The 115,777-nt window shown below is 37.9% G+C and overlaps 3 protein-coding genes across 11 annotated transcripts; 2 read left to right on the forward strand and 1 right to left on the reverse strand.

Moving 5' to 3' along the window:
• Positions 1-4,129: 4,129 nt before the first annotated feature.
• Positions 4,130-32,542, forward strand: SLC30A7 (solute carrier family 30 member 7). Of its 3 annotated transcripts, none has more exons than XM_026067314.1 (9): positions 4,137-5,006; positions 6,645-6,732; positions 8,270-8,396; positions 9,343-9,498; positions 11,145-11,195; positions 12,595-12,730; positions 19,908-19,977; positions 24,643-24,733; positions 25,782-25,910. In XM_026067314.1, the coding sequence occupies exons 1-9, from the start codon at positions 4,921-4,923 to the stop codon at positions 25,814-25,816; spliced, it is 840 nt and encodes a 279-aa protein (XP_025923099.1). In that variant the 5' UTR covers positions 4,137-4,920; the 3' UTR covers positions 25,817-25,910. The 3 variants fall into 3 exon arrangements, with proteins under 3 accessions (XP_025923100.1, XP_025923099.1, XP_025923098.1); XM_026067313.1 differs by lacking the exon at positions 19,908-19,977 and adding an exon at positions 27,325-32,542 and having other exon boundaries at positions 4,154-5,006; positions 25,782-25,931; XM_026067315.1 differs by lacking the exons at positions 24,643-24,733; positions 25,782-25,910 and adding an exon at positions 20,657-21,493 and having other exon boundaries at positions 4,130-5,006.
• Positions 30,501-54,713, reverse strand: DPH5 (diphthamide biosynthesis 5). Of its 6 annotated transcripts, none has more exons than XM_026067316.1 (8): positions 54,629-54,713; positions 54,220-54,404; positions 51,169-51,293; positions 47,752-47,860; positions 37,938-38,058; positions 35,696-35,735; positions 34,522-34,625; positions 30,501-33,529 (listed from the first exon to the last, which is right to left on the reverse strand). In XM_026067316.1, the coding sequence occupies exons 2-8, from the start codon at positions 54,352-54,354 to the stop codon at positions 33,303-33,305; spliced, it is 861 nt and encodes a 286-aa protein (XP_025923101.1). In that variant the 5' UTR covers positions 54,355-54,404; positions 54,629-54,713; the 3' UTR covers positions 30,501-33,302. The 6 variants fall into 6 exon arrangements, with proteins under 6 accessions (XP_025923101.1, XP_025923103.1, XP_025923102.1 ...); XM_026067318.1 differs by lacking the exon at positions 54,629-54,713 and adding an exon at positions 54,533-54,550; XM_026067317.1 differs by lacking the exon at positions 54,629-54,713 and adding an exon at positions 54,488-54,510.
• A 1-nt stretch (position 54,714) lies between these two features.
• On the forward strand, positions 54,715-109,784 carry LOC112966826 (uncharacterized oxidoreductase YtbE-like). Of its 2 annotated transcripts, XM_026067311.1 has the most exons (9): positions 54,715-54,855; positions 62,462-62,566; positions 71,575-71,823; positions 79,611-79,712; positions 94,337-94,428; positions 100,358-100,540; positions 101,083-101,142; positions 103,308-103,409; positions 109,699-109,784. In XM_026067311.1, exons 1-8 carry the CDS (start codon positions 54,771-54,773, stop codon positions 103,401-103,403), a joined length of 972 nt encoding a protein of 323 aa, XP_025923096.1. In that variant the 5' UTR covers positions 54,715-54,770; the 3' UTR covers positions 103,404-103,409; positions 109,699-109,784. The 2 variants fall into 2 exon arrangements, 1 of the variants encoding a protein (XP_025923096.1); XR_003253752.1 differs by lacking the exons at positions 62,462-62,566; positions 103,308-103,409 and adding an exon at positions 103,010-103,244.
• Positions 109,785-115,777: the final 5,993 nt, after the last annotated feature.

Genomic DNA, 115,777 nt, shown 5'->3' on the forward strand with positions numbered 1-115,777 from the left:
GGGCTGCGCGGGCAGGCGCTGCCCCGCCGCTCCCGGCGGGTCCCCGCCTCCGCGGCGCCGCTGTGCTGCCGGTCGCGGCTGCTCGGCTCCGTGCCGAGGAGGCGACCCGGCCGGCAGCGGGCTGCGGGACCCAGGGCTTGTAACCGTTTCTCTCCTGCTGCTGGTCGCCGCGATCTTCTGCCTGGGAACGTGGCTGTAGGGAAAAGGGAGAGCTGGGGGCAAAACCTAGCAGGGCACAGACCAGCCTTGTCTCTGAACGACTAACAGGAATTAGAACATCCTGGTGTAGATAAGCAGGACTTTATGTAATGTGTAAATCCACAAGGGTAGGTGGGAAATAGGATGGCCTTGATGGTTAAAATGCTATGGAAGAGTCTGTAGTAAATTGTAAATGGGAAATGGCTTTAGTACTGGTGTGTGGCATACAGGCAGTGGCATCTTGCTTCATCATGCTTCATTCTTGATAGAGAAGTTGCTTGTGGTGATACTTCATCTCTAAGTTGATACTTGAAGTTCTAGAGGGACTGCCATGAAAGTGTCATTTAAGCCCAACCGTGTGTACTTGCCCATTGAACTGAAAATAGCTTCTCTCAAAAGCTGTAGTATAGGTGCAGATTAATGGGGCTCTTAATCAAGAGTCTTAAGTGAAGTAGTAATACGGATTTGGAAGAAGTTGCATCCTTCTATTTATCATGTTTTTCTAAATCTTTCACTCAAACTGTATGATAAAACCCTTAACTTAGATTGTAGCAAATGCTACTGTAGCACTAGTTAGAACACAGTGCCAAACTGTCTTGGATGTGCTTGGTTTTGACTTTGTAGTTGGTTTGTTTTGCAAATTGCGCATGGATTGTTGTATACACAGCCAGTCTCTTCAAGTATGAATGTTTTTCTGACTAGTTCAGAATATGCAAAATTTTATTTGAATGGTTCAGATATAAAAAGCTGTATGTTAACATTAATTTGGTTTATTTTTCTCTTAAGCATGATAATTTTTTTTGGTACTGTGACTAGAAATAAAATCTATACCAAAGAAGCCCTGTTTAAGATATAATTAAAACTAAGAAGCTGAAGTGACGCGTGCCAGAGGTTTGATACTGAAGAACTGGGATTACTGGAATTGAGAAAACTCTATATATTTTTGTTCCTTACAGAGATTAAGAATTAGAATTTGTTGGATAATCATTAGTTGGATCTCTTATATTTCAAGTGATTAATTTCAGATATCCTTATGGTAAGTGTAGGTTTTGGGCTAGTGCAAAAGAACGTGGTTGTTACTATGCCTTTAGTAGAGAGGGATTGCAGAGAGTGTGGTGAGATGTGCCTGTGGTTAGAGCAGACACTTCATACCTTGGAAGAACAAACCCGTAACAAGCAAACAAGGAACCGTGTAGGGAAAACTACTTCCTAAGTTCAAAGAACACAGCTCCTTTGGCCCTCTGCATCAGAGATGCAGAAACCAAATGGTTGCCAAGGTGATTTTCTGTATCATCTTAGGACACAGTGGAATGAAGAAGTGCTTCTGTCTTGTATATGGCCAGTATCTGATGCTACAATTGTTAGGAGTGTGTTGAAGGTGATCTTGAATTCTCTTCTCTCTAGTGTTCTTGATGGAGCAAATGAGCAAAAGGGATAAGCAAGATTAAAAGACTGCTGTGATTCCTCCCGTGGCTTCCACAGACTGTGGAATTTCTTTTCAGTTGTGATTTAGAAAGATACACTTTTACCGACTTAAATTACCATCCTTATTACCTCCTACCTGTATGGGTTTTCTTCAGTGGATATTCCCTACTAGTCAGAACCAAACCTAAAAAGAGGTGTTCCCCTAAGGATATCACTTGTTTTTTTGGGAAACTGTCACCTATGTACTTCAAGAATTTGATAGGGAATTCCATTCTGCTTTTTCGTAGGCATCCAGCTAAAATCTCCTATTGCCTTAGGTTTTCCTATAAAGTTTGTTCAGAAAGTCTTCATCTCTATCTCGCTTTGACTATAGTACCTAAGGATAGTTTATGATGACATTATCCCCTTCCTTAAATGCGATATATATGTATATAAACATTTATATAAGTTACCTTTGTATGTTATATATGTTATATTTATATGTAATATATAAGCACATATATAAATGTGTATATATACCTATGTGTTTATATATGTGTGTGCATATGTATAGGTTCTGCATATGTATGTGTTCTTCATATGTAAAACAAGACTTTTGTCTTCTCTTCTGCTTCCCTCCAAACCCACTTCTTCCTGAGCTGAGTTTTTCATCGGAAATGTTTCAGATTAGTCTTGGAACTGATTTCAGTCAGGCTGAAATGGATTGGTTTGTTAATGCTGAGTAAATTAAAATTTGTCTAATGAACGTATTTGACTTCAGTTTGAAAATCTAGGTGTCCTAGAACTTTTACCACCAGTAATTGCTCTTTATTCTTTAGCTTCCAATAACTGAGTTGTGTACATCATTGTTCTTAGACAGCCAAAGGAATTGGGAAAGTGAAACTTTAAGGATAACTGTAATAACAAATGGTCATCAGTACCCCTGTATCAAATGTCTTTTCAAATATGAAACAACGTTAGGGTATTGATGAACATACTTCCTCGCAGAACCACTTGTTCATGGTTAGTAAATTAGGCAGATTTTGGCAGCTGTTGTGTTGTTTTAAATTCCACTTATATGCACAATACAAACTGACAGAAACTCTAGTCTGTGGATAACTAACTCATGAATGTTGACCTTAAGTTGCTTTGAACTTTGTAGGTTAAAAGAGCATGCTAAACCTTTTCTGTGTTATCACAAGCAATCAGTCAAGATTGTGATTGTGCATTGGTCATTGAAATAAACCATTTAACAAGTGGTCTTTCAGCCTCTGCTTCCTTCAGCTTCTAGATTAAAGGGAAGTGTGTGTCTTCTAGTCAATGCTTGCAGCTGATAAGGCAAAGATTTAAGCACTGGGGGGGTTTACAAGCTGTAGCTCGGCATCATTCTAACACCACTGTATCGTTTTTGAACTGGAATTGGCTTGGATCCATTTAGCTGAAAGCACAGATGGAACAGGTTTGCTTTTATTCGTGCGTGGACATATTCCAGTCTGACTAGAGCAGATGACTAGAGAGGACACCAGCAAAAGGAGCAAGTGACTGCCGTCTTTAAACTTACCAAAAGGAAGAAGCAGCTGTCCATAGCAACTTAGCACTCCTGTGTGCATTCTGCAGGACTAATCAGCTTGTCTTTTAAATGACAGACTTGCAGATGACCTGATTGAGAGGGCTCACTATTTGCCAAGTTGTTGTTCTTTCCTCCTGGATGAAGCTTGTAGGTCATAAAACGAAAAACCTTGATACAGCTCTGTGCTATTAGGAATATTATTGCTGCTTCCTTTGATTTAGCGAGTGTAGCTTCACCACACTGTATTAACACACACCTATGTAAGTAAGAATAACTTACAAATCTATTTGACAGTGTTACCTAAACAGATCTAAACATATTTAGGAGAGGCCTATTTATCTGAAAAGATAAATATTTAATTTCTGCATATTTAAGTGCTTAGTTATTCTTTTTTGTTTGTTTGTTAGGTTATAAATTCATGCCTTGGCTACTCAGAAAAGCTAACTGAAGAACTAAAAACCTGTTGTTATAAGAGCAAAATTAACAGAAGCTGAACATTCTCAGAAGCTCTTTTTCAGTTGGAGTGTTTTGAAATTGGCACCTATTTAATGCTAATTAAATAATTCTTATGTGTAAACTTTTGTGTTCCAAAATAGGTATTAGACTAAGCTTTCCTAGGATATCCCAGGTCTTTCATGTACTTTGAGGAAAAACAGGCTTTTTATCCTTGATATTAGAAAGATAAGTTTGGTCACAATGTATAAGGAAATTTCTATTCTGAAAAATACCCATGCACTAAAGGCATGTTTCTCAACGTATTTTCTCTGGCAACTGTCAGGATTTTGACTGCTTAGATCACTAGCATTGTTAATGAACTCCATTTTTGGAATATTGGAAACTTTTATCATCCAGTGATTTTGCTGAGATGCTGCCTTGATTTTTGAGCAGTATGTTGGGGCCCTAATATTTGGAGTCCTTGGGTGTATCCACAGCAACAATTCTGATTAATTTTTTTTTTTTCTGATGTTGATATTTTTGCCAGAAAGCAGAACCAGTAGAGCTGGTCTTGTGTCAAGAAAACTAGGTCTTATTCACTGTATCTATATAATAGATGACGATCTAAAAATCTGTGGGAAACAGCTTCATACAGATCATAAGTATTTGCTGTAAGAGGTGAAAAATACTTCTATGTCTGTAGCTGGGTGAACTAGATAAAGTTCTTTAGATGGTGTGTAATAAAAGTGGGGTTTGGTTTCTAAACAGTTTTCTGATTTGAGGAAGTAAACTGAATACAAGTTTATTTCTTTGATAGAATTTCCAAAATTCTTGAGAAGTTGCAGTAATCCTGTGTGCTTTGTATGGGAGCTCTGTAATAGAGAAAATGGTGATGAATGTGGCTTGTCCACCATCCCATGGTTACTAGGTGGTGAACAGAGGAACAATTATTCATGGTGTGTGGGTACATCTACCTAAGTGGCTTTGGTTTGTGTCCGTGGAATCCACTCCTGAAAAAGGTGTTCTAGGAGGATTTTTTTGCTAAGTGCTCTTCCTAAGCAACCTTCACTAAGCTGACAAAAGCAATTTTGTAGGCACACTTACATTGGTGATGCAGTGTGATTTTTTTTCTTTGGTGGTAGCAGAACCATGTCTGAAGATTAAGCTTAGAGACACTGTTTGCTCTGCTAGTGTGTAAAAGATGAAATGTTCTTTGTGCTTTTTTTTTCCCCCATACCTAACATATAGCTTCAGAACATAACTTTTTTTTCTGTTCTTTTTCCAGTTTAGGTCTAATATCAGATTCTTTTCATATGTTTTTTGACTGCACTGCTCTTTTGGCTGGATTAGCAGCTTCAGTTATTTCAAAGTGGAGGTCAAATGATGCTTTCTCATATGGGTAAGAAACTTCAGGCTGTTACCTTAATATATTTTAGTAAGCATATAGGTGGTTATTTCTCATTGTATGCACAAAAACCTTTTGCAGAACATGAAAAAACAATATTGAAAGTGTTTTTTAAGGTGAGTTATTTAAACTTTAAATGAAGGATGAGACGTTTAAACCTTTAAAGGTTTAGTGAGTATCCCTCTTAGAAATGATAAAAAATTAAAAGGATTGCTTTTGGGGAATAGGTTTATCACTTCTAAGAGCTCTGTGGTGATACTAGTGGAAACAAATTAAGTTGCGGACCAAAGGTTGCCCTGCGTTGTCATGTGTTCATGGCGCAGGGAAGTAAGAGCAACTGCATTGTGGGTTTGCCCTCAGAGCGCAGGAGGCTCAGGCTGCTGGTGCTCCATGCCTTCCTTGGAACAGACGGTTACCTAACTGCAAGGAGCTAAATCTCAGCGATGCTGCATCCAAGATTATAAGACATGCCTGTCAGAACCGGCAGAGTTYAACAGCTGTGGCTACTACTCAGAGCAATAACACAGCTGTGCTATCCTCAAGGCGAGATATGTCTTCCCATGGCGTCGGATTGCCCTTTATGCATATAGCTGCTGTAGGTTGCTGCATTCCCCATAGCATCGCTGACATGAGTGTCAGCATTCAGCTTCAGCTGTCTTGCCTAAGCATATGGTTTGAGACTAAAGCACTGTTTAATTAAGGTGGAAACTCTTGTGTGCCTAGGAATTAATTTAGGAAGAACTGGTTATACCATGAACTAGTTGCATTGAAGGCAGGCTCTATATTAATTAACTACTCTGCATTTAAACAGCTAGCATTCAATGTATTGGAGAACAGCCACAATTTCTTAAGTCTGGTATTTGCTACGCTGGAATTACATGTTGTTCTAACCTGACCTTTTTCGTTGGAAAAATTTAGTAGCTGAAATAATTAATTTTTATTTAACCTTTACTAATATTTTAAAAATCTTCATACTAAAGGGGGAACAAATTAATGTATCATTGTTAATATTTAACAAAACTTTACATCAATAGACTTGGATGTTTACATCCCACCCAGTTATCTTACTTTGTGGCTTCCAAATATAAGTTGGTAACATAAATTCCTGTAGAGATGTTCTTAAATGGGAAGATTTTAAAGTATTGAAAGTTTTCTTTCACCTAGATCATGTAGTGGCTGGGGAGGCAAGCTGAATGATCTTGCAGTTAGGTCTGTGGACTTAAAGAACTGTTCCACTAGACTGCTGGGTTGAGGAGGAGGATTGTTGTGAAGTAGTATCCTACTTGCTTAATTCTCTGTTCCTCCCTTGCTTTCCGTCCCCTTATTCTTTCAGTGTTTTATTACTGTTGCCTTCCAAAAGATCTCAAAGGTGCATCACTTACTACAACTATGAAAGCTGAGTAAAAGTCTGCTGTGGTAAAATTTCTGAAACTTCTACCAGAACTGAAACAGTGAATTTCATATACATTTCTCTAGTTTATATATTATGTCTTCATTTAAAAATTTCTTGTGTAATGCAAATGTTTGAGAACTAGAAGGAGATTGTACCCCAGTTTCTTAGGTCCACTTTCCATTTTCAGCATTTAAATAGCAGTGGTAATACCTAATATTATTCTTTTTTGTTTCTTGCAGGTATGTTCGGGCAGAAGTACTTGCTGGTTTTGTAAATGGTTTATTCCTCATCTTTACAGCATTCTTTATTTTTTCTGAAGGTGTTGAGGTATGTTAATGAGGTCAACTGCACTTGTTAATTGTCACATTTCTATGTGTAGTGTATGTTTAGTGGGAATAAAATTATTGCAAGGAAATGTTTTATATTCATAATTGGTTAAAAATCTGTGATCTGAACAGAAAGTAAGGCCATCTGAAATAGCAGTTTAATGTGACACACACAAAAAAAGCTTTTTTCGGAATATCTGTACAGCCCTTAAATAGTGTATTTTGATTGTGCATAAAGATTCTGTCAGATTTACCGTGTCCTCTTTTCAGCCAGTGTATTATTTCATAGAAAGATCTTTACTGCTCATTGTTAAAAGACACATGAGGCTAAGAAAGAAAAACCAAAACTAGTCATTCAGAGGAGAGAACTGTAATCATAAGAAATGGAAATATATTCTGTGAAGAAGTTGGACTAACTCATTAAAGAAAGAACAGCATTCTCTAAATTTTGAAGTCTGATATAAATGCAGAGTAGTAACAGTTTTAACTTTTGCCAGGGCACTTTTCTTGAATGTTTTTTTTATAAGATGATTCAGCTAATAATTTAGAGATTTAAAATTCAGGCATTGAGGTTGTCTGCACCTAAGTGTGACAGCGTAAAGTTGATAACTGATTCTGATCAGCTTGCATGAATGCTTTTACTTTTTAACGGGAGATATGTTATAAATTTTTTTAGACTTCAGGCTCAGAATAAGTTAGTTCTGATTTTTGGGCTAGTAGAGAGTTAGGAAGACCTTCAGGAACATGTCTTCTATGTAGATGAGGCTGTAAATACTTTAAAAACCAGTAGAAACTATAGAGTTCGTAGTGTCTCTGACATTTTCTTTGCTTTCTCCCAAAGTTTTTGAGTATAGATTTTAGGAGTTTAAAAGAACTGCTACAACTTGTTCTTGCTTTCATTACCTTCATCCCCTCACCCTTCTAAGAAGGTATGAGGGTGACTGAGCACTGGAACGGTTGCCCAGAGAGGTTGTGGAGTCTCCATCCTTGGAGACGTTCAAAAGCCACCTGGACAGGGTCCTGGGCAACATGATCTAGGTGACCCTGCTTGAGCCAGGGGGGTTGGACTTAGATGATCTCCAGAGGTCCCTTTCAGCTTCAACCCTTCTGTGATCCTGTGAAGAAAGGAAGAAAATAAAAAGCCTTCTAGACTCTTGCAAATTGTTTGGATGACTTGGGCAATCCATGTATTATAATGAACTTAAATGCTCTTCTATGGTGTTGAGCCATATCCCACAGCATAATGAAACTGATTATGGGCAAAGCTAGCTGTAATGCTATTGGATCATTTTACTCTACTTTCACAGCTTTAGTAAAACCAAAACTTCAGCTTCAGATAGTGTGAATCAGTCTGTGTACCATCTCAGAACTGGAAGTTTTGAGTAATTCCTAATTACTTCTTTATATAAGCCTGTTTGTATGAGAATGCTCCTGTATCTAAGCAGTTTTGTGCCACTGTTTCCTTTTTGTAGTGACTTTTAATAATTTGGGCTTGTAAAACTCTACATTTGCTTTTTCTTTATTTATTTATTTATTAGAGAGCGTTGGAGCCTCCTGATGTGCATCATGAGAGACTTCTTCCTGTTTCTATATTAGGATTCATCGTAAATCTTATAGGAATATTTGTTTTTCAACATGGAGGTCATGGACATTCACATGGTTCTGGTATGAGGCCTATAATTTTCAGTACAGTTTCCTTTCTTAGAAGTCGGTGTTCCAGGACCCTATTATCCTCCAATGACAGCCTCAATACTGGATTTTTTTTCTTTTTAGGGGAAAGCCAAGCAAAATGCATACATGACTTGTTGCAATCTTGACTTTTAATTTTTATTGCTAGCCCTGGTTCATCACTGCTCTACTTGTGTTAACACCTACTATCTGGAAGACTTAGATCTCTAGAGTCTGCTTTCTGGAACATGCACGCTTCTGCATCTTACTGGAAGAGAATGTCTTTTGGACAAAATTAAACTGGAGTTAGAGATAGTCTCTAGTGGAGATTTGACAAAACAGCATCTGGACCAAATTTTAAATATGGGATGGATAGTCAGTTTCAGGTGCTTCTAAACTTAGTGTCTTTTGAACTTTAAACACAGAATTTATTTGCCTAAATGTATATGGTAAACATTCTGATTTTTTTTTTTCCTGAAAAGCTATATGCATCTATTTCAGCATAATATATCAACTGTGACATAGACTAATGGATGAAAATAGTCCATGGGCTTTAGGCAGCAACTTAAACTTGATTTTTTTTATTTTTTTAGTGTTGGAACAGTAGCTATCTTCTAGTTTCTTAAAAGAGCTGTTCTTAATGCATTTGTATGAAATTTTGTGCACATTTTCTCCAGTTGTTTTAAAAGTCTAGCATAACTTATCTCAAAGGCAGGAATGTATAAAAGCATTTGACTTCTCAAATCAGGTAAATATTTTATACAGCTGCCCAGCATAGATTTAGGTTATAAACAGTTTGTGTTAATTTTATTCTAATAAACTTATGTAAATCATACCTTAAGATGACCTGAAGAATGAATAGGTTTTAAGTATCTTAAACAAATGTAAGCATGCTTTTATTCAACACTCAAATTCATATTCTGACAGTGATATTTGTTTATAGGGCATGAACACAGCCATTCTCTGTTTAATGGTGGTCTCAGCCATGGACATAGTCATGGAGGTCATGGTCACAGCCATGAACATAAACACAGCCATGGACACACTCATGATCATGACCATAGTCATGGACACTCTCATAGTCGGGATTATTGTCATGGTAAGTACCTAGTTAGTGGCATAGACCATCTTGACTCAATTTAAATTTGCTGCTACTGATTTTTCTGAACAGATGAGAAGCTGCTGGCAGCTTGTTGTAGTGAGCATATTTGGAAGTAATTTCACTAAATATAAGGTGCACTATGACAGTGCCATGTCTTGTGGTTTCTTTTGGTCAATGCTGTTTCTCTTGTGATCTGTGCAGTAAGTTCAGTGTTAGTTTTTAAAGGTTTTGTTTTACCTACATTTTTTCAAATGTTCACCTTAATGTGTGTAAGCAAAAGATAAAACAAATGTTTGTTACAGCAATATAATGAAATGAGTTATCAAGTGTTTTGTTTCTATTTCAGTTTTTGATTGAAATTAATAGATGAAGTTAAGCAGCTTTGCTAATGTTCTTGATTGGGATAATTTTACAGATCAAGAAATTAGGAAAGTTGAATGTGTAATTTCACTTTGGGGACTTAGGGATGTTGATGGTACTCAGTTTGTGAACTCAAATATAAGCTTTTCCCTGTCCTGTCCAGTTGTAATCTATTTCCAAGCTGGTTAAGATACAGAATACCTTTCTTGTAGCTATGCTTAAATCTTTTCTATAATGGCAAACAATGTATGAAGAGACATGCCCATGAAATATGATAGGTAATCCTCACCATGGGGGAAGAGGCAATGTGGTTGCTACTTTTGTGAAACAATATAAATGAAAGAATTATTGTAGTACAGAGTTGACCATCCTTCCTGACTAAGCCGTAAACCAAAGTCTGATATGACTGAGAATGGGTGCGTTCAGAGGGGATAGAGTGGTAATTTGCAGACAGGAGGTGACAAAGAGAATAAAAACATTTTCTTGGCTTGCCACTTCCTTGGTATTTTTAGTAGAAAACTGCTGCTTGTTTTCCAAGTGTTCTCCTGAAGGCGGTTGGAAAACAGGAGCATCCCCCCTCCTGCCTCTTCCTTGCTCTCCACCTCCTCCCCCCTTCCCCAACTTGACTGTTATAACCTCATTCCTGTGGAACAGAAGATATATCTGCTTTGTGCACTTCAAAAAACAAATATGAGTGCACTTTTGTATAAATTAAGTATTATATATCCTCAGTAGAAGTCATTCACTATCCTTTAACAACGCCTCCCACCCCCCCATATGTGTTCCATAGAGGCGTTAATGTGCATGGATGGGAGAATTTTTTTGACTTAGTTTTACCTTCTCCATGTCTTGTCCCCATTATTTTACATTAGGTATGAATGCTTCCTGAAGTGCATTATTGCTGTGTAGGAAATTCATTTGACCTCATTCTTCCTTCTTGCATGTTTATATGGCTTGTGTTCTTGAGGTGCCTTCTTTTGCTAAATATTTGAAAGCTTTTTATGTCTTAAACTGTGTTCATTAGAAAACTGTTTATCTGCTTTATATATATGTGTGTGTGTATTTACCATTGTATAACATGGTATTGTCTTTAAAAACCTGTGTTTTAAGACTTTTAACCTAATTGTTGCATTGAAAACTCTAGATTAGTTTGGGTTTTTAATAGTTGGAGCAAACTAATCATTGTGAGTAGCTTGTCAGTTCAAAGAAATTTCAGAAAGGTAACAAAACATATCACTTGAGAGACGATGTGTAGCTTAATATGCCAATAATTGTCTTCACAGATGACCATTCTCTTGAAGGGACGACTGGATCCAGCAAACAGATTTTACAAGGTATGATAAAAGGAATGGTAGTTTATTAGTTTTCATTACGCATCTGTTTTCCAGATAAGTGCCATCTTTTTCTTAGAGATAGTTTGTGAAGTCCTTCCTACCTATGAACAGACCAGTGCCATATCCTGTGCATGACTAGGTGTTGACATGTTCCCTGAAGTCTAAATATAATGCTATGTCAACACAGTTTAAAAAGGAGATCCCAAAAGCTGGGATTCAGTTTGTTGCCAACACTGAAAAATTAACGTAATAGAAGTGTAGAAGAGTGGTTAAAAGCAGAAATTTAAGGTATCTAGTCACAACATATGCTCTGGAAGTTAAGAAACTCTGTTATAGAATGTATTTGAAAAATACAGGTCAATATAATCACTGAAGGTCAACTGAGCTTAAAACTTACATTTCATAAAACTATTCCACTTGGTTTAGACAAGATGATCTCTGTAATCTCTCTATGAAAATTGGAGGCCATGATCTCCTGAGCAGTAGTATAAATAAATTACTGATGATTTAGATGTCGGTTTTGAGCTTGATTCCCCTCCTTCCCTCCCCCCCCCCAAGATGTTCAAAAGTTCATGGGGGAGAAATGTACAGTGGAAGAAGTAGTAATTATTTGACATACCCAAATGTCCATGCTGTTTCATCTCTTGTTGGATGCTTTTCTGGATTAGAGGTTATACTTCGCCTCTTGTTTGTAGTCCTTGCAAGGGAGCATTTTCAACCTCTTTCAGTATTTATACTATCTATATTCTGTGTATATGTACTCAGTACTTTAATAATAGATATGAAAAGACTGACTTTCAAACTGAAGGCATATTTTAACCAAAGCATATCAAAATTACAGAAAATTGAGTCTTTCTATTTTAACTTTTCAATATAGGCTTATTAGAAAAATCAGTGAAGAGTTGATTTATAGTTGTGAGTTATTTTCCTGTGTCTGAAAAACTGTATTCAGAAAGCTGTTTCTGAATGGCTGTTCCTGTCACTGCCAGCAGGGAGCTCCAAAAGCTAAACTTTGGCTAGCTGCAAAATGCTTCTTTTCAAGTCTTTTAACCTAATGTGTTGTTTTTCAAGATCAGTTTGTCTCTGCTGTAATATGGCTGGATATCGAATGAAAATTTTTAATTTCATCTGTTAACAACTACTTAAGTTGATAGCAATGCCATGAAATATCTCTTAATGCTAATTTCAGAAAATAATATAAATTCTTAAATGCTTTATATTTTAAGGATGCGTTGAAATCCTGTCATCACTTTCTGTATATTTGAACAAAAATTGATCAAGAATTTAACAAGCATAAATCATATTACAGTTCTTGCAACTCCTCTCCTCAAACTGTCCTTGAAATATTTCCGTTTACATTAAGAATACCAAGTTGTATTGATACTTAATCTCTTAACAGGTGTATTTCTACACATTGTTGCGGACACGCTTGGAAGTATTGGTGTAATCATATCTGCTATACTGATGCAGAACTATGGTCTAATGATAGCAGATCCTATTTGTTCAATGCTGATAGCACTACTCATAGGTGTAAGGTAAGCACTGATATCAGTGATATTCGGTAGTATGTTTTGATGCTGGTTACAATAGCACAAATCGCAGCTCAGAACAGGTCTATCCACTTAAAAAGTGCGGTTACACTAATGCTTCACAATGTCTTCTTTTCTTCCAAGAGTGATGTTTCCTCTACTCTGTACAGCTGTTCTGGTGTGTTCTCACTTGAGTCATCCTGCTCTTCCTTTTCTACATTTTAGTCCTGTTGGCATAATACTACAAAAATGTCTTTCAGGTTCAGGCTGTAGAAAGTTTCCTCTGTGTACATAGCACATGCTTACGTAAACCGATGTACTGTATTGGTAAATGGAGCAGAATGGCTTCAGTGCAGCAGAGTCGAGCCTGCTGGCACAGGATGTACCCTTGTCTGTCCTTGTTGAATCAAGACTGTTCTATTTTTTTTGGAGAGAACCGTTTCTTCCTTTGTATTTATGTTCTGAGCCATCCCAATTCCTTTTAAGATCTGTTGGAAATGCTTCAGATAGTTGTGTGCTTTCCCTGGTGTTGCTTACCAGGATCACTGTAAATGTGAAACTATTTGGATTGGATTAGACAAGCAAACATTTCATTCAGCGATGCCGTGACTGAGGCTTTTCTGGCAACGGCTTCAATGGTGGTAGAGGGCAGAGTGCCACAACTTCAGTTACAAACTAGCAGCTGAACACCTTTCTCTCTTTTAACAATGGCGAATGTCATCTGAATAATTGTGGCCACGTTGTGTTTATACCATATATGGCACGTTTATACCATATGCATGGCAGCTTTCGCAGAGTTATTGATGTGAATCTCCCTGTTTATCAGAGTTGGGCAGCTTGCTTCAAGCACTAGAGAATGCCCACAGAAATCTGTGCTAGAGGTCACTGGTAAATTATCACTTTCATATAAACTCAATATGTTGATTTAAACATCCTGTAATGAAATTTCATAAAGGACAAATTATTAACAAACAAATTTTATTAATGAAATCTTCAAAAATGGAAAATAAAATGTGCAGGTTAACCGTGGGGAAAGAAGCTATTGCTGACGTAATAGGTGAGGAGAAGACTGATTTCTGTACACTTCATATTTTAAAGGTCCAGCTTTGTGTACAGTAGAGCACACACAGAGTTGAAAATACCATGTGAATGAGAATGTCATTTCTTTGTGTTTTTTCTTCCATACATACAGAGGTTGGAAGAAGGCTATAGCTTCTATAGTAGGATTTTTACAGTAAAGCTAATCATAGGTCTCCCAGCGTAGTTAGGATGGACTTCCGAGATCTGTGTTCTATGCCAAAGAGGCTAGGGAATGCCAGTTTGATGTGTCCTTTGACCTGATCACAGACCCTAATGCTTAGCTCTCCCTATAACATTATTTTGTTTGTCCAGGATCACTGTAAATGATCTCTAGGATCATTATGATAACTCTGAGTGCAGTCATTTGCATTTCAGTTAGCAGAGGCAAGTTCATATTTCTTTCACACTGGCACATCCTGGCATAGCAGTGCTGCAAAGGCTAATTGCAGGGTTTTTTTTTAAAAAACAGTACAGCTGTTTTACACTTAACTTCTGGTGACTTTGCTTGAGGTATACCTTAAACAAGATGAGATGACTGCAATTTCAGATAGATATTCTTTGAGAGTTTGGGTCCCCCTTTGTGTTGTTTTACTTTAATAATATTTATTTACACTTTTGGATGCGAGACCATTGTTTATTGTACCTTATTCCTCATTACCATGTGTATGTAATGTGCTGTTCTAGAATTAACCCAAAAGGCTTTTCAGATTTTCCTTCAAGATGCTCTTTTGTTTTAACAGGGGCACAACTAATGATAGGATATATAACAGGTTTAGATAATTTTTGAAAAAATTAGGGCAAACCTAACTTCTGAGAGAGAAGATTACACTGAAATTTTGTGATATGTGCTTGCAAGCAAACATTAAACTGGTATTTGCAAGAGCTGTATCTAGCTCTGATTTTTTTTTTTAATTAATGTTTGTTGTTGTTCAGTATCTAGTACAGCGATTCCTCGCTGCATTTGTGGGCCTTTCTGCAGCTTCAATAAATGACTTTTTGGGGGGATTTGTTTCTTTCTCCAGTAGGTTTGGTTTTAAATTAAACAGTTATCTACTGTTTAGGAAGAGTGTTTATCAGTGTTACTTGGGCAGAGCAGCCAGTCAAGGATTTGATGTAACCCACTCATCCGGAAAATCTCCCTCTTACTAGCTAAACCAACTTTGACAAAGTGGGGTGGGAGCACATGTGTGCCCCCAGATGTGGAAACATGCACATTTGTTTAAAGATCAGGATCTGTTCTTTGTGGCTGTAATAAAACAAACACATTTTTGAGCCAAAGAGATGCAAAAACCAGTCCAATAAAGTTCTTATCCAAAAGTCTTAATGCTGTCTGGGGATTTCCCCTGACTTGGAACCATAAAGATTTGCTTGTTTGATTCAAGTAGGGTTGAGTTAAAAGCCCCAAGGTGCTTTCTCTCCCTACAAAAGTGCTTTAGCTGATTCATTTAAAACTGAAAAGTATTACATTTTATCACTGATCTCCCAGAGCTGTCTTGCACAACTCCATGTTTTAAGTATATGAAGTTGTCCATTTCCATTTTAGTTGCCTACTTAAACCTCTGGTTCTATATTTAATGTGTGAGTTATTAACTGAACTAGAGAGGCGATATTGTCCTCACTACTGCTGTTGATGTTACCATCAGCTGCTGGTGAAAGCAAAACCTTGAGCTTGGATCCTCCTCTATGTCTTTGAGTACCCTGAAGCGTTGAAGTCAGTCAGCTGGAACTTCGGGATCTGTACAGGAATGCTTGTGTCCTTGGCTGCCAACTTGTTATTTGGAGGGGAGACCTCTTTCTTAGGAGAGTGTCAGGTTTTTGTGTTGACAGGTAGATGTTTCTCCTTGTGCTGGTTGCAATGCTAATTTTATCTCCCTTGACTACTCTTTGGAGGGTGTTGGTTACCTGAGAGCTAACTGGAGCAGATTTTACTATCCAACTCCAGTCTGTTGTATTGGAATGAGAGAGAGAATTCTGTTTTGGGGCGCTCATACTGGCCTTCTGTCACTTGTTCTCATATGTCAAATTACCATATTGGATTAAGACCTGTCTAAAATACAGATGCTTTTCTATCATCAGGAAATATCTTAGGAAGCAAATTATGAATACAGCAGATGGCTATATGAGTGCAGTTCTGAAATCATGGTAGGAGAGTTGTCCAGACTTGAATCCTTTCTGTTAATTTTTAGATAACGAGGATAAACTATTCTGAATGTTATAATTTAGAAAACCTACTGGTTGTACATGAAATAAAGCATGTATTGAGCAAACGATTTTCATAAAGTTGAAAATTCCCAATAAAGTATGAGCTAGGGAATGAGTTTTTACTGATGTTGATTGAGGACTTTCTGCTCTAAGGGAAGAATGGTAAGAGAAATTTAGGTTATAGTACCACTTTGGATGTGTGTTTAGTCTAAATACTTAGTAGGTTTCCCAGTTTGCTTAGAGATGAATGAGGGCAGAGCTGTAGCTAGAAACCAGAGGCCAGAGTTGTCTTTGGACAAACAGCATTCTGGTAAAACAGTATCATAAGAAGTGAAAGAAGTCTTTGGACTCGTAACTTTTTTTAAAAAGTTGTTTTCAAAATTAGCTGAATGTTCTGCAACTCTGTCACTGTTGCGATTTGGAAAGATCATACTGCTGCAGTATGGTAGGTGTTAGTGGAAGTATGTTTTCAGATGTACCTTTGATTTTTTTTCAGTGAAAATAGTTTTATTTTCTTATGCTAATCTTTAAACATATGTATTAAAAGGAGGAATTCTTGTGGTAGTAGGTGCAGGAGCAGCAAAGATAATGGCGTGAAAGCATTTGGGTTTATGGGTTTGAGACTGGTGAGAACCCGTTTTGTCTTTTTAGCCAGTTACACTGGTGTGTTTGTCATAGGAAGAGCTAAGTAATGCAGTGTAGCTGATTGTATAACGAAGTCACAGCTTTTGTGTCTTGTAAAGGTACTGTGATGCAATGGTACAAAGTAATTGAGAGAAGTATGTAATTACGTTCAAATGGAAGAATAACAAATGCATCCACATAGTTAAATTTGGTATACGTTACTGGATGTAGGATGGTATTTATGAAATCATATGATATTTTGCTCGTGCCTTCTTGAAATAAGCAAGTGAATAGAGTGAGCTAACAAAACTGTCACCAAGAATTTCCAAGTTCTGAACTTCTTAGCTGCTTCATTAACTGGGTATGTTTTAACATTTTCTTAAAGTCAGAAATAATTATCTCACTGAGCTTTATCTCAAGCTTTACAAAATGAAAGACAATGCAATTCAGTCTCATAATTTTCCTAAAAATGATGATGAGGTGTAGGTTAAATTAAAAATATATACCAGGAAATCTGCAATAGTATTTTACACTTTGCATGTCCAAGCAAATATTTAAGCAAAATATGGATATGAAGAATGGACTTACCTTTTTAAATGTACTTTAAGAGGATCAGGTAACTGTCACAGTTTACTTCTGATATTGCAATAAGCTGTGTTTTAGTTGAATGCCTGATAATATTGTGTTGAGAAGATTATTAGATTTTAAATATAAAATGCTTAAATTTTAGGAATGTGCATAGGACATTTTGCATAATCCAGATGTGTCTGGTAAAAGTGTAAACTGTATGGAGTTTGTTTAATTAAACTACAATAGTAGTGCTTTTGACACCCCATTTATAGTTAAATTTTGAGATAAAAAGCTGAAGACGATGATAGTGATAATGTCTTTTGAGGCACATGAGACTGAAGGGCTTTTTAATAGCTTGCTTTTTAGCAAGAAACTTCAAGAAAATAAGGTGAAAAACAAAAGTCAAACTAAGATATTGAGAAGAAAACTGTGTAACTGGTGAATTGGTGTTTGAAACTTAGCACATTTTTAATAGATTGAGGTTGTAGTGAAGGTTATTGTTTGCTTTTTTTGGCCAAGCAAAATGTACATGTGACACTTAATCTGCTAGAGATTTGGCTTCAAAAATGTGTCCTCTAAGTTACTGCTTAATGGTCGGTTTAGCTTGATTTATAGAAAGTGTGGTACATAGGTAGGTGGGAGGTTTGACCCAGGGGTTTTTTTGCTGTCTCCCTTCTGGGATACCTGTGTATCCAAAGAGAGGGGATAGCGGCAGAACACAACCCCTTTTTCCTTTCTTGGAACTGTGTAGGAGGCCAGGAGGATAGCTAACCGATTGCATGCAAGTGCGGAGGGGAAATGATGTTCTCACTGAATGTTGATCTTAATCCAGAGCTGTTCATATATAGGTGAAATAACTGTTTTTTCATTTTATGCTTGAGTGTCTACTTTCTTCAATGTAGGGCAGTCCTCTAACTTGATTACTGGAGTCATGCCTGCTCTGTTAGTGGGTCTTCTGCTCTGCTCAGTTCTCTGAAATGACGGCAACACTTCCCGAAAGAAATCACAAAAACATCTCTATAGGATGACTAAAGAACTTCTCACTTACAATATAGAGAAAGCTGTGCAGCATCTAATTTGTGACCTGTTCGGTCATGTGCAGATGCACACACAGTTGAACTACGCCTCTTCAGAGAAACGAAGCAGTGCTTTGAATTCAGATAGTTGAGCCCTCCTGTAGGCAACAGCTCTAATTTGTATAAATTGTCAGCTGCTGACGTGGTTGGCTCTGTGTTGCTCCTGTAATCTTTCACTAAGGCTGCTCCAAGGCCACATACTCTCTGCCTGACTCCTCTTGACTTAGCATAGGATGTTCTGGATACGCAATAGAAATCCGGTGTGGGATTCTGCTGCGGTTATGTTTTCACTGAGAAACAAATACAATTTTTTAAGTTTAGTGGAGCAGAACTTGAATAGTTCTTACTATAGTGTAGTGAGGTAAGATCAGCACTTCCCTTTAGTTGACCATGACTGTCTACATCCCAGTAAAAACTTGTCTTCACTGGGTTTATACAAAAATACCGTTAAAACCTATTAAATATCATGCTTTAAAATTCATCTTTTTGGAGGAAAGAAAAATAGCCCAAATGTTACTGTTTTGATAGGGAGAAGCAAAGGCATGAAATCAGGTATTTTTCACTTTGTAAACTTCATTATTGTGTTACTTGTTGAAGAAAGTTGCTTTTTCTCCATTTATTTATTTATCTATTGAGTTCTGACAAGCAGAGAGCTTGGTAGCTTGTGGTTTCTCAATTGGAGGGCTATCTCCTGTAGTCTTTTAAAATCTCTGCATCATAAATCCATGGGCAGCTCTGAGGGCTGAGGCTGATGTGGTAGCGTTCTTTGGGAGCTCTTGAGCACTCCCAGATGCTCCACCGTATCTGGTGAATAGCTGATGAATCTGTTTTCTTTTATTACTTTTTATACTGTCTCATGGAAGTGTCTGTTTAGTTTAAAAATGTAAATAGGACATGTTTAATAGACAAGGCTGTTCTTAAATGCTTAATCATCATTTTATTTGAAGTCAAGTCTTTAAAAAAAAAAAAGTCACTCTTTTCAGGTTTTCTCCAAGATATTTTTTCATAATGTAATCTGCTTGAGTCAATAAACAATTACCCAAGTCTCTAACTGCTTTAAATATTTAAAACTAAATGTTTATTTCTTTTAGGTAGAAATATTCCAAAATATTGAAGCAATTTTAGTATTTCAATCAACTATGTGAAATTAATCATCAAGCAAAAACCACGACTCCAGTATAAAGCAAGAAGTTTGTCAGAAACCACTCTTAAAGCCACATGTTTCTAGAAAGGCACTGTAGACTAAATATGATACTCGATTGGGTAGAGCATGTAGATTGCATGCTGGTGGTCAAAGAAATGAAGCAATTAACTTCAGTCATTTAGTGAAGTAGTTTTCTTGGGTTACATCATTTCTACATAAAGCCTAGAGCTGCTTTAGCCTGATGTAATGCAAAAGAGCTTTAGGGGAGAACAAACCTGTAGCATTTGTGGCGTAGAAGTATGAAAATTGATGTTGTTTATAAGTTAATGCTTTGTTTGACGTGCAATTTTAAGCAGATTATCCTAACTTTTAAATGAAGTGCTGCATTGGCTAAGGTTCAGAAGGAACTCCCCTGAACTAGCGTGTTTGTAGCTGGACTTGTTTTGAGCTGTCGTTGTTAAATGGCATGTGCTACCTTTATTTACAGGGGACTGGTACCTGCCAGCCTCGATGGAGGATCAGAACCCTGTTTTGCTAAGAATATGTCCATTGAAAAGGTGATTTGTGCCTCAGACAGTTTCCTCATGAGGAAATAAGATACTCAACCTGATAATTCATGCATTAACTGCCAACTGTGTTGTCTTTACTGAGATTTTTTTCCCATGGGGGTAATTTAACTTCTCTGAATTTTCATGTCAGCTCTCTATTGCCACTCAGAAAATGGTGTAGCTGTAACAAGTGCTATTTTCATTTGAGTAAAAGAATAAGGTGCATTTCCTTGATGACTGAGGTTGTTCCAATCACAAATAAAGGCGCATGTTCCTTATCAGCTCGGTACATGGCTATGTAAGAATCGGTGCTAATGTTAAAATGGTAGAGTCAAAGGTGCTCCTAGCCTGTAGTTAGCTTTCATTCCAAAGTCAAAATCTCCCTACAAAAAAAAATAAATCAGATAACGAAAGGTACTGTCATTATTACTAGTATTATCAGTATTACTGTAGTATTAGTACTGCATAATTATGAAAACAGATCATGTAAAATTGGAAAAGTAAATATTAAACTTTTCAGTTGTATTCCTTGTCCTGAGGAAAGCCTCCATTTTGCTTAAAATTGCCATGGCCTAATGGATTTTTTTTATAAAACTTAAAAGTTTTGAAATAGGTTGACATTCTTGGCACTGCAGATGTGGGTGGAGGCTAGAAATGTATGATTTTGAAATCTCGCTTTACATTTTAGACTACAGTACTTGAAGGAAGAACCATAGTTGGCCTCAAGTCCTAGCGGGGTTTGTTTACCTTCCACAAGATCTATTACAAGTATCCTTTATTTTTCATAGGCCTGACAGCAATAAATGAATTTCCTGTTTGTGATCTGACTACAATGATTATGTAAAGGGTCTTTATCCCTGTGCTTTTTTCAGTTTTGCTGTCTAAAATTATGCCAATGCCAGACAATATTGCTGTCTATAACTACATCAACAGTGGCATAAACGGTAATGGACTGAAGTGGGTATGAGTCTGCTATCTGAATGTGATACAATTTGGTTGTGATTCTAATACTTTCATACATATAGTGTTTGGGTTTGACTGTTAATCAAGCCATATGTAGTAGCTGCAAACTGGACTCATCAGATTCACATCAGTGGATTTTACCTGTTTCAATGCCTTCATTTCCTCTGTAACAGTGTATGTGAAAGTGTAACGTGCTTTCTTGCTGCTAACCCCTTTTGCGCCCACTAGCCATTTTTACTATTATTGCTTTTTGTAGAGGATATGGATATGTTAACATCCTGTATCTTGCTGTAGGTTAGTTCCTCTTTCAAATCCCATTGCCCTGTGTAATACTGTGATACAGTAGGTTTTGGTGATCGGAACCAGTTGAAAAATTTTACCTGCTTTAATAGCAAAACTAATGGAGTGCTTATGCATGGAAAAAACCCTCAGTGAGAATTCTGCGTTATTTATTTTCCTTAATAGTCTTTTTGTAATTAAAAAATAAAATAAGGGGAAGTATCAGTGCAATAGTTAGTGCAAAATACACGTGCTTGTATCTGCAGCACTGACTAATCAAAAAAAAAAAAAAAAAAAAAAAAAAAAAAAAAAAGGAAAGCTTGGTCAAACTCTAACCCCATTTTCAGCCTGCTTGGTAGTATCATCTTTCCTAGTGGTTTCTTTTTCAGTCACATGAGATGCAACTAATATTCCTAGTGCTTCCTGATGATTAAGAGATACTGGTTTTCAGTTTGTGTTTGGAATGAAAAGTGAGCTTAGTTCTTGAAACAATGGAAAATCAGAGATATCAGAAAACTCTGGATTCTATAATTTGTCATGTTAGTTTGGCTTACCCTAAAAGACTACCTAATATGAAAAAATGTCCCTTGGGGTGTAGAGATGTATGCATGGGCTTATGTACTCTTGTAGAATTTGTGAGGTCATATCACATCGCTGCCGCTGTCCTTTGGTCTTTGCAGCTTTACAAAAGGTAAATTCATAGTTGAACACTGTGCCCGAGAAGATGGGACCTGGGATATGCTTCAGCATTCATCTGCAGTGTCAAGCCACTTCCTGACTTAGCTGTATTATTTGGACTCTTAAGATGTTACTGTTCCAGTTAAACACCATGGTTTTGGGTTTCTTGTTAAGTCTGGATAAAAATTGTAATTTGTGGAACATTATTGCCAAATATTTGTACGGGAGGTTTCTCTTAAAGCCTTAGTATGGAGCCCTTATAAAAAACAAATAGGAGAAATCTTGCCAGCAAGGAAACAAACTTTTAAACTGTACTGCCTCTCCTAGGAGTGGAATATCTCTCCTCATTCACTTTTTTATATTAGTTGAGTTTGCACTAATGGTTCCATCAGATTTTAAGTGCTGCTTAAAATTGAACACCATTGCCTGGCAAGAAGAGACAGTATTTGGTGCTTGCACACACCCTACCGATGGTGTAGACTCCACCTTGGAAGCCAGTTTCTTAAGGTAAAAGCTTTTCAGAATTAAGCAACTCTAAATTTAAAAACATCTTCAGCTGAGTAGCTCTCTAACAGGGTTGTAACTTCCCCTTTTCAGTGTGCACCCTGTTCCAGAATGAATCAACCAGTCTCACTGACCAAATCGGTTTTAGAATGGGCTAACATGCACCACTTGCTAGTTTTAGGTTTCTGTCGGTTCTCTCTCCAAATCTCCTGCTTGCCAATTCATTTCCATTAATTTTTTCAGATAACCTAAATATTTCATTCAGATCAGAAGTGTTTTGGTCAGACTTTTTTCGTGGATATTCTTCCCCACTTACTGGTATCTTTCAATAGAAAAAGAAGCTCTTCTATTCTCCATTTGTTCAGTCCTTTCCCTGGGAAAAAAATATGCAGCCTGCACGTGTATGTTTGAAGCTTTTGGATGCATATTGTTAGAGGGGCCTTGTTAAATTTATGGGGATAGTGTCACTATTCAAAGATCTGGTATTTAGTTTGCATCCTGAACTTGTGTGTTGGTCTTTCAAGGTTTTCATTAAAAGCAAGCCTGCATTTTAACTTGTTAGTTAAACTGAAATCAATTAAGCAATGGATTATTTGGCGCTCTAGCTTCCTTTACTGTAACGTTTGTGACACAGGTTATTTAGTGAGGGGGGGACCATTGATAAGAGCAGCTTCTTCCCTACACTTCTGTAATCCACTGTCTGTAGAATGTGACACCCCAGTAATGCTCACGTTAGGCAGGTGAGCAATTGGGGCATTGCTGCGTGTCCAGCTGTCTTGGTGACAGGTCCATCCAAGCATCCTCTGCCACCCCTAATTGCTCCTTCCTATTTCTGAGCTGATTGGCAGTAACAGTACAACTGTGTGAGGCACGTCGGGGAGTGCATCCGGCGGTGGACCAGCCTGGAAGAACAGGCGTGGGTGCAGAGAGGGCTGCTCTGAGGGTGGCCATTTCTCCAGACCAGCTGGTTGCGCAGGAGCCCTGCACTCGCTGCCCCACTGGGGATTAGCGCAGGGGTGAGCTGGGGCAGAGGCTGCATGAACTGGCACCGCTTCCGCGTACGCATGGAACGATACCGTTAAAGACGGAAGGGAATGGTTAGGTCATGCTCTTCACCATCACTGAGTATATAGTTGTTTTCTACAGTGCATACCCCATTGCTCCATGCGGTTTTAAATGAGACTTCGGCAGTTTCCTTTAACAAGCAGCCTAACTGATCTCTTACAAATTTTTTCTGGGTGACTTTTTTTTCTCTTTTTTTTTTTTAATCTCACTGCTCATGTACTCCAGCTGTGATGCCAGTATTGGATAGTGAAATTCAATTTACAGCTTCTGAAGTTTATCATTAGCTTTGCTGGAGAATGTACAATATGTACTTGAAACTAGATTGTTGTTTAACTTTCAATATTGGGCTACAGAATTTTAGCATCCTCCTGAAAATTATAGGATGCTGTACTGAACCAAACATGATACGCTAATCCTAAACAAAGTTCACCATACTGAATACTTAAAAGCACAAATTTTTAGTATTAGCTTCAGAGTATAGCCCTACTGGTCTCCTGTTTTTTCTTGTTTTGGGTTTTTTTTTAAGTAGTTTCATAAAAGTTCTTTTTTAGTTTGCTGATTAAACAAGACTGTGCAGCCAGGAGGGAACCTCTAATTGTTTCCAGATGTTTAATGCTTGAGCTTGGATGAGGCCCTACACTTAGTTCACTTCAAGAATATGCTAAGCTGTCTGTTTCTAACTAAATAACTTTGTTATAGCTGGACTGGTCCATACTAATTTTGTTTTATGATCTCCCCATTATTATCTTAGTTCATAAGAAAAATATGCCTTAAGCCAGACACAAAAGCAAAAACAGTTTCACTTGCATATTTTTATGATTGTTTGTGATTGGCGTTGAAGTAGGTTTTGCTTCTGAGCTATACTTACCAGCTGGCTTTGTCATGTAAGTTTTAAGACACTTAGAGGCTCCATCCCAAATCCCATAATTACATTGTTAATCTGTGATTGTCCACTGGTGGCCTCTGTGAGAAACCTGAGGGAGCAGTGTTCTTGCCTTTAGTAAGACACCATAGCAATTTTGTCAATCTTTTAATTTTCTGTAGCAGTTTTTCATAGCAACTTTATCTGTTTCTAGTGAAACAACTGAAGAAAAATTCTTCAAGAGCGCAAAGGAATGTTGTGTTACTGCTTATTCTGCATGTTTTGAAAATATGATAGTAACTAACTTCCTTATTTATTTCTAGTGTTGTTCCACTTTTAAAAGAATCCATTGGAATTTTGATGCAGCGAACTCCTCCTTCCCTGGAAAATGCTCTGCCTCAGTGCTATCAGAGGGTGAGCTCTTAGGCCATTTTTTTTGCTTAAAATCTAACTGCTGACTGATTGAGCCTCAGCTGTGTATTCTGAGGATGTTTTGCAATGTTTTGCCAGTAATGCCCATGAAACATGCCCATGATTGTACAAATGGAGATACCAGTTTGATTCTTATGTTTCTGAAGTCCTAAATTGTATGTATAGTTTCAGCTCAATTTGTGTCCTAAAACATGTTACATTGGTTTAGAAAAATAGATCCCAAAGCCTTTCCTTTCCAAGTACTTTGTGCCGATAAGTAGTGCGTAATGTTTTTGTTCTGTTTGCTCACGGTAGTTTTTGTCTCCCTCTYCTTAAAATCTCCTTCTGTCTTTATGAAAGTGAGGTGGCTTAACGCTGAAAGTCTGTATCAGACTATATAGGTTACCCTGGATTTGACGTCTCCCAGTATTTCTCTTTAACTTATCCATTATCGTGTCATGTTCTGAACAGTCGATGTGCCTTTGCGCGGTTAATAAAATGCATGTGTGGAGGAGTGCCATTGTTTCAGATTGCAACCGTCACGTGGAGGGTTTGCTAAAATGGGACAGAGGAAAAAAATGTTGTTGGGACAGACCTAAACCCTTGCCAAATATTTACAGAAATACAATATATTAGTATTCCTGTTAATAGTTAGAATGTCTAACAAAGTGTTTATGGGAAAATTCCTGACTAACCTCTGCATTTGCAAAAATTACTGTTTAAATTTGAGATGACATTCAATTAAGTAACTTTGTGTCTGTTCTCTCTTGGATAACTTTTCAGAAATGCACAGCAGATYTCAGTAAAATATATGTAGAATACAAATACAGCTAGATAAAGCTTCTATGTATATGTAATGATTTTGTATATTTTCATTTTCCTTACAACCACTGAGGCACTAATAAGGAATTTAAGTGAAATATCACAAATTCCATAGTGAACTAGTGGAAGTAAAAGGATACATCAGCTTCTAAAATGTTTTCTAGGAAAACACAGTACATATAAATGTTTTTTCAGAAATACATTTTTTCAAAAGTTGCTTGTCTTTCAGGTGCAGCAGCTGCAAGGAGTTTACAGTTTACATGATCCGCATTTCTGGACCCTCTGTACAGATGTTTACATAGGGACTCTGAAATTACTAGTAGCTCCTGATGCTGATGCAAGGTGGATTCTAAGCCAGACTCACAATATTTTTACTCAGGTATGTCTGTCGTCAGTGGAAATCACACACATGTCAAAGTGTGTATCACCTTTCTCATGATGTGACGTAACTCTGATTTAAAAAAAAAAAAAAAAAAAAGGAAGTGTTCCTGGTTTTGGTATAACTGTTGAAAAGTTTTTCTGCTGTGAGGAACAATTTCAAAAATCTTGTGTAGTGTAGGTAGAATTGTTGTACCTCTCTGCATGAGCTTTTGCCACTTACTGGAGATAACAGCTGTAGCTCTCTGAGGTGTATCAAATGAAGGTGAAGCCCTATATTGACCACTGAGAAACCAAGAAAATAGATGAGGATTCCCTGCAGGTAAAGTTTTTGACCACAGACTGGACCTACTTCTTTTTGTTCACTGTGCTGATGCTGTATTTGTCATTCATTGCTGTTCCCTAAGAAGCCACATTCTTTGCCTGTTTTGTGTTGCCTTTTAGTAACATCCATGCTGTGCTGGTCATTAGTCAACACTTAACCAGCAATTGTCATCTTTTATAAGACTGATGTATTCTCCTTTATTTTCTTACAAAACTTGAGTATCTTTATATAAAAAGACAGTGATGTATTTGACAGCATTTGAAACTGATATGAAATGTTGGAATTCTTGTGACCAACAGAAACCTTATTAGAAATTGATAGTTCTTGCCTAAAGAAGATCAAAAGGTCAAAGACTTCAGCCATTTCTTTCTGTTGCTTCCTTATATATTTAACAATTAAAAAATACAAAATTCACTTTGGCTACCTGTTCAGGTATAGGTACTGGATATGAATAGTCTACAAGCAAAATCTAGAATCTATTATACATGGTGATGATAAAACTAAGGAAGGCCATCTAAACCTTGTTTCCTACAACTTTTGAGGGGAGAAATGGTTTGATGCAGTTCACATGCCTAGAGGGTTACTGAAAGTTATTTTGGCATGTCATGTGAATTCACTGTAGCTATTCTTGTTTCCCGCTAAAAACTTAGAGTAGAATAGGTTCAAACCATAAATCCCATGTTACGTTCTTATGCTTTGCTCCATTTTAAACTGACAGCTCTTCAAGCAGATAAACTTTTACATTTGTGTAGCTTCATTTGTGACACTGTTGTTACTTAGGATGAATCAGAAAATGTAATGTGRCAAAGCTAATGTTAATATACATTTCCTGCATATGCATTTTTTGACTGTATGAAGAAACATGTATTCATACAGCTCTCTAACAGTTTGTAGGTTTACGAATTGCCAGTAACTCAATGAATGATTTACTAAATGTGGGAGATCTATTACAGAATAACAATATACTAAGTTCCTTGTTAGGTAACTTACTGATGCAAACTGGTGTTCAGGACAGTTAAATTGCTTTGGCTTTTCAGTTTCTTTTAAACTCTCCTTTTCTTATCCGCAGGCGGGAGTGAGACAGCTTTACGTACAGATAGATGTTGCAGCCATGTAGTCAATTTCTGAAATTGTGCTGTTGGACCAAAGTTTTCTGTACTGTATAAACTTCTCGAGACAGTTGCCTCCACCACTGTTCCGGAATTGACTGAATAGACTTCTGCCTTTGGGCTACTGATGGAGTTCACTTCTAAGGAGTAAATATTGATGAATGTCATGAACTTCGGGTCTTATCTTTTTGTGGCCCCTAAACTTGTAAGTTTTTGTGGGGTTTTTTTACTTACTACATTTGTTCCAATAGGAAACTAACATTGTGGTACTGGAAACCCTGTCATGTCTTCAGTGAAGCTGCTGAAACCACTGCTCATTCCCATAAAACCAGTGTTATCAAAAATTGGAAACTTGTTTTGTACATAATGTCACAATGGCTGACATGCTTCAATATAATTCTATGTTTGTACAATTGTTTGTACTTTGCAAACTTAATGAACCAAACCATATTGGGTTTTCAAAGTGCCTTTTATATCAGAAGAATTTGCCAGCATAGATATGGAACATCAGAGGGTTTCATTACTTTTACAAATATATCTTGTATGCTGTCTGATATTTACTAGTGATGTATGTGGGTTTTTTTGTGAACTTACATAACTGTAGATGTTAGACTTCCCTTACTCTTGTGTCTTACCAAACAAACAGAAAAATGCTAAATGTAAAAGGCAAAGCTATTGTGAAGAGACTTGTTTCCAAAACAAACTGGATACTTTGTTGTACATCTCACGTGAAAATCATTTTAGTCAAAGTATTAGACTTAAATCCAATTCTTAAGTCTTTTTATACTGTTACAGTAATGAAATATTACATGATGCTACCCATGTTCATAGTCACCACAAGACCAGGCAGCTGAGGTAAGATGCTGGTGACAGAAGCAATGCCTGAAGCTTTTTATCTTCCAAATTGTGCAGGGAAAAGAAAAGAATTAAATCACTAAGTTGTTTGAAAACTTAGTCTCCTTGATTTTAACAGACTGTAGAAATTTTTATTAGAGATTGGTGARATAACTGTTGCTCTTCCAAATACTGAAAATAGGTGTTCCTGGTGGTTATACCTGAAATGGAAATAAGGATCATCTTTCATGCTATTTAAAATTATGCTTTTTCTAAGTTGACAAGTCCTGATATTTTTGATTTTGTCTGTTCCACTGTAATCTTATGTGTTTTCATCAAAATAAGTTTTTCTCAATGCAGTAAATTTTTTTCCAGAAACATTAGTCAATAATATTTTTTTTAGCATTTACTTTCATTTTATACTTTCAGGTTTGAGTGGTGCTTTCAAAGACAATCTGCTAGACTTGGTATTACAGCTAATGATTCTATGAAATTGTAGTAGTTAACTTGGTAATGGAAGATTTTAGAAATGGACATTTTACAAACAGAACATTGTGGAGTAAAACAAGATGAAAGCATTCTTATGAAAAATCATAGCTGCTCCTGATTGGTATGGATTTTAGGTATTCTTCTGGTACTTGATATGAGGAAATACTGAAATCAGGGCCCTCTGAAGCTGATGATGTCTGTGTAGTAAGTGCTAGGCACTATGAAAATATCTAAGATTGATTTGCAGAAATAGTTTGTTTGCTACTGTGATATTGCTGAAATCATGATAGAGAAGAGCTGTTTCTTGCATTCATTTCTGTCGCTCCTATATGGTATCTGAATTCTGATCTCTTTTCACATGAAAATGCTGATAATTGCTAAATTGATCCCTGGTACCTGAATTCAGCATATAAGATGCAGGAATGTGATTGTTCATTCTGTACAAAGCTTGGGTCTGTTCACTTTAGCTTGCAACTGGAACTGAAAATTGGGTGTAAAGAAATAGAGCAGTAAAAAGCCACATACCATTTTGAAGCTTTACAGTCCCCTTCTCCCATGCACATCCCAGTCTTCAGACCCTTCTTTATCCCTGTTACTGGTTTCTGACCCTGTTCAGTTCTCCTGGGAATGCAGCTGCACTGTTCCGTATCCCTCTCCTCTGGCCTCCTGCACGGCAGCCCCATCCAGCTCACGCCAGCGCTCGCCTCACTCATGCTGTGCCACACCTGCACTTCTGCAGCGGAGGATGGCATCTGAAGGCTACGCGGGCAGCGAGGGAGGGTGCAAGAATCCACTCAACAAATCTGGATATCAGTTTAAGATATCATTTGTATATCTGATCACAGAAAAGGTAGTTAAAAGATAAAGTTGTGATAATAAGCGCCAAGACCCTTCACACTGTTTTTGCAGTATGTTACATACTTCTTGTTTCTTGGTGGCATGATTTTTTGATTTTTATAGGTAATATTACTACTATCTGAGGCTACATAATATCAACAGAAATCATTTTAAAAGAAGCACTAGTGAACTTTGTAGCAATTGTATCATGATTCAAGAGCACGCTTTGGTTTAAATCATTTTTGTAGCAGTGTGGTGTGTATTTCAGGTCTAAGCTTTCTAAAGTACTGTAGTGCCACCTAAGTTGTTAGGCCTGGCCACTGTTTTACTTTTGTTAATGAAAAGACAATTGCCACAATTTACTCTAAGCCTCCAAGTGAGAATCTGYCTGGGTTATAGTTGGGTTTTGTTAAGATGTAAATCTACAAACTTTTTAAATACCACAAATGGAGTGAAAAAGCCTATAAGCTGGTTACAATCACAAAAATTAGTTTTAATCATGTTTTGAAGTCTTTTTATTGCCTATGAGGATTTCTTGGCTGACTGTTGGAAACACATGCAGGTCTGGATTCTCTAACCAAGATAGTGTAGAAACATCAAGTCATCCTTAAAAGTAGTGAAGCAAGCATGAAGCTATGTATCATGTGTTAACTATAATTCTGAGGGTAATATAGGGAAGCCAGTTTCAAAGTAGACTTAGCCTTTTTAGCCTTTCTGAAAAAGATAAGCATCAATAGATTCTACAAAAGGCAGTAGATATATCCAATAATTAAATATGATTATATCTAGAATGCCAATAAGCAGGGTGACATCTGATTTTTTTTTTTTCCACCTACTTGCTTTGGTTTTAGGAGACTACAAATCATGCAATTGAAAGTGAAACTGTTCATATCTTGAACATTGTGTTTTGCTAATTATGTAATACTTTGCTTATTATAAAACACTTCTCCTTTAACATGTTAATGGAGAAGCCTACTTTTTTTTTTTTTTAAGGACAAAAACAGATTTGTATGAATGACTAACATCCAGTGATGGATGAATGTGTGCAGATAATCTGCTAAAACTGACTTTTCTGGTACCGGGACTAGATTTTGAACTAAGTTTTCCAAATACAGTTTTCTTATGTTTTTATGTAGCTGAGGATTACCTGCTTAGGGTTACTGGTCTGTATAAAGGGTTTTCTTCTGTAACTGAAGACAGCAACTTACAACCATACTGTCCCAAAGGCTAAGTCTGCAAACTGCATGCTTTTTGCAGGAACTGCTGCAAAATGTTATTTCATTTTTCTAAGCAGCAACCTGTGAAAGTCTTAACTGCATTTCTGGAGAGTTTAAAAAAAAAAAAAATGCTATAGAGTTCTGTACTTAAAATGCCCCGAATGTTTGGCATGCTAAATAATGGTGGAAGAAAACTGTTCTTCTCCTTAAGAGAATACATCGTAAAAACCAATCCTTTGTAGGCTAATCCCAAAAACTTATGGATAAGACTTGTTCTTTATACAAATAGGGCCCAGATAAAGAGCTAGACTACTTATGTGATTTGCTAAACAAATGCAAAAAGTGCTGGTCCAAATAAATGACTGCTCTTTATGGAATCCTGCTTACTGAAGCTAAAGTTTAGTCTCATCACTTGTAAGAGCCAATGACACTGTCCATTGTGATACTCAAACTTTCGAGCTGTCTTACAGGTGGTTCTTGTCTCTACATACAGATTGAAACTACTTCTTCTAATAAAATGGACCTTAGTGAGTTTTAATATTCTTAATTTTTGTATGAAGAAGTAAAGCTGGGTTTAAAGATAGAGGAAGGAAATGGTATTTCTTTTAATTTGTTGGTAGGTGAGCCTGTTGAGAAGCTACTGCTGAACTGCAGTTTTCCTACCCTTAAACTAAACTGTTCAATCAAATTGTGAAGTTCATGGCTTTTCCTTCATCCTGAGTGCAGATTTAAGTTGCAGAAACCTTGATGCTTTCATAAAATGCAAATTAAGTTGGGTATTACTCTTTATTAAATGCAAGTCCTAACCAATATTCATCTAACAAGATCTTTAAATACCAGTTCAGAGCACGTTTTAGTTACTAATTAAGCCCTGTCTTGTTTTCTTCAGCAGCTATCAAAATGTCATTTGCTGTGATTCTTGTCATCCCACCCCTTTTAAGTGTGGTTTAGGGGAGTAAGTAAAGAGGGATATATGTTATACATAAATGTATTTCATAACCCACTTCTCTGACTCCTAATACTGACTGGTTAATTTCTCCTTTATACTTGCCCCAAAATCCCTATTTGCAACCTCCTGGGATTCCCTTTGGGTTTTCTCCCCCCAAAAATCTCCCAATTTGTTGCAGTGACCATCTGCGTTGGGACCTCATTGGCCAGAGACTGCTATAATGTGAAAAGATGCCMGCTCTGCTTCTGTTTTGTCTGGCAGGTGAAGACTACAGGTTTTGCTTTGTGCAAATACTGGTGAATCTACGTGTCTGTTTTAGTGAGCCACAAAAGTTCCTGCCTATGTGGTAATTTGGCAGAAATAATGTGTAAAAAGGAGTTGCATATTTCACTTCTCAAATGCATTGAAATCTTTCATGCATATGGCAGGGTCTTGTACAAGAGTTAAACGTCTTGCTGCAATATTTTGGCTGGAATGTGAAATAATGTGAATGAAGAAACTGCTAAAAATTGTTCCTGGTAGGATACAACATATTGCTTGCCTTGTTCTCAATTACAGCTACTTTCAGCTACATGAAATACTCTTAGCAGTGAGCTTAAGTTGAATAGAGCAGTGTCCAAATACCTGTGAAGAAATTTGATAACACAAGGAAGCTCACCAAAATTTTGAAGACCATATATTATTTTGTTCTGGAATACTAATGTTAGTAGCTTAGCCATGACTTGTCCCAAGTGCAATATTAGAAAATTTTAATGTAATCTTTTCTACTTGAATATGGTCTATATAATATCCTATATTACTGAAAAAAATATGGGATCAAGTTTCTTTCCAATAAATTTTCAGTTAAAAATCTGTATATGTCTGTTCTATTGTCTTCTCAGTATGACTAGTTTGAATAGCAGCCACCATCATCTGCTAGCTGATTCTGAAGAGAAAGCTCAGTCTTTTTCTGAGAATTGTTGCTGCACTTTGAGTCCTGTGCTTCATAAATGCTAGCACTAACACAGAGAAATCTAGTTCTATTATAAGTTGCAAACTTCTGAAATGAGAAATTCCATGTGGCTTCTACCTTTCATTCCCCAGCTGTTCAAAGGGTGAGTTTGTTTTTCTTGGTTCACAGAGTTGTAAAGAATATTTTCACTCTCACAAGTGTAAAGATAGATACAGACCTCAGTTTTTGCACACTATTGTATTGTTTTGCATTAGTGACAGAACTCCTAGATTTCTGGAAAGCTGAAATGCAAAATTCAACACCTAAAATACACTACCACAATATATGCAGGTCCAATTAACATTATAGCAAAAGTGATGCTGGATGGACATCTGCTACACCTCTTCTTCAGTTCTGTCCTTACACCTTCTTACCCTAGTCATCAGCTTGAGGCTGATGTGGATGTAAATGTACTGAACCAAAGGGCTCCTGGGGTTTAAAGGCTTTTGGAGAAGTCTTTAGATGTTATAAACTAATACCAGCAGGTGCATCTTGCATTTTGTAGCCTCAGATAAAAGAAGGTCATGTTCCTACAATGTTGTCTTTTGTAGCAGCATACAATCTAAATGCATTTAAGCAAGCTCTAAGATGGAATAAAAACTTAAAATGCTCCATTTTTATTTAAGCAGTCCTTTTAAATGCATTATTTTCAGAGTTGGAACAGCTATCAACAGAAAAAAGCTTAAGCATTTCTAATTCCAAAGGATGCATAGAGCCTGTTACAATCATGGAATGTAGTGGACCACCTAATTCCACAGTGGACATCTGATGTAGTGTGCCTGAAGCAATTTTCTGATCTGGAGCACCCACACGTGCAAGGCCAACGCAAATGGTGTTTTCAGTAATTTCTGTAAGAAAGGAGAKTCAAGAAGTGATCCTTCTAAAACTTTTTCAGGGGCCAAGTTCAAACTGTCACTAAAAAACTTGATTTATTGAGTAATAACCACATCACAAAGGAAAGAAAATAAAGTGCTTAAGCATTAACACCAATCTCATTAAGTCTCCAAACAGTAAGTCAGAGTGGCCTAGAGAGTAGAAGCCTGTTCTCATAAGAAAATAGCTGTATTTTAGGGATGTTTATAAGTATGAATTGGAAGGCAGCAGAAGTAGAATATGAAATTCATTCTGGAATTGTATTCACTTAGAAAATACTGCTGCTTCTGATTCATTTACCCATAGGATAAAATGGAAGTATTGTTTCCTTTTCATCTTAACACAGTATATCAGGAGTAAACTTTTAAAAGAAGGAGAATAGAYGGGAAAATTATTTTTAACAGAAATTCATCCATGACAAGAAGTCATCTTCATAACTGCTATGAACAAACAAAAACAGATTTCATCCCGGTCTTAAACATCTTCCTCAGTCTGTTCTTRACTAGTGTTAAAAATTCAAGGTCARAATCACAGCCCTGCATCTTAGAGTTAATCATCTAAATTCATGCTATTATTCATGTAGAGCAGAGTGTGACCAGTCTAAATAAAACATAGGGGAGATTTTTAAAGCCTAACTGATMTAAAATGCTCAGGATCCTTCACCATCTCACAACTCCAGTAGATCAAAGAGCTCACAGTTTAAGATTGACAGAAACAATACAGGATTACCAAACTGAGACTGACTAAATCTCCAGGAGCCACTAATGCTCATTCATCTGTGTTCACTGACCTACAGGATGCTTGAACTCTGTCAAATCCATCTCATGATTAGGATTTAAAGCAGCCTAATTCCACTGCAGATCAAGAGAATGCTCAAATTAAAAGGAAAGGAGGAGAGTTCAGAGGCTTGTCAGTAAGTGTGAACAGGGAGGGGTAGTAGTAGATAGAAACATTGCAGTAATAGTACCTGGTTCTTCTCCTTGGAGCCTCCTATTTTTAATAATGGTAAGAAGCTGTTCTGCAGCTTGGTTCACACTCATGTAGCGTGGTGGCTCATATATCTTCCTTCCCCTGCAGGGAAAGAGAATTAGAGTAATTTAACATAAAACCCATCCCACTATCCCTAGCATTCTTAGCCTATTGCAAATTAAACCTTTGGACCAACAAATTGAACTTGAAGAAGGCCAGGGTCTCAGGCTGGGCCTTTTGGACAAGACTGAAATTTTTAAGGAAGAAAGAAGTCTGTTGTGTTCTCAACACACCTGTGAAACAGCAGGGCTTCCATCTGGCAGATAATTTAAGTCTTAAAAGCAAATTCAGCTGTTGGAAGCAATATGCAGGTTTTGTGCAATTGCTCCTGAAAGATGCATTGGACCTAAATTCAAGGACCAACTAGTGTTTTCCTATCCGATGCCTTGTAGACAGATGATTATAGACTAGAAATATATTCTTAAATGAAATGCTTCTTAGTTATTTTGCCAACTGTGGATTGACTCAAACAGATTTTATTTTGGAGCTCCAAAACAAACAAAACTCAATGTTACTGTCAGACTTCATGAATGTGAATTTAAACCAGAGTTACAGCATGTCTGTAAGTATTTATATTCTGCATTGTCAAAATATACAGATTGCAGAGGGATGATTAAGATGTGGCAAGAGCTTTTTTCAGATGCAATTAAATGAACTTAGTTAAATAAATAACATATATAAAATTTTCTTGTTAAAGTGTGGTGTGTATTCAGCATTTCACATTGTTTCTAGCCAGTGTAAGGAAGAATTAATTCAGGACACTGTTTCAGCTATTAATCTATTTCAGGATGGGATACAGCACTACACAAGACAGAATGGTAGTAAAATAACACTTCATCTGCCAAGCAGAAGGTTCACCCCACTCTGACCTAATCCTTCTCATAGAAACAATTAAAACAAAAATTATCTGCTGCTGCAGCTTCATTCAGTTACTGTAAATAAAGCCAGGTCCAAATGTAACCAACAGAGAAGTTCTACTTAAAAGGAACAAAAGACTATGCCCCCTGAGAAGTACAAGAGGACAAGGCAGGTGAGTTCAGTAACAGACTATGGGCAAAGAACCTTTGTAAGCATGCTGTGTGCTTCCATATATTTTCAAAATGATGACTTACTTCATTAGATTCTCCAGAGACTGCTCCTTCACTTTAATGTCTGTAGAACAAAACAGTAATATTAAAACACAAAATCCCTACAAACTTTCCAGTTACACTTTTCTGTGTAGGTAAAGCTTAGTTTCTGTAGATTCTGTAAACTTCATAGGAATATTCTAGCTATTACAGGAAAACAAATATGAATTACAGCCAAAGTTTAACCCATTCTATCCTGCTTAATATGTTAATAATAAAACACTATGATTTTATGCATGTGTAAGTTTCATAGATTTTGGAGCAACTTAGCAGAATAAAAAATACTGCTAAGTATAAAAATGGCCGGTATATTTACCATTGAATAGGATTGCTAAATGCTAGGATGTTTAACCACACAAGGATATTGGGACTACTCTTAACTTATGAATACTGTGTGGTCACAGGAGGTAAAACAGTATGACTGATCGACAGCGATTACATCACTACCATGCAGGAACCTAACTTTCATTAGCACTTCCTTCCTGTCCCCATCAAAATTTAGAACAATCTTCTGTTATGGGAAAAAGAGGATTGGGGGGGGGGGGGCAGGTAAGAATCTGCACATTTGCAATTTTATGAAACTCTACTAGACCACAATCTCTCTGAGAGACAATCAAATGATATTAATATGCATTACACTCCCTAAATATGCTAACAGACAGCTGTATTATAATAATATTTTTCAGGTGTTTGAATATAGATTATCAAAGTGAAAGCTAGACACATTTTCAAACTTAATTAAAAAAAGAAAAAAAGTATCACTTAGATGATGAAATCAACTCCTAAACCAAGGTGATTCTGAAAGATTTTCTGAAAGAATATGCAAAGTTGCAAGACTACTGGTGCACAGCCTACCAAACTGCTTATATGTCAATGAAGCTGCTTTGAAATCAGAAATATATCAGCATTTTTTTACATCACATTTGCTTACCAGATAATCATATTGGAGAATCAGCTGAATAAACAATCAATACATMCATCAGAATGACCAACTAGTATTAAGGAAACAATTAACTTGGAAACTGATAGTTTTCGGCTGTAAGTCACAATTAGATTCTTATATGATAGTATGACAAATGTCCCTGAATAAAGAGATTTATAATTCAATTTTACTATTTCAAAATTTTTATTCTTCCTGCTGCATAAAAAAATTAAACATAAAAAGGGAGAATGCAGAAATGATTATAAAAAGAATCTGAAGAATACTTTAATTTTAACATCTAGTCATAATAATCCTTGTTTGAAACATTTCTGAAGTCATCCTTTAAAACAAATTATCAAAATTCTGCTTTTTAGCCAAGTTTGAAAACAACCAAATTTCAAGGCATCGGAAAGTTTGATGTGCAGTGATGCTTACACATTTAAATTGTTTTCTGATCAGGATTCCTCCAGTTACCACAGAATTTGTTTTTACTTAAAATATTCATGTATCAAGCATTGACAGATCCCAGCTGTGTCTGAAAGACACAAAGAAAGGATATCTAATTCTATATAAAAATAAGCAAGTGCCTTATAGTGTATACTCAGGCAATTCTCTGACCTTTAAGAAGCTACCCAGACAAGTAGACTTACTCAGGAGATTTTCAGCCTAGGATTCTTGAGCAGGAAAGATAAAGATCAGACAAAGCCATGGGATTGCCCCTGAGGACAGTGGTCAGCTAGAATCACTTTTCTGTTTCAGACCCATGATCAGCAAGGATTTTTTTTATAGTATGCAGGCTTCTCTCCTGACAATCATCTTTTGCCAAAACATCATTAGATAATTTAGGAAATCAAATATCACCTTGCAAAATAGAAATGTGGTTAAAGGTATGATTTAGCTCCTCAAAAGGTCAAATGTATTGAGTTTTAAACTAATTAATTCAATAAAATGTAGCTGCTATTTACTGCAATCTCATTTAGACCCTAAGCTAGATCTAGCTTAAAATTATACTGACTGTTGTAGCAAACACAGGCCTCCTGCTCCCGTTTGACTTCTATGGCGGCACAATTTCTTACAGATTTTCTGAAGAGGAATGAAGACGTTCCTGGCCACCGTAGCATGAACAATAGCTGAACTGATTCTGAGTACACATACACTAAAGCTTTGATTTTTAGAGTATTTTCACAGATATACATTAGCTGAGAACATTTGTTTAATCACAGACACTTCATCTCACGCCTGTCACTGCTGTGTCCGGACACCGGGGAAGATGGTAGCTAAGGAACTGGGATAGCTGCTGCTTACCAAGTAAGCACAGTGTGTGCATTCCGTTCTGCCTGTTCTTCTTGATCTTGTCAAAAAAGCTTTCTGGCTTCCATGCATCTGTCCAGAAAACTATAGAAACTGTTTCTCCAAAATTATACAACTGTAAAACAAAACAAATCCAATAACACACATATACAATTTTAAAAAAAAAGTGGAAGAGAACACAAAACATGATATAAAAATATTGAACAGTTGGCGACATTGAAAAGTCCTGAGGTTAGTTAGGAAAGAAGTTTTATACTGCAGTGATCACTCTTCTATAAGAAGCTTAAGTCTGCTCTTTCATAAACACTTAACAAAACATTGCATTAAAAAATAATGCTTCCTTTTAAAAAAAAGCTGCCCTGCAGTTCTCTGTATCTCCTGGTTAGTTCTAGTACATTCATTTGCATTCTCTCCTTTATACCAAACCYGTAATTAGTGAACTGTTTTTCTCTTCTTGATAACAGAGGAGATATGCTGTTAGGCCCTTACTTGCTGAACAGTAAAGCATCTTACAGAACAACTAATGAACTACCTGTAAAGTTTTCATCTGTCCCTGCATTCCTCCTTCCACTGTGTATTAACTTTCATTCTACCTTCTGTACTTTGTGACTTAATTCTGAAGCCCTTATAAAGGCAAAACGTTGCAAGGTTAGAATCAAAATTATTACTTACTGCTTCTAATTTCGGTAAAAGATAGGTAACTTCTAATAATATTGTAACTCTTGCAATATTTTCCTAAGTTTTGATTCTACTGCTATGGTATGATTTGTACTAAAACAGGTGCAGATGAAAGCTGTACCATGCAAAAGAAGTTACAGTCTAAAGAGGCATTTGATCTAAAGATCTAAAGACAGGGAGAGATTGTGCATGTAGCAGAGAGGTGAAAATTTTTCTTATGCACATATGACAAAAAGAATATTGCTAGCAGAATCTATATTAARTATACTTACTGCCTTCAGCCTCAGTCTTGGCACTATTTATTACCATAAGTCCCTAATCTTTGTGAAGGCATCTGAAGCAATAGTCTTGCCAATCATTTCCAGTGATGCAAAACTGAAAGTCAGATGTAAGCTAAAGCAGAATTTGGCTTGGAAGTTTTGGTAACTGACTTGAAAAAGGGTAGAAGTGCACATCAATTTTGGTCAATACAGCTCTGGAATGAGGCCAACCAAGATAGATTTTACAGCTTGCCAATATTCTGTCTGCTTGAGCCCACCTGTTCTGCCAGAGATTGGTAAAGCATGGAGATAGTCTAGCTACAGTATTTTCTTCTGCCTGTACTGCAGCTACATGGTTCCTCACTGGTAGGCAATGACAGGGAAACAACAATTATATAAACTGACCTCCCCACTGTCTCTGTAAACATGGAAGGAAGAATTGCTTTTCCAAGCCCACTACAGGAGGCACTGTGTCTGCTGTTAGCAGAGGAAAGGACCCTGCCTAGAAGTAGCTCTGACAGCTCTGTGCCATCTGGGGATTCCCCTATACATACTTGTTTTACTGTGGCACTAGGTTGTGGTTTTAGCTCCTTTACGCTGGCAGAGCAGAACAGASAAGACAGAGGGCAAACAAAATTTGAATCAAAGCAGAAACACATTTGTTTTCCAGGGATCAAGAGCTCAAATTTTAACCACTCATGCTGACAGGAACAGCATTTATTCAGAGTCCTGGAACACTACTGAAGGCATTTCCTCTTTTAAATATTTCATTCTAGCACAAGGACAAGAACACACAGTGTACATTTCACAACCTAAAGGTTCTTCCAGTAACCTAAAAATAGGTTGAACCAACAAGTGCTCCTGATGTAACTTTTTAAACTATTTAAAGGCTATGGTTCTAGAAAAAGAAAAAAACAAGCTGTTTTGCCTATCTTTCATTTGGCTAGTTAGAGCTCTTTCCATTTTGCAGGCAACCTGAAGAAAAACTATCGGAACATGGAGTTTCTCTTTCTCTCCTCCACTGTTGGAGCATCTGGGAACAAGTTAACTTTTAATCTCATTGGTGAGGCAGTAGTATACCTTCAGTCATCAACACCTGCTGAAATGTCCAATACCAGCCTGACTGACTAGTTTATTATCTGCCATCTGAAAGCCACTGCAGTCATTTCCCAAAATRAAGTAGCCCTCCTTCAGTACAGAAGGTGGCCTCAGATTTTTTCCACAGTTCCTTTGGCATCTTGATAACCTGAAGGAGAGAGACTTCTACCTCTGCCTTATAGCAAAGAAAGAGGTGTGCAGTAATGGGCAGAACATTACTATCCGATAACAAAGTTATAGGTAATCAGATCTTTTAAACCAATCCGCCACATCATAAAAACAAGTTGGATATCCAGCTTGTATATCCTATGCTAGTTGTTCTGATCTTATTATTTCTCTCAGCTGTTCTTTCCATTGATCAGAGATACTTCCAAAATCTTTGCCAACAAGTTAAGCAARTTATCCTTTTTGTGCAAGCACTACCACAGTTGGATTCACTGAATCTGTTCTGCTGATTTACCATCAGCACCAGATTTTGCATTAAAGTTTGAATGTCAAAAAAGAATAAAACATTTTTGTCAGATAGAGCTTGTCTGTTCAGTAGAAGGAACTTTAGAATGTCTTCAAGAAATACAGATATCATGAGAAAACCATAGTTACAGTTTCAAAAAATTATACAGCTTGGTTTCTCGGCAGCTAGACAGCATAAAAGTAGCTTCTACACTAACAGGATGGAACAGGGAGTATTTTATTAACCTCACAAATGCCTTTGCAACTTATACTTTTGTACTAACTAAACAATGAAGAATAGATTTCCTAGCATTAATGCATGCACATTTTTTACTTTAAAAGAAATAAAAGAGTGGAAAATACTACTTTGGAGACTTTCTGGTATACCAATAATCTATGAATTCTGTGGAACTGAAGCAATGAATGGAAACTCCTATTTTATTTATTTTTATTTATTTATTTTTGCCTCTTACAGAATATTGCACAAAGCAGAGTTCTTCAGTTCACACTTTCATGAGCTCAGAAGAAGCTGTAACTTTGTTTTATGCACACACATAATACGAAAGAACGTCTGACAACTTTTGGTTCTGAGGTGCCTGTCTGCTCTCAGTTAGTATATTTAACCCTTCTATTAATATTTCTTGCTTTACTTGTTGTTTATATAAGCAATACGGMTAGCTAATTGTGATGCCAGAATAAAGTATGAGAGAAAAAGCGCTGTATCATGATCTTAGCTCTGAAAGCCTGCATGTAAGTGAAATTTCAAAAGAAACTACAGAGCAACTTCATTAATGGCCCATCTGAATAACATTAGAAACCTGAAGCTGTCCAGATCACCAGAAGCTCACTTAAAATACTGGTGTGGCCAACCACCACAAGAATACAGAACATGAGGAGAAGGAAGGAGTTGAAACTAAATAGGGAAATTAAAAAAAGGAAGATTCCTTTCCCTTCTAAAAAGTACTTTCCCCCCTTCCATCCCCTCTAAAAAGTACTAAAGCAAGCAGGAGAGAAAATGCAAGATAGTATTAAAGGGCAGTAGGGCAACAGCTGCAGAGAAACCAAGAAGTAAACATTTCAAAATGCAGACATTTATTTTTACAGCATCTTTGCCAGAATTATTGCTGTATCAGCTGCAATGGTGACACTGCAATTCTTCAGTTAAGAACCTAACTGCTGTCCTAAAATTTCAGAACAGTTTCAGAAGTGGGAACATTCCAGGGGAAGAAAGTAATAGGGATGTAATAGGAAGTAATAGGGATCTTGTCATTATGTTTTTTAGACTCAGCACCTTTATACATATGCAAATGCTCATAAACCCTGTAGGATTATAACGATATTCAGCTATGTTCTGTGCTGAGATGGTCACAAGTTACATTGTAGATTATTCTTACAAGACAGGAGTATTCTGCCAATGAAGCTACAGCACAGCCTGATCACATCCCACTGACACCAAGAGGCTGTTGCTGCTCCACCAATTCCCCAGTGGAATTTGGAGACCATGTAGCACCTTGCATCATCCCAGGTTGTGTCCTGATAAATTTCAATGAACATACACTGAAAGCCTAAGACATATTTTGTTTTATCTTTGTCATAAGAGTTTTGCTGTGATGCTATGCAATGTTCATCCTCAACCTAACAAGATTTTTGTCCCCTTATCCTCCATAACCAGTTTACRCTCTTCTACACCATATCTACCTCATACTAAAGGGTCTCTACTGTGCTATTTACTATGTATTTTGCCAGAGAACAACTTGGGAAGTARAAGGATCAGCAACAAAGAGGTAGCAGGAATCAGTCAAGCTTCATTTTTGGTCCTTATTGGTCAAACAAAACAATCATAAGTTTAGACCTAGCCTTTTATGCCATATTCTCTCATACCACAGGCTTTGAATGCATAAGATGAGAACTTTCATGTGAAATGGATGTTTCTACATTTCACACAGACAGGGCTGGAACTCCCTTTGGTACTGCAAGCCAACAGACTGGCTCAGCTGTCTCATGAACCTCCAACCCCCTTAGTATGTGCCAGAGAGAAAGCAACTGTGAAAAAAGGATACCTGGCTGAGGATAGCCCACTCCACATGATTGCAGTCTTCAGAATGCAGCTGAGACAAATTACATAAAAGCAGGTGAAGGGAGGAACACTTTTTTTTTTCCTCCCCTCTTCTTCTTTCTTTCTTTTGGCTGCCCCCTGTATCAGTACTTAGGAAATAGACACTCCTGAAGCAGAACAAATTCAACTATCAAAAGACTCAGAAAGTTATTCCATGAAGCAGACTTGAACAAGACAGGATTTACCCTCCAAAGGTAACATTATCTTGTCTTTAGTAACCTCCTCAGACTCTTCCCAGCAATACTAGACAATGATTCCTTCCCACCCTCCTCATTTGGTTTAGTAAGCTGAAACAGATATCTAAATAGAGACTTGAATCTATTTTGATTAAACAGGTGTTTCTGGGTCATATATCCTGGTAACAAATGCCACCGAGTTGCACAGCAAATGTGAGTAATGAAGTAGTGTAACTAGTATTGATTTAACATTTAATTGGTTTGAGAAACAAACACTGAATTTTAAAAGGCTTGGAAACAGGCAGTCAGCAAGAAAACCAACTAGTGATAGAAAATGGTTTATAATTTTATGTGGAAAAAAAAACATTTTGCATAGAGCTTCTCAGATTAGAGTATTTTTGAAGGTTAAGGCACAGACAGGGTGGAACTCAAAGCTTCTATTCCTGCGTTTACTAGGTTTTTTGTTTGACTTTGAGCATGGCAAGTAATGATAGCATCCCTCAGCTTCCTTATCTATAAGCAATACTTCTGTAGCTGACACAAAAAGCTTACTCAACTATTAAAGACTCAAAGATAACATGGTAAGCACGACAGAAGAGCTGCTTTTGTGTTTCAGATACAAATGATCAGCTAGTAGTTAAAAGGCAAAACTACTTTGTAACTGTAATTGTGTTACAATAATTAACTGGACTGCTAAGAAAAAGAAAAATCAGTGAGATGAGTCACTGAAAGAAAAGAGGGGACAGGCAGATGTTTGTTCTGAAGCTATTCGGGTGGAAAGTGGGTATGTCTCAAAAGAAAGGCAAGTCTTAGCCATGAAATGTTTTTTGCTAGCTACCTTATCAACACATTAAAAAAAAAAAAAAAAGCACCTTACAAAGCTAGCAACGCTATTCTTCCAGAAATGAGCGCCTCTTACTTTGGATCTAGTCATGTTTATTAAACAAAGAGATAAATGGAACCAGGTCTAAGAACGGGAACTGAAAGCCTAGGAGTTGTAATGGTGCTTCTTGTACAAGGGAAAGAGGTTTGACTCTTTCCTTCCACAAAGCCCTTTCTTAGCAGATCTAAGGCACAAGAAGAAAACCGGTTGCTAAAGACAACTTAAGAACACACCACTTACTTAAAGAATCTTGAAGCAGATCAGACCATTCATTATGTTTTGATAATATGAACAGGAAAAGAATATGCTTTCAGGTTGAGGAGGGATTTGTACATTTAGGGTAGTACAAAGAATATACACAGAATTTTAGCTAACTAGCAGGATTAACTAATTGGATATGTTTGCTGAAGCTTAAATCTGCTCACTGTATTCTATTCTAGATGTTTTCAAGTATCTCCCTTCAGAAAATCCTGTCTCATTTTTCTTTTCCTCTGYGGATCTTTTATCTTTCCTATCTCTTTCCTTCTAACTCCTTATCTCAGCCCTTTGTCTCCCCATGGCTTGTCTCCAGCTTTGCACTTCAGTCCTCAATCATCTTTTTCATAGTAACACTGTATCTCAAGCCATTCCAATTTCAGCATCATTCTTTCACATGCATCACAGGTCAGTATGATGCTGAGCAAGTCAGACTAGACTCTTTCCTCCATCTTCAGCTTGCAATGCTGAATGATACTCCGATGAAGAGAACTAAGGCCATGTCTTGCTCTGAGGGTAGCTGAGCAGTGGTAGAACAGAGGTTACTCTTCAAAATACCAAATTTCACAAACCTAGAGAACTAGAGCCCAGCTGATAATGATGAAAGCTGAAGTGTACCACTAGTTATCACCTATTAGAAGTGCTTTGTGAGAACTCTGGTCTTTCCTTGGGGACTTTCCCCCCACACCTGATTTCCCCAGCAGCATGCATAGATACCAAACCTCATGACTTACTTCATCAGCATTTGTTCTTGACTATAACAGTCATAGTGATCAACCTACCTCAGTGTCAGACTCCAGACAAGAGAGGTAAATCTACAGAGAACATACTAAGGGGCAATTCACATGCAGGCAGTTTGCCTCTTGGTTTTTCCCCCTTCTTCTGTTTTTACTTGTTTTTGAAGGAAAAAATAGAATAAAAATCTGACGCAGCAAGACACAGCAAGAACAGTGTAAAAGGGATAGCAACAGCAGGTCACGGAGCCTTATGTTCAGTCTAGTACTTTGCTAAGTTATACTGTCCCCAGCTTTCAATAGCTGCAACTCATTGTATCAGTTGGCAGAGAAAGAACTTCCCAAAAGTTCAAAAAGTTTAGTTTTTAAAACTAAAAAAAAAACCTCAAGTCTTTATATAAAGCAATCTTCACCCGTGCAGTCTCAAAACAGCCATACTGATTCTGTTACGTTAAATTGGCAAGACAGTAAGAATTTCTTCTTGAGTTTTTTTTTGAAGAGATATTCCCTCTTCTTCACTAAATATCTGTAATTTGGCAAGAAATGTATTTATGTTCTTTGAATGTGAGAAACAAACCATAACTAATATTTTGAAGTTATCATCCAAAATGTAATGATGCTGCTCACACATTTTGCAGAGATTGCTGCACAGTATGTGTGATATACGGAATCAGAAAGCTTACTCTCCTGACTTCAGTAATTCTCTACATTGCAGGAAAACTGTACAACTACCAGCACTTTGCTAGCTGCACAGAAACATTGCAGATGTTGCTGATGACAAAAGACATGTACTTTTGTGAACGTACTGGGCAGTAGCTGTATTTTACTGAGGGTCTAATCAGTAGTTACAGCTCACTACGCACACGGCTTTCAGAATAACGTATAAAGGTGTTTCCTGTTTTTCTCTAGTAAGAAAGAAAGAGGTTTTGTATCACAATCTGATTAAAACAAGAAAAAAAGCCAAGCCTTTTCTGTGGTGAAGCAAAAGAGGAATCCCTGCTATACTTGACAGCAACTTTGCAATCTGAAACACAATAACTCCAAAACCAAATTGATGGCAGGAGACAGTCACATAACATATAGGAGGTGAAGACTGTTCAGAGAAATTACAAACCTCTACCACAACTCTTAATTAAATCATAGCTGCTTTTTAGTGTGATACCCTTCACTTGCTGTTTACACTCATAAGGCGCAATTAAGAGTTAATCATACAGCTGATTATAGTCCTGTCCAGTAACACAACATGATCACAATTTCCTAAAATGCTTTTTACAATGGGAATGTTGAGTTATGAGAAGGCAGCCCCTCCCAAGCCAGGAYGGAAAACGAGACTATTGCCAGAGTGAATAACATCACACTTCCTTCATGGTCTGTTCCCCTCAGCATGGGTTAGGGAAATATTAGCTAATCTCCAAAACTGTGCATATGTGAAAAATGTATACGTACTTTTTGTAATATACTCCCAGTTAGTTTTCTGCTCTCTTTTTTCAGCCAGCCTAGAAGCCCTATACTCCTTCCTTTGCCTAACTGTAGTTGCAGGGCAGAGCAAGCTTTCAGAAAATTTTGTCAGCTGTAATCTTTGGGAATATGAGCCTTGCATCTTCTTTCCTAATGGGCATAAAAGAAAGAACAGTAAAAGGTGATGGGTAGGAGAAACCACTTGTCAACAGTCTGACAGCAGAGGCAAACTTTGCACCGCCATAAAGCCAAAAGGGGAAAGGGTGAGTCCTAGCCTCAACTCTGGTGTTACCCACCCCAATAAGTGCAGTCATGCGACAGCTGCCACCTGTCTGCTGTACACGTAGAGTTTAAACACCAAGGAGCCTATTTCCTTCCTAAAAAGATAATTTTGCCCGAGTCTTACAGCAATAGGCAGGTGTCACTAAGAAAGTGCTCACAGGAAGAACTATAAAGATTGTGACAATCCTGTGTTGCATTCCCTTGTGTACTAGCATTCTATGTACTAGTACAAGAACGGGTGTCAACACACTGCTGCTAAACTGCCACATCAGACAGGGCTCCTGCATTTCTAAACCATGTCATCCAGGTGTGATCAAAGCCAGAGATTACACTCATCCTATTGCAACAGATTTTCTGTTGCTGGGCAGCACTGAAATAAGGTACTGGGGTTTGTCAGTGTATATTTGAAGGTATCACTTGTTTGTTGAAATAAAAGATAGTGTTTTTTCTGTTAAGTTAGGAAGGAATRTTTCCTCCTGCAAAGATGACAGCACATTGTTCAGACCCTCAACTCCTGTCTGTAGCACCCTTACATTCCCATGCTTGCTTACAGTCTTGGCAAATCTCAAGCTTTGTTTAAGGGTTCCTATACAGAGGGAACAATTTTGAATGCTGAGAGCGCAGGTTCCCTGAGGCACAGGTGATAAGATAAGAACATACCCTATGCTAAAAGGATCAGTAAGAACAAGAGGAGGAAGCTGCAACTAATCTACATGTGATTAGTGATGCTACATACACTGACACAACRTTTTTCATGTAGGAAAACAAGTGAGCTGTATACATGTAAAAGGAAGTAGTCACGGATTTTCTTGTTGGACACTAGATCTGTGCTGCTTTAGCCATGCAAGAAGCACAGAAACCATCACTTGTTCTTTCAGTCCTTGGCTAGAGCAAATCCCTTATATCTCAGCAGACAGGCAGAAAGTGAAGACTGGTCAACTCAGGGGAGAAAGAATGCATCATGTGCAAAATTCTGCAACTAGTTATGATCCACGCTGGACGCATACACAGGCCTGTGCATGTATTCCTTTTATTACAAGAGCAGAGTGTTTCTCGACAGGATAACAACCTAATTTCAGAATAAACTTATTGGTGACTATCAGTAGTAGAAGGAAGCCAACATGGGCAAAGCTTTACCTGTAAAACAACTTAAATATCAAAGTCTCATGGGGGGGGGGTAGGTTAGAGGGCAGAGAAGAGAAGTGTTATACACATGCACTCATAAAAAGGGACTTCTGCTGGTTTTGCTGACGCGTAGCATGCTAAAAAGGAAGTGTACATTTCTGTTGTCAGAATTTGTTAACAATTGCTACAGATCTTCAAGCTTTAGATTGCAACATGCCTTACTGCATTAGTAGAGAAGCTCAAAAATTCTAAGTTTAGCAGTCGTGGAATAGCATATATACAAAAAAAGTTACCTGTAAACCACAGCAGCCCACTGCATTCATTATTGAAGCATTATGAATGACCCTGTATGGAATCCCCAATTTTACTGCACGTAGTACTAAATCACTGTGCGTTGTGGCCCTGTGGTAAGAAGGGAAGGGGGTTAAAGATTGAAAATATACAGTGAGCTTATGTTACTAGCACTGTAGTTTGCTTTGAAAGTAAAATCAAATCCTTCACAAATAAGACAATGCAGAGGTGTCAAAAAGGCAACAATAACTTTACTTACTGTTATGGAAAAGTAAAAACTGCAGTAAAGCTYCCATATTTTGTCTTCCCCAGCTGAAAATACAGGCAGCCTCACTATGCTACTGTTCTTTGCAGTTTTCTGGTGTCATTAAAACTGCAACACTAGCACAATTGTTACTTTTAAAGTAACTTTGGCAAATATTTGAAAAGGAAAGTTCCATTTGTCCTTTATCTTCTGCAGGTGTCTGTTGGACATCTGTTGAACTGTAAACATCAGCACTACTTGGCACAGACTTCAGCAAAATTCCAGTATTTCCTTAAGTACCGCACAGCTAGGCCTTCTCCAGCACATGCTAGGAAAGCAACACTCAAATAAGCAGAACTTTGAACAGATTGAGGTGAGCTCTGCGCAGTACTTGGAAAAGCCATCCTTAAAGTCAACTCTTAAAATATTTAAGCCAAAATTACTCCAAATAACAATGCCTAAATTTGTTGAGAGAAAAAGTTTATTCAAAAGTAATTACAAACAATTCTAATTAAGTTTATAAATAAGCTCAATTTGGCTCCAGGTATCTAATACTCAAACACCTTGCCATGACTGGAGCGATAATCACTGGACTTGCAGTTAAGAGAATTAGGGTTAGAGTCCTTTTAAGATGGTAAGTAATTATGGATCCAGGGTAGTCTTATCTTTAAAGATTTCAAAATTGTTGCTGTTCATCTTGCTYGCAAACAGTTTAGATACATGATAGGAACTACATTTTTCCTTGTGAAATATGGAAATGCACCTACCCCTTGTCTGAATTTATCAAATCTGACCAACGGCTTTAATCATGTCCTTTTCCCCAAGGTGTATCACACACAGTCCTGGCCATAACAAAGAAGGAAGCAGAGAAAGAAATAGCATATGCTGATCAGAATAAACAGAAAGACTGTTTTCACCCTGGCCAAGTTCAGTCCCCATACAAAATCCCCTTGATCTTTGGCCTGATATTTCCACCCTGCATGTCTGACTAGCACCATTGAGCAGATCAGGTGCCTCAGATAGCAACACAAATGTGGCAGCAGCTGGCAGGGTTGTAAGGATGAACCTTTAAAAAACAAACAAAAAAAACAATTGAACAAAAAAAMCCAGTTTCACTGGAGAAACTAAACACAGGATCTGATTTTGAGAAATCAGAGACCTGATAAAAATAGACTCCCAGATCCAGTAGAACACAGTAAGGTTATCTAAAACAGCACTCCCATTAGTAAATAAAATATGCTCCTGACTTCCATAAGTAAAGGCAATTTAAGAATGCTTGCTCTAAGAGACATGGGGGCTAATTTTAATGCCTTATATTATGCACTTCACACACATAGGACAAGGGGCACTGGAGGATTTTGTGGTTATGCTAATGCTGACCAGCTGGCTTTATTCACTGAAATTTGCTCCAGCCACTATTTTTTCCCAATAGATCTGTCCATAATGACTGTAGCTAAAAGCAAAGAGCCCTCAGCTAATATCAACAAAAGGCCTGACAGAGTTAGCTCTCCGCACCCCAGGCTATGCTATTTTCTGTCACTGAAATAGCATTCAAGAAGTTTCATGGGTAGTAATAACATAAATATTAGCACAGGCTAGCTGAAGGTGGGCTTTCTGGTATGATGTTAAAATTATTAGGCTCCTGCTAGCATATTTACAGTTGTTACCACATCTCCAGATGAAACATTTGCAGTGAACAACAGTGAGAAGAACTACAACATAGGCATAGCTAGTTTTTTCACCTTAACCATTAGCCACAGACAGCTGAGATTTTCTAAAGATTCAGCCAAATACTCTTCTTGCATGCAAATATATTTGAAATACTAAGATCAGCTGCAGTCACACAGTTTGTGTCCACCTTCCTTGCAGCTTCTCCTAGGACAGGAGCATTCAGTTCTCCTTCTTAGTAATCTCAYGAATCCCTAAATCCATAGGGCACTACACAGGCATAGGAACAGTTCTAGCTGAAATGCTAAGAGCTAAGAACATAAACATTTAGATAGCATCAATTCATTCTAAAAAAGGGTAGTTTTCTGCAATGCTGAAGTATGCTATAGTTACCAGAATTGAAGCATTTAGTCACTAAAACCATTGGTGTGTGAGGCAGATGAAGATACCGCTTACAAGTGATTATATTTCAAAAGATGAAGGGTTTTTGCTTTGTTTTGTTTAGCCTTGTATGTTTACTTATATCAGTCCCTGGTCCATAACACAAGAGTACAGGTAACATGGCTCTACATGAATCCTAATTTTAACATTAACATGCATTGAAAGTATAATTAATATTTCTGAAATATAGCATCATCTGCCCCTAAGTACTAGCTTAATAAAAGATTCTCTTGGCAATTCCCTTCATTCTGCATTTACATAAATTATCCACTTTTGATAGATGTGCACACTGCTCCTCTTTTTCATAAACTCTCTTTATTTTCTTCTCCTACAAATAGGGTGCTCCATGATTTGATTTTTCTTGTGCCCCTTAACGCTATGGTATAAATCCTGAACCACCAGCTGGAGACTAAAAGGTCTTTTGTATGACTTGACATTACAGATTGATGATGCCTGACTGAGAAGACAGAAAGAGATCCTTCTGGTGATAGAAAAAAAATATACATACCTTCCAGCAGGAATACAAAACGGAAACAAAAGGCTTAATAAACCAAGCTAAGACATTTATAATGACCTAAGTGACTTTAAAGACTAGCATATATCAAAGCAGAAGCACTATACAATGAACAATCAGCACTCATTTTAAAACAACTGAGAATAAAAGCCACAGTTTATAAATACAAATCACAACTAAAAGAATATGCTCTCAAAACATACTTGATTATGCCAGAGCCTAGAATTTTTTGTTAGCAAACAAAACCGGGAACAAAATATTCTCTATGAAGGCCAGCATGGAGAATGAAATGATAGCAAATCACTGCTGAAAAACAGATTTATACATCCCTGAGCTCCACACTCCTATCTGTAAGGGATGTCTGGGTGAGAAAACTCCAAAGCAAGATGAAGCGTAGAGAATTGTACATACATTTTGTATGATATAAAAATGTTTTGAAAATCAACTATTCCTTCTTCACAAGGAATTATAATTATGAAGGACAGCCCCATTCTGCTTAAAAAAAAAAAGTGATCAGGCTAGAGCAATAATTAAAATGTTGCCTCATCTTACCCAAAGGGGTCACCAACCACAAGAAAAGCGACATCACAAACATCAGCTTCTTTTAAAATGCTATCTGCTTCTTGTTCCACTGTTTCTCGATCAGCCAAAATCAATTCTTTTCCATAAAACTCTTCCTAGAAAGTGAAATTAATAAGAAACACCAAAATAAGACATTTGRGATTGTTTTAATCTGTGTTCCAATTCAGGAACACAGGCAACATATGCTGGAAGAGCCAGCTCAAATATTATCCCCAGCTGTTTGACCCATGTGCTAGAAAACCCTACCTCCCCCTGCAAGAATACCTTAACTTCCCATTAGGCAGCTCTTGAGTTGACAAAAATTACTGCCAATCATATTATTACACCAATTTGGTGTTTCTTTATGCCATCTGTATCAGTTCAGGAGCTGCTCCACAAGTAGCCTGGTTACACCTACAGGTTGAAGGTCCCTGGGTGGCCACTAGGCATAGTAATTTAGCCAGTCATCCCACTGGAAGTCATCCCCACTCACAAGTCAGAGCCTAACTGCTTAGGCTAATTATAATACTAACATGAAACCAGATACAAATAAGACACTAGCTATTACTATAACCTAGTTTTCCAGCTTTTATTTTTCTTCAGTACATTGTAACTAACCACATCTAAGGAATGAGTTCATATTAATCCTTCACCTTCAGTTCTCCATAAGAAATACTGTACCATATATGCAGGTAAATACATTTGACTGTCCTTCAAACACTTCCCTTCAGCAGCTGAGTAATCGTTAGGTCTCTCTGCATGTTTTAAATGTATTTGCAGAGTATAACCTCAGATGTGTAGTAAAACTTCACTTAGTTCTAGAAACACGCTTACTGATTATCTCAAACATCTCTGTCTCTGTAAGTCAGGTTTCACCATACATTTCACATGCTGTTTACATGATTAGATAAAAAGTTTTTTCCAGGGCATAGACCAAAAACGGTGTTTTTGTTCTGACAGTATTCAGCACATTTGCATGGTAATATGAACATCTACAAGTTGTTAAAACTGGCAAGTCAATTATGCTCCAAAAAGGTTTTCCTCTGACTTTTCCTTTGATTTCAGTGGTAAACTCGTCTTTGCCTACAAAGAACAGTGAATTGACAAAAGAACCACTGTATTTGTACAGAAGAGGAATGGGGCTTCCATAAAAAAAAAAAGTGTACCCAAAAGCTAGAGTACTAGCCATGGGACCTCAGATAATGGGTTTGCTTCCCTTTTCTAAAGATGACCTCCTCACTCATTTTGGATAAGTTTCTCTGTCTCTGTAAAATTAAAGGGTATTATTCTCCTTGTGAAACAAATCACAAACTATTCAGGTTCTATAGAAAGGGTACCAAATATGTATACAAGCAAATCTGATACCTATGATTCAGAATGGTTGACAACCACCCTGGAGTACTACTGAGGTCCATACTATTATTAAGAAATCCTAAATTAATTTTGACACCCCACTTGTTTTTCTTAAGCATCTTACACTACATGGACTTTAGCAAGTAGTACAGAACAGCAGCAGCAGATCTGTAAAGCAGATCAGTTGGTGCTAAGAATCCAGTAACAACGGTATATACATTCAGGTGGGTTTACCACAGAACCAAAGTAACTCTAGTCCAGTACGTGAACAAATACTCTTTAGAAGCTGGAGTGCATTCCCAGAGCACACCTTTCAGTTTATTTTTACCCAAAGGTATCCATTTGGATGCTCTCAGACTGCTCCACAATGCAAACCAAGGCACATTAGAGTTTATCAAAAGCACTCTCCTGATCTAAGCTAACAATGTAGACTCACTAGGAGGTCACTAGGTCCAAACAGTTCTTTCACCAAATTGAGGGCTGATTTAGATGGTTAGCTTTGAATATATGTTTAGATAGGCAAATAAAGATAAACTAAGTCACATCATTTGAATTTTGAGATTTGATTTAAAAAAAAACCAAAAATACTCAGCAATTTTATTCAATGTTTTGCTTTCAGCTGGCTAAGAATCTTCTATCAAAAATTTTTTTGATTGAAAAGGCAGGTTTTGCAAAGTAAAAATATTCAAAGAATCATTTYGATTTTGCCAACTTTCCAGCTATTCAACAACAACAAAAAAATTGTCACAAACAGATTCACTCCAATTCAGGTTGCTTCAGTGTACTGAGTTGAACAAAAATACACAGAGTGTATCTACACTGCAAAATACAGCTGATATACCAGAAATGGCCCCAAATTTTCTAGCCTAGCCTCTGGCTGGTAACAACATAATGCTGACTCCAACCTAAATAGCTCACATTGCTACACGTACATATAGCTATGCATACATATACCTGAATCATTATAGCTATACTGCTTCCAAGACCCAGCTAACTACACAGCTTATGTGGAGCAGGGATCTCTGTTCTRTGAGCAGATAAGCCCCTTTTTTTTCAGTAATATTTCAACATTACCTTTCTCTGACCAGCAGACCCATGAGAGTTGTAATCCGTTGGGTATTTTTTACTACCATCATCTTCCACAAAGTGCATTTACTGACAGAAACTCATCTCCACGTCATCACATAGCCCACCTCAGACTGAACTGCATGGTCTGTTCTGGGAGACTTAGCATGGTSAGACTGGCTGGTCCACAAAGAAACATGAAAATCTAAGGTGCTCAAATTATTATTCCCAGCAGACATCATAACATGTTGGGCAAATACAGAAGTTTAAAGCACCAAAATAAGTATTTATTTTTTAATCAAATCAGACATTTTTCTAAGCAAGTTCTTCAATATTTCAGGCTATCCTCATCTTGCTAGAATTTGAGATGAAAACAAGTGTCAAAGTATGAATGTTATTTGTAGGAAGGAAAACTTTATTTTTGTTCTAGCCTTCTCACAAGGTAAAAAAACAATTCCTCCTATAACATAGAGTACATAAAGGTCATATACGTTCTCTTTATGAGATTATAACACACTGTTATTTTTTCCTGTTGAAGTTACTGATCTCTCACTCTCAGTACCCTCCTTAATATGCCCCATGAGACACCTCAGAGCTTGGTGAGACAGCAGTGGCCAAACCTACCAGCACTTCCTTCCCTACAGTGAGGACGGATGTGTAGGCCTCTAGGTACACCCTGCGGCACTGCCGCACCACCTCCAGGCCTTTCACTGTGATGTCCTTAGCATCTCCCAAGCCCAGTCCGACCAGGTACAGCATGTTAAGGCGAGRGCGTCAGAGGTGCCAGGGCCGGGTGCCAGCGCCGCCACCTACCACGAGAGGGAAGCGGCCATCAGCCAGGGCGCCTCACGCCTCGCCCAGCGTGGAGGCCTCGCCCCACACCTCACCTCACCTCGTCTCGCCTCGCCCCGCTCCACTCACTCACTCACTCACTCACCCGCCCGCCCGGCCCGGCCCGGCCCGGCCGCGAGGCCTCCCCGCGCAGCCCTAGGCCGGGCTCGCCCCGCCACCGCCCCAACGGCCGCTCTCCCACCTGCCGCCTGCCAACCACGCTGCCCTAAGCAGCCCCTCCCCCGCTCGCTTTACGGCGCTCCGCGACAACCGCGGGGTCTACTGGGAGTTGTAGTCTGCCGGGAAGAGGCTAGACGAGCGCTCGCGGGCTGCAGCCATTAAGCATGGCCGCGCGGCAGGGGGGCGGGGCGCACGGGTGCCCTGYGCTGCCGCTCGCCAACGGCCGGAGCATCCCGGTGTTGGGGCTCGGTAAGTGCCGTGTGTCACTCGTCCCCGGCCTGGGCCGCCCCTGGCCCGGGCTGCGCTCCTCAAAGGAGCGGGCCTGGGTGCAACCCGCACCGGCGAAGCCCTGCCTGTGCTGCCCCGCTGAGAGACGCTGCAGCGCGGCGGGGAGCTCGCGGGCGGGCCCTGGGGGCGCCCGGCTCGCTGCGCGGGCCGCGAGGAGGCGGGTCGGGCCCGCCGCGGGGCGCAGCGGGCGGCGTTTCCCCCCGTGGAGACGCGGGTGCAGCCCCCTGCCGCGCCTCGCCTCGGGTCGCCCRCGCCAGAGCCAGGCGGTTCCTGCGCTCCCCCAGAAGCGCAGCTGCTAGCGGGCGGGTGGCTTTTCACGGCCACCTTCAATGAAACTTGGACCTTAGGAGGCCCCTTCTGCTGCCCTACGGCCAGGCAAGCTGAAAGACAGGTGCTTTTCGGCTTGGGAGTGCAAATGACTCCTTCCACACCCCCCTAAGTGTTATTCGGTAATTTTTATGATGTTCGGGTGATTTGTTTAAAGCAGAGCTTCTTATTGGAAGCTTTGCAATATCAGTTTTGTTCTGTTTTTTCTTTAGCTACAGATGTTGTAATCAAATGCCTGCTGGGGAATCTCAGCTTTTATTTAAAATCAGACGGCTGGTGTAACCTTCTGTCTCAGGGTTGCAGGACAAGGTCGCCTTTGTGGATTTTGAAAGAATTCAAATGCTGTTACCTGCTAAACTCTTGCAGGGCTTTAGAGGCTGTTGGTTATATAAGTCTTTATTACACTTTTAATAACAATTGTGTCTTTAGGAAAAGAAGGAGCCACTTTTCTGCTTGAAATATGATAATGAAAGGGAAATTAATTTTCTGTTGATAATTTGCATCTGGCCACATTTAATTCTGTTATCAGTTGTGTGGTGAAGAGTCCTGCATTAGAATCAGTAAGGCTCTTAAAGATTTTTTTTTTCCCTAAAGTGTGAACATGCAAAATTAGAAATCCTTTTGAGATCATATTAGTTGCCTGCATCAATGCTAGTGATTCTTCAGGAAAACTACTGTATTCAGTTGTAACAAAGCGAAACTGCAGACTAACCTGAATATATCTTGCTGTGAGTATTCAGACATGAAAGTGGCCATGAAATTTGAAAGAAGGATTTTTACTTTTTTCTCCCTTCCCCCTCCCTGCTCCAGGGAGGCAAACAAAGTATTTCCCCACTGTCAGCYGTTTGAGAATAGGGGAAAAGGATTTTTGTGTTTATTGAACTGCAGATGAAAAAGCCCAAGATTATCTTGCAGTAGTATACCCCTTTTAGCTGTATGAAGGAACATCAGATTTATACTATCCCTGTTCTTAACTGGTGGATTTGCTGATGCCTCAAAAGAGGCAAAATCTTACATGACTACAGGGCCTGAATYACCTATCCTTAAAGGTGGCTCTTGCAAGCCAGCATAGGAACATGTGAGCAGGGAGGGTAAGTATCAGGAATTCTACATTGTTATGGTCTATGCTGTGCGCATAGTAGATAAAGAGAGCGTTTCAATCTTCAGAACATGAAAAAGCATTAACTCTCCCAGTGTGGGAGATGTAGCAAAGGCTGCCTGGAAGGTGCATCACAGAGGCAAGCATGTACCAGTGACTGTTATATACTTGAGGTTCTTGTAGGTACTCTTTAATGGCTCTTTTTGCAGTAGAAAGAGTTCTCCCTCTTCCAGCTAGAATGCAGGTAGAAATCTTAGACTGGATTTTTCTTTTTCCCTTGAATAGTTATCTTTTGTATATATATTGCATTGATTAGTTTTTATTTCTTGTAAGGAGTTAATTTACCTCTTGATTAAAGTCTCAGATTCTTTTATACACCATCTGGAGATTTTTTTCTGTCTCCTTACAATCTTTCTAGAAGTCTTTCATTGACTGCATATTCTAAAACATGGGTACCCTTCCCAGTCAATCCTTTATGATGCAGTTTTATTTTAGGTCAGTTCAATATCCCAGGTTTTCCATGATTTTAGACAAACATACAAATCAAAGGCACTTACATGCTTTGTCTGTGATGCTGGAGTCAATCAGTGACACAAATATCAGGCTAAGCTGTAAAATAAAATGACCCTCATGCTCCTTACATCCTGTAGGTACTGACTTCAGAGCAGTTATGTAGGGTTTTCCATAGTACAAAGGAGGGTAAATTTGGAGATGAGGATTTTAGAAACAGTGTATTAAGCCACTAAAGTCAATAAGAGTTGGTCTTTGATTTTAGTAGGGCCAGTGTTTCAACTAGGTGAATAGATAGAGCTTGTAATGCTTGTCTCATGGTACCCAAAATTGTTTTGAGCAGACTTAGAAAGTCATAGTAACTCAGTATCATCAACAAAAGGACTTAAAAGTCTATAAAATGTTGGTAACTGTTTTTTCCATATATTTTTGCGCATACACACATTCATAAACATTTAGTATGTATATGCTGAATGTAGGTATTTGTTGTTTTATTATCTATTAACCTTAATAAGACCTTGCTACAGCTGTCCCTTGCATCTGTCCATTGTTCCAGTATATGCTGAACTGTATTCCAGACTGTCTCCAGAGTCATCATTTTTCTATTGGAGATTGTATTAAGTAATACATTACTTAAATGATTGGAAGAAGTAGTACACTAGAAAGTAATCGGGCGGAAAAACTTCTTTTTTGTTCTCTACCAAATAGAATGCTGCCTGCTGTCCTTTAGTTATATCAGTAAGTACTCAGTAGTTGTTTATTAAGCCTGAACTCAACCACAGTGAAGAACTAACAACATAGAAGAACAAGAAAATTAAGTTTGAAATATTCTGGGCCAGTAACTTTTGTCAGGTATGGCTTTCAAGGAAATTCTCTTGAATGGCAGTAGTGTCACAAAGAGCAGAATTTGGTTCTTTGACCACTCTTCTGTTCTTCTCTTGACAGAGTAACAATTGACATGTTGCTTATACATTCTGCAGCTTTTTGAAGATCTTGTAATATACAGGAAAAGTCAGGTAAATTTAAGAAGTCCTTGTTGTATGCTGCAAAACGTTGCAGATAAGAAAAGCTCAAGACTAAACACCTGTATTTGTGGTCAAGCAATAAATACCAAGAAACACCACCTAACACCATGGGATCTTGATCCATGGTAGGTGTTCCTACTTGCTACTGTTTTACAAATAATGATTTATTTTTGCTACAACCTTACTGCACTAATGTTTGCAGTTCAAAAAATTTACTTGGCAGTAAAGTAGAGGAGAGTAGAACTTCTCTGTGAGGTAGTGCAAAACCATTTCTGCAGGATCTGAGGCTTGGTTGTTTCTTTGCCATTTCTTATCCCTCTAAACATGCAGACCTAATTGTTATCTGTGAAAAATGATCTTTGAGAGGACAGACATCTATGTTGTCTCTGTTGCTGGACAAGCTTTCTTRAGCTTCAGAGACAGATAAATATGCTATGTTGAAGTAGTTGCAACTACCCAGTCATGTCAACTAGGAGGCAGAGCAGACAGACATGCAAGTTATTTCCAAGCGATGAAAACTCTTGTAGCAGCTGAGAGATTGAATAGGAGACATGTTAACATGGCTCTCAGCTAAACCATGTTACTAAGATAGAGTCCAACAGCAGAGTCTAGGATAGCATTCTGAGAAGGGAGGAGAAAAAAAAAAAGCTTCAGATGGCAAAAGGTGGTGGTGGTTCTTTTTTTAACCAGGGCTTTGGTGTGTGGGTTTGTTTGTTTTTGAAAGCTCTCAGGAGCTTGTTTCCATGTCAGGGCTGCTTTGGCTTTCACATTTGTATAGAAGTGTGATAAATTGGTCAAGGTTTGATGCAAAAGGGGAAACAGGACAAGAAGGAGATAAAGTAGTCGTTCATTAGCTTGCCATTCTCTTTCTGATGCTTTGYGCTCATTTACCCAAGCTATTCTTGGTGAGGAGGACCCATTTCTATTAAAAATGTCTAGTGAGAAAGATGGATTTGTACACCACAGAAGATTACATAGTATGTGAAACAGTTTATGCTCAGTYTGAAGGGTTACTTGAAACAATATACCAAAATCTGAACATCCAAAATTCTATATTTACCTATGCATATTCATATTATATTGTGTTTGCATTGTGTCCACTAGCAAGACAAATCTACCAGCAATGATAAAGCAAGCTGTCGTTCTTGAGACACCTACTGATTATTGCAAGGCAGCCCACCTTTGTGTTAGAAATAGTTGTATAGCTGAAGCTTTAATCAACAAAGGAAAAATAACCTACCTGTTTTTCTTGTAAGTCTAAAATGAATGAGTGTTTTGGCCCTCATACTAGATGCAAGTGCAAAGATATGCCCCAGAGGAGTACGTTACCTCATAATGGCTTTAGATTGCTTTAGAAAATGGCTCCACTGAATATGTTGCTAATAAGATAGCTGTAACTTCTTTCCATATTTGCAAGATTTACTTTATTAGCATTTTAAAAATACGGGGCAGATAAATGATTGGTATACAATGGCAGTTTTGAAGTTACACTTCTTTGTAGGAGCTATGTGTTTCCAATTACTGTATATTTTGCTGTGAGCCTTTGTAGTGTAGTAGGGAATTCCCTGTATTTTCGTTGTCTTAATTTAACTACAGGATACTTGGTCCTTATCTAAAGCAACATCATTAAAAATGGATCATTTTTCAAAGTAGTACACAAAATTTTGTTCTCCTCTGGTTTTGGAAAAATAATGCATATACTTTGTACTCTTCATGCTCACTTCTAGTTAAGTAGGGAGCCCTCACAAAAGTTTTCATTTCATTAAGATTTTTTTTTTTTTTTATCAAGTCTGTGGGATAAAGCTGCTGCCATCTAAAGCATTTGGATATAATTCGGTAGCAAGAGAAGTTTTCTTCCTATAACTAAAATATCAGGGAACTTTTTCAAGGTCATGTGCTGCATGGTTGAGTTCAGTATGGCATTACCCTTCATTGGAAGGCTTTGTTGTGTGAGGGAGGCTTGATAAAGTCTCCTAGTGGTAAAAAGATTTGATTAGTTCATGAACCTTACCAATATGCTTCTCTGAACACTTTATTTTCAAGCTAGGAGTAAACACTCCTATGCATTTTAAAATTTTGAAGTTGTGGAAGCTGCATACATGGTTATAAATAAATAAAATTTTACCTCCCTTTATTATAAAAGGGCCCTAAAGTCCCAGTGAAAGTTCTCTCTTAAGGCTTGTTCTGGCTCTCTATAGTGAAACTATGTTTAACCCTTTGATATGATGGTTATAGTTCCACTGAAAAAGACTTTGTTTTTTCTAGGCACAGTAATCATGAAATTCAGGGTGTTTGGTCATATAGCCTGTGATTTCCTGACAAGTCACGTAGTTGATACAAAAAATACATAGAATGTTTTCTAGTAAAGTTGTTTGCTATGTAATCCTTGGTGTAGCTACAATTAATAACAGCTTGATGAAATAAAAAGTTCTCTAATGATCTCCTTCTATAAAAGTATAAAATTAATCACATGCTTATTTTGGAAGGGGGTTCAGGACAGAAAAATTTCAAAGCAAATATTTTATTAATAATAATGATGCTCATCACAGAAGTGCCTGAAGATCATTGAAGTATGGTGCCACTATGATAGACATTGCAATAGGAGAGCAGACAGGTACTGGCTTGAACAAATTACAGTCAAATAGCCAAAGCCTGAGAAAGAGGAATAAAAAAAATCTCAGTAAGTAATATGATATCAGTTAACTTCTGGCAATAATAATTTGCTTATGTTTCATTTTTACTGCATATGTCAGTATGTTACACTAACATGGTAAAATAATACATACAGGCACACACGTACAATTCCTCTATACTGTAACCATTAAAATCTCTCTTGCCCTCGTTTCAGGGTGTTCCTTAGAACTGCTTCCTGCAATTCACCTGTAGCTTTACCTACCTAAATAAATCATAAAAATAAATTTTTACTGACTTTGCCAATTACAACGTTTAAGACATAACATCTTTTGCATCACAGCCACCCAAGACTTCTTGTATTATTCCCAGTTCTCCACAAGTGAGATTTTTCTGATAGAAAACATAAAGTTGGATTGCTGCATTTTCATTATGTCGTGTTTTGGGTTTTTCTTCCCCATAAAAAGCTACACATAATTTGGAACCTAATGCTTAGTGCAAATGCTTTAACGTTTTCTTCCAATACGTATTAACTGGATTAGTAAGGATATGGAAAAGGTATCTGCTTTTTTAATGATTAATTCTAGGGTTGCTCATGGTCATTCTTAAACTTAACTGTGGTCGGAAAAAAGCCTGTCCTGTTGGGATTCGAATCAATTGAGGTTTTGCTTTTCAACTCAATGGCAGCAGAATCAAGCCTTCACTTTTTGTCATTCACCACTTTTAGTGCCTTTTTTCCATCACTCTTTCAGTTCTTAAGGAAATTTATGGACCAGTGTTCCTAGTACCAAGCCCTGTGGCACTCCCCCCTATTAATCTTATCCTGTAATAAGAATTGACTGTTTATTTCTCCCTTTTGCTTTATGTCTCAGCCAGTTTTTTTATTCTGTCAGGACTTTACTTCTCACCCATGGTTACCAAGTTTCTGCAATAGCCTCTTGTGATGAACAAAATGCCACAACTATAAATCTTTGTCTCATTCATCCACTATTTCAGTAGCTCTGACCTTGAGAAGTTGTACTTGAGCTTTGAGGGCCTCCAGATATTTAACTTCTGTCATCTGTACAAAACGAGACTTATTCCAGGCAGCTGTATTATATTGGTAGAGTGTGGAACAAAATGAGTATCCTCTCCTGACCTGACTAAACTTGCTGACCTCTTACCTTCCTTGCTTTCTTCTAACTTCACCTGGTTGCAGCTTGATATTTTATTCTTTAAAAAACACAGAATGCTATACAAATGTGTGTTTTGTTTTGTTTTCTTTTGCATCTGGGGGAAAACAGTGGGGAAGTTTTTGCTTTTATCAGAAGGTACATAATACAGAAATAGCTTTTTGCTGGAGGAAATTGCTTCCTTTTCTCTGCTTTTGTCATACCTGTAGAAATCTATATAGTAACAAAGCAGGCCTTTTATATTTTTACTGGAGGGTTTCTCTAGAAGTCCGAAGGAAAAAGGGACCGTTTTCTTAATCTTCAGTTTAGCATTCCTTCATGTGATCCATCTTCCAGAAAAAAACCTCAAACCTGTTTAGTATTTGAGTTACCTAAGTATGTGAGTTAAATAGGAAAATGGAAAGGTTCAATGAAGTCATCTTTATAAATCACAAAAAAGGGTCAAACACCATTTTCCATTCATAGAAGGTTGTATTTAACCTTCTGGTATTCAAACTAGAACCAGCCCTTAACTGGTTATTTTGTACCAGATGTTTAAAGAAAATCAACTGGTGTTTACTGCTTATAAAAGAGAAATGTCTACTACATCCTACAAAAGATTATTTTTTAACATCTGTTTCATCTAGAAAAGAGGTTTTGTTTGCAAGGTTTTATTTCTAAATAAACTCAATCTAGAGAAGAACAATTAAAGTTTTGGGACTGTACTGTTAAAACATTTACATAAAATAGAACTGAAGGAAATAAAAGGTTGTAATAGAAATGCGATGATCACTTTGTGTTAAATAACTGTTTGCTCTGCCCAGGCGTATCTTTTTTGCTGGAGGGACTGAAGTGGATGAGAGCATTAGTAACTTTGACATACACTGATTATTTTGTGGAGATTTGTGACAAACATCTGGATCTTACAGGTACCCATGCAGCATAGAAGAAATGGATGGCCTAAATATTAATTTTAAGTGCATTGTAGTGTCAATAAGTCATGTAATAAAGGCAGACCATTCAAGTGAACTTCATAGATTCTCTAGAGTAATTTTAGCCATAATCCCGAAGCTCAGTTTCTGAGGAAAGATGTCATGAAGAAAATGTAGGAGACCTAATTGGTGTAGTCTACCAAAATTTGCCTAAATTGTGTTTCCACTTGAATTTAAGCTGTGGTATGAGTGCTGCCATCTAATGGGAAGTATACCAATATTTTAATAGCATTTTTAGAGAGCAAAACGATATGAAAAGGACATGTCCTTTCRAAATGTGCTCCCGGTGAATTATTTCCTCATTTCGTTGTTTATGTTCCAAAGCTAGAACCCATGTGCACCTGCAAGAATAATGTCCACTTGCACTGATTTATATTTGACCTATTAACTGTGACTTAACAGCAGAAAGATAGCTTGCTTTCTTTCATGCTGGATTCTTTTTGGCATTCACACTGTTGCTGATGTGATATGGATGAATTTTAAAGGTCCCTCAATAAATATRAGTAATAAAAACAAAATTAGGCTTTAATGGCTGTTTAATAATTAAAGCTTTTGTCAGTTTAAGCAGAGACATTTTCTGTGTATGCTTTAAAATTTTCTGTTGCCAGCATTACTTTTAAACATTATGACTTTAAATGCCCACTAGATGAATGAATGAATTGTAACCCATTTGAAATGAACAAGGAAGCAAGCTCCAGTGTATTTAACTGTTGTCTTTCACCATGTTTCTATAATATAGAGAAATGGTATAAAATGTTATTTAAAAAACATTGCCTGACTTTTATCTTTCAGCCTACATATAGCAGATTTCAATCATCATACTTTTTTTCCTTTGCCAGAGCTCCTTGGCATAGTTTCTGGCAGCGTTGAATGGTGATGTCACATGGTGTTGTAACCTAAATTGCAGTAGTTCCTCATGCCTGCAACGAGGGAGGAAGGGGGTACTGAATCCTAAACTTTCTTCAGTTCTAATGTTTATGCCAAGTACCTCCAATACAGACAGTGATACAAGATCCTTGTTATGAACAAAAAATAAAACAAAATGAGAAAGGGGAAAGCCATCTTTGTGGCTTTATATAAGTTTCATAACTGTAAGCTCTGTTCCCTGGGCTTACTGCCTGAATGGAAGTACTTTGCATTCTAATGCACGCTATTCTAAGGTTGCATGTGTAATGTGAGAGGCAAGGCTGCAACAGATGTTGTTGTCTTGGAARCCTTGAGGAAAATATATTTTAAATTCTTAAATGATACGAAAATGTAGAGCATTTTATCAGAAGCATTCTTTATTGTTTAGTTTTAATTTGCACTACTGATAGCTGCGTTGCTGCTGTTCTTTGAACTCATGAATGCAATTAGATATCAGTGGGACTCTGCAGGTCTCAGACCTTGCACTGCTGCATGATTTTGCAGGAGTGGGGCCTTAGGTCATGCTTCACAGTTGCATTTATTCTGTAAGTAGTCCTGTGTGTTTGCAGGGTACTGTTATGATGTTTAAAATTAGCCATCATCTTGAATGCCATGTTGAATGAGGATCTTAAAATGAGTTATTGTACATATGTTTTCCTGATGTAAGCTACAAATCATTATAAATTTCAGTTCTCTTTATACTTTTTTCTATAATATTCTCTTTACAATATTTTAAGTGTTTTTTTTTTAATTAGTGATCTCATGGTATACTAAAATTTTTAACATTACTATCCCTCTACTATATGCTTAATCATAAATGATATAACATATATGCAAATATTAAGCCCTTACTCTGTACTTAAGTAGGGTATTGTCCTAGTTCTTACTGTTGTGAAATTTTGACTTAAAAATAAGTTTTGATCATTCCTTTTTTGGAAGTTGTTTAGAGGAGAAAAATGTCACAGGTCTCCTGTATTGTGAATTATTTCCAAATGTCTAACATCATTAATCAATTAGTGTAATCTTTATCAGAGTAGTGTAGGATGATGCATTAATTAAAGGGGAGAAAAATAAAATATTTTTATTCAGTCTATTCAGTCTTTATTCAGTCTAAGTTTGCTGTACATTGCACATATCATGCTTACCTGTTATGAAGTCAGAAGTTCTATCAAGGTATGATAAGTGCTAGAAGTATTTGCGATTGAGTTAACAAAGGGAACAGAATGAAAATCATTTAAAACTGGTTCACACCAGCAATTCTTTGTGCACTATTAACTGCTAAGATCTAGTCACAAAACATTATTCTGAGGAGAAAAGGTTTAGTGAACCCTAGAAATTGGATTTGATTTATGCCAGAAAATCTGCCTTTTCACTGCTTGAGATTTCTATGGAAGAAAGCCACAGTCTTTTACCAAATGGTTTCTAAGGTAACATCTTATAGCAGAGCATCTGAAAACAATTTGGTTGTTAATGAGAAATAGTTCTCAGCRGTGGGAAAGTGTTGAGTGAAAGAAAAGGCTTCAAGATTTGGCAGTCTGTCTGTAAGGCATTTAAGTAAATGTGTGCTGCAACTCTGCTTATGAAATTTCTACATGGATTACGCATACGTAGTCTGTCTTTCAGATGTATAGGTCAGTTTTCAGAGCTGTCCTTCCCTGTAAGTTTAACTGGGAAGTTCTGAGCAATAAAAACAAGCATTTGTACATGAAAACTGAATAATTTAAATAGTTGGCATTGCCTGATGGAAAGATCTTTACTCCTACAGCACAAATATTTGCATTTTGGGGATCATACTGTATTTCTAACTGCCAGAAATACAGTAATGAATTGGAGTCATAGCATCCCAGTGACAATAGATGCTGCTTGCAGAGTTCCTGTGCTTGTTGTGGGAGGCGTTCCAAGCAATGACTTTTATAATCTCCTTTTCTGAAGTTTTGACTAGGTAACTTTAGCTCAGTGATCAGAGATGTACCTTAATTTTACAGCAGATCTGAATATCCTTTACAGTCGGGCCCCCTCTGTGAGGTGGGGGGATGGAGCTTCTGTCAGCAATGGCTCATTGCCATTTCTTCCTTCCTCTCAGGAAGAGCAAAAGCTAGCAATTCTGGCTTCCCTTTCCCTGGAAACATGATAAACATGTAATGGCTCCCTCCTACTTTTCCACTGCAGCTAGACTCTGTTCCTGTGTTCTTCTCTTTGGTGCCTGAACAGAATTGCAGAGTTCAAGATCGCGCTTGCATGCTTTTCTTCCTTGTGATATTGAAGTCTATGAACTTGTTTTAACTGAAACACAAAGGAGAAAAGCAGTCCCAGAGTGACCCCTTTGCACTAAATGGTGGATTACATTTAGCAGGAAGATCTGAAACAATACATAAGTAAAGCTTCTATTATTAAATAAAAAAAAGAGTAAAATTCAGACAGCTGTACAAAGGCAAGAAAAACTTCAGGGTGGAATCTCTAGATTTTTACATAGGTCAGGTCTGTTAACAATGTTTTATTAGCATAGCAATATTAGTTACGAACATGAAAATATCACGTGCATACTGTATAGCTGTGATGTCATAAAAGTGCATGTAAACATAACTAAGACCTCTGATAGGAGTTCTCTGGTGAATCTTTTTGTACCAGTGTGTTGTTACTGTATTGAAGCACCTGCCTCACTGCTGTGCTGGCAGAGTCCTCCTCACCATGCCATGAGATTTGCAGAAACAAGCTCATATCCACACTGCAACTGCTGTAGCTCACATTGCATCATATTTCTACAAAACCACCTTTATCGGCATCTGTTTATTGCAGTTACAGCACTGCATTGATACTTTGATATTGCAGTGTCAAAAAGGGATAACAGTTTCAGGAACACTGTAGACTAATTCCTGCAACTTCTCTGCAGCTTTGACCTAGTTTTTAAATGGGTGAGTTTTAGATAACTGGTCTGCTGCTCTAGTCCTGACCAAAGCATTGGTTATATAATACAAGTCTCCTTAGCGCCTTTCCATTATCATTGATGTTGTCCTAACAGGTCTTCTAGATGCCTGTCATCTCTCTAGATTGCATTCCTGCATCAAGTTYAAGGGCAGCTGCTCTATTATATGTACATTAGATGCCACTCTTGCAGACTGAGTAAAATGCCTGAGTTGTATCATTAAAATGGTTGTGATTGCATTTAGAATGTAACTGCATCCCATAACTAGAAATACTCTGTAATTGCTTTATGAAAATTATATAGAATGATAGCTTCATAACAAGCTTGACTTTGATTTCACCTGCTGCAAAAGAAACCCCTACGCTCTTCCAAAGAAGATGGGATGCAATATATTCTTTATGATTTGATGCTAAATGTGATTTTCAGAGTAATTGACCCTGTTAAGAAAAAAGTAAGCCAGAATATAGGAGCAAGAACACTTGGGTTCTAGTGCTGTTATTATAGGAGGTTAACGTGACATTATCTGGTTCTCTGAGAGCAGCTCTAGTGATGGTGCTGGGGCACATAACCTCTGTACAAGAGGAACAAAGGCTTCAGGAAACAGGTTCTTGGAGAAGCACTTTCTGATGATTTGACAATTGGCTTGAACACAACTTTTTATTTTATTATTAAAAACACTGAACATATTGACTGATCTAACTGCTGCTGCCACCAAACAGGGAATGTTTCTTGCCCTGTTTTTCTTCCTTGTCTTGGTGTTTCTCCCCTCTTGGGGCTTATTCAGCTTGCTGAATAATTAGAAAACTTGACACTTCTCCCCCCCCCCCCCCGATTTAAAAATCTGAATCAGCTTGTCAGGAGATCAGATGAATACAAGAGTAGATGAGACTGTGGCTGCCCCTTTCAATGATAGCAAACAGTAGATCACCTATCCTTGAGCCATCCTATAGAAGAGGCATGCGATTCTGTGAATGGATTAGTAATAAACCTTGAAATGTGTAACATGTCTGTTTGCTGTGCGTGTAGACAAAGTTTTATGTTTTATCATCAAATGTGGTTATAAAGTATTAGTGAAATCAAGCTGTATTGACAGATGTTTATTAGGTCAAACTGATAAAGTGAAATAATAGAAATAAAACCAATAGAAAAAGCTACTTCAAGCTTATGGTATACAATACCATGTACATGCAATAAGTATGTAAACATGGATAAAAAGCCATGTTTGAAACATTGCTTTTGAGAGCTTTCTCATGTGACTACTGAGAGAAAGTTAGCAAAGGAATAGACATTTTTCTGTTTTTTTGTTTAAATCAACGATGTTTCAATTTAATACTGGGTACTGATGTCGGAAGAGAATCAACCTATGTATGATCACTAAATATCTTGGCTGTAGATTCACTAACACAGACTTTTCTAACGTATGCGAACCCACTGATTTCAAGTAGCCATAGTTATTCACATCACAGAACATTTTTATGAGTTCAGATAATTAAATAATATTTTCACATTTCACACAGGACATGAGGACACACTCCTCCACAAAGGAAGAGAGGAAGTGGGRTAGGTCCTGATTCTCTTTTTCAGTAGTATTAGTGTTTTGAGTCTTTGCATAGTTCTACAGTGTTCTGTGAAGGAGGACAGAAGGTTTAGTGAGGCTAAGACCCAGCTGAGATGGTGCCTAAAGCTCTGGAGGAGAGGAGCTAGCATTTTGGTTTGTAATCCTTTCCCAAAAGTTGGGGAAGGGGCTTGCCTTTAGCCACTGCCTTATGAACAAGATCCCTCTACTCCTAATCTTTGGTACCTGCTATGGTTTGCTGAAGCGCAGGTTTCTCGTCCCAATTTTGTTAGCAGTGTTCTGCAGGATATCAAAAAAGTGATGAGTAGCTGTGACAAAAAGAACAAGCTATTCTGTGAACAGCAGAACCAATAAAGCCTAATTCTGTACAGATTTGTCCTTTGACCTCTCCATATTTCCACTGCAGTATCCTCATTCCTCCCAACTATTAATTTTCACAAAATCTGCAGGAATATAATTATCTTAGATGTCTCATTTAAGTGAACTTAACCCAAATTTGAGAGAGCTGAAGACAATAGCCTTATTTCCCCAGGAAAGCAAGTTAAAATACTAATTTTTAAAAATAGTTTTTCCAGACTTGCTCATATTTGACTTCATTTAATAAAAGGAATTTCTAATTTTTTCATCACAGAACTCCAGAATAAAAATATGTTAATGCAGTGTTTTAGAAACAGGAGGAGGATGGAATGAGTGCTAGTTCATATTAGTTTTAAATGCAAGTCCAAATTTTGTCTTTAAATATGTATGTATTACATACAGTGTGAAATACATCTCTGAGGAAAAAAAAAGATAATCCAAACGTAAGAAYGTTAAAGTTTTTGTATTCAAATAATGTTAAGTCTGGCTTAAAGATGTAAAACAAATAGAAACAATGAGCAAAAAAGTTCAGCATTTAAGTTATTTCACCTTCTTTTGTCACCCTTCTGAATCTATGAATTGCAAAATGTTTAGTCACATGAGTAAATGCAAGAAAACTGCAATTTCTAGAATCTAGAAGCTGTAATGTTAGTTGCATTATTAACTTTTAGATTCCTGGTTTTCATTATTAAGTTGGTTTGCAAAGTGGTAATATTACATAATTGTTAAGCTTGCTTTTTTCTTTTTTTTAATTTAGTGCATAAGGACTGTTGTAGTTCATTTTAAGACGTAGAAATGGAGATAATTCCCTCTGGAATGATCTTTGTCTCTTTATTTCCTCTGGAACAATTACACATGTCATCACTGAATGGGGAGCAATAACAAAAATATTCTGAATTTTCCTTCTTCCCCACTCCCTCCCTTTAACTTAAAAGGGTTAAAAAATTGTGTGTCCTAAATATTCTTTCTGGAATCCATTATGCATGAAAAGGGTCTGAGGCCATTTGCAAGACTTCTAAATGAACTCCATTCATTCTGTGCTTGGAAATGTCCATTCAACCACAGTCACAATAGTTATAACCTAATTTCTTTGGCACCAATACCAGCTTATTAAAAATGAAGAAATTGTTAGGAAGTATGGTAATTTCTCTATGCTAGTTATATAATTCTTTATTAAAGTTTCTTTAGTATCTGTATGATGTAATAATTACATGTCTTCTGTAAACAGTTGCAATGTAGTCAGTAATAAGTAATTTAAAATTATTAAGCAATGTTATGAAGATTTTGTAATATCTAGTTTGGAAATGTAGTTTGATCTAGCTTTGCTTATTTCAGTGTGAAACAAGATACAGGGACCTCATTTCTAGATAATTCATGAATAAAACCATTTATAATATTAGCGATAATTAGTGGCTGTGGAGAAAAAAAGTTTTAAAGATTTCTCTTTTTAAAAACATTAAGAATTTGGTTTATATTTGAAAGACAAAATATTTGAGATATGCATGTCAAAACTGCAGGAATATAGTGTTATGATTTCATCACTCTAAAATCCTTGAAGGAAAACCAAGAATTCACTATTCCAAATTCTGTATGTCATACAAAAAAATAAATTGAGGATTGCCCCTTTGTGGTCAGCAGAATTTCATGATCCTCAGGTAAATATGTATGCATGTGATACCAGACAATGTATCTTATTTTAAATGGCTTGGAAGTGCTGAGCAATATTACACAGATACCATTGGCTTTCCTTCCAAGACTGGGAATGGACAAAACTTATAAGCCCTTAGGAGCACCTGGCTTATCAGGCATGCAGATAAGGCTTTGGTAAGTTCTCCTTATTGCTGTATTTGTTGCTAGTGTTGCACGAGCAAGTGGAGCAGACCACTGTGGGCATTCTCTCTCTGGTTCAGCTATGGGCAAGTCTAAGGATGAGCATAAAATAACTGTGTTTATTTTCATTTGTTTCCTTTTTCTGGCAAACTCAGTGGGCATATAACAGTTTAACTTCATAATGTGCAGATAGCTGTGTTTAAATATTGTTTGAAGGGAAATAGTTAACAGGGCATACAAATTTCAAGTGTGTATTACTCTTTGACCTGAAGTCTTTATTTATTAGATTCAGCAGAGGCTGAGGACCCTGATCCTGCAGTTGACAAAGCTGGCTGTCCTGACTGCCCGCGGCCATTCTAAAGTTAGTGACGCAGCCATTTGCTTGCTTGCTATTGTTTATAGAAGTAGGGTCTTTAAGTAGTAGCGTCATCCTAGCAACTGGCTATTCTAGCTGACTGGAACTGACTGAGCATTTCCTCAGACAAACTGTAGAAAGTACTGTTTGTGGGAAGTGTGTGAGTGGGGGTGAGTGGGTGAGGGGCTTATGGCAGGAAAAACAACTAACAGGAAAGGGTAAGTAGAAACATCATCCTTCTTGCACTCAGCCAGTTCTTTATCTGACAGTCCTCCTGCTGGTTGCTTTCCTGCTAACTCTCCTCCTCCTTCCGTCCCCTTGACATGCAAAATGCACTATTTTGTACATCCAGTGAATACCTACACAATGAGAGTTGCAATACTTTGTTACTGAAACTCCYTGTATACCTATTCTCCAACTCCTGTGCAAGGTTCCATTCTTCCAGGTACTGCTGAGCTTCACTCATATGCGAGTTGCACCTGCAATATGGCCCAGTGTGGGGTTATACAGTGCAATAATAACTTGAAGCTACCAGGAGTTCAACAGAATAAAGATTTCAGGATATGTCTCCTACAAAGCAAACTACTTTTTATATATTTGTTTCTTCTTGTTAATATTTTCATCTGTAAATATTGTATTTCTATATGAAAATTAAATGTCACATATTAATATTGCAAAAACTATGTATTTTCTCTTTGGTAGTCTTCAGCCTGACTTCTGATCTCACTTCTTACTGTTTAATACTATTTATATTTGTTTTCAAAAGAGTTATTTCTGACTGRCATCAATATACAAACACCTTATGTGTTTCCCCAGCCTGGAGATCTGTAAGCACACACTATCTGTCAATTCTCATTTCTTTATTATTTTGAAATGAAGATTCAGTAAGAAGGTTCTGTGACAATTTACAAAAAGAGAAAAACAAAAATAAGAAAAAATCTGAAATATGTCATTCATAATTTACTGTTGATATTTGACTTCTAATTTCTTTTCTTTAGGTACTTCCCATCAAGGTGGCTATTCCCATGATGCTGTGGTCTATGCATTACAAAAATGTGGCATTCATCATATTGACACAGCAAAAAGATATGGCTGTGAATCTCTTCTCCAAAAAGCCATCAAAGACAGTGGTGTGAAGCGGGAGGACCTCTGGATAACTACCAAACTGTGGCATAGTGATTATGGCTATGAAAACACCAAAAAAGCCTGCTTGGAGTCCTGTAGAAGACTTGGTGTTGAATATCTTGGTATGAATCTTTATATAGTTCATTTATTGCACCTTCCATAGAAGTACTCGGAAAGATAAATGAACTCCTGAATAACACTGTAGTACAGATAGATCCCAGGAGCCAAATTTTGCCTTTATTTGCATATATGCAATTTCTTGTTCTGTTTGTTTTTAGGAAGCTCTTGTGTGTAACTGAGAGCACAGAATATATCCCTAATTTTAACAGTTGCAAATACTTTAAAACATTTTAAACTACATTTTTGTAAAATAATATTTGATTGTTAAGTTGATTTGAGGGTCAGCTACATGACTGGCAAAGTATTTCACTCAAACAAACAAACAAACAACCCCCCCCCCCCCAAACCTATGAAACTGATTCAGAAACTTAAAAGTAATTTCGTGATAAATGCTCATTTCTTGTCTTGCCTTCTAAATCTCAAGGAACGGGCATCCTCTAAAACTTACTTTGTAGGACTATTAACAGATTTTAAAAATCTGAGTAGCTGCCTTTGTTTTTATCTGATGCAAAATCATTTTGGGAAAATGTTTATAGGGTCTAGAAGACTTCAGAAGATTAAATCCTACTAACACTGAATTGGACTTAGACACTCTTGAAATTGCCCTCATCATAAGCCTCTTATAGTGGAAAAATGTGATATTGTTACTGAAAGAACTCCCATATTAGACAGACAAGGAGCTGCAGTAATGGCCCAGATTAATTTTTTGTACCAACCAGGTGACAGCAGTAGAGGTACCTGCTAGAAATAAAAGTGAAATATTTTTAAATGTTTTTACTTCTTCCTGCCTAGCTGGAGCAATGGAAAGAAAGAGGAGGGACACAGAAACATAAATTTAAAGTAGTAATCTAAAATAATGACACTGATGGAGATAGTGTTTATGCTGACTAACAAAGAATAATTGATCTAACTATCAAACATTATCTGTGATTGTCCTGTAAAGCCTTTGTTTCTCTTCCTCTCCCTGTCCTCCTATTACCAATAAATGCACTTAAATGAACAAGTGAAAGCTTTTGTAAAGTACAGATTTTGCAGAATAATTTATTGATGGCAGCTGCATGCTTGATTCTCACTGGCTTTTTTGCTTTTGTACATTGCAAGATAAAGGGAAAAAACCTCTACCTGTTAAAGACTGTGATATTTGTATGCATGTTTGGCTCCATTCTTTATGGAAACGTGTCCATCAGCTTCCTGCATAGGTATAGAATAATGCAAAATGAGTTAAAATCTCTTTTGATCTGTCCAGTGCAAATACAGGCCACTGCAAAGAGGCTTTCATAAACAAAGTTTCAATCCCTGACTTTGTCTTCTAAATTAAGAAATAACATGTTTCCTCCTCACTGCTTTCTACTTCTTTGGTTTTGTGCTTGCTTTCTTTTTTTCTTCTGCTTGCTATGGCACTGGTGCTGAATGCTGATGAGAGAAAATTTGACTCAACTCCAGGAAATCATTTTCTGTTGATTCCTTTCACCTTACTTTAATTTGATTATGTTTTCTCAGGTACTAGATCCTTTTTAAGCACTCCTTTTAAGTGAGTACTTGCTCACACAAGTACTTAATTTAGATATTACTGCTAAGCAGAAATATGTGAAATGGCAGGGGGTGGGGGGGGGAATCTGTGAGGAAGAAGTGTTCTTGTTGCTGTTGCCGTGTGAGTGAATCCTTGGACTGGCATAAACAGAACTTRAGTTTGTCAGATGTGTTTGAATCTGAAACTTTTTTTGCCCACATTACTACTCAAATCAAGAAGCTGCTATAACTACCTGCACTATGTGCCTCCCTACCAGATATTTCTTCTTTTATTCCTCACCTGTCTTCCTCTCTTTTTTTCTTCACCTTTTTTTCCACTGATGTAGGGACGTCTGAACAACTTATAAAGCTTTTCCTGAACCACCACTTAGTCTAACATAACGACCTAAATCTGTTTCTTTAACTTGACAATCTGTTAACTGTGATGGCTTAGGAGCCATCACAGCCACTGATCCAGCAATGAGGTCAGTAACTTTTGCAAGAGGGATGGATGACAAATGGAGTAACCATGCTGGCCGTTTGAATCACCCGCACTAATCATTTTTGATAGACACAGTAAGATCTGCACTCATGTGAGAGAGGTATGGTTGAGTTTTAAGTTTAGCCCTAGATGTGCTGGTGAATTAGGCCCTTAAAGGAGGGACAATATATGGTGTGTTTCATGGGGTTCATAGAAAGCATCATGCTTCAGGGAGGCATATACCTCCCAGACCTCCAACGGGCCTGGGAGCATCCAGCTGGAAGGTGCTACTGGCAGGATTTCCAAAAATTAGCAATATCTTTGAACATAAATTTTTCAAGGGTTTCAAGAATGTTGAAAATAAGGGCTTTTTGTTGGAAATGTTGAGACTTATCGCAAATCTAACAAAAGTAACTGCAATGCAGAAGACCAGTTTGCAAATACAGTTACAGGMTTGTAGAACTAAGATTATTTATCCCTAGGTTCATTCATGAGCATGCACCTGCATTTTATGTTATCTTTCTGCTAGCCAGTCTAGGCCATGGAGAGGGCATCAAATCCATAACAAGAAAAGTTTTAGTAATAATATGGCAAATTGTGTCGAGGTTTATGTAGGAAAGTAAATTTTTAATTACAAGCTAGTGTTAAAGCCAGCAGTTCTGTGAAATAAAGGTACATGAAAAGTGAAACAGGATATATAACTCTAAATCAGAATTTCCTGATTCATCATATGATATTAATCAAATATGTGGTTCTTCTCAGCATTTCCGTGTATTTATTTCTGTGATGTTACACCTTTATGTTAGGAAGTTAGCCATTCAGAAGACTTCAACAGAAAAGGCTCTAGAGCCATAGCAGTGTAAATTGTGTAGCTGAGCTCTTTGTTCCAAGCAAAGTCCTGATAATTCCCTTCAGAATCCGTTTGGGCTACACAGTCCATCCATGCAGTCTGAACTAGAGACTCAGGAAATAATATAATAGTGATTGATAAATCTGTTCATTAGCAGTATAGAAGAATGCTAGCTGTTGAGACTGACGTGAGGCAGTTACTGCTTTAAGAGAAAGTGTTCCATGTTAAATACTGTTATGAAGCCTTTTCGATAAATGCTTGTGGGGAAAATGACATTAGGAGAGCAATGTTCCAGGGTTTTTATTTGAATTGTTAGATTATATAACCATGAGAAGCTGGAAATTTGTATTATTTGTGGGCAGTGGCTAGAAGAGATATTCTGCTTCTTGCATTTTCTAAATGTGATCCTCCAGCTGGCAGTCACAATAAACCAATATGAAGTGGCAGCAAATATTATAGGTTTGGCAGTAGCAGAATACATTCCTTGGGATTTGGATGAAACATCCAAAGTAACTTCTTGAATGCGCTTTGTGGGTTACTGTATTCATAAACAATTTTATTTTCCTTGTGGCTGTTTTGAATCTGTAGATTCAACCAAATTTAAGCTATCACAAATCCGCAGCTGGAGTTGGACAAATGTTTGTTATATCAGCATATTCAGTGTAATAGAACTTGGCCATTTTTTGCATCCACATAATGATGAAACACCCAGTTCGGATAGTGTGTTAATGCAGRACACTTTGGGGGTTACTTCACATTGATCCTTGTTCCAATAGAATAAAAAAAAAAAGAAAGAAAAGATAGAGCAAGAGAGAAAAGTATATCTGCATACTGACTGCAGTGAAGATTGAGAAAGGCAAGGAAAATATGGTTATTGCATTGAGATAACCATGTGCTAATCACTGAAAAATACTGTTTTGCTTTTAAATGTGTAAAATGTCCCTGCACTTTTGAATTAAAAGAAACTATGTTGATCGTGGGTGCCACAACCACTAAGAAGTAATAAGCCACTCGGCATTTTAAATGTCAGTGTGAAAATAGTTCACATATTAATGTTAGGTTTCCGGCAGCACTGGTTTTTTGACATTTCAACTTTAGGCACCRCTACAGCTTAATTGAGTGCTCTAAAAAGCTGCTAAATACAAGGCATGATCATGAATGTATTTGAGTTTTCTTCCAGTGCATCCTGATACTGTGAATCATTGTTTTGTATTTTGAGTTAAGAATATTAAAAACCTCCAACGATAGAAATGATACAATTCTTGATTACTGGAACGCTAAGCTATTTTGATAAATTATTTAAAACTAATTTATTGTCTCAGAAAGTAAAATGTTTGTGTTCATGTAATCCCCCAGGGAGGAAAACGTTTTGAGCAAAAGAAAGCGCGTGGGTGGAGGTGCGAGCGAGTGTATGTATAAATGAAGTTGAAATTGTAGAGCTTAATTTGCAAGGTGCTGGGTGCTTACTGTTCTTACTGGCCCACAGGTATTATGGAAAGTTTTCTAACAAATGCAGTGGGAGTGAGCAGATCCTCACTTGATGTAAACTGTGTTGAGTTTATTAAATCGAGCGGCAGCTCCATCGCTCATTGTATTCTGCCATGCTTTGCGTTCCTGGCCCTGCTGTGGTGGTTGGTGCGTGACTGGCAGACCCGCGGCCACTCTGCCCTGCCTCTCGCTGAGATAGACTGCCCTGGCTCCAGGCATCTTTCAGGAACACTTCTTGCAGTCAGGAGGACTACTCTGGGATCTGGTAGATGCTTTCTAGCCCTGAGTTTGTATATTTCCAGTCATTGGGAAGTACCAGGAAAAGATTTTTATCTTCTATGCCTAGATATGTGCTCCACTGAAACTGATGGGAGTTTTGCCATCTATTGTCTTGTGGTCAGGATTTGGCTCCTAAACAATTGATACATTTGTGTTAGTCATCAGCTTTCAAATGAATTTTACTCAGGTCCAGCAAGGACCAGATGTTTGAGTCCTCTGAAAAAGCACCCACTTAATATTGTTTTACTTGTCTTTCCCACTCTTGAACTTGCTCATATAAGCTGCCATAATCTTAATTCTTTGGAAAAGTGCAGTTTTTACAGCCTTTCAGTAGTCTTCTTTTTCAGTCTGKTTTTTTTCTACCTCTTTTTTTGTAAATAAGGTTGCCATGCTTAATTTTAGAAATTTAAACTTATGCACATGCAAAATATATAATTAAAAAATACTGCCTTGTTTGGGTTCCGTATATTGGAATTAATTTTATGTTGAAAATGGGCGAACTGAGTCTTACAGATAATGTTGCCAGTTATGCCAATACTAAGCTGTTTGTTGATTTCATCAGAAAGCCTCAATTGAAATATAAACATCATAAGATGATATGAACATCACATAGCTGGTAACATGGCCTTTCTAAAATAAAGGGCCAGTAGCTAATCATGTTTGCATGGAAAGAAGTCTTGGACACTAATATAGGGAAGGGTAATGTATTATGTTTGCAAAATATGTAAGGCCAGAGGTCTTTCAGTTTTCAAATCTGTCAAAAGTCACTCTTATAAGAATGCTTCAGTTTCTTGAGCTGAGTACAAGGTATCTTTGTATGTGGAAATGCAGTGTAGCTGCTTCTGTCAACACATATAAACTATGATGCCTAATGGGATATTCAGGCTTTTGAAAAAGTAGCTTTTGGTAAAAATCTGTTGAAGTTAATAGTTGTTTTTTGTTTACACTGAAATGAAATGTTTTGGTGTAGTTGAGCAGTTTTTCTGGTCTGATTCAGAGACCATGATAGGCAGCAATGAAACATATATGTTGCCTCCGTTTTTAGGTGAGGTAGGCCTCTGACTCCAGTAACTTGCACCTACTTAAGTATGATGTTTGCCTTATGCATTTAAATTAAAACATGGCAGTCTCTATGCAGGAACTGCTGCCAATGGCAATGGATCAAAATGAACACTTGATATTAGCACTGGACTAGTTTTAGAAAACAGTATGATGGGATATTTCAAATTCTAATCCTTAAAATTGCTTCTAATATAAATCAGTGGAAATTTTAACACAGACTTAACTGGTTATAGAATTAGAGTAGTCATGAGTGTTTTGAAAATATCAACCTTACCAAATGCTTTAACCAATATCCCAGTAATGATTTTCAGTTAAACATTACATAAATATTTGTATTTACGCTTAATAAATACAACTCATTTCTTCCAAGTAATTAAGGAAGAAATAATTATTCATGGATCAGTGATGAACAATGCAGTGATGAACTGCATTTTTTTACATGCATAAAATTCACTCTCAAATTTAGAAAAGAGTAAGAGCAAAGAATGAACAGCTTCCTCCTTGAATGGGACATAGATCCAGCTGCAGATGGTTATATATGAACGGGTATTTACTGTCTGAGCAGTGCTGTTTGAAAGTCTAATGGGTTGTTGACATCAGTAAGTGCAAATCTAGCTCATGATTTTGGGATGTGTTTTATACCCTTTCCTACATACATCTGTAATGTACTTCAATCTACAAAATTCTATGTTCTTTTAAGTAGATTCTTAGTATAAGCGAAATACTTGCTTTGACAGTATTGCAAGGATGCGCACAAATGTGAACCAGTGTACAAAACTGAATTTGGTGCTACCCTGTCCTCTTAAATGAAGGTTTGAATTTGTATTTGTAATCCTTAAACTTGAATAAAAAAACAGGGCAGAGGATACAAAAAGGTGCTCTGAGTGAATGCCGTGGTGCATTCGAAGAACAAAACACCCTTTTCATTGCAAAAAATTCATTTTTTTTTTTATTATTTCTTAACCTTGAATAGCTATAAACTGCCAAAAAAGCAACATTATAAAGCACAATAATGCACATCTCAACCATTCATTTCTTTCCTTCTCCTGCTTTGTGTTGGACTAATTTATGAGGTAAAGACCAACACCTATTTGATTGGGATGTCTGCAGTTACCTGCTGAATTTGTGGTTAGGATTTAAATAGAAATGTAGTGGTTTTCAAGGTTTCTCCTAGGTTTCTCTTTCAGAATGGCAAGCAATGTCTACAAACCTTTGAAGGATTTGTGAGCCMTATCATTTTTCAAATTGGGAACGCTTCTGTTGAGGATCTAAACTACAGGTTTACTAGTCTACCTTTGGGCAATCACATTTGGAATTCTGAGTCCAGTGTATGTAAATTTATTCTTTTTAATTTTATGTTGGAAATGCTTCATTTTTGACTACGAGGATAGTTTTTTTTCTTGCATGGAGGTGATGCAAAAAATGCTTTCCTGAGACAGCCATTCTCAGTAATGACTTGAATAAGTTTATCAGCAGTAAATATTAGTTTTGTTTGAAAATGTGCTGGCATTTCATAAAATGTAGTAAAACACAGTTTTGTTCCCTAAAAATTGCAGGTTTTTGGTAATGGTTAAAAAAAAAAAGGCAAACACAAATGCTTGCACAAAATTATAGCAAAAAAACCCTCCATGAAATAATGATTGTGCTGTAATTTCCAAGAGAAATGCATAAATGGAAGTATTCTTTAGAAAAGAAAAACAGGCTTGCTGCTGTGGTTCTATAAAATATCTCTAGAAGTGCTGAGCATATTTGTCTTCCATAAACTTGAAGACTTTTAGCGCTTCAGCAGTAGTCCAGTCTTACTCTAGTGACCTAAATCCCTTTGTATTCAGAGTTTATTAAGTGCTTATGGGATTATGAAACTCTGATTACAGTGACCTAAGAGTGAGGCACATGTATAACTTTTGACACCTTTGGTTGTTACTGAAATGTAGATTTAGTTTATTAAAACTGAATGGATGTATACAGTGATGACCATGGAGTAATAATTATAACCGTTTTGAAGATAGTATGTTAGAAGCCATTATGGATGAAATGTGCTACTTTGCATAGTGGGGTTTTTGGTTTTGTTTTGCTTTTTAGAGAATTTAATAAAGATTCTGATTGCGTTTCTTTTTTAGATCTTTATTTGATACACTGGCCTGATGCACATGTTTCGGGTAAAAGCAATCGGGAGGTCCGAGCTGAAACTTGGAGAGCCATGGAGGAGCTCTATGAGAAAGGTAGTATAATCGTGAAAATCTGTCTTGGCAGAAGGAGTTGTTATGCATTTTAAGTTTTGGGGAGTTCATAGGGAGAGATGTTCAAAAAGTTTATTCATGTGGGACCTTCAGATTTCAGTGGGACTTGGATGTTTAAGTCATGTGGATCTCTGAAAATTACAGCCTTAGTATTCTGGTAAGCTAAATAAAAGAGCTTTCTGTTGCTTGTAAATAATATGTTGCCAAATTGTGCTCCTGAGGTTAGTGATGTTGTGTATACTTTCTTGAGGAAATCTACAGATTACATTGAAAGTTTTATGCTACTGTAGAACATCTTTGTAGTAGCCTCCTCTATTTTAAGCATAGAGCGTGCTACTTAGTTTTACTTCCTTTTAATCCTTTTTTTTTTTTTTTTTTTTTTTTTTTTTTTTGGTATGGTGCTATTTTCCACTTTATCATATATTGTGGTACTTTGTAGATCTTTGCTGCTTGTGATTTGGAAGAATTGAGAAAACAAACTAGATGAAGAACAAATATTGACCTGCAGATTTTTTGGTAGCTACCTTTTGAAGGGGGGCAGGGGGAACTTTTCAAAGGTGGGACCTATCCTCTGAAATTCTAGTGAAAACTCTCAACTTTATTTTTGGTGTCAGCAATCTCCAATTTACATTCATAGCAATAGGAAAGAGCAGACTGCCCCAGTCAAAATTTATCATGTAGATTTCAGAGGATGATTTTGCTCTTTAAGTATGTAGTACTATTAGAAGTAATTTCATGAAAGAAGACGCTGTGACATTGTTCTTAGGCAATAGTGGACCACCTTATTTACAATTCCAGAGAAGTTCCATGAACAGTAGAATGGGAGAGGACTTCTTGGGCTAAGCAGACTAACTCTGCTAACCCAGAGTTACTGAAATAGTGATTGTATCAGGACAGTGGAATTGTAACACAAAGGCATTTGCAGGCTGTATGGCACTATGAGTTTTATCAGAGCAATAAACAAACCCATTCCTTACCCTTCAACACTTCAAGTACTTTTGGTCYGCCTCTGGAAACAGAGAAGTAAATTATCTTTGATATATCTTTTATTCTTTTTATATAAAGTGTACAGAAAGTTGCAAAAATGTTTTCCGTCTAACAGATTGCAATGTTCAGTTTTTTAAGAATGACTACATCAACCTAAAATTTCAAAGCATCAATGACTTCAAGTCCTTAGATGAGTTATTCTACAACCTACTTAATCTTTCCATTGAGAAGTGTTTTCTGATGAGTGTTTAAGTTAGTGCAGGACATTTGTACCTAGATATTTCATCCCAACTTGATGCATATAAGTTGGGGATAATTTTCGCCTTTTATTATTGTTGCCTGTCTCATTGTCTTTATTCTGCTTTTGCATGTGTGTGTTTGTGATCTTTCCTTTCTAACACAACAGTCTTTCTTCCTCTCTTTCCTCCTCTATATATCTTCCTAATAGGAAAGACTGTGAACTACTCAAGGATCTTCCAGTAAGACACTGGAAATACTATCACTGGCCTCATAGAGGGAGAATTACTTTTATTTCTTGTTCCTATATGTCATACCTCTTTACAGACACGTTGCATGTTGCTACCTTCTGTCTTTTTCGGATTTGAAGCTTTTTGTAGACCTGTGATTCGCTTAGCTAAGCATATGTTTTTCAGCTCTGGTCTAACTTGCCTCAGTTAAATTTGCCTTCTCCTGTAGATTAGATATTAATCTGGTTGAATCAAGCGCCTTAGAACATTAACCACCACATTTTTGCTATAAGGGATGTAGACTCTGGATGTCCTGACCATAACCATATGTTACTGAAATGATACGCTAATGTAACCACTCTGGAGATGGAAATACAATGATTCCTGAGGAAAATATTAAATAATTCATTTGCATGGTTAACCACTAAACTTTCTGTGGAAGATTAAACACTTGTTGGATATCTTTATATGACTTGGGATGTGTTATGTGAGTAATTTGTTAACCTTGGTATGAATTTAATATACAATATGGTCAAAATCCTAACTTGAGAGAAAAAAAATAAAACTTAATTTCTTTGGGAGGGGGAAGAATTCAGTTGAGTATACAACTTATCTTTGTCTTCTCTGAACTTTATATAACTTTTTTGGACTTCCCTGGGCATTGCTTCAGATAGGCATTGGTTCCTGTTTGCAGTATTGTGATTTTTTTTTTTTTTTTTTTAAGGAAATGTTTATTCTGTTAAAAATACATTTAAAAACTAAAAGCTCTACATCTGAGGATTGAACATTTTATAAATAATATTATGCTTGTGCAGTCAGTTCATGGAGGAAAGATTGAAATTATTCAACTTGCTAGTGTGTTTAACAGCCAGCTGTGTCCACACTGAAGAGTTTCTGAAAATGCAATGACAATAAACACTGTTCTCCATGAAAAATTAGATTGTGTTATGGGAATAATAATGTATATCTTTCTGCAGGAGACTTCTGAGACCGTTARAAGCTCTCAGTATGGACCTAAGTCTTTGATCTGACTGAAGTTAACGAGCCTTTCTTTAATGACTTCTTTGTATTCACAGATAGTTTGAGTGCATATATTTGAAAATCTCAATCTTTTAACTTCAATTTAAATCCAGGTTAATATTTATCATGCAAAACTCCACCTAGCTGGGGCAAGCAACATTTTAAAGTAATGTAAATTATAGGCTTTTTTTTACCCTAAAAGGAGGGTAAATGGTGTTGGTACCAAGGATTGTAAAACTTTTCARTGGACTTTTTTTTTGGCTTGTATTAAGTTTTAGATCGGTAACAATGGTCACAAATTGTCACAAGAAAATTCCCAGTTGGGCAGAAGGAAAAAATTCTTCACTGAAGGAGTGATTAAGCACAGAAAAATTGTTCAGACCATTGTGGAATCTCTATCTGTGGAGACTGTCAAAACTCAACTGGATATGGCCTTGAGTAACCYGGTCTAATGTAGAAGGTTAACCCTTGAGTCTTGAGTAGGATGTTGGACTAGGTGACTGGCAGAAGTTCCTCCTAACCTTAATTTTCCTGTGATTCTACAATCTGTAGCTGCAATTAGTTTGGAACGATGCTAATCTGAATATGGGTCTTTTTAATACTGAGTTCTGTTTAAGAGCAAGTCTGCTTTCTGTGTACAAGAGCATGGAAGAGTCCGAGTTCCACATTTCTCTTTGGGCACTTTGGCTCTTTGTGTATTGCTGTATTTTGTAGTATATCTTCTTTCCACCCAGTCTCCCCATCTTTGACTGTCTCGTTTCTCCTAGATCCACCTTTCCTGTCTCAGACCCTCCTACTTCTACTGCTACTTACCTATTGCTGTATGCCTCTGTAACCCATTTGTTGTTCTGTCCATATGCTATTGCTGCTACCAGCATTTTGGCTGTACTCTCTTACCTTSCTTCCTCAGTGTATTCCCATTGGCCATCAATACCCACTGACTGCAAAACTCGGATAATCCCTGACTTTTTGCAGAGTGTCTGTACCTGTAAGAACAGAAAATCCAGGCAGACACTGCACTTATCAAAAGTTTCTGTATGGTGCTTTAAATACAGGAAAGAAAAAGCAGTAATTTGTAACCCATAACACTTTTGCAGAGCGTTACTTACTTTAGTGGCTTTCTGGTTAGGTATAAGGGATCATCAGCTTTTTTTCTGGTTGTAGCATGTGGCTCTCAGATTACAAACCCCTCATCCTCTGAACTTTGTTTTTTAAATTGCCTTGTTTGTCCCCATAGTTTCTCAGAACAGGCAGGTAGAACACATTGCATCTTGCCAAGGTGATATGTGAGGCATGTGCACCTTGGTTGTTTCCTAGGCATGACTAGCTCCGCAGTAAATGACCAACTGTAATGGAGAAGAACTGCTGATACTTGCAGTGCATCTACATTCACAGCTTTGTAGACGTGGCCTAAAAAAGAAAAAAAAAAAATCTCAAAGATGGATTCAAACTAGGTTCATCTGAGAGGCAGGATATATAGCTGAGATACAGGGCTGCAGTAACACAACTTGTAGGGCTTCTGGTCTGAAGCATCTTCTCACCCAGCTAACTGAGGAGAGATCAGGGGGCTTGACTTTGTGCACCTGCCCAGATAGGTGTGCACTAATATTTATAAAACTCTGCCCCCAGTTAATAAAAACTCTGTGTGAACAGTTAAAAACAAATCTGAATTACTTGACAAAATTATTTGAATAGACATTTTAGGGAGCAGAAAACTTAGGTAGAAAGTTAAACGAGCCTCCTCAGACATTAATGAATCCTGTTTTAGAAAACTCCTAAGTACCAAAGGCTGTAGAAGAAATAGCAAGGTTTTTATCTGAATGCAGCGTGTGCTAATGGAATTGTGATGTATAATTGGTAGATAAGCATCTACCAGTTCACTGAGATATGTGTACATCCTTAATTTTGGGCTGTCTTTGATCCTTGAGTGCCTAATAGTGCTTCCTCTATATTCTGTTAACGAAGGTTTTGGTTTGAGTTGTAACATCAGAAGCTTCTCATAAACAGAAAATAATAGGTTCAGGTGACGAAAGAGACAGATATTATCCTTTGTTATCATTAAAAAATCCCCACTGTGGTTTACCACTATACTGTTTTTAAGAATCCTCTCTTTGTATTTCATCAAAAGGAATGTGATGTTAACATTTTTCAGAAGAACATCTATGAACAATTTAAAATGAGAATCTGAATAGTATTTGTCAGAGATCTGACTTACTCTCTGCAGTTGGTTAGCTGCCGTGCTGAAGTTTGGGGCTGCACTCCTTGGGTCAGTTTACTTTATGTCTTTGAAACCTAAACAGAATCTCGTTACTGGCCCAAGACTGGGATCTCAGGAACACACTTGAAAGAGCGTTTCGTATTTTAGCATTCTCTTGCTAGTGCTTGAATCCATGCTCCAACTGCCTAATGCAACTGAGCAACTATCTCAAGATCTCTCTTCAGATTAAACACATTTTCCCAGGATTCCAGGTGTTCTTCTCAAGTTTTTCTTAAGGGAGAACGTGACAGATATTAGAGCATGCCTATTCTTGCATAAAAACAGATATAGGGATTCTGAAGCCACTGTTGTCCCTTACAGCAAGAAAAATGCACGATCTATATTAAAATAACAAACCCTGAAAGTTTTTTCCAATTCAGTTTTTTTTTTTTTATCCTTCTGGGTTGATGTCTGGGACATGGTCCAGTATCTTTCTGGTTTGCCTTTGAACTACAGAGTCTTTGGCTGGTTAAACATGCCAGCCTTTTATATTCTCCTGGCTAAATCCTCCAGTATGTTCTTAGTCTATTAAAAGTCCTACCAGTATTTCTCCCTCTTTATTCTGAATTTTTTACAATTTTACTCTCTAGTCTCTTTTGCCTACAAGCAAGGCAAGGTTAAACTTCTAGCCAGCTTTTTTAGCATTCCTGTTGTATAGCCAGAGTCCAGTCATTACATTTACTGTTTTCCCTTAATATTTTTCTAGGAAAAGATGTCATAAGGTCCTGGTCAATAAAGTGAGGAACTTATTTATAACAGCATACAAAGCTATAGCAATTGTATTATTCCATAACATGAACCAAAATTTATAAATTGTATGTACGATGCCGCAAATTATGCAGAAATTGTATTAGAACTATTATTTTGCACAGTAATCACTTATAACACTGGTTGATACATGTGAGAGATTCATATGCTGATAAGAAAGGACTCAGTGCAGAGAGTTATATTTTGTATGACAGCTACAGTATATTGCCATCCGTAGATCTTCAAAGCCTGGGATTTGCATGTGTCTGAGCCCAGCCCTGCCTCCAGGGGCAACTGTGCCTTCTCTGGGTGCAGGGGTGGCTCTGGGACCACAGCTCTGCACCCCTCTGGGTAGTCAGCTCGACTAGAGGAAGATGGACTAGTGGAAATCTCTGAACAGTCGTTAGAGTTGTTTATGTTGAGAATTAGCAGCAAATGAGTGGTGGAGGATACTTACAGTTTTCTTTACGGTTTTTAGAATGATTATGTGTACCTGACAGTGTAGGATAAATGTTCATCCTGCACTAAAAAATTGCCATTTAAAAAGACTGGATAATTTCTGGTAATTTATTAATCGTGTAGACCAAATTGATAGCTGTTTAGATCTTATTATTAAACTGATTCCTGCTAGCTGAGGATCTAGTCCAGTACTTGTAACTTAAGTTTCAAGAAGTAGCTTCTTTAAAAGCTGTCATGTCTGAGAATGTAGTGTTTATTTTGTTGTTGCTGCTGCTGTGATTTGTTAATCTCCTTCAGTTTGGTTGCAGCTGCTTCATAGGAGCAGGAAGAATATTAAAAATCTTAATCCTAAAACCAGGTAAAATTAAGTTCAGGTGAATTGTCAGCCAAGTGACTCCATTGCTGTATGTGCAAATGTGTTAAGGCCACTGAAAGAGTAAACAAATCAGTATCTGCAGTCTAGTGCTGAGAGCATTCCCTTGGAGGTAGAGAGCTCTAGATGTGTGTCTTTGCTCAACAGACTGCATTTGCATTTTCCATCAAAGAGTTATGGGATAAACAGTGCTGAGGGAAAAAATGAGAAAAAATTCTTATTTTGGTCAATGAGATGTTTATGTATAATAGCTGGCTCTTCCTGTTRTAACAGCTGAAATCAACTAGGATTCTTGTAATATCAAACCTATGGTTTGAATTTTTGTGGTGTGGTACATTCTCATTTGTGGAATTATCTTCTCTGATACCTCAGGACAGAGGCTTGGCTGCCTCCAGAGCCCCTTCCAAGATACATGCACTGAGTCAAACGTTCCCTTGACAGCTGCAACATTCTTGTACCAGCAGTTGCCCACTGGCAGATGAAAGCGGTGTGGTAGCGGCGTTTACATCATGAATAGTCATTACGCGCGCACACTGGTAATTGGTCTGCTCCTAGCAAAATGACCCTTTCCATATGCAGTGAGTGCCTTTAATGACCCTGATTTTGACATTGTGGCTAGCCCATCGTTTTGAAAAGCTTTTCATACACATGCACATGATTACTTGTCCCTCCATGAAAAAACGTTGGGGAGAATGAAGGCCTTCAGCCAGCTTTTGGCCCTGAAGTTGGCAAGTGTGGTAACACGGTGGTCAGTCAGTTCGCATCCCATGGGGACTTGGTGCCTTTTTGCTAAATGTAGAACTTCTTGCTTGTTTTCTTTTAGTGTAAGCGGTACAGCTTATGCTTACATGAGATACTCATGCTTGCACCAGAAATTCCTTTATGTGTTAATATGTGATTTTGTTAAGTATAGAGAAATGTTCTTGAATGGATTATATTTATTTTCATTTAGTTGTTATTTTTAATAGTGTTTTCTCTCCATATATGATTTGAAGAGAGTCCCATGAAAGAACAGAGATTGTTTAGCCCTAATAATGGAAGTGAAGTGGCAATATTCTTGGAGAAGTCATGTTTTGCCTAATTCCAGATGAGGGAAGAAATCTCAACAACCTTATTAATAACCTTGTCTTTCATCTTTGGGCAGAGACCAGTGCAGTTGTCATCTTTTCTTCCTGCATTATCTGTCAATTCTCAAAGGTATGAGGGCTGAGTAAGGCAAATACTTTTTTTTTTTTGTGTGTGTGTGAGTGATACACAGTGCTGGTACATCCTTTCCTAGATGACGTATTCTGCTGTAAATGATATTCTAATGAGAAATTATTCTGTGCCTATGCTTACATTGTCAAATGCTGAACAACTGATATTTCACAAACACTTGTATTATATTTCCACAGAATATGTTTGTCTTAAGAGTGAGTATGTTGGTAGAAGTTGTATATGTGGAAGCTTCACTGAAGTTTTAATTGGTAAAAGCAAATAACTGATTTTCATAGCAACACAAATCTTCTCATTAGTATCAGTATATTCTCTCTGCATATATAAAGATGTCTGATGGGCTTGTTATTATCAGAAACACAGTTAAGAAAAAAAGTGTTTTCATGGGTTGAAGGTGCTTGCAGTTGGTGAGGATGTTGGTTGCACCACACCCTGTTTATCAGATAAGACTGCAATAAAAGACATGCAAAAAAAAATGACTACTCATTTTTTATGTTTAAGATCAGAAAGAAGCCTTCATAATGTGAAACACTTAAGAATARGAAATTGCCATTTGGTGCAGATATTAAACTGGAAACAAATCTAAATTTGCAAGACTGTCCTCATTTGTTGTATTTTACTGTTATGTTTTTTTTCTTTCTGTAATGGACTTTATTTCTAAATGCAAAAATAAGCCCTCAGACTTCTTTGTTTTAATGATCTAGAGGTTCCAGTGTGGACACAAGAACTCTTGGAAGAAGCTACTGTTGAAGTCCATTGCAAAGGAAAGTCTTGCCTAAAAAAAATTTTGTCTCAGTAAATAACATACCCAATTTGGGGAAAAGACATCATTTGTCTCTCTTGCAAATGTTACTTTCTTAGTTTGTGTTTTCCCAATTGTTAGTGAGCTGTTGCTTCGAACAGGAGCTGCAGAATGATATGGGTATAAAAATGTGCTTTCAGGCTTTTTTTTTTTTTTTTTTTTTTTTTTTTTTTTTTTTTTTTTTTTTACAATGTGACTCTGCATGCGTAAAGCTGGCGCAAGAGAAGGGGAAGTCTACTGAAGTACAGGGGAATTGATTCAGCTTTGAAAAAAACCAAACACAACCTTTTTGATGGAACATTTTAATCTGATGTGATTTGTAATGCCAGCTTGAGGAAGAAATTTGCCCGCATAACTAAGATGGCGTTGCACTGAAGTGGTGAGGATGAGCAGCCACGGTCAAAGAGATTGAAAATACATTAAGCTAGTATTGCTCCCTTACACTCTTTAGCCAGATATTTAGCTGATGTGTTAACTCAATTTTTATAATGGATTTTCAGCCATGCAAGTTGACAGTTTGACTATTCCTGTTGTGTTGTCCTCGCAGGTTGTCGTGATTTACAGGTGATCTGTAATAGGAGTGAGAATAATGGAATTGCAGTAGCAGGAAAGTCATTCTGAGACAGATAATGCACCTATATTGCTGTGGCAGGTAGGATAAGAAAAAAATCCCTTGGGGGCGAAAGCATGATTTCTGTGGTTAGGGAGTGGGTCCTGTTGTCAGTTTTGCCAGTCTTCCTATATTGACTTTAGACAGGACGCTTAGCCTTTTGGTGTCTGTGTTTTATGGTCTGTAAAATGGGAATAAGTCTTATGTCATAGATTTAAAACTTAATTCATTATTGGTTGTATGTAAAGAGTCATCTGCTTTCTTTCTGAAGGCTTTGACTTGCAATGTGAATGTTGGGCACTCTCAGGCTATGGCTTTGATTTAGCAAGCCATGCTGGAATCCAACCCTCTATGGTTTCTATGAGTAATACCATTTGCCTAAAGTGAGATTTTTGATGTACGTATCACAGAAAATTTGGACCTTTCCAACCTGTGTAACCTTCTTTAATAAAAATATTGCAGTTGACCTCTTGTAAAAAGTGGATGCATTTGTGTTTTTACTCTGTGGCTTGAGTAGAAGCTGTAACAGAATGGGCACTGTTTGCTGGATGTGGGAGTTCTCCCTTGCCCGGACTGATGTCAAGCAACAGGGAGGGGGAGGAAAATTGGCTCCACAAACCCAGTATCCAGTTTTGTCATTTAAAAACATTTTTTGATCTGAACTTTGTACAGTTAGTATTTCAGAAGGTCTTTAGAAGTCTGATAAAAGTCCATAGTAGTGCTCGAGAAAGATAAGGCTCATTATTGTAATAAAACAATGTTGTGGTGCCAAGATGGTATATTTATGCTTTATTGTGGCAAGACTAACAGTGCCCATCAAACTCTAATTTGGTATTATACTAAGTAAAGGAAGAAATAATCAATCATTCTCTAGGTTGCTATAAAAAGTGTGTTAAGCTTAATACACCACTGCATTGTGAGACAGTCTGTTGGCTTGAGGTATTGCTTCACAGCAGCTGGGGGTAATACAGTCTGGTGAAATTACTCCCGTATATGCTGGAGGCCAAGATGATTGTGTGTATAATAAGAAAGATATTAATTAATTCTTCAATTATCATCAACCATTATTTTGAAGGCCAATATGTTTTCAAATTTGTCTTGCAGAATTTCATGACAGTTTTTCAAAACTGGATGAAAATTTCTGTTCACCATTGTGCACTACTTAGCCAATTTTTAACATGCATACAAGAAGCATTACTGCCCAGTTTTCCTTTAAGCCTGTGAAGTTAGAACCTCAAGGAATTGGGCAAAACTGCAGTAAGCCTTAGGAGCTGATGGGGAATTGCAAACTGTCTGTTTATTGCATGTGACACTTTCTCAAACTCTGCTTCATATGGGCCAAACCACTCATTTCCTCAAGCAGATAAGGAGGATACTTTTTCTCCCTGAGTCAAAGCTCTGTGACTCTGTAAATAAGGCAGTATAAATGTATATTTTAAAACTGTACTTTTGGAGGCATCTTAAGTAGCATTTTACGATGCTTGACTCAGGGGGACTTGAACTTCAGGACTTGCTAAATTGGCGAAGTCAAAGGAAGTATAGCTTTTAAAAGCACCTGCTACCGTAACAGCTAGGACATGAATTGTGCCTGAATTGTCTGAAATGGGATTTTTAAGCTCACTAAACTGGTATTAAATTGAAAATAAACACCTTCTTTTTCCCATTTCAACAGAGTTCTGAGGGTTTGAGATCCATGACACAAACTCTGGGGAACCTGACCATGTCAGAGGTCCCTGAGAGAGGCAAGAAGAAACGTGTCCCCATTCGGTCCTTTCCCACCGTCATAGCTGTTTCAAGGCAAATGTGTGAGGAACCTTTTAGGCAAATGTGTGAGGAACCTTTTAGGCAAATGTGTGAGGAACCTTTTAGGCAAATGTGTGAGGAACCTTTTAGGCAAATGTCCCCTAAGGTTGAGTCTTTTTATATAGAAAAAAATACAAACACATGTTTTATTGTTTTAAATGCAAGTGTTAGAAGAAGTTCTTAAGTAGACAAGAGCTTAAATATTGATATTATGCAAGTAGATGTAACATAGTTTGAATCTTACAGTCTCCAATTGCAGCAAAACTAAACTTATTGAGGGAGAGGTGCAGAAATGTTCATATCACATGTATATTATCCTGTAGTAAACTAATCCTGTTTCTTCATCTCTTCCAGTTAACCCAAAGGAGAAATTGGTCCCTAATGCAAGTTAGACTAGTCTAAGAATTTTTGAGTTTCTGCTAATAAAAACCTTTACACCAGAAAGGTGTAAATGATAAAAATTGTGTTCTGGCCCTCCTTACCTCCTGTTCTGTGTCTTATCAGGGCATTATTTGTGTCTAAGGAGAGGTTGATAGAGAACCTGTTAAGGTATTCCCTTAACTGAGAGGAATCTTGAGCTGCTTATTCCAAACCTGGGCATTTTTTGTGATGCCTGCAACAAAGCACAGCAATTAAACATGAAGCCTGTGGTATGGCTTTAAATATTTTGAGGTACTAGAAGAATTAATGACTATTGAACACATTGGATTCCTCAGTATGTATTTTTTTTATTTCTACTGCTGATGTGGTAATTTCATGTATCTTGTTTGATGTATGTAGTCATAAGTGTTAGGTCTGACAGATGAGGCCCAGGAGCTAGTCAGTCCTTCATTTTCTTGCCAATCATTTTCTATCTGATTCTTTATTCTTAGGAATTAATTCAGCAGATGTAAACATGGAAATAATTCTGTATAATTTCCTGATTAAGGCAGTCTTTTCCAGATCTGAGCAATGTAGGGCAAATGTATTAATTTTCAGTCAAGTAAATGGAAGCACTCCCTGCCCTCTCTGAAAGAGAATCCATTGATCATCAGTTGAAATTTAGACTCTTCATTTTTCAGGAAATTCCAGTGTTTCAAATTCATGTTACCCATGTGTGTTGGAATAAGATTTTTTTATAGTCAGACTGTGTAATTGTTTTCATATTTATTGTATTTTAAGTGTTTTGACTTTTGTATTAAATTACAATATAACTTTTATGTTTTAGACTTGTAGCCAAAAGCAAACCAATGAAGTTGAAATGAAGGGTTCTAACTTTAGCAAAACAAAATATGTGGCTTTAATGAAATTGAAATATTTCAGTCATCTTTCATTTAAAAAAAAGATAAAATGCTGTTTCCACAAAAACATTTGTTTATTTATTTATTCCCTGGGAAAATTTTGACTTTCTTGTCTGTTTTGAATTCAGCCTTCTCTCTGCAATATTGCTCTAAATACAGTAGTGCCATGATATTGATTTTAGTAGAGGTGACTCAGATGACTTTTAAAACTAAACATAACTGAACTGAAGCTTCTTGATGGGAGCTCTAACAAACTTAACACTGAATGCAATGAGACCGTGGAACAACCTTCCAAGTAAAGTTGCAGACTTCCACTAAAAGTTTGTAAGAAGCAAAACACTGTGTATAACATAGGGAAGAAAACTGCTAGCTTTTCGCGGGAATGGGCAAGAAGTCTAATAAGCCCTTCCAGCTTTCACTTCTGCGATTAAGTTTTGTTTGTGTTTTAGTCTGAAGTAAAAGCTTTATTCTTCAAGGGCAGTAACAGCCTGTTTTTTTTATAACTCCTTAGCTCTCAAAAATAGTGTGCAAAATTTTGGTTCACCACTGTGTTAAAACTGACAATGTTTTTCAGACTTCTTTGGCATGATGATTTATTAGTGTTGACGCTCCAGGATTGTTTGTCAGCAGAAGTCAAAAGCTCGTGTGTCACTCCTCCTGACAGATTAAATACAAATTATGCAAATTGCTGTAGTGTAGGTTATAACCTGATTATGTTGCACGTCTTGAGCAGTGATCATATCTGTAAGTGAAAGCTATCTAGAGTTTTACTTGTTAATGTATTTTTTACCTTTGTATTCCACAAAAGAAACCACATTAAAAAGTGATAGTAGGCATGCAGGTTTTACAGACTTAACTGCTTGTGCTGCCAAAATATGTAAAAGCAACGTTGTAGTAGAGTTGCTCATATTTATATGGTTAGTGGCTTTTCAAATACAAAACTTATTTTTCAGGGCTTTAACAATGTGGTTATAATAATTAGCAGTAAACTGTAACTTCATTTTTGGAATTTAAACGGAGAAGACTAGAACAATTAAATTTCTTTATTTTGTCCAGCTAAATCTAACCTGCAAATTCAAGATATTTTGTAATCCTATAGGTCATTTTTTATTTAAATGACAATTTAGTCTACTTATGAATTACTTTTTATACATAAAACATATGTGCATTTTAAAAATAAGTACATGCATAGTACACTTCCCTCCAGCATTTTCATTAGCTTTATTCTCAGGGTAGATTCTTCCTTTTAATGTATTCGTATGTGCCAGTTGCATTAATGAGTGCTGTATGTGAGTCAGTATCTGAGGTTCAGTTTCAAGGCAGCTCCACAGAGTTCCCCACTGACCTCAAGATAGTGGTGGTTCTAACTGTGGGATGAAGGCAGAGTTGGTTCGGACATAGTTCGTTTGACATCAGATGTCTGAAATTGCCCAATGTCTTTTTTCCCCCCAAAATAAACAGTATACCATTTGGCTTAATTCCTTTCTTTTTTGTTATAGATATTTGTATGCATATACATAGATGAGGACATGCACATACCTTGTATAGAATTGGTTGGGAGAAATATTGAATTAAATACAGTGATTGAACTCCTGTGTTTATGTGACTTGAAATAGACTTTCCATCTGGAGAGTTACTAACTGAAATCCAGATCAAATCAATGAAGACAAAGTTCACAGACTTAAGAAATGAGTCTGATTCATAGTCCACAGAATCCACAGCCTAAAGAGACCACTAGTAGCCTGACCACAGGTGGTTTCCATATTAACTGTGTTAGCACAGAATAAGAACCAAACTACTGAAGAGTAGTCAGAGTTGAGGTGTGGTAGCAGGCCAATATTGGGAAGTGTGCTTTATCATATCTGAAGTTCAAAGGAAGACATCTGATTTCAGGGCTGTCAACACTTAATTGATGTGCATGCATACACGCGTAAGGCTTATTTTAAAAATAACCCTCATGTCATCTATGTGCAGTTTTATTTTCATTTGCATGTCAACAGGAGCTAAGAAATCTAGCAGTCCTGATACAGATTCTTCTTCCTACAGTTTCAGTTTCTTGATTCTTGTTAGATACTGCTTATTTAATTCTAACTTTTTTACTGAGTTTTATGTAACATCTTTGTAATAATAACAATCTAATAGAAATGTAAGCAGGGTTATATAGTTCATTTGGACTGCATGTCCTTGTGTTTGTTACTCACACCTTATTAGTCTTCTGCAAATGTTCCACTTTAGTTTTGGCAAGCTGCTCAGAACACCATTTCCTTCTTTTCATTCTGCTGAAGTGCAATTGTTCTTTGCTTACACTACATTAGCCTTTCCCAGAATTTAGCTTGGAGTTTTTATACACTGGGGAGCTTCCAGTGTGTTTAGATTATAAAATGGTTTCCTAGTGTGACTGTGACGGAACCATGCTTTCAGATAATGCTGTCAAACCAGATTTCAGGGTTTTTTTGTTTCTGCTATACAGAATGGGTGTGTGCAGTCACAGTCATTTTGCGTCTTGAAAGTGATATTTTTTTAAGTTATCTTCCCAAATAGTTAGGATTGTCCTAGAACTTTTTCTTGTTCTGTTTCTCTTGTTAGGTTTATGCAGATCAATTGGTGTAAGCAACTTTCTTATCAGTCATCTGGAGCAACTAGAGGAAGACTGTGTGGTTATCCCACACGTTAATCAGGTGAGTGGATAAATGTATTAAAAGTATTTGAGTTTGGTGTTTTTGTTTTTTAATAATCCTCTCCTCCTCACCCTGTCTGAAAGACCAGACTCCACTAGCCTTATTCTTGCATTTTCTTCCCTTTTATTTCACTAAAGCAAAATCCACATGTTAGGAAGGCCACCTGAACTGAAAAAAAAWAATAATAAAATAAGTCCCTCTTCCTTTCCCCTGTTCTGCCCAGGCTACTTATTTGTGGCTGGTTTTGAGGCACAAACAAACGAAAAGTCAGTGTGCCAGCTTTTGATGCTAACAGCAGAGAAGTAAAATTCCAGTAGCATGAAACATCTAGCATCTCCAGAGTGAATGAGCTTTTTGAGAGCCTGTGCTCAAATACTATAAATAATTCCTCTAAGCAACACTGAAACCCTGAGGTGAATTAGGTATCCATCGAAGTGTGTGTTGTTACCTTTGCTCCCCCCCTGATTTCATCAGCAAGATCACCTTAAATTCAGTGAACTGCTCATTTAGGAAGATACTGCCAGGGCCCAGGCAAGGTTTTTTGCTGCTCTAGGCAGATAAAAGGTTGCCACCTACGTAACAGCAGGCTTCCAGGGCACAGACAACTGGTCCCTCATTGCAGTTGTCTGCCACAGCTGTGCGGGAAATTCCTGCCCCAGTTCCTGTCACCTACTGCCAGTGAAAATGTCTGTATGCGAACACAGAGCAGGCGACTGCAATGGCTCAAGGGCAGACACATGTTTTCCCCCCTGCTACRGGTGGTGAGGATTTCTGGCAGCTGATTATGGTATCATGTCATAAATGGCCGCAATAAGGTTGCCTGGAAGATGGCTGTCAGAACCAAAAATCTGTTTTCTGCTGACCTCAAGACTCTGCGTATGCTGCAGACAAAAAGAAACAATTTTTTCTGTTCATGTCTGTATAGCAGTGTGATTCCTGCTGTGCTTGCCTCTTCTATTTCTTAGAGCTGTTTGTCATATGTAGACAATTACAAAGCAGCAAAATATAAAAAAGAAAGAAAAGAAATAAAATTTGGAAAAAATAGTGGTTATTTCAGGTTCAGTCTTTCTGCCTTTCCTTCTCTTTGTGGTTGGCTGTTGATGGAGATGTGTCCATTTCTGGTGGTTGTGACACACTTTTCTCGTAGAGCTGAAAGACTGAAATGTGTTGTTTTCAAAATGGAGATTATCTTTTAGTGTATTACAAATAATCAAATATTTTATAAGCAAGTAAAGGAATTCTGTTCTGGACTGTGTGAGAGTGTGGACTGGGTTACTAAATGGTAGTTGTGGGTAATGTTAAATTAACCTAAAATCAAATAAAATATAAAAGCCAATAAACTATTTAAGTTCAGTTACTCAAAATAAGCCATTGAAGTATGACTAAAGACAGGCAGGTTGATGATTGTTAAAGAATCAATGAGTTTGCCAAGGTTAAGCTGTCTCCTCTTCAGAAATACACACCTCCAAAGCCTTACTGGAGTTTGGCAGAAATTGTTACTGGCTGTTAAATGAGAATAGCCTTTCAATGCCCTATTAAATCACTACAAGACCAAAAAAAAAAAAAAAAAAAGTAATCAAAGCCTTGGATTTCTTTCCCAAACTTTGTCTTACCCACAATATCAAAGTCTTACAATGTCATTATGCATCAGAAGTAGTAGTGGAGCAAAGTTGCTTCTTGATATTTGATGGCATCTTTTTGTTCTGTGGCTGAAAAAAGGGAGACAAAATGTTGAGACAGTAGTGATAGTGCAAGATTGATAGTGACAGTGTGTATGTGTGTTCCTTGCTGTATTCTGACAGTCAGTTTTAGCTGATTAGATGTTTTCATCAACCAAATTCAACAAAAAATTGTTGTTCAGAAAGCAATCTCTTTTTCTCAGCATTCTGCCATTTACTTAAGGTGATGTGCAGCGTTGTTTCAAGTTAAAAACAAAAACCAACCATACCGCTGCAAACTGCTCCACTTTGAACACTTTCATTAAAAAATTCTATAGCATTAATTTACGCTTTTCAGASTTACAGGAGTCTTACAAGCTGTACTTTAGAGTATCCTCAAAATAGCATTTATTCTGTTTCTTGCTTAGTGCTGGAGAGGAGACACTTCAGTTGCTGAGTTTGATAAAGAGATTACTTAAGCACTACCAAGTAACTAATGAATTCCTAAGCTGAAATTGAGACTAGAAGTGCTATGCTTAATGCTTATCTTAGACACCAGTATTCTATAATACCAAAAAATCTTTGCTATATTGATGCATAAAATTGCCTACTTTTTTTTTTAATGAACTTTATTTCTTAATACAAAACATTTGCAAACAATTGTTGTATAGAAACTGATTATTAAGAAACAAATGAAGGAAAATCACTTCCCTATTAGTCCTTGTAAAATTGCATTTAGAATTGAGGGTGTTCTCTCAACTCCAAAAGTTCTTATCATTATGTTAAAATTGAAAGTTATTTTTCTGTGATGAGGAGGAAGTAGGAAGACAGGAGAAAAGCGGTTCTTTATCAGACTTTGTAGTCTTTACAAACCAGGTGGTAAGCATTGCTTCTCTTTTTGGTTCCTGGATGAAACAGTTTCATCATGTTCTTTAACAAAGTGGGAGAGACCAGGCTTTTCAAGAATATAGTCTTGTTAAGGCATGTAGTAGTAAGTAAGCAACTTTTAAGATAACCAGTTACAATTTAAAAAAATACTGTGAATCACTATACAAAACCACAATAAATATTTTATTCTAGCATCGTATAGAATGAAACATACAGCCTAGAAGTTACAGGTTTCTATCCCAGATGTAACCGACTTGGCAGTGGTAAGTCTGGATTTGTGGTCCAGGAGGATACAGCCTCTTTGCAGTTCCTTGTGCCTGTCGCTCGTTAGGGGAAAAGGTACATTTTCCGAAGAATTTAATTTATGTGTACATTTCATTTACTAAGACCATATACTGAATCCAGATATAAGCTGTTACTCTCCAGATTCCGGGTAGGAGTGTTTGTCAGTATTTCTCTGCTTTTATAGAAGTGCGAATTACTGTGTAATAAGCTCAGAGTGATTTTAAGTAATGTTAATATCCGTGTTAACATTGAGCCTTATACGCTGTTAGGTAGACTTGTACAAGGTAGAAATGTATTTTAGTGTTTGAGGCCTCAGGAAACAGTCCCTTTGTATGTAAACTTACCTACTCTTGCTCTATAGAAGAGCCTCATTTCTGGGCTTAAATTTTAATTTTCTAAAGAAAAATAATTAGAAGACTGTGCATTCCCCTTGAAAAGCTGCCTGAAGTCCAGACGTGGGAAAACTTTGCCAGGTGAAAAGATGTGAGGGACCTGCAGCAGGGTGGAAAGAACAAGGCCCGATGATGGCCCTGACCCCCGCAGGGTCGGGCCGCCAGGGTCGTCTCCGGCCCGGCCCGGCTCTTCCCCCTTGTGCTCCGGCCGCTTCCTTGGCGCTCCCCTCTGGCTAGCCGGGAGCACCTGGGAAGGCGTCAGTAATGGGAACCGCAAACTGCTGTTAAGCACATGCCAGACTTTACCCAGAAATCGCTCAGCATAGAGTGCCAGAAAAGATCAGGATCGTGCTCCGCCACCATACGACTGGGAGTCCTTGCCTGAGAAAAGGCTGGGGACTAAAATAGCAAGGGCGGCGCAGGCCAGGAAGTCGGAGTTAGTATTATTATGAGGGGAAGCGCGTACTGGCTGCCCACCCTACGCCTCTGCTAGCTCAGGATGCTATTCTCTTGCGTTCAGAAGCTGCTAGAATCTTCCGGAAATGTTTGAAGAAAAATAATTATTTTTGAATTTGTTTTTCATGTGTTTTTTTTTTTTATGTTTAGTAATGTTTTTGATACAAAAGAATTACTTGCACCTACCAACAGGCAACTGTGTGTGCAAAATTCAGCTCACAAAATGTAAGAGTCTTGATTCAGCAGAGGAAACAAAGTACAATTTTTTTCAGGCAAGAAGCGGTTGTTGCGCTGTTCTGCTTGTCATGCTGGCAGGGGACTGCTTTGACTGGTTATGGGGTAATCTGGAGCTCGGCTCCTTAGAGTCCTTATTAGACCTGTGGCTAAATTCTACTTGTAGTTGTATTAGTAGTAAATGTTTARTAAGTCACCTGAAGCCATACAGATATTCCAGATTTTTCAGCATTTGACCCTAAATCAGTCACTATTTAATATTTTCTAGGCTATGTTATGTGTTATACAAGTAATTTCTACTAAAATTACTTATTACTACTGTATTAATTCAGCAATACACCCTCTAGATAATATTTTTAAACATTTTTATTAGATCCCAATGTTCACATTTTATTAATATTTTTGAAGACACTTCATTTTGTACCTGTATTTAATAATCAGTATAAAATTCTACCTTCCCTAAGAGAGTACTTGTTGTTTCTCTGAAATACTCAGTTTTGTCGTAGTGTAGCCTGATAAGGAGCACGTACAGGAGGCTTGCTTTGGACTTGGTTAATCAGTATTTTGAAAGGAACTGCTTGTTCATTCTTTCTTTTCCTCACCATTTTGCATAACGCACAATTGGAATATTTTCTAGTCAGCTCAGATGCAAAAAAAGTTAATAAATGTGTGACCTAAACACTGGTCTTACAAATATAAACATGAAAGACAAAGGCCACTCAAAGGTCAAGAAACATCAAAGGTTGAAGACATGGATGTGTCTGCTGCTTGAACCTTGGTCCTGAGTCCACCTAGTAATTTAGATCATAGCAACTTTCGGCTGACTCAGCCCAGCCTTCGAGGGGCACGTTTTTTTCTCAGCATATATTGAATGAGTGCCAGCCTATTGTTCCTGGCTATTGTTGTCGGAAAAGACAACATGTACTAAAGATGAGAAACAGGAAATGTTCATTTGTCCCTTTTATGGTAGAAGAAAATTTCCAGATTCCATGTGTTGAGGTAATTGTTCAAAAGAATGTTTCTTCAGAATGCACAGGAGCTGGATCTCTGGAACATTGGTGACAGCTAGTTGAGCTAAGGCCACATCACATGGTTGTGTCCTAGTTTATAAAAGAAAACGCCATTCACCTTCATCTGAGTGCAAAGGAAGGTGTGTTTCTAACAGTGTATATGCTGTGAAATATATATATTTTTAAATGTAATAAGGAATAATAAAGAGGTTCAGTTTTGGTTCGGCTAAATGCCAGGCTACTTGACTCTTTTGAAATCCCTCTTTTTTTTTCCCCCCTTATTTTTCAGTAAGCTTTGTTTTCTTTTGCTTCCTACAACTATGTCTTTGTATCTTGTTACTTTTTCTCTCTTGACTGGTTCTTGGCAGCTCAGTCTTCCTTCCTACCAAGGGTCTCCTGCACACCTCCTTCCACAGCTGCTTCTGCTCCCCCAGACGCTGGCTGGGACGCCAGGCAGAGCTAGGACACAGGGTTTGCTGTGTATCCATTCCAAGCAGAGGTCAGGCCCCAGTCCTAGACAAATTGTTTTGGTCAGTCCGTTATACACACATGCACACACTAGCCTTTACAGCTCAGAGGATCAACAAATGGGAAAGGGAGTATTTAGGGAAGATAAGGTAGCCTCAAATCACCAATAAAAATGACCCAAGACTGACTCTCACTATGCATTTACGTATATTCCTCAAACACCGTGCAGTCCTCATTACCTGAGAACAGGAGGGCAAATCCAGCTGCAGGCAGAGAAAACGGCTGCTCCATACAGCTTCCTTCTTGGGGGAAGCATAAAATATGTAGTAAATGACTGTGTAAGTTAATGACAAAGTATTTGTGGATTGTTACCCTCCGCATGTCTTCTAAAATTGATAGCTTACATAAATCTCCCAGCAGTAGTGATTTCATTCATGTATTCTTAAGAAGACAGGGCAAAAATGTTATTTATTAATGATAATTTCTCCTAAATGTACTCTCAAAGTTTTTATTAACAGTTTCTTCCTGTTTATCTAAGGTTGAATACCACCCTTTCCAAAGACCTCAGGAGCTGGTGGATTATTGTAGGAGCAAAAATATTGTTTTTGAAGGCTACTGTCCTTTAGCCAAAGGTGAAGCACTCACTCATCCTACTATTATTCAGCTGGCAAAGAAATATGGCAGAACTCCAGCGCAGATTTGCATACGCTGGAGTATACAGGTAATGGAGGATGGCAGTAAAAACCTAACTCCTCTCTTGGGGAAAAAAAAAAAAAGTAAACAGTTTGTTTTCTGTACATCAGTCTGAAACTTGTACAGAAAGGATTGTTGCCTTTAATATGCAGATGTCCCGTGAGCCAACTGTGCTGTACTGGAAGCTTGGAATGTAGTACACAAACATGGCAGTATTTTACATGTGTGAAGAATCTGATTGTAGAGAATAAAAGGAACCACTGATAAAAGAGATGTTTTCCAACTAAATGTCACAATCAGTGAGTGGCATCATTCCCTTTCTGTAGCTCAAAAAAAAGCAGTAAGCAGTGAAATAAGTGCATTAAGTTGACATAAACCGTGTAATCTGTGTTGGAATTTAATGCAGTGTGTATAACTGCAATTACAAATAGTTGCATGTAGAAATGTCAGTGACATCTAAAAAGTAAAATGAAAACCTCAGAAGGCATGAAGAATGTATTGAAATGTTTTGAAAATGAGATTACTTTCCTTGAAACTATCTATAAGTTTTAATGATGAGGTGTTTTTCAGAACGGGGTTGTCACTATTCCAAAGTCCACAAGAGCGGAAAGGATACAGGAAAACTGCAAGGTAAGATTTGGTTACGCACTCAAGTCTGAGTAATATCCGAATTATTGTTGTTTTTAATACTTGGGTATGCCTGCCCATTTTCCTATGCCAGTTTTACATCAGGCAAATCAGTTAAAATTGTCAAATTATAGTAGCATAAAATTACTGCAGTGTAGTAGAATACTGTAATCCACAAATCTCAGAAATCAAATGGGATTTTAATTACTATGTACGAAAAAGGTATCCATACAGAGAGCTTTCATAGTTAACTTTTACTATTAATATTTTTATTTATTACTTGGATGGTGATAGAACAACATATTCCAGTTATGGATAGGTCCTTTTTGTGATAGGCACACAAGAGTCAAATGGAAGGAATTTGTTTGTAYGCTATGCATAGTGCACAGACACTGTCTGAAAGCTGCAAAACGCTGGAGGGGGTCCCAGGAGCCCTTTTAAGGAAGTCACAGTACTGGCAGAGCTGACTCTTCCCCTGCCTTCTTCCCATTGGTTTGCAGGGAGGTCCCAGCGTGCAGGTGATGGACAAAGTAGAAGTGAGAAAGGGAATTGGCAGCATCCCTCCTCCTCCTTTTTTATACCAAATGTCTTTAATTCATATCTCCTTCCCTCCATTCCTCTAATCTGAAGGACTAGAGAAAGCTTTTCTTGGGGGAAAAAGTCCCACAATAACCTTGTTGTTACCTCCAAAAATATTTTACGGGTATGAACTGTTTTGCAGATCAGGAACAAACTCTGCAAGAAAACAAGAATCTTCTTACCTCCAGTTAATCACTGACTGTGTGTATGTGTAAATTAACACAAACATAATGAAGTTTTCTTTTGGTGGCTATGCTTGTTATGTAGCTCCTACCCTGACTGTTTATTCTGCCATCTACTCTGCCTTCTATGGTGGAGGCACAGCTGTTTGTGGTACTGTTTTGTGAACCAGATCAGAGAACTAATCCAGATTAAAAATCCCTCCTTTCCCCTCCCTCTCCCCAATTAATTTGAACCCAGATTAATTCTGTGTGCTTTACAAAGTTTACTGTGTGGCCCCACTAACTGGTTTAGCACAACTGAGGGGTTGCATTGTGGCAAAACCTAAAACACTTAGGATGGGAAAAAAAACTGGCACAGTTATCTGACACCATTTATCATATCTCCCCTTCTTTTTTACCCCACCCCAGTGGGTTGGCCTAAATCTATACCATTGCTGTTCTGGTTTRGGGAAAACATGGACATCATTAAGCCCTGAGTATATAATATATTAAATAGTATTTCTAGTTCAGTGGCTGGTCCGTGGTTTGGATTTAAAAAGCCTGAGCACTGAGGTTTGACTACAAAGAGGCACGCTAGCAGCCAGCGATCCCTGGCTAATGCGGGATGGGAGGAGCTCCTTTGGCAGCAATTCAGGCTCCACGGGATTTTTTTGTTGGGTATGAAGGAGCTCTGACAAACACTACAGAGACTTTAGAGCAACTTCAGTTTTGAAGTGATAATATCTGAATAAGACACCTGCTAAGAAAACACTGGCACTAACATTCATGTTGCAGGCCTCACCACAGGAGAACTTAGTGGCTCTAAGAACCTATGCATGGAGGCAGGTGGTTGCTTTCAAGTTAGAGTTAGTACTGAGGAGCTATGGCACTCTTTCAGTAGTGGCTGATCCAAAAGTGTTTTGTCTAAGTAGGCAGAGACAAGGTAAAGAGAAATACAATCTTTGTTTTGCAAGCTTTGTGAAAGTCCTGATACTTCTAATAATTCTTTCATTGGCTGAAGTTCTGAGGAAAAGAACTGACCAACTGAATGTAACAGAGAAACACTGAGCTCATGTTTCCAGGGGGATTGCAGTCAGGATGTTCATATACCTTTGCTAATGACCATACAGACTGCTGTCAAAAACCACTTTGATATTACCACTGTCTTGGACCCTTGCCTGAGGCCAGAGTGCTATGAAATCATCTACCAGAGTCTACAAATGAAAATGAGAGTCACAAAGGAGCAAATGAGCCAGTGGAGCCTGTCAACTTAATAGAATGATACTTGTCTGTGAGAAAAATTCTGAATAATTTTCAAAAGGAAAAAATTTAGAAAAATCCTGCCTCAATTTTAAATGAATCTTGGTGAGTTTAATATGAACGCTCCTGATTCTATCCATGATGTTAACTATATATGCATTCCCATAGGTGTTTGATTTTACAATAGCAGAAGATGATGTTGAAATTCTAAATGGCATGCATGATGGCAGACATGTTTCCTGGGACCCAGGCCTTATTGTGTGAATGAAGGTTTGAGCTTTTTCCTTTGTCAGAGATCAGTGAGTCACCCCATGTGACTTACCTTCAGAGAAGGTTACAATAAGAATGTAATTGTAAGCTTAATTGCAGGTATTAATGATAACTGATTTGAAATCCTTAACACTGATAACGGACAAAAGACTTTGTTGGGGGTAATACTTTCATACAGAGATCTTGCGTTTCCATCTAAAATCCTGATCGACAGTTCACTGAAGCCTGTGCAAAGCCTGCTATTTATATCATTGGCCTTGCATCAGGTCATTTAAGAAAGAACACGAGGAGATAACACTTCTTAAAAAATAAAAAGCATTAGTGTACAATGCAGGTGTTAAGTACAAAATAAGTTGTCACATACTTTGTTAGAGGGTTACAATGTACAAAGAAGAAAAAGCTGGGTGAGAAAAATATATAAATACCTTTATTATTACATTACTACCTACAAAGCTACAGTGAGAACATGATCCCACTGTAATAAGCAATACATAAGAGCATCATAAAAAAAAGTGTGGCATGGGTATTATTGCATAGTAATTGAGTTGCCTCAGAGAGCTTTAGGCGTATTATTTACCAGCCTCGGGGCATAACAAAGTAGCAGCCCTTCCAGAGAAATCCATGTACAGATAAACTATTTGCATGACTTAAGTTGAGCAGCAAGCTCTAAGAGCCAGACAAAGAGGCATCTTCATTATTACTAATCTCTTTCTCCTATTCTAAATTCTGGTGAGTTTTGTTTAGCTTTTAGTAAGAATTAGTCTGGCTTTCACTTTGTCCAGGAGATCTCATTAACAAATATACTGTTCCTCAGATTTTATCGTAAAATATGTGTATACATATGTGTGTGTATACACACACACACATATATATAAAAATATATAAACATATATATATAAACATATAAAAGTGTGTGTGTGTGTGTGTACACACACATATGTACTCACATACATAGTTTATAGATATGTTTTCAGAAATATACCTGCAGAGTCTTTTATCCACTGAGTATTTGACTTCTACTCACATTGGTTTGATATTTTAGGAGTTCCTGTGTCTAGAAAGGTATGGAAAATCTGACTATGATTTATATTGTGTGTGGACTTCCTGACACAGTTTTCCCAGTGCTGTTCTGCTTTATTCATATCATGAAACAAAGTTCCTTAGTTTTTTATCAAGAAACAACTTACAGCAATCATGTATTCTAGCCTGCATTGTTTGTCCTCAAAGCAGAGCTTCATACAGCTTGACTAAAATACAGAGATTTTTTTTCTTTTTGATAACAGCTCCTCAGCATAATTTGCTGGTTATTATCTGTAAACATTTCAGAGACGATTTGTCTGGGTTTGCCTCTTGAACCATTGTGTCATTTTAAAAATACAAGGTCTTTTATGAAATGCTGCCCTCATTAATTAATACCTCTACAATGTACTGTCCCCCAAAAGATGAGCAATCTACACAGTAGAGATTATTTTCCAGCTTTTCAAATGTGGCCTGCAGTTTGGGGTGCTTCAGTATCTGAGAATGCAAGTTTAGGTGTCTAAAAGTTGCAATGTATCTGGCTTAACTGGTGTGATGAGGGGTCCAGTATTTCCAAAAAGTAAGACGTATTTATACAATTAAGGTCATTTTTAGGGTTTTGTAGCATTTGCAGAAAATGATGGTAGCCTTGGTGAAATGTACACAGATAAACCTTTCTACCTCTGGGTATCAGCTAATTCTTCTGAAAAGTCACTTTATAGGACAATACCCTAGTGTAATAGTTTGCTCAGATTTTAGCAGTAGGACAAAAATATGGTGCTTATGTTGTTGTACTTATGATTCTGTACAACGTATCAGAATTCGGAGCACAGTGAATCACTTGCCTAGTATTCACCCAAAGTGTTTTTTTGCCAGTGAAGACTATTTCAGAAACTACAAAAGAGAAGTTGGAGTTTTACCTCTAGTTCTCTCTAAAGAAGCAGTTATCATGTCAACATACTATCCCCTTTTCATGTGTAAATGATGCATACAAAGTGAAACAAACCTCTATGTAAGCTAGCACATTTTCGCTTCAATATCACCAGGACGCTATTAATTAAGACTAACTACATGTTTGGATGTCCCATATTAGCTTGAACAGCTCTCATTTTCCTGCACTTGTTTCTGACTGATTGTCTCCCTGTTCTGAGCTAAACACAACTAAACTAGATTTTCATTCTGATTCCCCCATATAGATGACTATAGGTTACAGTGAGGATGGCTTCCTAACTCGTTGTATTTCATTTTTCCCTCCGTCAAAGATATTTTACTCTTGCTTTTGCAACTGCTGTTGCTAGGAAGTCAAGCTACCCTGTTATCAGATCTACATTATATCCAAGCAGTACAAAAGTAATGAAAGGAATAATTGGATAGAGACAGTATCACTATAAAAGTATAATTCTATTTAGGGAACAGTTATGGAAAGTTACAGTTTTAGTCCAATTATTTGTCTAATTTTAGTCACTTTTCTAATTATTTTCAGACTTATTGTTGTTTCAGGATTTTTTCCAGGGTGGCTTTTTTATTATTATTTTTTTTTCCCTAGCAATTTCTATGGTACCTGGCAGTGGCTTTAGAATTATGGAAATATTCCATACTTCCAATATATGGAAATAAGAGTTAAATTTTAAGTAATAACTATGTAGAAAGCCAAGTGTAGTTTGAGCTAATATGAGCTTTTGAAGTGCTAAGACTCAGCTGACCCATGTTATCTTTCTCCCAGGTGTGCTCTGCTGTTTTGCACATTGTGGCATCACTAATCACCATCATTGTTTTCTGCTAGAAGCTGCAACTCCCCCAAGAGCCCGGAATCCTGTTATCGCCTGTCTGCTTGCAATATACTGCATTTTATCGCTGTAGCTTGCTTTCGTTTGAATACAGCTTTCAGAAGTTTTACATTATGCTAATGTAGAAGCCCTGAGAAAATCCTCTTTTGATTTTGATCAGGTTGCACAGGGAAAGACTAACTCAGTGGGTTTGTATTTTATACTTCTCTCTACAACTAAATTGATGTTACAAATGTGGAAGATAGTTTCCTTTTAAACAAAGGCTGCTGCAAAACGATAAGTCCACATTAAGTCTTCTAAACCAAAATTTCCAAAGTACCTACAAATTTCATCATAATATAAAGAAATAAGACAATAAGCAATTGGAAAGTGCATGGTTGATGAGATTTTGGGTTGGCAGTGAAGAATGATGTTCTGTAATAGAAGGAGAACCTAGAAGACCAATGGCATATAGAAGTGCTGAACATACAAAACCAGGAAGTTTAACTCCATCTTTTATTTCTTCTTTGATCGGTACCCTGGAGGTGCTCATTTTCAAGACTTTTTTAACTCAGGATTTCATCTCTCAAATGAATTTTTGAAAGATACCATGCATGTTCTTCCCCAGAGCTGAAACTCCTCCTCCTGTCCTTACTTGCATAATACAAGCTTTCTCTAAAGAGAAAACTTTTCTACCTTTCTACAATGCCATTTGTTAAGATGCAGCAAAATATCCATTTTATCACAATAACCATCATCTTGTCAATAGGACAAGGAACTACAGCTGAAAAATCCAAGGCACTTTTTCCTCCTTGTTATGTAGGTTACTTATGGTCATGACTTATGAGGGCAGCCCTCTCTAGCTAAGATAAATTTTATCTTATTTAAAATAATGACTGATCAGTATTATCCACCTAAGTGCAGTCAGCCTTCTTTGCAGGAGCACTGTGATTGTTAATGGAATGGAAACTCTGTTGAAACAAAAAAGGAAAGGAAAAAAATAAACAAAGTCAGTGGAAAGGGTGAGGCCACTTTTTGTGCAGCCAAGTAGCTTCCTGTCTGATTGAGTGGCTCCCTCTCTCCTTTTTTTTGTGTATTTATGAATTTCATCTTTTATTTTACTGGCGATAAAGGCACCTAAGAACCTTTAACTGAGAAATAATGGCAATGGTTTTGTAAAGTGCATACTTGAGGAATTTTTTTTATCAGGCTGCAGAAGTGTTTCTACAGTATCTGTCCCCTTAATGTAAATTTGAAGACAAGTATGTTATTTTTCTGACTAATATATGTAATAAGTTCACAAACCCTCTAAGTCAAGAAGACTGAAATGTATCCACCCCTCTTTTTGCACTGTGGTTAACACCAGCTGATTTTCTTTTAAAATAGCAGTGCAGAAATATTTTGACAAGAAAGCTGACATTAACCCCATGTTTTCAAAAGCGGGGGCTAAGATGGAGTTGCACTTGCTGCCACTAATTGAATCCAAGCAGTTAACTCTGCCCACCTTACCTCACCCCTTCCAAAGCCTGGAAGCTCTGAGGAACACAGCTATGGCTATAGTGCGTTGGGTAAGAATAAAAGATAAGCCAACCTACTGGCAATTCTTTCTGTTGCTGTGCTGAGTCTTCTTTGTACTTAATCTTTGGCACTTTTTGCAATCTCCCTTAAAATGTCTGCACTTTTGAAAGAGAATTTGAAGCATTTGCACTGCCTTGTAGTGAGCCTATGTAATATTTATGATATTTATGTTGCAGCCTTACTGTTTGTCTTTATTCAGTGGCCACTTGTCCCTCTGCAGCATCACACAGAACTAAATACAGCTACCAGGGCATTATAGAATAGTTACGAGTTCCTAAGCAACCAGAGCATGAGAACTGTCTCCAAAACTAGTTGTTACCCACTGAAATACAAAGGAGCACAAAGCCTGAGATGAATTTGTATCAGTGATGTTTATGCTACTTACCAGTGGTATAACCTGTATCACTCTATTAACTGTTAGACATGGCCAACATTATGGGATGTAATTCTCTAAGCGACTTTGCACAGATCCATTGGTACCAGATCTCAATCACCTATGTAACCGCTTCCCTGCCTTATTGGCTGTTACATGTTTTTTCCATGCGATAGTGGTTCCCTGCATCAGGCTTTTGTAGTAAAGGCAGCTGTGCCCAAGAGGAATCATTTATGATCTTGCTAAGGGCTCTGCTAGCTGGTRCCCTTTAACAACTGTTTCGTGGCTGAACTACTGAAAGGAAATGCAGGAGTGTGGTGGCAGGATATCATCCTACTAGTGGTTGCTTCCCCCCCCCGCCTTCTTTCCCTCCAGCAAAGTAGATTTCTGTGACTTTCTAGCAGAGGCTTCCCAATTCCAAAATAATGAACTGGTGTTAAATTCATAACTTGGCTGTGAAATGTGTGTGTGKGGGGGATACTATTACTTTCACAGTTTTGTGGTAACAGGAAGAGCAGAGATTGTTGTTTTCTTTTCTCTGTGAACTCATTCTTTCCTAATGGTTCTCTGTGACCTGGATTCATCCTGTTAAAGGAATAAGTATATTGTTGCCAAGCTGAATTTAGGGTAAATCACTTGATTTAGGTGCAGTTTAAGGGTGGTGAAAGATTATTCCATGGAATATAGCTGTGACAGTCATATACTATGGTATAAATTGACTTCCCTGGTGTAAAAAACAAACAAAAAACTCTTTATATTAGTGAAACAGCAAGTGTCTGTTTTTTATCCCATGATCTGTGAGATTTTGCATGATTATCAGAAAAGCCTTATAATCAAGATGTAAATACCTTTGATTAGCCTGGAAGATTATCACATTGTTTTTCAGGAAATGGTTATTTTACTGGTTTTGTCCTCAGTAATACATATAAGTAGTATCTATGATCTGCCAAATAATGGCAGACTTTTCAGCTAAGACTGCTGTTACTTCAGAATAGCATGTTAAGATCACTTATTGTGTCCATTCATGTCTTTAGTTTGTCCTAGCAGAAAAGATACAGTAGGGCTTTTGTCTGCTCTGTATGATTGAAATAAAAAAATAGTTTTCAAAAGCTTTCTCATACACTTTTAATAATGCTGGCTTACACAGTTTCATCACTCTGGAACTTCTGCTATATTTTAATACATACCAAAGAAGATGTATCGTGGTTAGCTGTATTAAAGTTGCTTGTGGTTTTGGGAGCAATGATTTCCAGTAAAACTATTTCAAGTCACTTTCTGAACTCCTTCAATTCTTTCCACTTGGAATTAAACCTTTCCTAATGTTATGTTCAGCTTAGTGATCTAAAAATAGAATACAAATCCTCACTAAAACTAAATATGTCAGACTTGTTACAATAACATTTAAAAATAATGGTCCATTCAATTAATATTAAATTGATCAATATTCAGTACTTAGAATGAAGACATTTTCTAAATTAGAGAATGCTAATACTAAACATGTATGTATGTGCTCTAGTCTTTGCAATGTTTTCATCACTCTTTTTCTCCAAACCAGGTTTTTGATTTTAATCTGAGGGAAGAAGATATGGAATTTTTGAACGCCATGAATGTCAACAGAAAAGTAATTCATCTAACCTATCCACTTTGGAAAGGATAATTTCAAACCAGATTGTTCTAAACTCAGAAGTGGTGCACCTGAAACATTAATTCATTTTAAACTGAACAATAAATCTAAACGGTTCTCTTGGGTACTCAGACCTCCTATCAATGACTTAGATTTACTATTATGTTTAAAAATGAATAAAATTATTTTATTCCCTCTTTTCTCTTTGCATATTTCCTGCTTGCTTTTAACATTTTTTTTCTGCTTTCTCAGAGCTTTGTGGCATGTTCTTCCCATATGGGTTGAGCAATATTCTAACTAAGTTACTTCTACCTGTGTTTACTTCATTTAAGCTGTAATTTTAATCTATTTGAACAAATTAATTTTTTCCTGATAGACAGATTTTTATGGGTATTAGGTACTTAACAACATAGATAGGTGCATGGTAAAATATGCAGGACAGTTGAAAACAAGTTAAGTGACAAACACCAGTTGGAACAAGTAGGTATCTTTGTCCTTTTCAGAATCCTAGCAGAAGCTTATGTGTGTGTCTAGGTACCTAGATTTCTGTGAAGAGAAGTCCTGACATCACTTGAGTTTGTTTTTCTTTCCTTTAGCTGTCTTCCATTGCAAGTAAAATTAACTTTGCTTAATTTATTTCTGCACAAATTTATAGTATTCTTAAAAAACAAATTGACAGTACTTGGCATTTCTAGTTGTGCTTTATGCAAGTATCACCACTGCTCTACTATCACAGAATCACAAAATGGTTGAGGTTGGAAGGGACCTTTGGAGATCATCTAGTCCAACCCCCCTGCTCAAGCAGGGTCACCTAGAGCATGTTGCACAGGATCATGTCCAGGCGGGTTTTGAATATCTCCAAGGAAGGAGACTCCACAACCTGTCTGGGCAACCTGTTCCAGTGCTCTGTCACCCGCATAATAAAGTTCTTCTTCATGTTCAGATGGAACTGCCTGTGTTTCAGTTGGTGCCCGTTGCCTCTCATCCTGTCGCTGGGCACCACTGAAGAGAGTCTGGTCCCATCTTCTCGACACCCTCCCTTCAGATACTTACACACATTGATAAGATCTCCCCTCAGTCTTTTCTTCTSCAGGCTGAACATACCCAGCTCTCTCAGCCTTTCCTCATAGGAGAGATGCTCCAGTCCCTTCGTCATTGTAGTAGCCCTCCACTGGACTTGCTCCAGTAGTGCCACATCCCTTTTGTACTGGGGAGCCCAGAACTGGACACAGTACTCCAGAAGTGACCTCACCAGGGCTGAGTAGAGGGGGGAGGATGACCTCCTTCAACCTGCTGGCAAAGCTCTTCCTAATGCAACCCAGGATACCGTTGGCCTTCTTGGCTGTAAGGGCACATTGCTGGCTCATGGTCAACTTGTTGTCCACCAGGACCCCCAGGTCCTTCTCCACAGAGCTGCTTTCCAGCAGGTCAGCCCCTAGCCTGTACTGGTGCATGGGGTTGTTCCTCCCTAGTTGCAGGACTCTGCATTTCTCTTGATTGAACTCCATGAGGTTCCTCTCTGCCCAGTTCTCCAGCCTGTCAAGGTCCCTCTGAATGGCAGCACAGCCCTCGGGTGTATCAGCCACTCCTGCCAGTTTTGTATCATCAGCAAACTTAATGAGGGAGCACTCTGTCCCATCATCCAGGTCATTGATGAATAAGTTGAACAATACTTGACCCAGAATCTCTTAGTTTTAAGAATTTAACTGGCTTTCAGATAAAAAATACAGAGCTGGAGAAAGGACATAGATGGTCTAATTCACAAGATCACGTCTGTACTGCTTAACAAAACACTGTGTAACATTATACTCAAGCTAATTTTAACAAGCTTGTTTGGTATTAGAGGTGGTACAAATGCATTGGCTTAGCCCTCTGTTTACACTAATTTATGCCACATCATCTGGGGCTCAGRTTAATTTAAAAGTTAGTTCTGGTATCTCTGTAAGGAACTGCAGGCTGGATATTCAGACACTATGCTATGTAATGAGAACTGCATTGCATTCTCAGTTGTGTGATGTAAATCTTGAAAAAAAATTCAAAATAAGGTATATTTTTTCCAGATTTCCAGGAAAAATCTGAATCTGGAGTAATGCCTCACTTCTGAACGGTTATTTGCATTTCTTCTAGTCACATGATTTGGGGGGGATTCCACTGGCCGCTCTTTGTGTTCTTTCTCAGTGAGGGAAGCCATTCTGGTGGTACTGTTCAAGGGTCGTTGTGTCTTGGCCCTGGCACAACAGGAAGGAATGGCTCTGGTTTATGGCCTCACTTATGTCTGGATGAATAAAAGTACTTTTTGCATATATAGATTAAGATTTGTGAAGGCACATAGGTGTAGTGTGTTGAAGTTAAATCCTGTGCAAATCTGTCTTGCAGGGTTTTCTGTCACCTTTGAAGAGGGATAATGATCAGACCCTACTCTGATGCAGTTGTGATTTGTCCAGTAACACAAGCACTATGAGCAGTATCTTCTGATGATGCCAGAGACATTACTTATGGAATACTAATTGTAACAGATCTATTACTATGCAGGCTTTGGGAATACCCCAGTTTGCAACTTCTTTTCTGACAAGGTCAAAGCAYTTTCCTGCAAGACTGTGTAATATCCTTTTCCTCAGCTAAGAGTTTACTGTGTATTGTGCTGGAGGGAAATTTTTCATTTATATTTACTTTAAGGTCCTTTAGTTTCTTTTTAAAAGATCTCTTTGTAAAGTATTCTGAAATTTCTAGACTTTATTACTTCTAATTCCAGTTGGATGAATGTATGTCGATAGAGTCATTATGCTAACAGAGTCAACTCTTCTACCAAGAATTCTGTAATCTGGAATGGATTGTTTCTTTTTTTCCTTCTTCTTCCATGGGATGGTTTATTCTTTTCATAATTTTCTTTGGCTTCACTGCTATAAAATGATCAGTGTTATATCAATTTGTGTGGCTTTGATTAAGACACTAAAGCTAAAATTCAGGCCTCTTACCTGGGTGATCTAGCATCACCTGTGACTAGCCACGTGTCTGAAATTCCTACAGTCATTATAGGAAGTTACACAAGAACTTTGGTTRTTACAAGCAGTCACTGGTTTTTGTTTGTTTGTTTGTTTGGGGTTTTTTGATGCCAGACCTTAAAACATGAGCTTGTTCTGTTAACTGAGATGGAGTATAATCCCGATGTAAATCACCTCCCTAAGTATTTATCAGTGTATTTTGGTAGAGTTGGCTGGAAAAGCCTGAATTTACACCCCTTGTGCGGAGGCTATGATCTGTGCTGTTGAGCCACACTAAGATATCATCTCTGAGTTTTTAAATGTCAATCACTGCAAAGTCGGGTGATTTGGTTTCATTCCCTGAGAAAGGTGAAGGAATATTTCAGTTTCCTCTCTGCTAAGATGTCAACACAGCTATAAATGTGATTGGTCATCTAATTTTCACAATGCTTTTTGTGATACAAATATCCAACAGTTTGGAGTGGAACTGAAATTATTCAGACATTGTACATAGCCTCTGACAAGTAATTAGCTGGATGTCACAGCTCTGAGTTAGAGCCCTCTCAGTTGGTTAACCAGTAACCTAAGCATGAAAGCTTATATATCTGATTACTGAACCCTGAGTCATGCTACCCTTTAATTAAAGCATGTTACTTTAATGTATTCCTTTTGCATAAAACTATATAGGAGTGATTTCCTAGAGGAAAATGCCTGATGAATGCACTTCTATTTAGTATTTTCTATAAATTAGCTAAATAAAGGGGGAATGCTTGAAATATCTAGGGTATGTCAGGCAGTTGCAGGGGATGCATATGTCAACCTCAAGCATGATTTATCTTATGTGCCTTTTCTGACAGTTGTAATTTAACGGCTGTATTTTCCTCCAGGCTTTCAGGAGGCTAAACATCTTTTCGAGTTTCTAGTTTTGTGGTGGAAGAGTAAATGTCTGTTTGCCAGCATAATTTATCTGAGTCATTCTGGGAGAGGTGTGGAGCAATTGAAACATGACTATTAGCATAAATAAGTGAGGGACTCTTCCTGAGGGTAGTTACTCTTATGGTCTTTCAGAAAGAAAAGCTGCTTCCCCATAACAATTGCTATTGCTCAGTGAATTGTGTGATGCTGTGAACTAAACGACCTCGTATATTAAGCTGTGGTCTATTGTGATATTCTTTTGCATTTCAATTTGAGGTGGAGTCAGAGAACAGAGCAAGGAAGGAAGAGGAACACTTCTGCAGTAAGAGCAACTGTAGATTACCAACACGGTCACCACTTCACATACACTGTAGTTGTTTTTTTTCTTTTAAAGGTTTAAAGAAGGAATTTTAAAACTTAAACTCACTTCCTTATCTTTTTCTGTCTCTGTATAATACCACCATTATCATGGTAGGTAGCTGCCATTGCCAATTTTTTTTTAATTTAAAATATTTGTTGTCTTAATATTTTCAAAAATTCAGGAATATTGCAGACTCTTCTAAACATTCAAGATCTTTTTTTTTCACGTGGTAATACCAGCACATGGAGGTAAGTGATTGATGGTGGCATAAGGTGACTGGCATGAGCCTGAAAGCAAGCAATGACATAAGTCCCCCGATGAACCATGTGCCACTTCGGCCTTCCCGCCGTGCTGGCCAGCGCTGGCCCCTGCCCCGTCAGGCTGCTGCGTGCTGGGCGAGGAAGCTGCTGGCGAGTTACGCAGCGCTGCAGCGGCCRGCAGGCCACAAGCGACGGTGACTCCCCACGCAATTGATCGCTCCTGCAGCCGTGGGGCCCGCCAGGACAAAAGCTCCCCTCAGCATGGCCCCGAGCTTGGTAAGGTGAAAAGAGGGGTGAGAGCCTCTTTCAAGTCTTTACTTAAATATTATTTATGAAGTCCAGCCTGAGATGGGTCTGAGGTGGCACACAGGACAACTGTTGGTGTTATCCCCACTGTGCCCACGCTCAGGGAAAAGAGAGAGAAAACGGCAGAAGAGATGCCAGCCTTTCCCTCCCGCCACGGAAGGGCCCGGTTTGGAGCCGCTGGCATCCGCAGGGTGGGCAAGTGAGGAGAGCCGCCGGGCCCCGGGGAGCCCCTGCGCGTCCCGCGGGAGGCGATGCGCTGCCCGCGGAGGGGCTGTCGCGGCAGCCTCGCCGCCCTCCCGGGCCGGGGCCGGGGCCGGGGCCGTCTCTGGCTGGAGCCTGGGGGGGGCGGCGGGGGCGTCCCCCTCTCGCCGTGGCACCCGAGGCACGGGGAGGGAGAGGTGACTGAGGTCTGCGCCGTCCTACGGCGGAGCTCCCCCGAGTCACGCCTTTTCCGGGCTTTCCTTCTCGGATCCCCTTTCTTCCCCAGACTCACTGGGGCTCCGAAAGGGCCGCGCGGGGCTGCTCCCTTCCCGGCTGCCGGCGGCCAGAGCCGCAGGGGGAGGGGACGGGGCGGCGAGGATGTCCCGGCCCCCGCGGGGCGCAGCGAGCTCCCCGGGCTGGGCTGGGCTTGCAGGTCCTTCACATGAGCCGCCCCTCCGTGACTCGGAGAGCCACAGGCAGGGAGGAGTTAGAGGGGAATAATCGGAAACGGGGTGGAGAGCAGCGGCTGCAGGACCATTAAAACCACGGGAACGTGTCCGGCCGCGGGAATTGCTCCGCGGGCACGCAAGATGCGGAGGGTCGATGCGGGCTATGCGCCGCGCTTGAGCAAGGTAAGGGTCGGCGGCGTCGCGGCCGCCCGGCGCCCCCGCGGAGCCGGGGGCAGCTGCGACCCGCCAGCGCAGCGCTTCTCTTCGCGGCGAGCACCGCCTTGGGATGCTAGAGCAACAGAGGCGAGGGGCAGCGGCGGCTCTCAGGGGCGGCTCGTGCCCGCCTCGGATGCCGCGTCCGGTGGAGGTGCTGCGGGGCGGCAGCGGGGCGGGCTGGACCCCAGGAGCGGTGCGGGGCAGGAGCGGTGCAGACTGGAGCACTGGAGCGGTGCGGGGCAGGAGCGGTGCAGACTGGAGCACTGGAGCCCGGGAGCGGTGCAGACTGGAGCCCGGGAGCGGTGCGGGGCAGGAGCGGTG

Source organism: Apteryx rowi, unplaced genomic scaffold (assembly GCF_003343035.1).
Source record: "Apteryx rowi isolate R43461 unplaced genomic scaffold, aptRow1 scaffold_258, whole genome shotgun sequence".
NCBI classification, from domain to species: domain Eukaryota; kingdom Metazoa; phylum Chordata; class Aves; order Apterygiformes; family Apterygidae; genus Apteryx; species Apteryx rowi.

Bases quoted from the DNA above. Each gene is read 5' to 3' on its own strand.
- SLC30A7 (XM_026067313.1), top strand. From the start codon at position 4,921: ATGTTTTTTGACTGCACTGCTCTTTTGGCTGGATTAGCAGCTTCAGTT. The intron at 5,007-6,644 runs GTAAGAAACTTC...TGTTTCTTGCAG, and splicing joins AATGATGCTTTCTCATATGG to GTATGTTCGGGCAGAAGTAC. The intron at 12,731-24,642 runs GTAAGCACTGAT...ATTTATTTCTAG, and splicing joins GCACTACTCATAGGTGTAAG to TGTTGTTCCACTTTTAAAAG.
- DPH5 (XM_026067316.1), bottom strand. From the start codon at position 54,354: ATGCTGTACCTGGTCGGACTGGGCTTGGGAGATGCTAAGGACATCACA. The intron at 51,294-54,219 runs GTAGGTTTGGCC...TTCACTTTCTAG, and splicing joins CTGTAGGGAAGGAAGTGCTG to GAAGAGTTTTATGGAAAAGA. The intron at 35,736-37,937 runs GTAAGCAGCAGC...TTTGTTCTACAG, and splicing joins GCACACACTGTGCTTACTTG to ACATTAAAGTGAAGGAGCAG.